Source organism: Scophthalmus maximus, chromosome 17 (assembly GCF_022379125.1).
Source record: "Scophthalmus maximus strain ysfricsl-2021 chromosome 17, ASM2237912v1, whole genome shotgun sequence".
Classification (NCBI taxonomy): Eukaryota; Metazoa; Chordata; class Actinopteri; order Pleuronectiformes; family Scophthalmidae; genus Scophthalmus; species Scophthalmus maximus.
The window spans coordinates 4605001-4745683 of NC_061531.1; the positions used below are offsets into that span (position 1 = coordinate 4605001).

Below are 140683 nucleotides of genomic sequence, written 5' to 3' on the forward strand. Positions count from 1 at the left end.
CCGAGGCGTTCGATCAGACTAGGCCGCGGGGGCAGCATCTCCAAAACCAGAGGAACAAGCACTGACTGGGTTTTATTTGGCCGTTTGCTCGGCGTGACAAATAATCACTTCTTCTTCTTTTTTTTAAGATTGAGCCACATTTCTTGTATCGTGGTCAGTCTCTTCACCTTCACCACCCAGTGCGCACATCTGACCCGCGCGCAGCGCACTTCACCATACACTCGCCCCCAAACAGCAGCTTGCTTGCGCTCTTTTGCAAAAAAAAAAAGTCCTTTTTTTCTATTTGGTCTGTCTGCTCTCCCCTTTCCCCCTATATACCGTCTCTGCCCGGAGGTTTACACAAACCGGGAGACAAAAGTTCCACTAGGCAACGGCCCGTCGAGGAATGCTGACCTTGGCACGGCCAGTGGAACCGGGGCCGATTCTCTCGTTTCTTTTTCTTTTCTTTTCTTTTTTTTTGGGGGGGGGGGGGGGGGGGGGGCGTTTGAATTAAGACGCATTTGACCTGCGCCAACTTCCCGGAGGTGCATGGCTGGCACGGTGGTGAGGGATGCATGCCCGGAGCCATAGGCACCGACCGACTGACCGGAGCGGACAGCCGAATTAAGATTAAGAGACAACGTGCAGCAAAGACCACTGGTAAAAATAAGCCACGCATGTGCGACCAGACTGCAGCTGAACTCAGAGTAAGATTAGCACATTACAGGTCCTGCATTCACAATTGAGTAGCAAATCGAGGTAAAAGAAAACTGTTGGCAGCAACAGACATACAAAGTGTCAAAGGGAAAAGTGGCCCAAAGGCAGAAGAATGGACCCTATAGATTATTGCTAATACAGTGCATAACATGTTTTGTGTTTTTGAGGAGCAGATAAGTTTAATGAACTAATAAGTGAATAAGTTTAATGTTTTTTTTACAAAGTGTCAAAGTGTTTTTGTATTTTGTGTTGCTCCTCAAAGTAACCTAACCGGTCAGATGAATGCAATAGAGGGGAAAAAAGGACAGCATTTTAATCTGACATTCATTAAAACATTAATCTGGGAAAAGTTTCTTGAAATGTTATTACTCAAGTAGAGTACAAGTACGTCAAAATTGTACATTTACTGCAGCAATTTACTTGAGTAAATGCACTTTGTTATATGCAACCACTGAATGTGAACAGAACAGCATTAGAAGCAGCGAGATAAAGTGGAGACAGAGTTCTGCAGGAACACAGAAATACTGTTTTCATCGACTTTAGAGAATGCGCACTGTATTACTGCTGGCACGACCGAATGCTACAGAGAAAAAAAAAGAATAAAAGGGGGGGGGGGGGGGGGGGGTAGTTCTTTGGACTGGACTTTGGTGTTGCTTCACATCACAAATTCAGTGAGTTTGTTCTTTCAAAAAATACAATAGATATATTTCAAACATACATTTACACAGAGTAGAATAGTACAGAATAAATATATTCTCAGCAACTGAGGGCTAAAAACGTATCCGTTAAACTTTGCCTGTAAAATAGGCATATTAACTTTTTAAAAAACAGTTGTTTGTATGATAACTATATATATATATAGTTCATTTGTTACATGATATAGATTGATATCTCACTTCTCTATAATATTCAGAAAGCCCCAGAGACAGGTTTTGGCCTTTGATATTAAAAAGAGGTCATTCCATATTCCTTTACTGACGTTTGATGTTGAAATATAGGCTATACCGATACAGACTGATTCATCTGTAAAAAGTAACTGAATCCCAGAAGGGCCTTAGAAATGCAGGTGGAGGCTTAATTAAAGTTGAAGTTAGAAAGTGTACTTAATTACCAAAAGACCCCAGAGAACACGGGTCGGCCCCTTTGTACATCAAGGTAAGAAAACGGATTAGACTTGAAGTGTTTACTGAGTGAAGAATAAAGCTTTTTTTTGTTTTTGATTGATTAGGGTTTTGATTACAGATTTTAACAGGCAGGAGAATTTCGGAATGTCGTCCCGTTCACTCTGCACTGAAAATGCTCTGAACTACACTCTGATCAAGTCTTTATCAGGGTGCAATTTTCAGACATTACCATAAGGAAGTGTGCAGGAAAACACACACACACACACACACACACACACACACACACACACACACACACACACACACACACACACACACACACACACACACACACACACACACACACACACACACACACACACACACACACACACACACGGCCAATATGTCCACCTGCAGGCTGAGCGGTGAGATTAACAACACCTGATGGAGAAGGCTGATTGGAGGAGCCTCGGGCCCTGCGAACCGCTGATTGGCTCCGCGGAGGATCTGGCTAACTGATGCCGAGCAGTGTGTGTGTGTCTGTGTGTGTGTGTGTATGTGTGTGTTTGTGCCTGCCTGGATCTCTCAGGGTATCCCACACTCCCCTGCCTTATCAGGCAGCTACACGGCACTGCTAGAGGAGTGCTGCTCTCAGGAGGGCAGGGCTAGCAGCGCACTGCTTATCTTCGACCAGCAAGGAGGGTTTATAGGTCTGATTAACTCACCGTTTGTATGTGTGCTGCGTGCATGAGAAAAGAAGAGAGAGCTGGGAGTGTATTGTTGTGTGTCGTAGGCTAATGTGAGTGTGTGTGTGTGTGTGTGTGTGTGTGTGTGTGTGTGTGTGTGTGTGTGTGTGTGTGTGTGTGTGTGTGTGTGTGTGTGGAGTGTAGTCGTATGCAGTGGTGGCTGGGTAAGAGGATATGAGTGTAAGAAAGGTGTTCAGTAAGTGCTTGGTGAACCACAAACTGAAAGATGAAATACACAAACACACACACGTAAACCCCCTTCACGGGAGTCGTATCTCCCCCGAGGCTCAGAGTCACCCAGGTAGCACAAAGGCACAAAACCACACAGCGCCCCTTCAAAGGCACCGTCCTTGTGATGCATTTCAAAGCTCCAAACTTTCCACACAAAAAAAAATATACGATTTTCCTCCTTGAAAAATCAATATCAAATTGCACCACTTGTCATCGTGATGACCGGATTCGCGCACGCTCCCTGACAAGAGCGGTGCCCGGTGATACGATTCTGCCTTGGTTTTGGGTCCAGCCGGTACCACCAGAGAGTGTCATCATCCGAGGGGGGGAGGGGAGGAAGAAGAGTATGGTCGACAACACCCCCCGCCCTCCCCCAAGCCCAACCCACGGGGAAAAAGCAGTGCCGCTATAATCTGTTTTCCTGGCTCTCCATGAAAAGAGAGAGGAAGAGCCACCAGAGCATCGGTCCGCTTAGATCTGCTGCCCCTCACCCCAACTGTCGATCCACGATCTGCTATCTCCTCGCTCCCCATTTTTTTTCTCTCTCTGTCTATCTGTGTCCCTCTCTTGTCCCTGCACCTCATCCTTTGCTCCCCCAGAATCTCCCCGCGGTCGCACATCACCGCACATCCATTTCGTTTTGCCCATCGTGTTTCTTTTCTCACACCTCCATCAATGAGGTCCACCACAGTTTCAGCCATGCTAGCGGCATGATTCAAGGCAGGGTGGAAGAGGGTTGGTTGATCTACCCTCTGCTTTGGGCCAGCCTGACAATATCTCAGCAACGACTGGGCAGATTGCAACGAAAACGTGTGACATTCACGGTCCCCAGAGGATGAATCCTTCAGATTTTTTTTGTGATCCACGGCTTCTTATTTCGCACCACCAGGTCGACATATTTTTGGCCGTTTACTCATTTTTTCATGAAACATCTCTCGGGCATCTACTGGTTAGATTGGCGGAAAATATGTGCAGACATTCTCGGTTCCCAGAGGATCAATATCACTGGCCTGACATTTTCTCGAGCACCAAAATGAGATTGACCTTTAAGCTTTTTGAGTGAAACATCTCAGCAAATGCCGGATGGATTGTGATCACTATGCCGATCCCTTGGCTTCCTCTATAGCACTTGACGACCAAAACCCTTGCAAAAACGAATTACATTCCCATCATCCTCAGAACTCTGCGTTTATTACTGATTAGCAAATGATAATTAACATGGTAAACTAATGCGGTGAACGTGATGAGTACACATTATACCAACAAAACATCAGAATGTTGACAGTGTCATTGGGAGTGTGTTAGCATGCGGATGTGAACGTTTAGCTCAAATCGTCCCTATGCCTTAATAGCTGCTAGCATGGCTGCAGACTCCTGGTAAATTAACTGTATTTATATAGAGCTTTTCTAGTCTTATCGACCACTCAAAGCATTTTACAAGCAAGTCACATTCACACACCGTTCATACACTGCCTGCACAGTCGTCAGGAGCTAATTTTTCAGGTTAAGTTTCTTGCAAAAGGACACATCGGCACACAACCTTGGAGGAACCGGGGATCGCAACATCGGCCTTTCTGGTTTGTGCCTCATTCGAATAAATAATACAATCAAATTGATTTCAGCAATCAGCAGGGGAGACAGGATAAAGGAATCATTATTACTCTGATGGTAAATTAAAAAGATATTCAAACTCAATCTTAACCGTTATTTGTCGTGTCAGCAATTTTGTGCGTGTGCTTCCAAGCAGGCAGCATGTGTGTGGTCATATAGACACACAGAAACAAAGCCTTGGCACTCCACAACATCGGTAAGCACCTACATTATGATGGTAAGCGTCAGAAACAGTAAGGTTTCAAGTCATTTCTTTTCCCACTCTTATCGGTCCATCATGTTTTCTAAAACAGACAAAAGTCAACAACCTTAACTCTTCTCAAAAAATGAGTTCATCCATAAACCGCCATCATTCACCAGCCTCCTTCCATCATCTTCTCCGCTGATATTTTGAGAGCAGCATGAGATTTTAATGAAAGTACAAAATGTTCCTGCCTCGTTTCCTAATTTTTCAATCCCCGCTCCTCTTTCCCTTCGCTCCTTTCCTCCGTCCCATGCCCTCTTCTTACTGTGCTCCCTCTTTCACACCTCTAAGGGGAAGGGGAGGGGGGGTAATCAATTTATGGATCCTTGCCATTCAGTCTGGTCCCCCACCCCTGTCTCCGTCTGCCTCCATTTCCCATACTCTTCCATCAATTTCCCCGTCACTCCCTATCCTTCCTCCCTGTTTCCTCCTTCCTATTCTCCTTCCCTCCTCACCCAAATGACACCCCCACCCCGCTCACCAGCAACCCCGTTTTTAAATGGGTGGAGTCTGTTCTGTGGTGCCATTTTCTGTTTGGTAGTACATCCAAGAGAAACATGAATATTCATGACTAATCCGCTCTGCGCCCTCCACCCCCAAACCGCCACCACCCTCGCTCGCCCTGCAGTTGAAGGCAACACTTGGTAGTGGCACATGGCGAGACAGCTGTTGCGAACCAAGCCAGGCATCTGTGCAGTGGGAGAGCACGAGTATCAGAGAGAGCGAGGCAGAACCCGAGCAAGAGACACTGTTAGAAACAGATTTTTTTAAAAAGACGGAGATGTCGAGACGGAGCGGCGATAGAGTGAGACAGATATACAGTACGAAGAGATAGAGGGGATGGCGAGGAGTGGGCAGGGGTTTTTTCGTCGGGGGCATCTGGGCAAAGGGAAAGCCAGACAGACAGAAGGAACGGGGCGGTGGCAGGGTCATCTGGGTGAAAGGAAGGGGGACGAGCCAGACGGAGGGAAATGGGCACTGATGGGAGGGTCTGTCTGGGGATGGGGAGGGAGACAGATTGAGAGAAGATGGGAGAGGGTGAGGGAGGGAGGCAGGAGCAGACATATGATCATTAGAGGAAACCTGGAAAGAGACAGCAGGGGAGACGAGATAATAGAGGGGTGTCACACACCTGACTTTCATGTTTGGGGAGAATAAAAAAGAAGCACTTTCCTGCACATTCAATGACAAAGAGCGGTATTTCCCAAACGGAGGACTGGGACCTTCCTCGAGGGTCCCGACGTAAATCTCAGGGACGGTCAGGATCAGAGTTGTGGCCAGGATGTCAGAACTCCTGAGGTCATGACCCCCAAAGTCCCACAGGATTCCACTGACCTAAGAAACTTTTAAACCAGGTACCAACTAAACTCAATGAAAAATTCTTTTAACATTCACTAAATTTAACATTACATTTATTTTTTCAACTGGGGGGGTTCTTCATTCTTATTTTTTATAAGTCAAGATCCAATAAGTGTAATAAGTGTCCAATCACAGACAACTAACTTCTTCTTCGTGTCATTTAAAGTTCCCAGATTTCCAGAAATATCACCAGGAACATGACTCCCGTGACCTCAGTGATGCATACACAGCGCAGGTCATATTATGAGCAAAGACATATTTTTAAAAAAAAATCTGTTACGCAAAAGACCTGAAGAGTTTCGTGACTGTGTCTTGCATGACAGACGTCTGCCAAAGTCATCGAGAAGAAGAAGTTCCTGCTACAGTGGGTGTCTCTCCAGGACCACATTCTGCCATGATGACACACACACACACACACACACACACACACACACACACACACACACACACACACACACACACACACACACACACACACACACACACACACACACACACACACACACACACACACACACACACACACACACACACACACACACACACACACACACACACACACACACACGGTGGAAACAATACCTGCCACACTGTTGGGACAATAACCCAGATGATGTCATAGGGATGTCACCTCAGGTTGGTCTTGAAGCCTTCATCAGCAACTGAAGGTGGTCAACAGTCGACAGGTGTTGCATTACGGGAAATGTAGGATCCAAAGTTTATGAGCTTCACCTATACATATAGTATGGAGACTAAACCCCAGGAAACCTCAGCCGTTGCTGCTTCAGCCTACACCATGGTTGATTTAATCTTTCTCTTGCGAGTCCCCCCAACTGTATGAAAATACAAAATGAAAATGCCGGAGTGCCCCTTCAAATCAGTTCATTTTTATGCCCATGGCAACCTCAATATGTGGATAATACGACAGCTCCATAAAGTGTGTTCACCTCACACGGTTTACCTTTTTGACAGAAACAAATTTAAAAATTACATCAGGAGCAAGAACCTAATGTTGATAAAGAAATGAGTGGGGAAAACTCTGTCAGTGATAATCCCAGTGAAACCTGCCCGACACCCGCAGGCTTGAGACACTTGCATGTCCACAGACGGAGAGAATGCTCCTTTGCCAGCCTTGCCCAGCCTGTGCCCCCTCTCTCTGCCCCCCTGTAGCACCCTGTAACCCCTCCGCCCCTCCTCCCTGCTCCATCTCCTGCATCCCTGCATGGGGCCCCAGTGCTGGCTGCCATCTCCCTCCCTCACTCCCCCACCCCATCCCACTGTCCTCCACCATCCCCCTCTCCGTTCCCCACCCAGACAGAGGGTCTAGCTCTGCCCTACATAGCAGTGAGCGCAGCAGGCTGGCGCTCGCGAGGAACCCTCGGGTCTACTAACTGTGTCAGGCCTCGAGACACCTCTGTGATCGACACCGACCGCCACATGAGGGGAAATAATAAAGCAACTGCTACCAAGAGATTTTGCCGTGATTGATGTTGTCAATATGTGGAGTCTGGGATGAATTTCTGCTCTCTGATCCGATCCAAACTGTCGCAGAAAGAGCCGAAGGTCAAAAGCAATAACAGACAGCAGCTGCGGCGACAACGGCGATAACTTTAAACAATCAGAAGCTCGAGTTGAACTCGAAGTGATCGAAGGACATACAGCATTTTAAGTTTAAAAAAGTAATTGTAATGTATTGCTTACAAACATGACTGATGAAGGAAGCCTGCACCTCAGATAGGGCGGTCTTGAGTAAAAAAAAAAGAAAAGAGAAAAAGTACAGTTTCAATTAGTGGTGCCCATGAGGTAAATAGAGCTGGTCTGTGTTGCCTCTAAAGCGTACCATGGCCTTGATAAAATTCTGAATCATTTCCTCCAGTGGCACAAAAAGGTTTTGATTAAAAAACTTGTTTCCTCTGGGATAAGCCCTAGATATCTTTGATGAGTCAATCACTCAAATTATTTGGTGATTAGAATTCAGGAAGAAACACTGAGGGCATTTCTGAGGAAGTGTCACTGATACTATAATTATACTAAAAAAGATATCATGATACACAGATATATATCAGCGTAGACACTTCATTCGGGTTTTTTGTACGCAAAACGGTGCACAATATGGTTTTCAGACTTTGGCCTTTAGGTAGCAAACACATAGCAAGTGACTAAACCACAGTCTTTGCAGATGTACAGTACAGCGTGGAAGGAAACATGCAAGCGTGCACAACATGGAAACATCGTGTCACAGCAGCCCTGCGGCAGAGGCACGTCGCATCCAGAACAAGAGACGATTTCCAACTCGAGAGCAGAAGAAGAATGTAACAAATAAATTTAAAAAAAAACAGAGACAAGAGACAGACGGACTGATCACTACAGAATGAGGGAGAGACGGGGGGAGCAATCTATCCTACCATCCACCATGACCTGGCAGAGAAGTCACAACACAGCTGCCACCTGAGCCCGGGGTCACTCTGCCTCTCCCACGCCATTCCACACACCGCCACGCTGCCACTCCCACGCCAGAATCCTCTTCCTGGGACCGCTGATAGATATATAATTATATTTTTAAAAAAACACGGTCAGTGAGGGATGAAACGCACGGATGCGGTCACCAATCAGGAGCTGTCTGTTACCAGGGTGCTGCTGCTGCACGAGTGATAGAGAGGGGGTGTGTGTATGTGTGGGTATATACTGATTGTATGCCCTGGCGTGCGTGTGTGTGTGTGTGTGTGTTGTGTGTGTGGGGACACAGAGACAGAAATGCCACGGAGCCCTCTCCAAGCAGCTGTGCCTCTCGCGTCGCCAGTCCAACTGCTCCTGTTGCCATGTGCAGACACACCGAGCCACCAGCTCTGCAACCGAACACAGACGCGCGCGCGCTCGTGCGAGCGTCTACATTTTTTTGGGCGAGTGGTGTGTTCATAATTCCACAAAAACAAAAAAAAAATTTCACGAGTCACATTGTGGGTAAAAAAACGATACTTTCTATCTGCCGTGCTTGGTGCTGATACACATGTTCCAGGAGGCCCCGGGCCAAGCTCAGATGTCTGAGCCAGGGCGCTGAAGGGCTTCCACTGGACGCTCCGCATGGCAGGTCAAAACTGTCAACAGCACTTCTTTTTTTAACTTTAAAACAAAAATGATTTTGAATTAACTTTGTTTTTCATCGGCTGTGCTCAGTTACATTCGTGCAGTAACTCGCGTCACCCACCTCGATAAAACACCAAACTGCAAAGTCAAATTCACCTCCAGTGACCCTAAACTAGATACACAGGTGATTGAAATCTGCAGTGCACTCTTCCATTAAGTTTCAGAATAAGAAGTTTTTGTAAATAATAAATGTAGTTATATAAAGTTATTAACTGAAATATATATACACAAATGATTGAAGATGTTTATTTGCCATTATGACTCATTTTTTTCGTCCTTTAAAGGGAAGAGTAAAACCAAATGCATTTCTGACAAAATATGCCAACTGGTATTCAGCATTTTACATACAGTAAATATTTACTTTATGGACAGTCATGACATTCCTTTCACTAAACCCTTTTGACGCCGTGGCTCCACACTATGAACTGTATGAACCTTCATGTCACACTGTGCTCATGCATTGAAACTCTATAGTAATCTATAGTGTAACTAATCCTAATCCTAGACCTAATTAATCAATTTCAGCAGTTTCTCTACATGTCGACGCTACATATTAATGAACACAAAGGATGTTTAAGACAAAATAGGACATGAATATACACACCAAATGCTTGCAACTGATAATGAAGGGAATGGCATCTATTAATTGAGAAATAGGTTACCGCGATTATCATGGACTCAAACGTAAATGTCAAAGTCACAGTAAGACAACTACAAAATCAGCCTTTTTACGATCACCTGAAGAACAAAGACTCCAAAGAATGACACTGGTTTCTGTTTCACCAGGACTCAGAAACAGAAACCTGCATGTGTTTATCTTCAGTTGGCTCGACTGTAACTCCGTATTTAAGACAGCTTAAATACTACTGTTTGTTTGCAGCCTGAAGCACTGCATAGTTCAGATACATCTCTGATCTGCTGCTCCACAATGAACTGCCCAGACCCCTCAGATTATGAGGGACAAGTCTCTGCTAACTGCCCCCCCACCCCATCCTCCCCAGCCCCAGAGCCAGAACTGCACGTGGAGAAACAGATTTTCAGTTCGTCCCACATATGTGGATCAACCTCCAAGAAAAACCTGAGGTCTGCTCCAGCCCTCGCTTCTTTTAAATCAGGGTTTAAGACTGTCAGTTCAATCTTATCTCATTGCACACTGTGATTTTTGAATCACTGTTTTAGCCAATCAAAAATGTTAAAAACATACTACTTCAATGTCTTAATATTTTGTCTTTTACAGCATATTAGTGTTTTTGATGCTTTATGCAAAAACTGCCTCGACGTCAAATTGAAATTACAGCAAATGTTATAGTGAGAAATCAAGAAACATGCTCAGTTACATTAGCACAGTCACAACTAAAGAGAAATGTTAGTTATCAACGAAGTATGTCGCTGTGATATTGGATTCAAAATTAACAAAGTTTTTTTCTGAAAAAAAAAATATAGATAGTGCTTAATGTATCGAATATTACTTTACCCCCTACCCATTTATCATCTACAAGCTGTAATGATATGAGCAGTTTATAACATCTTATAGTGGAGTTATAAGTCAGATTTGAAGTCACCTTCTCATTGATTGTCGTGCTTTTCTGCGACTGAATGTGATGCACCGATTGTGTTTAGTTGCAGAGAGGAAGGTAGGAAAACTCTTCCACCAAATCGTTTTCAGTGCCATTCCACATACATCACTGCCCAAGACGCCCCCCTCCCTCTCCTCATTGTGTGCATGCGAACCTGGGGTAGGGGGTCTGTTGCTGATGAACAGAATAAAAACAAGCAAAAGTCGCTCTCTTCTGCGGCATAAACAGTTTGTCATGTCCACATGAGGACGGCATTATTGTGGATAGGATTTAGTCACGCCTATTATAGAAAATAAAAAGAAACGTCTGAGGGAGAGATCAGGTTTGCCCCTTTGTTTTGACTTCTGTGCTCAATCCAATGGAACGGCGGATTTTATCTGATGCATTGCATCTATTGGATCAATCCGCCTGCGTGTCTCTGCCGGCGCTCTCGCCAGCGTGTCTCTCCGCTTTCCTTTCAGTCTCATGGTGCAGCTCGGCCTCCGTCGGTCCTCACGGCCCCCGTGTACCTGCACAGCCCCCGCGACTCTCCTCATCTCCATCCAGAGCGCAGTCGGACCTGTGCGCGGACCTGTGCGCTCATGTATGGGTGAGTGGGTTCATTAACCAGGCACTGACAGCTTGTGCCATTAACATCGCGCGTATTCCCAAGCGGAGACCCCCGCCCTGAGCGCTCGCGCTCTGTCTCCTCTGTTTTACACATATAGGTTTTACATAGTGGGTGACCGCACAGTGAGTGAGGGAAGGAGGGAGTGAGGGGGTTTGGGGCGGTGTGGGGTGAGTGGCAATTACAGGGCCAGTTCCGGTGTGTGACATAGCCAATGCTCGACAGGCCACGCTTGGCATGCATCCAATGTTTTATGGATTTTTTTTTTTTTTAAATCACTAGACGGGGCTCCATAGTGTGACCCCCCATCTCTCCTCCATCCATCGCTCGTCAGTCATGATTCAGCCCCGGTTTTTAATCCAGCCAGCGGCCTCAGCTGGGCCTGAAGGCTGCGGGGACTGGGCGCACCGCCTTCATGACCCCCGGTAATATTGAAATGGATAAAGCGACCTCTCTCTCTCGCGCTCTCGCTCTCTCTCTCGCTCTCTCTCTCTCTCTCTCTCTCACACGCAAATTTTCCATCAGAGCTGCTTCACCTGAAAACACTTCCGCAGACAGAGCGAGGCTCTGCTCCCTCTCCTCTCTTGTAGCCCTGTTGCCCCCTCCTCCCCTCCCCTCTCTACCCCTGCAGAAAGGCCGCTGTTATGTAACTGCACCAGATTCCCCCTCACAACACAGGTCAAGAGCTCACACACACTGAAAAGCCTCGGATCATTTCCAGTGAGGTGCACCCCCTCGGAAAAGTGTTTGATACAGGCCAGTGTGGTTAAACATGCACCACACTCACCTAAACATATATTTATAATATATGTATATATGTATATTACTTTTGCACTCCAGCTGAACACACTCTTGAGTTCTCCTCTGATGAAGTTCTCCCACACTCGGAGACCACTGCGGATTTCTCATCGCCCGGCATCATTTTTCCACTCAAGGCTAAATTTATGCCCGAGAGACAGGATACGCTAAAAACTCCAAAGTTTACCCTCTCCCCCCGCGCTCAAGTCGTAATTTGTCTGCCCACTGGTTTCACTTATTAAGTTTCAAAAGGTTTCTGGGCAACGCGGTTTGAGAAAGACGGGGGGGGGGGGCCGTGGCATTTTTTTGGCACGCCGCTCTGCCCGTCCTGCCCAGAACGAGGAGGTTACCATGGCATCAGCGGGCACCTCATAAAGCAGACCATTGTTGGTTTGGTGCTTGTGTGTGTGTGTGAGAGAGAGTGTTAGTGGGCCTTGTTTAAATGTAGCCATGGGGTCTGAAAACCAGGTCCCACTACACTTGTGGGGTCCTACAGACACCACGAGTTGAAATGACTATATGAGGGTTGAGACTTGGTTTTAGGGTCAGACACGGATGGTAAAGGTTAAAGGTTAAGGGTTAAGGTGCAAGAAGCTCCCTTCTTGCACGGGGCAGTGCAAGTCTGCGGTGAAAGCTAAACACAAAATTTCCTCTTGTCTTGACAATCGGTTTGATTCTGATTGCTTCTCAACCTGTCTTTATCACTTCCTCGTGAGGAACGCACACGCACAATTTTCCACCTAATCAGTAGGTCTGTCAGCTCGTCGCGCAGAAAACGAAAAATCCCATAACTGTTACTCCCATCATCATTTATTATCCCTAATCACAAAAGCAACGTGTTGCCAAAAGTTAGTGAATCCGGAAGAATCTTCAGTAACTCTCTCTCTCTCTCTCTCTCCCGGAGTGTGTGGTGGTGGCGTGTGCAGATTCTCATTAGAGCTGGAAAATTGCTGAGAAACATGCGCTGCATGCTTAAAGAATGGCCACCATAATTAGAAAATGAGCCCGCAATCTGAAATAACCTGGGGGGCTGGGGGGGGAGGTTTTATTTTCTTGTTGTTTCTCGTCGGATCCATTAGCAGAGAGAGAGAGAGAGGGTCGGGCTATAATACAGGTTTGTTTGTAATTGTTTCGGTTCCAAATTGCCCAAAACACTAAGTTACTATGTGTGAAAATCTGGACACAATTTGCGGTCCCCTTTGTGGGGGGGGGAAAGAAGAAAGACGAAGGGAAAAAGTGAAAGGAGGGAAGGAAAGGGGCTATTTTCAGTTTATAAAAGTGTCGGTGGGAGTTGAAAAGCGTGGGCGACAATGACCTCTGACAGGTGTATGCTCTCTGGCTCACTGCAACCTTTGTGTCGGGGGGCGACGAGCCCGAATGTGTGGAGCGCTGTGAGCTGCAGATCAAGTGTGGAATAACGGACGAGAGGCGGCCAGAGGGGCGAGACGTGGCACACTCTGCTGGCGTGTTTGGAGAACTACAAACTCTACTGCTCTCGCAGCTGGAGGGGGGGTGGGGGGGAAGAAAAAAAGATTGAAGGAATTTGTGATCACACGTCGAATAAACATGTTCGGCTGATGTATAATTCCTGCAGGACTCCGCGAATCATGATTTAATGTCTGGATTAAAGCGGGATGTATCTTCCGTAATCCCGTTGATCAACATTAAGAGATGAGAGATGGAGTCACTACGAATTTGTGTGAGTAGTTAAACTTCACCACTCTACCATATATTAATTTGTACGTCACCACGCGAGCTGGAATTCAACACATTAACAAACAATTAATAACCCTACTTGCTTGTGCCATTTAATATTAGCAATGTTGTTGCAGTTGTGTTACATGCCTCTGTCGACCCCGTCTGTTGTGTCGAGTCATATTTACATCAGACGAAACATAATGGAACTCTCTGAGAGCAGAGCATAGTAGCTGGAAATATGAAGCTGGTTTTCAGATGCAGACACAAAATCAAATCCATGTTGTTGTTTTTTTTTTTCTTTCTCACTCCTTTACACTGTGGCCTGTCAGACACGTGTTACCCTGAACTGTCATCCAGCACCGACTACATGTTTTTGCTTTTAGAGAGTTATTTCCTAGACTTACACGTCTTTCAACAAAGCAAAGCAAAGCAAAATCAAAGCAAAATTAAATATATAAATGAAGTAAAAAGCAGCTTCATATTTCTAGAGAGCTGGTGCTGTTCTGTTCTTCTCTCAGAGAGGCTGATCACTGCTCTGTGTAACCGGATTCCAGAAACATTCACGAATGTACGAAGTAACTGTGAACTGGCATTCATTAGCTGATCATCCATAGGCATTAACCCTAATAATATAAAGTTATGGTGACTTGATCGTGTTTTAATGGTGAGGAATTAAGTATACATCCTGCATGAAGTCGCTCATCAAATCATCATCGCTGCTTTAGTTAAGTCATTAGTTTGGTTCCTTTGCTGTCAGTGGTGACAGATTTTAAAGTAGCAACATTTCCGTGTAGAAATATACGAGTAGAAGTCATACATGAGGTATGGGCAACAAAATAGATTAACAGGAGTAAGAGCACACAGTATTAATTTTTACTATTGGATTATTATTATTATTGATGCAATAATGTGTGAGTGGAGTAAAGTCAAATGGAGTGGAATTGTAAAGTAGATATACTGGAAATACACAAGTACTACACCAGGCTCAGCTAATTAATACTTCTCGTAAACAGTCTTTCCCACAAACAAGAAACACAATTTAAACAGAATAAATGCAAAAATACATGATTATATGAGAAACTGACGCCACACTTTCCACCACTCTTTATATTGAGTGTGAAAGATTTTTCATAAAATGACAAACATTTTTTTTTGATCCTATCGACCACACAGAGTCCTGCTGGAGCAACCTCTCATTACACCGCAGCTGATTGGTAAACTAATAATGATTACACCAACATGATAACTTACAGCATATTCCTCACACACACACACACACACACACACACACACACACACACACACACACACACACACACACACACACACACACACACACACACACACACACACACACACACACACACACACACACACACACAGCTTTTATCTGTTAGAGCCCAAAAACTACAGGCTTCTGTTCTTGTTTGTTTTAGTTTGGTTTTTTTAAATGCTTCTTCATTCATATGGGGTTGAATATCGTCAACCTGCGGGGAACACTACACGAAAAAAATTATGCCCAAAATGATTAAATCGTCACGTGCAGCCATAGTTCACTCTACCTCATGCACGTTTGACATCGGTGCAAGTTGAGTTTCATACATAAAAAAAAGGAATGGTAAACAAATAGAACCAAGAAAAACTCTTCTGCTACGTAAGGTGAATAAGCGGCAACATGTAAAAGTAACAGTGTGAAGAAGGTTCACACAGATTGTAACGTGTGTATATATATATATGCAGCCACCTGGAAGACACTCTTACTTGCCAAATACATGCCATGTCTAGCCTGGGCAAGCCAGGCTGTTCTGAGTGTCTACGTGCATGTGCGTGTGCCTGTGCGTGTGTCTGTGCATGTGTGTGTGTGTGTGTGTGTGTGTGTGTGTGTGTGTGTGTGTGTGTGTGTGTGTGTGTGTTGTCAGGTCTGGGGTGCCTGTTTGATCCTCTGCTGTTGTGCAGCATGTGGCCTACAGATTAATGCTTTAAATGAGACTCTCTCCTGCTCTGAATGCCCCCTCTGTTTGCTTACAAGGCGCGGGTGAGAGAGTGGAAGGATTTGAGAGGGTTTTTTATATCTCCTCCTGTTGGGGGGGGCATCCTATTGTGACTGAGAAGCTAAAGAGGGGAGGCATGGTCACAAAGGGTTAAAACCTAAGAGTGTCTTTTTCTGGCATAATAACCAGAATTGGCTTCTTCTTTTTTCTTTTTTTAAAAGACATGTGGAAAACAGCTCCAAACAGATTTTTAGTTTAAGACAGGTGCCAGCTCTGCCATCTGTTTTCAGTTTTACCTCCCTCTCGGTCTGCTCTCAGCTGATCCCCTCTTCTCCTCTCTCGTCAGTCCTGATGCATCCGTCTCTCTCTCTCTCTCTCTCTCTCTCTCTCTGTCTGTCTTTCCACCAATCAGATCAGTTGGACACCCTCCCCATCACGATGCACACACCGTTTAGGTACCTGGAAGAAATCAAAAGCAGAGGGTAAATCGAATGAAAGGAAAATTTATTAACTTCAGGTATGATATCTTCTAATATTAGGTTCTAAATGTGCTCACAAGTATATACACACAAACACACACACATACACACATGCAGATGTATTAAGGAGTGTGTGAAAAATTGTGGGGGATGAAAGGAGATTTATTTACTTTTTTTATTTTTGTTGAAGGGATATTTATATATGTATGTGAGGGGAGCTTAAGCAGTTTTTTTTCAAAGTCAAGAGAGGGTCCAAATAAACAAGATAAAATATAAAATTATAATTCCAAAAATTATCTGCTGTTTTTTTTAGTGCCCAATACTAAAAGTGCAATTTTCAACCAATGCCGTGAGAGTTAACATGCAAGACTAAAAAAAAAAATGAACACAACTTGACTTGACTGTTAAACCAGTTTTAGTTTGTCTCTTTTTGTATGATTTTAGGTATTAATTTGGCAAAATTTGATAATTATCTTGTTTTAAAAAGTTTTTTACTTGTTTCTATCTTTTCATTCATAGGTATATTCTTGAATTGATCATGAATAATTCTTATTTCAATATTTCTTGTCAAGTAAAATTAAGAAATAAACAGTGAATTTGAGGAGAAAAATTACTTAATACAGGAGAAATGATTTTGCTGCATGGACAGATAATTTCACTGTGTATTAAGTAATTTTCTCCTAAAATTCAGTGTTTATTTTTTCAGACTATTTTAGCTTTTTTGCAGTGTGTGAGCCTGTATCAGCGCATATCAACAAGCATTAATATGGGCATGGTTGAAGCAATAATAAAGGATTTACATTAATTAAATCATACACTCTGAGAGAGAATACATCAGCTACACTCATTTCACTCTGAATCTTCGAAGACAGAATGCTTCGTCCTCCTTTTACAACTCCCTTTTTTATTTAGTCTCTCCATTAATAGTGTACATATTATTAGTCACACAGTTACTCTCTTACGGCTTGATTCGCAAAATGGGGACACTGCAAATAAAATAAAAATAGATGACAGACCGCTTCACCGGGTGAAAATATATAACACAAAAATAAAAGTTTTGACATTTCCTCACAACTTGGACGAAATATCTAACACTGCGAAATTAGTTCCACTGACACGAGCGCAGTTCCGACCTTAGAGAAAAATCTGTGGAGAGGAGAAGAAAAAAAATGTTAAAAAGATGTTGCAGGGAAAATATCCCTGAAGGCGAGAGGGGCAGCTGAACTGTACAGCCCACTGATGCCATGGCAAAGTTCTCCTTCTGGGCCTTTTACATGTCATGCTGCACACAGGCCAGCTGTCCCTGTCCCCCCCCACCCACACCCACACACACACACACACACACACATACACAGATCCTCGTCCCTGCACTGTACTCTGAGCGTGTCTGTCAGGAAACTAAGACCAAGGAGAGAGAGTTGCCAGATGTGGAAACCTCCTGGACTTCAAAAAAGGATGTTCCACGGTGCGAACCTGCTCCTGCATTAAATGTGCTGTAAGCATGTTGGTCGGACCCGTGTGTGCAACAGTCTACTGTGCATTAAGTGGGGAAGGGGAATTTGAATTTTTTAAGCGCACGCGTGTTGCTCCTTTGGAAAAAGATGCCATTTCTTGTGCAAAAATATCGACCGTAGTGGCCAACTGGATGACTTATGAAAATACATAAAAGTGAAAACACATTGTTGGCTACCCTGTCCGCAGCTTCCCCCACGAGAGAGAGGGGGCCAAGCCTCATTTAAAGCGTGGCGCCTGGGCCGCGTCGCTCGGCTCAGAAAATGTGCGGCTTCGACCTGGTGGTTTCTCCCTGGAACGGGGCCGACTGCTAATGAGCCCGTCAGGACAAAGGTGAGTTCTGAATGGGCAGAAAGAAAAGTAAACAAGCCAGGTGACAAATTGCAAATCAAGCGAACATCAAGTAGACCCGAGATGGGGATTCTGGTCCACGACTACAAACTGGCTTCACAAGAAAAACCCTGTGAGCGTGAGCGCTGTGAAGAGTTGCTGAGGCCGGAGTTTTTTTCGGTTTTGTTTTTGACACTCTTATAGCATGCAGGTGTTCTTTTCAAAGGCCGTCCACTCCGCAAGGGGCTTCTTGGCCGCTGTTGAATGTTGGGCTCCCAGGGTGTTTGTTTGGGTTCTCTTTTGTATGCTTGGTGCCTATGCCTGCTTGATACCTATTCCTCTTCTCCTTGGTTTATTCAAGTGCACTTTCTTTTTTTCAAGAACGCTTCTGAGGCTTTATCCAAAACTTATAGCTTGTTTTTCCATTCACAAAAAAGGGAAAGAAGCGAAAGCAAAGGGAGACAGTAAACACAAGTTCACAAGCCGTATATAGTCATGTAGTGGTCCAGGAGAAAAAAATGACTGCCTTATTATGAAATCTATATGTGAGCGTCATCGTAGCTTGACTTATTTCTGCTCTACAACCTTGTGAGTTCAGATCACAATCAAAAAACTGGTTTGTTAGTATCACACTACATTCAAATCGTGTCTGCCGTTTTGGCCCGCCATCTCTCATCGTGTGTGTGTGTGTGTGTGTGTGTGTGTGTGTGTGTAAATTCATCAGTGTGTCACACCGAGCCCTGTTGTGCCAGGCAGCCCGGCAGCGGCGGTGCCACTCTGTGTGGTCAGGGCACAGTGTGTCCTCTCAGCTGCTGTTTCGAATTCACAACTAACTCGACAGCGGCATCCTCGCTCGCTCACTCACTGCAGCAGATGGCGGCGAGCTTGCAGCTCGCGTGTGCGCGCGTTTGCCCATTTCTTTTGGAGAGGCAGCTGTGGGAAGCGAAGCTTCGCCCACTGCTGCGTCCAGCTTCGTGTGCAGGCAACAAAGGAGGAGGACAATTGAAATAAAAACTCTGGAGTTTAACAGATCAAAGAATCCAAAAATTAAAAAACAAAATGGGATGCTCCCAGTCAAGGCTTGCGAGTAATCTCGCATATCGCTCTGTATCAACTAGGGCCAGTTTCATTGGAGAGTAATCCTTGAGATTATATCCCTGCGTGGTGGACAATGAGCATATTGTTGTGATCTTGTTGTCGTAATCCAGCTCAGCACCGTATGCAATAGACAGCAACGCTCCACAGAGAGCTGCAGCGGTGAATAACGCACTGTCCAATCTTAGCACATAAATCCATCTGCCACCAGGCGTCTCTGCAAATATCTCCGCCAGAATCAGTATTCTCTGGAAACAGAAGCAAAAATGATTGCCCCCTTTATATTTTCAATCAGATCATATTTGTTTTCAATCTGTTTCTGTTCATTTTTTAATTCGGGAAGATGCAAAAAATTTCGCAGGCCATGACGTGGTCCAGCCGTTCGAGCCCTCCTGGAGTCTAGTGCAAACATGATTTCAATTTTGGTCATAACCTCCAGTGCGCAGAGCGGAGACAGATTAAAAGAGAGGATGGGGTGAGGGCCATCTGTTTTGCAGTAGAATCAGAGAGACAGAGGAAGAGATCTGGAGGAGCCGAGGCTCATATAGAAAAAATCGGCAGACTCAGGCCAAATTGTCAGTCAGTTAGTAGATGGGATGTCACGCTAGCCAGACATGCTAGACAGGCGGGCGGCGTTGCCCGAGGAGGAATCCTACCATTTAATGTGCCTCTGCGACCCAGCTGATTCACCACTACACCATTCGGTCTAATGGGTTTTGTTCTGATGAATCACTCCAGGTTTCCTTAATGGCAAAGCCAAACGCGCTGCTCTAACATTGGGTGACAAGGGCACCTTGGGTTTGCAGATGTTCGCGCAGATGACAGATGGCGCCGGCGCAGCTAAGGGAGCGACGGGAACGGTGTCTGCGCCAGGCCGGTGCCACATGTACCACCCCTCCCTCTTAAATTCCCCTTCTGTCCCCCATCCCAAACATCTCCAAAATGAGGGGAGTATAACTAAGTCCAAGTGTCTGTACCTATGCGTGTGAACGTCTCTACCTTGTGACTCAGCAGCCTGCAGTTAGTGCTCGGGGGACTGTCCAAGCTGTAACGCAAATGTGAGTCCCATGTATTTGGGAGGTCCAGGTTAATTCAGGTGGCAGCTTGGACTTTGCATCATTCAGCCATTCCACTATCTCATATGGGAGAAAATACCAACTTCATGAGTTGACTGAATACACCGTCTGCGACTAACAAAATAATGTGTCCAGGTAAATGAGAAACCTGTAAAAGGGTGTAGCACCAAATGCTGGGCCTTATACATAAGCAGTCTCTAAAGCTAAGTTATATAACATCTTAGTTCTTTGTACCCCTACAAGAAAATGCTTACCATACTGCATAATAAAAAGACAACGGCCCAAGAAATCACTAGAGTCCCTCAGAGAAACCTATTTTTTTGGAAATACAACGGTCAGTCTCTCAACCATTTTTTAATGAATGTTATGACACTAATTAATTAGAAAACACTAATAATAAACAAAAAAATTTTTTAATTCCAGGCTTTCCAATGGTTCAAAATACAAGGCGCGTCAATTGCGATGTCCCATGGCAGGGATCCTATTTATTAAATGTTATTATAAATCCCATGCATATATTTATACGTATACATATGTTACATATTTTTCCTGTTTTGTGTATTGATGTTCATGAAACATTACAAATAAAAACAATGATGACCCTGTTGTCTTAATGTAAATTATAACGCGTGCATCGAAGACTTAATCACTACTAAACTGTTTGCTGCTCGGAGTCTTACTAGCTCGCACTATCACTTGATTTGCTCGAAAATGGAAAGTGCATGCAAGAGGCCCTGTCCTCAGGTTTGGGGACCCTTCAACCAGTCGGAGAAGGAAACATTACAAATAATAAGTAAATAAGTAAGTAAGTAAGTAAGTAATACTACTATTCTATTGTACGTTCTTTCCTAATCCAATTTATTAATATTTTTCCTAATCTAATATTTAACCTATCACAAATACATTAACCAATATCATATTGTATGTCCAAAATGTCCAATCATTTGCTAAACGCACCTTACTTTGGCATATGAAGCAGTCAACCACTCTCAAGAACACTGTTAAAACTCATTTCCACATTTTCCACAAAGTGAGGGAATACTACAGTGACATTAACAGGGCTGGTTTTCAAATGCAACCTGTAAAGCCACAAACTAACGACGCTCCTTGGCTTGGACGTAACACTTAAAGTTAAAACTGTGGGTGCTCAGATGGTTAGTTTGCGGATAGCAAATATAATAAGAAAAGAAACCACCCTTGAAACTGCTCTTACTACAGCTCAACACACATCACTTCAGCACGTTGAGTCTCGTTACTAAGATATGAGCGAACAGTTGTTATTTAGTTGTTCATTTTATTGTTGCTCCTGCCGGCTTTTGTTGAATCTGGATGAGCGCAGATGTGCCGAAGGCTCCGTTTCCCCCCCCACTGACGTGGAAATCTCTCACAGTGGCTCTGGAAAATAAATGAGACTCCAGCACTGTACATGTTTTTGTCATACTGTACCTAACCGCCCCATTAGTGGTCACTACTCTGGTGATTTGGCAGCAAGGACGCATGCTCAGTGCCTTTGGCGAGAGATCTCATAGAAAACCGGTGACATTTTACAAAAATACCAACTGAAAGTGCAAACAGTAATGGCCCAGTTGACCGAGTGATAGCAGTAACACTGATGGTCCGACTGCGTCCGCGGCGGAGAAAGCCTTCTGATTGGATCATTCGCTGCCAATGAGCAGAATGAGGCATTCAGGGGTGGCAGTGAGAGCAACGATGCTGCTGCATTAGTATAATGTGGAATAATCTTTCAGACTTCAGACTCAATTGAGGTCTATGAATAAAAAGAGGAATTTGATTTGCAGACAGAATTAGGAGGCCTGGAAACCCCAGGAAGCCACAGAGAAGAGGAGGAGGATGGCTGTGAACAGGTAGAGATGATAATTACCTCCATTCATCTTCGCTGGACCCGGCCACTGTTTTATGAAGGTGGATCGGAGTGCTGGCCCACATTTGATGAATCTCCCCTTAAAATTAGCGGCCGCTGGTGGATAGAGAGCCTCCATCACTCCGTATGCCTCCATTCATCATCTCATTAGGACCCCGGGCCAGGCCTGAGGACTCCCGAAGAGAAAGGAGAAAGCATGAGCTCCATCATAACTAAACATTTTGGGAATGTTATCGTGGCTGTTTACAAATCTGTCAAATTGGGCACATTGCGCACAGTTTTCATAAGCCGCAATCTGTTCAATTCCCAGGGCTGTGCGATCATTTGTAGGAGAAAATCTTAATGTATCAGGGGCAGAGAGTGGCACAGTTGTTTACCATCGCGGGAATCCATTGCCATTACATGCCGGGCACAAATGCCAAGTTCTTATGTAAACCCAGTGTGTGTGTGTGTGTGTATGTTTACAGGAGTGCGCTGCTCTTCAGGTGTTTACATGAGCGTGAGATATAAAGATTTGTGATGCAAGATAATTTCGTTGAAATGTTACAGCCACTATGTGCCAGGAAAGGCAGTGGGGGTCCGGGGAGTCCCAGCTTTTTTACTGCACTTTCTGCTGCAAAGTGAGCAGAAATAAAAGCTCTATGGTGGTTACACTCCCCCCCCCCCCCCCAACCCCCACCAATCATCTCTCCATCACCCCTCTGCCCAGGTGGATGAATCTCCTGGAAAAAGCCCACAGCCACCCCTGCATCGAGACACACCGCTGACTGGATCTCCATGTGGTACATCTATCACCGTAAAAATGCTCGGCCGCTCCCCACTGAACGCTCTCTATCCTCCTCTGCCCTCCACTTTCCCTCGCACACACACACACACACACACTGCAGCCCCACCACCACCACCACCACCCAAACTCCAGCACCCCAGCCCCCTTCACAAAACCGCTTACGCTGGCAGTTCTGAATTGGGTTAAGTCCAAGTTTAACATTAGTAAGGGGGGGGGGGGGGCTGGAGTGTTTAAAAAGCAGCCTGCGGAGAGCTGCAAGAGTGATCACAGCCATGACTTAAGCTCCAGTTAAAAAAAAGGAAAAAATCTGCTCACTCCTTATTACTTTGTTGTGAGCATGATAGTCTCTCTTTCTTTTTTTTTTTAAAAAACCCACAAATTGAGAAATCAGTAATGTAATACAGACGTGCAGATTTTATGTTTTACGGGAGGAAGCTTAAGTTGTCTATGGGCAATTTACATTTGCCTTGCCAAGGACAACATTAGTTACTTTGGGATTATTAATTTCTGCGTGATGTTCCTGTGGAAAGCAGTAATTTATCAGCAGCACTGCAGGGACTCGTCTTACCAGGGACCCCTTTTTTCTTTTCACCCCCCCTCCTTTACTTTGTGCAGCATAGCCACAGTGTGCTACGGTGCTGTCATTACCAGGAAATGGAGACATTTTGGGGCTCAGCTCTCTTTTATTTGGATTTCGTCCTCAGCCCTTGTTCTGGGGAAATGCTGACAAATCTCGTTCTCGGGTGCCAGATTCGGAGTAAAAACCCTGTCATTGTTCGGGGGGCCAACAAAAGAGTGGTTAATTTAGACTCAATTTATTATGATTTCGACTCTGTGTCGACAAATAGTAACACTGGCTTGGAAAATTGCTTCACAGTAACACAAAACCGTGTGTGTGTGTGAGGGACAATGAAAGAGAGAGTATTCTATTATTTCAAAGAAAATCCCTCAATAATTATGATCCTTTGATATGTCAACATGACAACTAAGAAAAATGCCCGTGACTGTTTCGTGCAGCTCTGAAAAAGAAAAAGGTTAAAGTAGATTTCCACATGGCAAAATCCTACATAAGTAAACCACAGCTTGTAAAATCATGGCCTGTGATAACAGGATTAAATGGGTGCAGTGAAGCAAAGGTCATCGACATGAGACCAAAGCGTGTGCAATTGAAGCATAAATTTTGCATGTGTTTATAAGATATTAGACTGTCAAAATTGTATTAGCTGGCCCACACGGGCAGCCACCGGTGATGCTTTAATTTAAGTCGTCGTGGATTGTGGCATGGAATGGATTAAAGCATGCACAAAAACAAACATCGATTATTCCAAAAAATAGTGAGGGGAAAAAAGCCCATGTGATTTTAAAGGTCTTTTTCATTACATTAGGTGGAACCCGGATTTTTTTTTTTTTGGGGGGGGGGGGGGTTTCTGCTGGAAAAATAATTTAAACGGTTCATTGATTGTTCAAATGGTCAGATATTCATTCTCTGTCAAACACTGTATCAATGACACACAATAAAATCCTATTTCCTTTGTAAAAATTGATAACACGAAAGCAAAGTGACTAATACTAATCATATTACCAACACACACAATAAATACCTCATATATCCACAAGATCCCTCGCAAGTCAAACATCTACAGATTTGATTCACAAAAGAAATACATGCAAATTGTAACACGGTCAAGAAGCTTAAAGATGCCCTCCAGATGTTTCAAGACTCTTTGAATAATCATCTGTGACTAACGTGATTTTTCCACAAAAAAAGTTCAGTTATGAAATTTTAAAAAATGGTGAAAGCGCACACTCCTCTTCTCCCTCGCTGAACAAAATGTACATTCTGTAAATATTAGTGTGCAGCGGGATTCGAGTTTTCACATAACACTTTCACATTTGACCGTAACTTATGTTGTCTCCGAGAATTAACGTGAGCAGGGAGGAACTTTCCTCCTTCAGCAGAAGAGTGTGAAAACAGCCTGTCGGTGCCAAACTCTGCACTGTACTGTACTGTACTGTACAGTAAATCATTCTCCGAGGTGAAGCACAAACATCCAACAGGAACTAACAGAACCCAGATTTGAGGGGGACATTAAAACTGTAAATGTATTATTTTAATGTTCATAGGCAACTTTTTTTTCCCAGTTCCTGGCACCACAAGGAAAGACGAACCAATGTTGGTGTTAAACCTCAGCAGGAACAGATGTGGCCTCGCACATTTGACCAACACAGGAGGCCAAAGTACCCCCTCACATTCAACACAAATATAATCTGCTATATGAATTGAATGCTGTTGACGGAGACGCAACAGGGCCGTAATTCAGGTGAGCACGTTCCACGCAACTTTTCCTAAACATGTATAAACGTGCCACCCATCCCCTCCTACTAACTCAGAAATAGACCTGTCATCTTGCCACCATCCCCTTATCGTCTAACTGCTAACAAGCCCATTTGCCTGTGACTGACGTTGATGCGATCCCTAAAGCCCCAGGCTTGGCACCACATCGCTCCTAAGCCAAATTAAGCCTCTGTCATGCCCACCCCTCCCTCCTCCTCCTCCTCCTCCTCCAGCCCAGTGCTATACCCCTGCCATGGGAACCCTAAATCTTTAATGACGATGGAGGGGCTCTGCGCGCGCGCGCTCCCACGGCACAGAAAGCGATGACATCTGTCCCTGGAAGTGCAGCACTCCAGAGCGAACCCCGTTTGTTCTATCTCCGCCGCTTGAAAAGAAATTAAGTATAAAGGTTGAGGGAGGGTGGAGGCTGCTAAAAAGAGGGAAGGAGGAGGTGGAGCTCGAAGAGGTTAAAACAAAGATCCTTTCTTTCAAAAGGTTTATTCCCCCCAGCACCAGCGGTCCCTAAATGTTAAAGAAGGTGTTAAAAGAGCCTCAGCTCCCTTCTTTCTCTGGCCCACGACTCACCTGCCCCCCACTACTATACCAAGGCCAGGGGTGTTGGGTGAAAAACAGGCCCCGGGCCATTTGAACTTAAATACCTGAAAGGTCAATGAGAGACCCTATGAAAGTGATTCATTTACTACACTGGAAGTAAAATGAGTCAGAAATTGAAAATGTCAGACACTGGTACAATATAGCAAGTCACAAAGAGTACAAAAGATACAGGTTAAGAGTTGCCCTGCCTCTGGCCTACTTAAAGTCAGACTAATATTTTTTGAACGTTCTTTAAATTTGACCCATGAACTTATTAGACACTTACATAATGTATGTCAATGACAAATATCACAAAATATTGAAAGTTAACGTAAGAATTCCCCCCAGTTACCAGAGCAACCGCTTCAAAATGTTTGCTTCTTAGGACCGACGGTTCAAAAAACGTGACATCTCTCAACGATAACGAACAGGGACTGGCCTTTTTAATAATAAAATGCGCGGCATACATAAAGTGCCTTGCGTTCCCTCGTGAGCAGCGTCGTGATATTGGCGAATAATCATTTTTCAAACAACAGAACGAAACATTGGCAGAACACTCACTCGTCTCAGCCGAGGTGAACTCTGAACAGGCACTGCGCTGGTCACCCATGACGTCACCCATGTCGTCACGCCTGGGTCCTTCTTCAGGGTGAAGGAAGATGGCGGCGCCCGTGCTGTGCGGGAGGACAGCGGTGTTGTGTAGGACTTTACGGGGGATTTCGTCTTCGAACCCGTGCGGGCTGCTGCTGCAGACGGCGTCCTACAACCCCAGGCCCCTGCGGCTGAACCTCAGCGACCCGTACATCCCGGACAAGGAGAGCGACGAGACGCCGGCGTGGCAGAAGACGGCCCGGTACGACGGGAAGCTGTACGGCCGCTACGGCTCGGCGTCGGGCGTCGACCCGGCGTCGCTGTGGCCGAGCCACGAGCAGCTGGACAGGGTCGTCGCGGAGGAGCGCGAGTGGCAGCCGACGCTGGAGGAGATGCTGAGGAACATCGAGCTCAAGGAGAAGGAAGAGGCCGAGAAACGCCAGGCGAAGTAAGTGGTGCTAACGCGGCTAACGTCAGTGAGTCAATCATCGGACGGCCCGGTCAGTGGAAGTGCAACCTGCTCCCTCTAATCTCTGGCGTTCGTTTCTCTTAAATACTTTTTTTTTTTTTCAAATCTGTGCCTCTCTTATGTCATGAAGCTAAGTGTAAGTCTTTCAGAAAAATGAATAAGCCGATGTTTAACAACCATGTGGATGGAGAAATGAGGATCGATTCAAAACAGCTCACATCTCCAACACAATCTAATGACAAGATGATGTTCTATTGTTTATAACATCATCACATTTTGTCAAATGTTGGTGTGTAAAGTGTAGCTCTTTCCAGAGATAATTTAAATAAAAACGTGCATACCAATCCTCGTATCAATTTAAATATCTACAATTTTTAATATGAGAATTCATTTCTCACCTGTTTGTGAAAATGCAGGGAATGTTCTCATGGGCGCAGTGTTTACTTCACCTGTACATGTACAGTCATTGACATATACGGTGAAATGTTTCTATTGAGCGATTACAACTCGTAAACAACAATAAAGTCTTGTCATCCGTTAAATGGTAATGTCCCCTTTTGTGGACCAGTTGTTTAAACTTAAAAGGTTCTGTTCACTGAGGCATTTGTGAATGTTGTCTCATCATATCGACACACTTTGTTTCTCTTGGGTTCTGTCTTATAATGCAATGGACATTTCACTGTACACCTTGTGATGAGCATGTGCCAATTGACATTTGAATGAACCTTTAACAAACAAGCCACCTAACTTCTGATCTGAATTCACGCCATCCCTTTGAACCGGTCTGTACTAGTCTAGGAAATGCTGAGAGTGGTGATTTGCATCAAGTTGTGTCACCGTCTAATAATTAGTATCTAGTATAGATGAGTTCAACAATGACCCATGTCCAAACAGAATATAAAGAAAATTTAAATAAAAAAAAACCCGATGGCCACCACTGTATGACCACACTAGCATTTGAGGCTGTGAAGGTCATTTAAAGAAAATCAAAATGGTCAAAAACATTTTCATTTTCATCAGGAAGACCAGTTTTGAATGCCAATTGGATTATTTTTTTTTTTTTGATGCATTTGGAAAATGAGCGCTGAACACAAAGTTCAGCTGAGGCTCATGGGATCGTCAATAGTCACTAGATGGAAAAAATTACAGGAGCACCAGTTATTACAACATGAATGTCCAAAACAGATTTCACGGCAATCCGTCCAGTAGTTTAAAACATGCCACAGAAAAACCCCAGTGGTGTGCTGCCCATCGCACAACTATGCACCGAGCGCCGCATTAACATCTGCTACAGTAATCGGTTTTTCTATTTCCATTGCAGGGAGAGACTCATCGCGGCAAACATGGCCAAAATGCCCAAGATGGTCGCCGACTGGCGCAGGGAGAAGCGTGAGACCAAACAGAAGCTGAAGGAGGACAAAGCTCGCCGAGAACAGTTGCTGGAAGAGGCCAGAGTGCGGTTTGGCTACGCACTGGACCCGCGCAGCCCCAAGTTCTTGGAAATGGTCGCCGAGGTGGAGAAGGAAGAGAAGAAGAAGAAGAAACTGATGAAACGCAGACTGAAAGACGAGCAGACGGCAGCTCCCGTCACAACGCCTGCCGACGTCTCATAGTCCTGCACGAGTCACGTTTCACATGAATAACTGTTGGGCTTTGGTCCGACTTGTGTTTAATGAGATGGAAAGTGGTGTACTGCAGAACATGGTAGAGTGGGACGGTTGTTAAAGAGAATCCGAAGAACAGTGTGGCGTCGGTACTGACCTGAATCAAAGACCACCTCTTCCATTTTCTTCTGTAAAAAGGTTGATCTGGAGTCGTTTGCCCTTTTTGTTTTGCATATTTGGAGATTTTTATGACAGATGCATTCATGTGTCACTAAAATAAATGAATCTCTGAAGATTGCATTTTGTCTTGAATGTTGGAAAACAAATATCGAAGATGCAAAATAACGCCTCGGTGCACAGACCCAAGAGGGAATTTCTGCTGAGTAGAATTTGGTCAATACACGTTTTTGCCATAACAACAATTGACGTGTTTAATACCTTTTTATTAAATTACTTTGAAGTCTTCTACATACATTTCATAGTCAGACATTGATGTAAACTGCGACTTGACTGGCTTGGCAGAGGCCTAGACCACAGGGCTGTGATTTAAGACACTGTAGGATTTAGGATATACATCTGAAAGTTTTTGGAACGTGCACCAATGGAACAATGGATTTTGATTAATTCAAAGCGCACGAAGATGCCTCAGCCATGGTGCACCTGCATCCATTTCCACTACATGTGTACAGGACTGGCTGTGTCAGGGTGCGCAGACAAAACTAACTACTGACCTTGGGTCACAAAATAACTCGAGCCATATCTAAACTGGTTATCAAATCAAGTATGTATCTAATGTTTGCACCATGGACATCTTAACAACTTGGGACAAATCTTACATGTTACAGTACAGAATGCTGCAGCTGCTCAAGCTGGTAATAATTCTACAGAGCTTTCGCTAAACAGCTTAACGACCCAAATGATTATTACACATTTTATTAAGTCATAATAGTCATACATTTGATATTTATAGTGACTATCAATCAATTGTCGATTAAAATTTTGTGTTCTTTGATTTTCAATGTAAACGATAAAAACATATTCCATAAAATAACTTCTAACTTCTGGGCAACAGGGAAACTTAAGGTCCCTTGACTTCAAATGACTTCAGGACGGCTCCTATAAATGTTCAGGTTGTACCAAATTACAATTAGCAACACACAAATTCATTTATTTTTTTATCAAATGAAATTGAATCGTCTTAACTTGTTCCCTTGAAAAAACTTAATTCATTTGTGTGTTACCAATGAGTATTTCTTTTTTTAAAGTTGTTTTTGTTTTCTTTTTTCACTGTACCTTTGTCCTGTGAGATATTGGACAAAAAAAGTGCCTGAATGTATGTACCGGCACATAGATAAAAAATTCCCAGTATTCACTTTTCAAAGGTTTTTCCTTAAGATCGCATACAAGTAAAAAAAACTGGGTTAAAACTGGCAAAAAAACCAAAAACAGCCACGACTGTGAGGGGGAATGGAGGAGCCCGCTGCGAGAGGAGCCTTGGGCAGCCACGGAGAAAATGTCTTCTCACAGGTGAGTGTCGTCTTCCTCGCCGGTCTCGGCCTTGAGCTTGGCCAGAGCGGCGTGCACCCTGAACTGCGTGCGAGACTCCATCGAGTAATCTTTGTAGCTCTGTCTGCAATGCACAAAAGACATGGTCAAGACATAGGATCGTTCACTCTGCACACGCTCTGCTCTCGTCCTGCCCCCGACACGTGCCCGAATGTTTGCCGTCGACACCGCCGATATAAAGATGATAAAACCCCCAAGAACCCACATGCGAGTTTGGGACAGTCCATGTAGACCCACATTAACAGGCAAACGGCGACCTCTAGTGTCCATTACATTTCTGTAGCCGAGTGCTGTAATTTACTGCTGCAACCTTCTGCTGAACGTTGGTGAGCTGTCAGCTTTGGCAAAAACACAAGTGAATGCAAAAAAAAAAAAAAAGAAAAGTGCACGGTTGTTTGCTGTACGATCTGCGGTCTAGTTGGAAATGAGCTGAGTAAGAGCTTCGCTTCCTGCCATCACCGTCAACATCCTCTGAGCATAAATTGGTCTCCACGGAGACTGGCAGGAGTAAAAAGATTCAATGTTTGAAGATCTCTACACACTCATTACTATTAGCCACTAAATAGAAACGTGTACCCCTCATAATAGTCTATGCAGATGACCCACGCCTCCATACGCAGCATGTGCTGATTTGATACCCTGCTCCTACGATACTACCAAATGCACATATTCCGTAGGCAATGACATTTTCTCCTTCTTCGCGTAACTGGAACAATGTGGCAGGATTTTGCCTTTTCCCTCGCGTTGTACTCGACAATGAAGGAGCGACTTACTTGGCCTTGTGCAGTACTTTGATGGCCTCGGCCCTTCTGCCCTGGTCTATGTAGAGCAGGCCGAGCTCCACCAGCGCGTTGGGCACCAGGTAGTGGTCGAACCGGATCTTCTTTTCGCTGGGCGCACACAGACACAAGGAGGGTTACGTAACCGCCCACAGAACCAGGTGCAGTGCTCGTGCTCAGAACCGTCCGTGTGAGCAGCTCAGCTTCTTCCCACCATGCAGGCCGATGACTTGACTTTTGAAATCAAGGGCGCGGGTTCTCTGTCTTTTCAGAAGGCCTCAATAATTTCTTATTAGAAGGCCAAAATAGTACGTGCAATTGTTCTCTATCACTCCTTTCTCTTTTACATGCACACGTGTGCACACATAAAGAGCATCATATCATGATTTTCCTTTGATTTTTACACAAATATCTCCCTTTTTTTAATTGATAGAAAGATCAGTGTGATAGATGTCGAAGAAAATCAAATCAATAAAACCCAGTGGGTAGTGTGCTGCTCTGTTCGATCCAACGAATCTGCTGTGAGCCACTTTCACGACGCAGCCACACTCAAGCTTATTATTTCAATCATTTTTCATCAGCTCCGGAACTTATGGCACAATCTTTGACTGGGACATCGGAGCTCACCGGAGAGCCTGCAGCTCACACTTCTGTGTGTATGGTGACATCGACCGGTGCGAATATAATATCAGCTGATGTTTATTTTGTCCCTTGAGGACATTTTTAACTCTGAGACATTTAAACTATACACGTGTTTCAGATTCAACACCGCCCATCATCATCTGCCCGCTGCTCCCCGGTATTTCAACCCTTTATAATAATCAACAATTTGCTAAAAACACATGAACCTGGCAACTCATAAGTTGCTGTACCTGTAGCAGGGGCGGCGGGAGATAATAGTGTTTGACGTGGGTAAACATATGGCAACACCACGTCCCTACTGTCCATAACCAAATCAGCTCATGCCTGAAGCGAATGAGGAAACAATTGTTTCCTGTTTGAAAGCCTCATTCACTGTGTGACTAAGAGGGTGATATGAGAGGATTGTATAACTGCTAAGCTTCCAATAAATCCAGGTAAGAGCTGCACTGGACAGACATCAGGAAAAGCCAAGAAAACACTAACTAAAACTAAAAAAACTAAAAACTAAAAGGCCCTTTAGGATAATTTTGGTCCGTGTGAAATTAACAGTCTAGCAGTCGGTCAGATCGGTGTTCCCCTCAAAAAAGCTGCGTCCATCTCTGCTCACAAGAGGCTTCGTGGATCTCTAGAGAACGGTTTTCTCGACTTCCTCATAGCGCGAGCTGGTGGCAGTGACTTCTGAAGTGAATGGACTGGCGCTCACCTGGAACACACTCGGTAAAAGCTCTCCTCGGCATCTTGGAGCAGACCCTGGTTCTTCAAACACAGGCCCTTCAGCAGGTGGATCAGACAGCGGTCATCCACGGCATACTCATTCACTGTTCGAAGAGAGAACACACTCCGTCAGCAGAAGGGGGGGAGAGGGTGAGGGGGCTTCCTGGTCTGTGGTGTGGGATACGCCGCATTACCAGGAGACTCCAGCAGGGTGCGCTCAGCCTCCGTCAGAGTCTGCATCATGCCCTCCGTCAGCTCCGGCCGTTTGCTGATCATACTGAAACCGTTCCACATGTACATCATCTCCTGTAACGCAGCAGTGAAAAGGGTCAGGAGGCAACGTGTGTGTGTGTGTGTTCCACGTACATCATCTCCTGTAACGCAGCAGTGAAAAGTGTCAGGAGGCAACGTGTGTGTGTGTGTGTGTGTGTGTGTGTGTGTGTGTGTGTGTGTGTGTGTGTGTTTGTTCCACATGTACATCATCTCCTGTAACGCAGCAGTGAATAGTGTCAGGAGGCAACGTGTGTGTGTGTGTGTGTGTGTGTGTGTGTGTGTGTGTGTGTGTGTGTGTGCGTGTGTGCACATGCGTGCACGTGCGTGCGTGCGTGTGTCTTTACCAGCACTGGCACCGGTAGCCTGACTGGGCAGGAAGCCTTGTAGCGTCTGGCTTTACGAATAGCAAACTTCTCAGTCGGGGGAGACTTCCCGGCTATCTTCTGCTTGAAGGTGGGCACTTGTCTGAAGACGAAAGGGGGAAATAATAAATCACGGCAATTCTGGAAAGGAAGCACGGAGTGCGAATTAGTGCGGCGGCGCCTTCAAAACGTCAGATGTAGGAAACACCTGCGTTTATTCACCTTGGGAAGTGTAAAAAGGCTTCGAACACCACAGTGACATACTATGTCGCCTCTGAACAAATCCCAACTGTGTTTGACGGTTGCTGTGAGGAATGCTTGTGGCCGGACAAACCGCGACAGACACAAAGAATTATTCAAAGCAGCGCTTTTCTGTGAAAGGTACTAGAACATGCCCGGCGGTGGTCTTTAATGATTTGGTAACCCCCTCGAGTGTTTATGTTCATGTTAAAAACTGTAATCTTTCCCCAGAAGACGTGGCGGCGTTGGCCGGGGGTGACTTCCAGCCCTCATCCAACCCCTTTCGGATGCAACTCAGTAATCCTCCAGGTTCCCACGGAGAACAAAGACGAGCGTGTGAACAGGCGTCACAGCTGCCCGCCGGCGCGTACACATTGGTCCAAATGGAAGTCTACTGTGAGGACAGTACCATGGGGTTTCTAGGACAAAACATTACAAAAATAATTTAAAAAATGGAAGCGTGTGTGTTTACCTAAAGAGGTCTACCTCTTCCTCCCCAAACGGCCGGGCCTCATCCTTCGGCAGCATGCTGAGGTAAGCGGCTTTCATGTACATATACATGGCCTGGAAGAGATCAACGCGGGGACAGAATTCACTCATTTTCAGGGGGGGGGGGGGAAAGGTCAAGAAAGTTCACGTTCACACACGGGTCTGCACCTTGGACCAGCGGCTCTCCTTGCTCAGCAGGTCTGCGTAGAAGTAGGCCATCTTCCATGCCCGCTTATAGGTGAAGCACCACATCAGCTCCCAGTAGCACATGTGGTGGAACTGCTTCCACGTCTGCTGCGCCTTGCAGCCGTCCTCGAAGAGCGCCACCGCCTGGTGGCAGAGGGGAGCGACAAACACGGGGCAGTGACGCTGCGTTTGAGGGGCACCTTGTGTACTAAATATGAACATTGGCGCTCCACATGAGTTGGTATTACTCGCAGTTGTGTAAAGTTGTGACGACATAATGCTGCGTTCATAAAATAATAAATGTATGAAAAGTAATAAAACAACATGTTTTCTGAAACGCACCTCGTCAATGTTCCCTTTAATCTCCTCAGTCCTGCCTGCGAAGAAGAGGAATATTGCTCCCTGGAAAGAAGATGGGTGGGGGGTGGGGCACAATTCATAAAATTACATTTCAGCCTCCAGTGTTTCAGGACTACATGTTAACTCACGGTGCTAAACTCAAATCTATCTAGAAGAAGTCCCGCTGTCCATCAATCGTGCTTGGAAGTGTTTGACCAAGACACTTCCATTGTGCTTTGGTTTGGGCACACACTGTGTCAAGAGCTCTGAGTTTGCTCTCGGGGATGGGCTGGTGTGTGGGCAAAAGGCGGAGTGGAGGCGAGGGATTGGGAATTCACTCAAACAACGCGAGCCGGCTGGAGAGATAGCGGGGAGGGATGGCGCAAGGGTTGAAGGCGCCAGAGGGACTGCGTGAGTGGAAGGTGGGGTGAGTATCACCATGAAAGGTAATCAGGAATGTCCCGTGTAGGGAGGGAGTCGTGTGGATGGGCCGACAAATACAGTCAGAAGGTGTAACAATAGAAAGCCTCGAGAAAAAAGAGACTCACAAAAAAGAACAACATGCAATTCTGGTTTATCGCAACTCGGATCTTGTTTCTGCAGATTTCAATCATCGATATTATTCCATCAAATGCGCTAAACGTGCGTTTAATCGCGACGGGGCAGTTAACCGATCGGCCAAGTCGGAAATCCACCAAGAGTTTACCCAAAGAATCTGAAACCAGAAAATGACGAGTTACAGTAAAAGCCGTTTCCAGATCTCAGCAATTCCTTTGGTGAGTACAAAGTAACCGATGTCTATCATAAACCACAACGAGAGCAAAGAAGAGAAAGACTTGATTACAGTTGTAACAAAACCAGGATGATCTGGTATTTCAGTCTAATGTCCCTGCACTTCCATGGAAATGGGGCACTAATGAGAGACACTAATGAGAGACACAAATAACACACGTTGTTTGTTGGGATTGTACGTCATTTCATTCTATGGAGAATTACTGGAAACTTTTGAATGGTCGCACGGTTTCTTGCTTGACTTGTCTGCGAGTCAATCCTCTTCTCTGAGGAAGTGTGTGCTCGGCCCGAGGAGGTTGAGTGAAACAGGCTGTGCGGAACACAGATAACAATCGACAGGGACTTCCTCCATTTTGTACCCTCCCACTTTCAACACTGTCAAGATGGCTCACTCTAGCGCCCGGGGCGAAACGGACACGCCGTGAGCTAAGGTAAAAAAAAAAAAGTGTATTATTTGAGTCCACATTCGGATTTGAATAGCGCACATAAAGATTAACACTTTCATTACTCCGAGTCCCCAATTTTTCTTAGAAAGAGTTTTATTACCTCCACCGAGGAGGTCATGTTGTCTCCCATGTCTGCATATTGTCGGTTGGTCGGCAGTATGACACAAAAGCTTTGAATCAGATTTCCAAGAAACTTGGTGGAAGGATGGGACATGGGTCAAGAAAGAATTCCTAAACATTTTGGCATGGATCCGGACTATGAAGCAGATCCAGGCTTTTTACTGTAAATCATTTTTTGAATCACTTTCTTTAACATTGTGAGATAAGGCGTTATTTTTTTTTTTGAAACATTTTCACTGATTCCCCAAGTGAATAATTCATTGATCTTGATGGGAAAAAAAACGGGGCACATTGAGGGGACTGCTGGCCCCTTGACGGAGGTGTGCGCTCTCCCGAGTGCCATTCCAGTTTGTCTATCAGTCAGCAGGATTGTCAGCAAAATGTACCAAACCAATTTACACCAAAACCTGGCGCAAGGTGGTTGCATGGGCGAGGGTGTGGCTCCAGGAAAGGGGCAGATAGACTTCTTTTTTTTTTTAAGATTTTCCCTAACATTGCGAGGTTCTGGCTTTTTTCAACATTTTGTAAAAATGTAAATGTAAAAAAAAAAACAACATAAAAACAAATCAGACAATCATAAGTTTAACTTTGAGCTCTATTAGTTTTTGATCCGTAGTAAAATCCTGATCTGACACACGTAGGATTATCAATGTTTGGCCTTGGGGGACGCATGCGCTCTAATGAACGCAATTGGCGCTCCTTAAATAGATTAAGCTTTTGACTACTCACCCGCGGGTAGCGACGCTGGAAAGGTTTCAGCAGCTTTTCAGCCTCGGCAACGTCTCCCTCACCCGTCCCTGAGAGGATGGAAAAGAAGAAAAAGAACAGACGGCACGTGACGAATAACGTAGGGGAGAGGGACAGTTTCCGACGCGAACGTGGTGAGCGGCTGCGGTACAGCCCTACCGAGTATGAAGGTGAGAAAGGTGTAGTAGCAGAGCAGCAGCAGAGCACACAGCATGGAGCGCAGGTTCATCCCAGTGGCACCGTCTTGCAGCAGCGACAGACCATACTCCTATAACGGCATCCACACGCAGAAAAACACACACGCACGAGGGCGTCATGGACGTGACCCCCTGATATGCACGGCAGTGACTATTTTGTGGCCCCCGAGATGAAGGAATGCGCGATGGGGAGAAAGAACAAAAAACACACCTTGTCTCCGGAAAAGCCCGCAAACTCCAAAACTCGGAGTATCCGCGGAGGAAACAGAGAGAGTGTCTGTGAATAAGGGAGACCCGGTGAGCAGTGTGGCACAGGCACGCGATCGCACGGTCAACCCGCAGTGTTCAGAGACATGCGCTTGAGACACGTACCAGATTAAACGCCCCTATTCCAAACGATATTCCTCCCACTAAGTGGACGTGGCTGGGTCCTTTGTGACAGTTGTGAGATTTCACGAAGGAATGTAGTTCTCTGCAGGATAAAAGGCCGCCGTGTTAATTGTCTTGATAAGGCAAGTTCAGCAAAATCACCTAATACAGTGTGTAATACAGCAATTTAGAGACGACTTACTTGTAAATCAAGTAGCTGTTTCGGACTTTGATCCCTCCTTTGATAAAACTCACCATGTTCTCGTCCTGCAAATAAAATAAAATATCCAATGTTACATGCGGTCATATGAACCGTGGTGCTTTTAATCTAAAGCCTCGGTGTGTCATTATCCTGGCGACATCTGGCGGTAAAGGACACTTTACGGTGGCGCACCGCTGTTTCCATTTCCGGTTTCCGGCAGCGTCTGAAAATTCAGCGCGGATGCGACGTATTCTGCAACCGCTTTGTGCAACAACCGTATTCAACAGGACGTAGCAAACATGGAGACTCACACGGAGGTCGGGTCCACCTCATGGAACTATATTTAACTCATTCAGAGTTGACGAAAAAACACATTGGTTCTTTGTCGCAGGTGATTATACGTATATGAACACATAGTTATGGACAATATATTCAATTTCTGTGAATATGTGCTTCTAAATATTACACACTGTAGCTTTAAAGGTTCTATATACACCAGTTTTTAAATATTCATTTTGCAGCAAATTACTACTTTCAATGTAAAGACAGAGTGGAGTTATGGCGTCGTGAGCGGAGAACGAATACACACTCCCGCTGTTTGAGTTTCTGTGTTGCTTTAGTTACAGTCCGAGCCAGTGTTTATGTGAAACTGTTGGCCCGTCCCACATTTATGAAGCGAGAGGGCTTTGCAATCAGCAGTGATGTAAACATGACAAACATTTGTGGACACGCTAACTGGTGCGCCTTTCACGCGCTGTGACGTCTTCGAATATAGGTGCCATATATTCATCAGACATTTTCCAAAACGAACACACAGTCTTGAAAAACTGCACCTGTAGGAAGGTGAGTGCAGATCTCTGGAGTTGGCACTCAGCATAGCACACTTCAGCGTGAAGCTGCACTGCAAAGACACATCCATACAAACACACACACACACACACACACACACATTAATAAATAATAAATGATCACAATCGACAAGCAATTAAACATAAAATGCAGATGTTGCTAGAGGTTTAATCTAATCTACCAGACTCGACCTTCCATTAAATTTTCCTTTTCTAGCACTTCCCCTCCGTGTTCCGTCTGGTTTTTAGCCACCCAGCGGCGCGGCTCTATGGGGTGCTCATATCTGTTGGAACTTTAACTATTGGATGGATAACCATGACATCCTCCTCACATATTGATGGTGTTGATCCCTCGATTCCTTGCAGCGCTGCCATGCAGTTTACTTCGGCACCGTGTTCGCGTGCCGACACTTGGCGCAATGTAGTTTGAAAGCAGCGCTATGACTAAGAACAGCCTCTGAACGGTGATCTCTGTAGATGTTGCATGACGTGCGATTTAGCAGAGAAGTCCATGAGACCAAATGGTTTCCATTGACGTTTTGAGATCATGCAGATTAAGGAGTAAAATTTGTAAAAAAAAAAAATGCTATCAAACTCCAATTTAAAAGTAGTGGGAATAAGCCCTCGGCCATTTGTGCATCTGTTATCTTTTGGTAAAAGGAAATTAAAATGTAAATTACACCCTCCCACCCTCCCCGTTGTGTTTAATGTGTTTGGGTGGAGTAAGACATCTGAGCCTTTTACCTTCGGTGAGCGAATCCCCCTCTGACTTGTTCGCCAAACCCGGGGATTTCCGTCGAAACCTGAAAACGCCAACACTTCAGTATCGACACATCGCCCAACAATTGCATACAGCGCGTCCAATTCCGCTATCTCGACAGCCACCCTGACCACACAGTCAAATGAGTGGTGCGATTAGAGACGGGCCACGTAAATTGGCCTCTCTCTCGGCTGAGGTGCCGGATAAAGGATGGTGTGTTTTGAATTCAGGTCTATGGAACGAGAAAAACAGGATCATCTACTTATGGCTACATCTGGTGAAGGCAATGCACCAGTCGGCGTTCACTTGACCTCCTGACCTCTGACAGACCTCCTGGGCGCTCTTCATGGTATTCCCTGCATTGCTGATGTCATCGTGCTGGAAAGTCATCATGGCCTGCATTTCCAGTATGGTGGCGTAGATGAGAGCGTGGTACATGCTCTCGTTCACCCTGCACGGGACACATTGGGAGTCGCGGGATCAACATCACACAACACATAACACATCACGCTGTGGGCAAACACAGAAGGGGATGTCGACAGGAGGCCGGCTACTGTATTACATCCTCGCATGTTCCTGTAGGGGCAAAAGATAAAGAGGAAATACCTCGCTCCCTTTATTCCTCCTATCTCCTCTACAGTCCCCGGTCTTGTCTCGTGAGCAGTGTTTACTTTGCAGGGCAGTCATTTCCTTGGCTGTTCAACCAGTCAGTCCTTTGGGCGTCAGCCTCAGCAAACACTTAATATCCTGGACTACGGGTCCACCCTCTTGTCTCAGGAAACACACTACTTCACGGCTCACACACACACCACCACCGCCGCCACCACCACCAGCAGCAGCAGTTCCTTAACCGCCAGCAGCCTCGTACCGACCGCACACGGGCCAAAAAACACAGGGAAACCAGTCCACACACAGCGACAGGGGTCTTCTAGAGACGCTCGGTCGCGAGAATCTGTTACCTGGGCCGCAGCATCTGCAGGCTCTCGTCGAAGTGGTTGTTGAGGAAGAGGTCCAGGGCCTCCATGCACTCGTCCAGGCACTCTTTCAGGGTCATCTGTGGGGACCTGCCACACACACACACACACACACACACACACACACACACACACAGTACAAACATGGATTCAAAACAGAAAATACTGAGCAGATAGATGTGCACCACGCCGTGACCGAGCCGTGTGCTCAGCACATGATCAAACGCGCGGTGCAGGATCCATGTTGATGTGCTGCTGTTTTGAGATTATTACGTTTCTGACATGACGCATTTGGAGGCCGATCACACTGTGAGTGTACTCAGTGGAGTGTTTGGTAGGTCGGGGGTCGCCGCTGTGTGGAGCACATCAACTCAAACTCAAACTACGTGAACAGCTACCAAACAGAAGTCCAACAACAGGGCGGATTGGGAAGGTTGCCTGCTGCAGGTGAGGGCGACACTTTGTTATGCTTTTTTTTTATTATTATTTCCCGGGAGCGAAGAAAACCAACCGGTTCCATTGGCGTCAGACTTTACGCGTGTCAGCAGGTTTTTTTTTTCTTTTTCCCCCAGTTGCCTGTACTCACTTCTCTGCAGCATTTTGTGCGCCCTTCCCATTGGACATGTTCGCTCCCGTGCCCCGACACCTGCTCGAAGCTTCAGCGGCACTCCTCTCGGACAACCCGGACGCATTCAGGACCCCCCCCGGCACCGCGACACCGTCCCAGGCTTCCCGACACTAGACCGGCGACACGGGAGCTGACATGGAGCACGGGAACACAGGAGACTTGGTTCAACTCGCGTAAAGTCCTCGGAATGAAGGATCACTTGGTGTTGGTCCAGCAGTGTGCGTGAGTGTGTGTGAGTGAGTGAGTGTGCGCAACAGAGGCGCATCTGACTCCTCCTCTGGCACACCACCAGTGCCACGCACACACTACACTGCGAACTGTGGATGATGATGATGATGATGATGATGAAGATGATGATGATGATGATGATGGAATCAAATACCGGCAGAGCCCCTGCACAATGCAGCCGGTACAATGCAGCCGGTATGGCTGAGTGGGTCACACCGCGGACCTCGGTGCATAGTGTCGGGGTTCGACTTCCAGGTCATCCCAGTGGGGGGCCCCTCAGTGCTGCCTGCCCCTGTGATTGTGAGTCGCTTTGGACAGAAGCATCAGCGACATGATTGTAATGCTGATGACAGAAAAGTCTGAGGAAAGAAGATGAGTGCTTTAACAGCTGTTCTATTATTATTATTACTATTATGCTGATGACAGGAATATCTGATGAAAGAAGAAAGTGCTTTGACAGCTGTTCTATTATTATTTTTATTGTTAATAATAATAATTATTATTATTATGCTGATGACAGAAAAGTATGATGAAAGAAGATAAGTGCTTTAATTTGTATTATTATTATTATTATTTTGCTGATGACAGAAATGTCTGATGAAAGAAGATAGTGCTTTGACAGCTGTTCTATTATTATTATTGTTAATAATAATATATTATTTTTATTGTTAATAATAATAATAATAATGATAATGCTACAGCTACTCAATGACGTCATTTCTCCTTTCTCGTGTTTTTCCTGTAAGACTAAGACAGTAACCTGTACATTTTCTATAATCATAATTAGCATTACGGCTCCGTGATATGAGTGATGATGTTGTGGAGCTACTGTACGTTGCAGCCGGTCAAGATGGCGCGGTTCAACACAGTGGGAGACGAAATATTGTTAGGACATTTTGGATGTACACAACCGTAAGTACACACGCCAAAGTGCTGCCCATACAGGTCACACAACCAATAGACAAAGGCGAGTGTAACTGTACTTATATGGGAATGACATGACGCAATAAAACCGACTGGGACGCATTTATTGTTCATATGTTGTGTGACTTTATAAGAAATTGAAGTTGGAACGAGTACTGTAGAGTGGTGTAGAGGTTAGCGCTCTCGCCTCACAACAGGAAGGTTCAGGGTTCAAATCCCAGTTCAAACCAACCAGGGCCTTTCTGTGTGGAGGTTGCATGTTCTCCCCGAGTCTGCGTGGGTTCACTCTGGGTTCTCCGGCTTCCTCCCACAGTCCAAAGACATGCAGAATGGGGTTAGGGTTAATTAGAGACTTTGAATTATCTTCTAAATGACTGCAGTTGGCAACCTTGTCAGTGGAGATGGAAAATGAGATACAATTAAAGTTGTACAGTGATATCAATGCTGGGTTCATCCGCTCCCCCTTATTTGCCTGTTTTATGTATTTGGTCTTCGTTGTGGAGTATTTGCAGAGGTCGGCAAGCACAAAATATTTGAATAACTTTCGGGAGGTTAAACATATGCATCAACAGTGTAGCTGTTCCCTACAGTCTCCCACTGCCCTCGAGCACACAAATGCTCAAATCTATACTCGAGAGGACACAAGGAAAGTCATTGATGCTCGTTATTGATTAGAAATGTATAGTAGGTAAATAGTTCTGTGTCATTCAGGAACTGACTCGGGACAGTGATGGGATTCTGATGTCTTTGTTGCTGTAGATTATAGTTACTTTTGGCGACTGGAGTATTTTGTATGATTATTGTACAGTAGCCTACAGGAGAGCGTCTATGGCTCCTCTTTGTGGTTTGACAGTGACACTGCACTTAATTAAATTAATTGTACTGGAAATGTCCACCTGAAAACTCTGCCCGGTATTGAATTATGTACAATAATGATAATAATAAAAATATTTTTTTGTCATCACGAAGTTTACTCTCTATCCTCTGTTGGGGAACAGATGATGTGCTCGTCCATCCGGACCAGTGAGATGCAGATTTTTCACCGTGAGTTAATTTCTGTCGTTGATGTGATTGTCAAGTCAAAGTGCCTTCGCAAAAACTGTTACATTTCAGCACCCTAATGTATTATTTGATTTTCTCGCAGATTTTATTTTACTTAAAGGGCCCATATTGTACACCTTTCTGGTGTTTTATTTAAAGTTTTGATATCCTACAAAAACATGTATTTGCGTGTTTTAGTCCAAAAAAACATCTCAATGTGGTTTTATAGCTCTTTTTTCACGAGCTCTGCAGAGAAACAGGTCGATTTCGGCCCGTCTAATTCATATTAATAATGAGCCTCTCTTCTGATTGGCCGGCTGTTTTCTGAGCGACGCACGGCCAGTCCAACCACCTGCTCTGTTCACCGCGTGTCTGCATTTGCATGTTAAGGATAGACTAACTGCAGAGCGACTGGTAACACCATTCAATAATCCCTTATGTCATATTTACCATTTTGTCTGTACTGTCTGCTATTTGACACTAATATGCCTGAGTTGTTATTTCTACGGCTGGAATGAGGTTTACATATCCTGCCTCAGCCAGTAACCAAATAAGCAGAGGTGAAACTAAACACTAAACATCTGCACTTTGCATTATTCCGCACACTGTGCATGAGTCCTTACCTGGTAATATGCGTCAACAGTGTCGTGAACAAGCATATCTTTTGACAGCAAAAAAAGGAGTTTGCATTCATGCCGGGAGGCAATGTAAATGTGTGCTCGTATATTCAGCCTGGCGAGGAGGACGTACTGTGTCCAACGTTTGTATTCAGCAGATAATGGTTCTTCCAAAACAGATGGAAGCAACAAGATTATGAACGATGTGCTATATGTCTATGACACTTTTTAGCTTGTATATCAAATCAACATATGCATTTATTTGTTCACTTTTCCTAATATGCAAAAAATACAACCCAGAAGGCTCTAAACAGGTTTAGTTTGTACAAACATTATTTAACATGAGAATTTTGAAATAAACTGTTGGTTTTTGTACAAGGAGGAAAAATGGCCCCCTCATAGTCATGCTCCTTGATAGAATATATAAAGTAATTTTATCTGATCACTCGATTCCTCAGTTCGGTGTTTTTGACTTATTGACTTTTTTTTTTTTAATGGCCTTTTACATGTTTTTAAATGTTTATGGAGGGGATTGTGAGAGACTTGTAGAGAATATGAGGCTCATTGTTCGGAGGAAACAACACAGAGTGTACGTTATGTATATTAGTTACTTCAGTGTGTGTGTGTGTGTGTGTGTTGTGCCCTTTTTAGAGGTGTTTAGATGATAATAAACAAAATGCAAACATGTTAACCTTTAATTTCCATGTGATGTTGTATACATAAATATTATTTATTTATTTATTATAAATGAATAACTTCAATTTAGACATTTGCATGCCGTGGCCTGTTTCACACTAGCTGTGGTGTTTGCTTCATTGCGTCAGCCCACAACTGCACCAAAGATCGCAGCATCTTTAATCGGCATTGGTTGGTATGATCATAAACGACAGTAAAGACTGATGGGAATCACTTGATTAAAACGATTCACGGCCTGCTAGTTAAATCCCCGAAGAATGACAGCCTGTAGTGTGCATGTTATCTAGTGTACTGTAGTTACCTTAGTGTGCTGTGATAACATACACGCTCCAAAAATCACAAATGTCCCCCGAGCATCAGGGCATTTCTTCACAAGAAGTCATACAGCCAGAAAAACAAAAGTCCACGTATCTATGAGTCATGGTAAATAGAATTATTACCCATAAGTTACCCACTAGCACAAACAATTTTTCTCTTATCAAACTAAATAACATACAGTGCGTTTCCTTATCTACACAAATCCTAACACTCTCGGTGGGAAATCACTTGACCTCCACGTGCTTATTTGCTTGGAAAAGTATGATAAAAACCAATAAAGGAAATGTTTTCTTAAATACTTTTTACCTGCTTGCTCGTTGCTTCCCAGGTAAAATGTCTGTAATGTCACACATCCATGCGTCCGGCACAAAAACTCACCAGCATCTAGAAACGATTTGCACTTTATTCCAAAATTTGATCACCGTACGAGATACATACAAATAATATGTCACTTCCGTTGCTATTGTACAAGCTGCACTGTGGCAACAACACTCAAAAAAGTGGTCCCTGTGTCCAACACAGTAAAATATAGTCATTGTGTAATTCCTCATTAACTGGCCATGTGTTACAAGTGGTGTGTAGCCTGCTTTATAAAGTGTAGTGCTCTTCAGAAATAGATAGTATAGGTCAGTATACAGCATTTGTTAGATTTAAATGTGGTAAAAGAAAAATAGACGTTTCTTGCCGAATGTGAGCTGGGATTGGCTCCAGCCTCCCAAATGGCCATCAGAGGATGAACACAATAGCTAGTGGATGGATGGATTGAAAAATGGACGTTGTTTTATCATTCGGTAATTCTGATTGCATATTTTATCGGACATTAACTTTCTTCAACGGTGAGGCATTTTTTTGCACAATAAAGGCAAAGACCCTCGGCCCTCTAGAGGCGATGTAGGAAGTGAGAAGGCTCCAGTGATTAAAGATGATCCTCCTGAGGATTTTTTTTTTTTTCAAAGTCAGGCTTGCATGGATTTTATTCTGCAGTAAAGGATCATTGATACGGCCATGGCACATAGCTGAGGAGAATACACACACACACACAAACACACACACACACACACACACACACACACACACACACACACACACACACACACACACACACACACACACACACACACACACACACACACACACACACACACACACACACACACACACACACACACACACACACACACACACACACACAAAATGTAAGTACAATTGTAGTAAAAGAAGGAATCAATCAACAGTCATGCAATAATGTCTCTGATGCAATTCAGCCTTTAAATTTAAAATGAGGAGGGTAAGAGGAAAAGGTCATACCTCCAGAACTCCAATCCCCAGCGCCACTGCCACAATAACCACTGTGTTGCTGTCGATCAGATGCAGGATCTTTGGGAAGCAGCCGGTGATTGTCTGGGGGAAAATAAGGAGCAGAGGTAGAAGAGCTGGTTAATCGATTCAAAGAGGTTTTTGGCAGTTGTTCCTACACTACACTTTCACGATCCATACCGTGGCGTTGTCCGCCTCCGACTGATTACACGAGTAGCTCGAGCCTGGACAGCACTGCGGCGGGAATCGCATGTCGTGATTCCTGTAATACGGGGAGCCCACGAAGTCTGAAGAGTTGTAGAATCCACAACATTTTAACTACAGCGGAGACACAGACAGAGAGAGAGACAGGGAGTAAGATATTATACAAAGCACTGGGGAAATTGTGTGTGGAGAAAGATTAAATTTGTTCAGAAGGCACCGTGTCCATTGTAGTATTCCACAGTCCCGTGATGTCCGGATTGGCGCCATAGTCTGCCTTGATGTTCTGAACCGCTGCCGTGCCGAGCTTTTGAAACAACTCGTCCGCCTGCAATACAAGAGCACAGTAGCCTTTGCATCCACGTACCAAAGGTTAACAAGCTGGTATGACAATCCAGCTGATAATATCCTGAAAAGTGTTCTTCAATAACTTACCAGGGGTCGGAATACCAAGATCACCACTGCCCCCGCTACCTCCGCTATGAAGACCAGCAAGACTATGATGAAAAACTAGGGGAAAGATTCAAAATGTTAAAACCAACGTCAGTGCACGCCAACCTTTTAAAGGAGCAGTTTGACATTTGAAGAAGTAAACATGCTCTCTTTCAGACTATCTCATGTGCCCAAATCTTTTCTTGCAACTGTTTCTCAAACCCTGGCTGGAGCGTCGGACAGCACGGCGCCCGGCCGGCTCCAACCTACCAGCATCAGCATGCACTTGCTCTCCCTGACAGCGCCGCAGCAGCCGAGGAAGCCGATGACGACCAGCAGCACGCCCAACGCAATCAGCAGGTAGCCCACGTTGAGCACCTGACGGAGCTCCGGCGGTGCGTTCTCGATTTTCCCGAGGAAGCCGAGGATGGAGCCGCTGTCCACCTTCACCCAGATCCCGACCGCGAGGATGGCGCCGCCGGCCAACTGACGGGGAGGGTGGAGGGTTAAACTGTCAGATTAAAGGGGCAGTCGACTGATTTCACACGTGAAGGTCAGTTTACTTGTCATGGGGACGAGCATGTCAAAACACTAGTAAAAAAGTGAACATCCGGTTTGAATTCATCTCATCGGACATTTTCTGACTTACAAAGATGACGCCATTGAAAATGAACATCATGACTTTGAGGAATCCAAAACATCCCATGTTTGCTTCTGATTGTGGAACCTGGAGCAGGAAACAAACAGAAGAAGAACAGACAAATGACTTGGTCAAACAATACCAACACCTTTTTTTTGTGTGTGTGTTCTATACCTGTTCAACAACACTTTGATCCCATGTCAGAGTCGTCTGTGTGCACAGCGCGAGTCATCCTCTCTGAAAGTCAAGTGTCGATCAGGGGTTGTTTTGCTTCCTGTGTGAGGGAGGTGGAGGTGGAGGTGGAGGTGGGGGCTCAGAGCAGGGCCAGGGGGGAGGGAAAAACACCTGCCACTTTTCCCAGCACTTCACCTTTTACCCTTTGAAAGCTTAATAGCTAATCTCCCTCAAACACTCAGGAGTGCCCGGCACCTTTCTTTACCACTCCGAGGACGTCAGCTGTGCACGTGACCTTACGAGGTGCCGTGGGTGATGGCTTTGCTCAGTGTGGCAGTCATGGGAGATTGAGAGTGGGAGTCACTGACGTTAATGAGGCAACGATTGAGGAAGTAAGCCGCTCGGTATTTTCTAAAAAGTCTTTCAATGCGTAAATGAAAGGATAAAAAGCAGCGAGCGAGTGACGGAACCCAACTAGTAACAGATCAACACTGCTGACGTGGGCGGCATCATGCTTGAAAATCCCAAACTTAGAGATGATACGGTTGAAGCAATATGGATCCAAAATGCAGGATATTAATGAGACGAAGGCTGTGGTCAGCCAGCTGCTCCATCACAACCATTACTCCGCAGGAGTACAGTAAAGACTACAAGGGCCCACGGAGGGACATTACAACAGAACACGAACGGGTTCCCATGAGTTTGATCCAGAAGTGTGTTCACACACTCATGGGTGACATTTATCTCTCTTAATCATGTTGACTCACCCGACACAAATAACTGCGTCCTGCCTCTGAGTCTTCCCCTCCCAACTCCCCCCTTTTTACAGCCTCTGCCGCTCCACAGTCACTTCAAGGTTGTCACTTCCAAATTCGTGTTTTGTGTGTGTGTGTGTGTGTGTGTGTGTGTGTGTGTGTGTGTGTGCCTCCCAGGAGGGGGAACAGTGCTCTTTGTGTGGCGTGACAAAACAGAACAATTGTTGTCCCCTACGACAATGACGGAGCAGAACCCTTTTGTGTAACAGCAACAGGCTTCTCTCGGAGATTTTCATTCACTAACACCTTCTTCAAATGTCCGCGCAGACAAACGTGTCACATTAACCAAAGTCCGGATGTAGCTTGTCAGCTCATTTAGCCCGCCTGCGCTGATACAGTAAAGCTGCTTGTCAGCAAGTTAATCATATAAATGGGAGGCTGGACCCTTCCCCGAGAACAACAGCGAGCGGTTGCCTTGACTCCCCCAAAACTCCCTCTATGATTTCGCTCCTCTGAGCTTTTCACACTTCCTCATGGTCAATGATTGATCTCTGACACTAAGAAGTCGGCCTGGTGATGCATTGACAAAGCCAGAGTCACATGCAAATCTCCAAAATGCACCCTGCAATGACTGAAAAATGGACATGTGTGTGTACTGAGAACACCTCTTTGTCATCATGACCTGCAACACATGGAGGTGTGGCTGGCCGGTGACATCCTTGACACCACACAGTATGTGTGAAATATGTCAGCGGATACGTGATCTGCATTTGTCGGCGCAGGACCAGCAAAACCCCCAAACTCTCTGAAAGCCCAACTTCCATCACAAAACAAGACAAGTCTCAAAGGACGCCATTGAGAGGAATAACTGCGGGCAGGTCTCAGGAGACAAAGGGTCATTGTTGGCTGGATCCCTCCCTACATTGGCACGGCTCTTGAAATAAAGAACCACGAAAGGAACCAAAAACACCCACAAGAAGAAGCCGCCGTGTAGCTCAAAAGCGCCTCGGCTTACCTTTCTCGGGAGAAATCCAAGGGGATGTGCGCCGACGCTGGGGCCACCGCTCAGAGACGTCTGTCCCTTCACCCTGCTGATGGAAGCTGTTGCTGTGGGAGCAGACCGACTGCGAGATAACAGGAGTGCGACGTCCTGCTGTCCTCCGAAAACGGCCGCCAAATACGCCCACCGTCCGCTGCCTCCTGTGGCTCTGTCACTCTGTTAGACATAAAAGAGCTTGTAAGCGATTGCTTTTTTTTTGCAGCTTTCTGATCTTATTTTAAGAGTCCCGGCTTGTTATAAGGGGAAGGGGAGGGGAGGGGAGGGGAGCAGGTGGGCGTTGCCGAAGCAGCCGAGTAATAACACACATCACCATGGAGTGCGGCTGGTCGCTCCTGAGGGAGGGAGGGAGGGAGGGAGCGAGCGAGGGGGCGGGAGCTCACCTGTATGCCTCTGTTTTTCAGGTGGGAGTTGAAGACACTTTGTAAATATAACAACACAACGCATCCACTTTCAATTAATACCAGCAGGCCCATCTCAAACCTACAGGTCACTTCAAAACTAACGCATTCTTCTTCAGCAAAAACACAGAAAGAAGGTTGCGTATAAAAAATTGGATAGTTACCTTTTCCATCCACGGAGTACGCAATACTGATACCTACCCTAGCAAAAAGGAAGGCTCCGGCTCATTTCAAATGTCCTCGTGTGTACATGCAAAGCTGGACATATCACCGAAATATACAAATTCCTAGGCTTCCAGTGTAAGACTGAAAAACAAATTTATATCGCAATTTGTTTTGCATCCTTCTGACCTGTTCACTGACTATTATTCGGTCGGACCTGGCAGTTCATCAGTCGGAGGGTTTCGAAGTTGTGTCTGTATGTGGTTTATGTCAGTGTCTTTTTTTTGGGGGGGGGGGGGGGGGGGGGGGGGCAGATTTTATTGCCACCTCTTTTCTTTTGTTGCTGTACGGCTGCACACGTTTTAACAAGTGGCACAGTGAGGTCACTTGTGATACAAGACAGCACTGGATCTCCTTAGTCTACAATGTGGAGAGGTGTTTCAGTTTGGGTCTCCACCACCGGGTTTCCCTAAAATATATTAAATGGATAATTGGGTTGTCAGAAAGTTGAACACATTTGTCAGACGTCATTTCTAACTTTGTACAGAGTGATGTTTACTGTGAATTTCTCAAGTGGATTGATGATTCACAGTAGAAGAATTCTGATGATCAGTCACTGCATGTTAATAGGGATATGACATTTTCAAGAGGCCGATAAGAACAGGCGTGGAATGGGCAGTATATGAAGAAAATGATTCATAATAATAGATCCGCACGCGTTCGAAAATTGATTATCAATTCAAATTGTTAACCTTTAAAATAGCAAATTCAACTCATGACCTAGCTCCTTTCTCAGATACAACCCAGGTCTCATTCGTATGTTCCCATGAGCTAAACCTTCTATTGACCCAAACATCCAGAAACAAACACTCAGCTGACTGAAAGGGTTAAGTAACTATGAAGTCATTTAATGACGTGTCACAACACTGCTTTTCATGCCTTTCTTACGTTCTATGCACACCCACACTTCATCACAAAGGCATACACACATACGCACACACCACCGAGTGCATTATGCAAGAGGCAAAAACATTTTGCATATTGTTAACCATTTGTGTCACACAAATGTAATTCAGAAAGAGAATGGTAGAACACAAATATGAGTCATATTCACGTATTGGAGTTATTCATCAGTTGAAAAAACTGACAGAAGTGACAACAAGTGCATTTACGTAGGAACACAAAATATAGACATACCACAGACCAAAGGGACACGAGGGGGCTGAGGTGAATTTTCCTGAGAAACTGTCACTGACTCACAGGTTTACTCGTCTGTGCCTGTGAGTCAGGATCACTGGGATGGTGAAAAACAGAAAATGCAATATCAAGAAGACCACTCTCCTGGCCCACACAACAGATGCTCAAATTTGAATGGCTGAAATGAAAGCGCCCACATTTGTGTCACTGCGCCGTGCAGCACACGACAGTCAGTTCCACAGCCATCATCTCGAATGTATCAAACACACGCACCGTAGGCCTGTGTAGCTAAATCTTTACCCCCCACAATCGCTATCATCAATAATCTTACCTTGTGGCATACTAATGGGCCATTCATACTTAAAGCATACTTTGTCTTTACAAAGGACCATACCACCCCCCCCCCCCCCCGAAGAATACAAATGTGTTTCCCTAAATGGAAAATATTCCCTCTTAAATTTTTTAATTGACTGTTCACTAAACCCCCCCCCCTTGCAGCACCAGTTCAGCTGCCGCTCAAGATTCGTTGTAGTTTTTGAAACAATGGATTATTGATTTCAGACAGAGGTAGAAAAAAGAAAAGCAGGTTTACCATCCAAGCTGGTGACCACTAATTTTTGGCGACATGCCAACCGACATGTTGAGATTTCATCAACTCCAACGAGCTAATTAGTTAGGCTAGGTCGACTTTTTAAAGGGTCGAACTGACTTGTTTTAACACGGGAACTCTGTAAATGGGTAAAGCGGCAATTCCCAAACAAAGAGCCAGTATCCTCATCGGTTAATGATCCATGTGTTAGACATGGGAATAAAGGAACATAGTTCTTGTTCTCTATAAATGAAATGTATTATTATTATTACTACTGCAGTTGAGAGCTCCTGGTAGGATAAGGTTCTGTTCAAACCAAACTCAAAATTAGCTGTGTAGCTTACACACTCAGCTAAGCGAGACGGCGGTGACATTATTAATTGTCAAACATTGCTTTTTTTACTTTAATGATGATTTTAATGATGTAGAAAAAATCCAAAGCTCGGCAGTCTAGGTATGGTTGTCTAACTAGGATTGGAAGATCATTGTTCAGTAAAGATGTTTGGTGAATGGTCAGTTAATCAACAGTGGATTAAGAGTTTCTTTCTTGCCGTGTCCTGCACAGCTGTGAGTGTGACGCACTGCCTTTATCCCCGGTTTGGGTGTTGACAGGCGATCCCCGTCACCGTGGGCACGAGAACCAAGACAACCACAGCGGAGGAAAGTCTCTGTGTTCACTGGAAGTCTTCTTTCGGTTTTAGCACCGGAGGGCCAACCTGTACTTGTTTAGCTGCTGTCGGCAGTGCTCGAGTGTCTCAGGTGGCCTGCTTGTCCGGGTGGCTCTTTAGCTTGTGGAATTTGACACTGTCCAGCTTCTCGAACCGCTTGTCACAGAACTCACAGGTGAAGTTGTAGTGGGCCTCGGGGGTGTGCTTCTTCATGTGCCAGTTAAGGGACGCACGCTGGCGACACTGGTAGCCACAGATTTCACATCTGACCGAAGATGGGGGGGGGGGGGGGGGGGGGGGGGGGGGGGGAGCGAGGAGTGACAATTATTATGAGCAATACTGCATTTATAGATATTTAACCTTTGTCAAACAAAATCCTTGTTCATATTCAGCATCAGTAACTTACTGAAGTGGTGTCTCTCCTGTGTGGGTCCGCCGGTGAACCTCCAGGTGATTCTTACGCTTAAAAGATTTTCCACACGTCTCACAGATGAAATCTCTTACCCCTGTACAAAAAGATCCAGTCACAACTATTTTATTTATATGTTTGTGAAGATGAGATTCTGACACGTCCGACTGTTTGAGAAGCCCACCTGAATGGATGATCATGTGGCGATGCAGGTGATTGGACAGGTAGAACTTTTTTCCACAGCCTGGATGGGGGCAAACCTTGGTCCTCCCTTTCCTGTGAACTAGGTTCACGTGATTCTAAAGCAAATAAAAAAGAAAAAGATTATTTTAATCTCCAGCTAAACAAACAGAAGGAATGAGGCGGGAACGAAAGCTGCTGTTGTACCTGAAAGCTGCTAATAGCCACATAGACTTGACTGCAGCCCTCATATGGACAGTGGAACATCTTGAGCATCCCGTCAGCCTCGATGACTGGGCCTCGTCGGTTTCTCTTCGACCTGACGCTGCAAAGAAACAGACACCGTTGAGTTCACCATGGCAAGAGAACAATAACTGGAGGGGAGGGGGATTAATATCTCTACAGGGGGCCTAGCCCTCAGATTTTTGAGTGTGTGTGCCACAAACCTGCTCAGACTCCTCTGCAGTTCTCTGTCAGCACTCAGCTCCAGAGCGTCATCGGAGGACTGCAGCAGCTGTTTGTCACTCAACCCTGCAGAGAAAAATGACATTACATTACAATATGACTCACGCAGACATCAGCTGAATCTAAATGTCTACTGACTTGTGGACGAGGGGGCTTGAGGGCTTTGAATGTGATCGACATCTTTTGCAATAAGTCTAAGAGTGCTGAGAGAACAAGTGGTACCAGATTTCAGGTCAGGATATGATCACAGGGTTCATACACATTTTCCAAGGTCAAATTCCATTTTCAAGCTTTTCCAACACCTTACAGTTGAGTCGAATTACATATTCGTACGAATACATACAAAAATGATTGATTGTATTATCCTATAAACAACCAATTGTGTTTCATAATACTAGAAGGATGAGAAGTCAAAGGAAAATACATAATCAAAAATTCTCTTTTTTAAGCACTTTAGTGGAAATTTAAGCACTTTTCAAACCTTGAAAACCCAACATTAGAAGTCAAGCATGTTTTTTTGTGCGTCACCGCCAAATGTGTCAACATCGTTACTGGGTGTTCTGCTGATGAACTACAAAATGCCTTGTGTTCATATGTGCTCAACTGGGAGCAATCATTTACAGTATACAAGTTATTTCAGTTCACGTCATGACAGGATAAATTGTCATGGAACATAAATCACCACCTGGTTATGAAAGTCTATGCATACATGGGCAAAAACCCTGTGGGTCATCATATATCAGTACTTTTTTGAATGTTTACTTATTAGTCTAGTAGAGATTAAAGCAACTACAATACAACTCCTCTCTCCCCCGATATGTTTACATCACATGTCACTAACTGACTGTTTTCTCTCTCTCCTAGGGTGTATCACTGACTCCAGAGCTGCAGGATCCAAACCCATCATTATGATTGTGATTATACTATTATTATCATTATTATTATTATTGTTATTAATAAAATCTTTGCATTTATAAGTGTCAGTATTATTTCGGTAATAATGGGTATCAGTCTGGTAAAGATTAAAGCGGCAGTTGTACAGCTGTTATGTCTCTCCTCCTGTCTATCCTCTCCGCCTCTTTCTGCCCAGCTCTCCTCTCTCTCCCATCTTTCTCCTCTCCCCAACCGGTCGAGACAGATGTTTCCCCCTCAACTGAGTCCGGTTCTGCCGGTTCTGCATGTTAAAAGAGAGTTCTTTCTCTCCACATTTGCCAAGTGCTGCTCATTGTGGGTTTTGTTGGGTTTTCTCTGTAATTTGGTAATATTGACCCCACTATGCCAAGTGCCTTGAGACAATGTATGTTGTCATTTGGCACTATACAAATAAAAATGAGTTAAATTGAATATATGAGGCAGCCAGTAGTTCCACAGGTAGACATGATGTCAGAGATATATGCCAAAATTCCAGACCCTTTATCCACATTCAGTCGAGCACCCTGCAGCCAGAATCTGTGGAATCCCTCTTGAAGACTTGCATTCGGGTTTCCCTTTGTACAATCAAAGGTACACATACGGCCCACGTGAAGACATTTGGATGAAGCATCCCGTTACACACATGAAGTAATACCCAAATAAACGCAGTGCAAGTCCCGGGTGTAGCGCACCTGTCATGGAGTCTTCATCCTCTCCAATTTTGGAGTCACAGGAGCACACCTGGTTATAGGTGACGCCACCGATGACGGTGCAGGTGACCTCCTCCACGTTTCCACCGCCCATGTTGAGCTGGATGCCCTCCGATGCCAGGGCCTCGTAGCTGGGGCCCGTGATGATGATTAACTGGGGACGGCGAGAAAACGGGAAACACGACTGTAACTTTTGAGTGAGGCACAATCACATTCCTTGTACTCTAGCATGTACTAGAGCTCCACCGTTACATCTGTTGGCCAATAAGGCCTTTCACAGACATATCGGTATCGGTGATTATATTACGCTTTTATTGTACAGAATAAACAATGCAGTTTGTAAATATATATATATATATATATATATATATATATATAATAAAGTTCTATATATTTGGTAATTTTTTGATTTTGTAAAGTTTATGGTTAAACTAAAATTTCAAGCCTCAATTCCATTTCTTTGTCATAAAGGTCTGCTAACGACATCTTAGGAATCATTGGCAGATTTACATATCGGCCAACGTATCAGTATCGGAAATCATGCAGGTACTCCCCAATATCGCTATCGGCATCTGCCCCCAAAAATCCATATCGGTCGCGGGTCTACTGCGTACTTCCACCTCCTTTAAACATCTCTCCACCTACCTGTGAGCCCTCCAATGTCGTCCTCTGGTCAGGAATCTCACAGCTGGTCACTATGGTCTGCAGAGTGTGAGGGTCAAATAGCTCACCCTGCTCTTGGATATGCACGGGTGGTGGGGCCGACAGCTGCGGCGGAGCGCCCAGGTCGACGGAGCCACTCAAGCTCCGTGACAGCGCAGAGTCCTCATCCGTCTTCTCCAGTCTATCAGCCAAGGATGTCGTCATGGCAACACAGGCATAATTATGTGGTATAGTTCTGATTTCCTCTTCTCCGAGTCGCTCTTCTACACATTCCCCTCCGTCGCTGTCGCTGCCTCGCCTCAGATCTTCGGCCTCGTCCTCGTCCTCTGAGGACTCCCAGACAGGCTGCCCTGTCAGTGGAACATCCTTGGAAGGAGCCTCTACACTGGGCAGGTGGTTTAGAATTGCAGACTCTTTGATCGGGCTCCTGGGCACATTTTCTCCCACATCTACAGAAAAGCAGATGAACAAAAATATTGTGTCGATTATTCTACTAATAAACACGGTATCAACAACAAAACAAACAAAAAAACAAATAATAAAGTTACAAAGTTTTCATTCTGCACCTTTGAATGGTTTGAGACTCTCTTTCTTTCTCCTCCTGCCCACTGTGCCTTTAGCCGCGTGCAAATCCGTTTTTGCCGCATCCTCCTCTCCATCCACCCCCTCCTCATGTTCAGAGTCGGTTGCCTCCGTCGCCGGTGAGAAAAGGTATTGCACAAACGAGTGGTTGGAGTCACATTGCCAGATGGCAGCAGTGGAGAAGTTGGGCTGGGGCACCAGAGCCTTGAGCTGGGGCTCGTGAGGGCAGGAGCGGGAGTGCTCCTGGTACCAACACACCAGGCTCTGGAGGCCGGACACGCGGTCCTTCCTGCCTGGGAGAAAGAGAAAAGTTGACAGATGAGTGTACTTCTTTACAAAGATTTGATCAACCCATTCGATTTCAATCCCATGTGGATTTTTTTTTGTGACAGCAACAACTCTTTGTGCAAAGAAAATGTGGTTTAAAATATAACTTCATCATAGGGTGATTGATACAGGATATCTGAAATGGGAGTTCTGATAGATTAGATTAGATTCAACTTTATTGTCATTGTGCAGAGTACAAGTACAGAGACAATGAAATGCAGTTGCCGTCTAACCAGAAGTGCAAAAAGCAGTAAAGTGCAGAGTATGTACAGTATAGACAGATATATACAGTAACTGATTAGGGTAGTAAGTAAGGGTATATACAGTATATGTACAGTAATTATAAGAGCAGTATAAATGCAGTATGTATAGTATAAAAATACTATACATACTACATACTGGGGGGCAGTTTTACTGGGGGAAGGAGGAGTGGGGGATGGCCAGGGGTGGGGGTGGTGGGTATAGTTGGTTGATTGGTTATCACCAAGGAGGTAGTATTTCTTTTTTTAAATATGTACACAACATAAATTAACAATTTATCAGTTAGGCTCTACTTATTATGTCAGAATTAAAACCTTAAAAGACAAAAATTTGGCTTACAGTGTCATCACTCTGACTTGTCATCTGATTTTGAGTCGTCATGACGATGTATATTCAGTGACAAATCTGTCTGACTTACCACATCCAGATGACTTGTCCACTCAAAATCAACTTTAATGGACCCGGCCATGACACACCTCTCAAACCCACGTGGTTGATTTGGAAAATATTCCTATTTCTTAATGAGACCACTCACCTGTTGTCTGCTGTACTGAGACGTCCGGTGCATTCTTCTTCCTGTAATGCAGAAACACATTGTTTGGACAAAAGTAAGTAGAATGAAAATTAATGAAGGCTGATGACATGCTGACAGGATGGAGGGAATGACTAATAATATTGCGGCACTCTTTTCCGGACACAGACAAAGCTGTGTAATGTCAGCACGGAAGAAGAAGGGGGGGGGTCCACAAAAGAAGACATTAGTGTTAATCATGCTAATGTCTTAATCATGCCTATATATATCTGTGTTGATGACTCAGCGGGGATTTTTTTAGATGACACTATACATATTTGAAAGCAAAGCAGAATTTCTGACAGCCTTACTGCATTATTCTTTGAACTGTCACCTGGTACCTGAAGTATGTGTGTGTGTGTGTGTGTTTTCCTACACACAACTAAAGATATTTCCACCATGAATTGATGGAAAAGACACAAACTGGTGCATTTGAATTCCAACCAGAATGCAGGACATTGACTTGTCTGGACCCTCAAATCCTGACCTCGCCGACCCTGACCATCAGTCAGCTGAGTGAATGAAGTGGCCACAGTTCGTGCCTACCCGCAGTACTTCTGCTGGTACTTGTCTCCGTACGTGGAGTTGAGCAGGAGCAGATAATCCGCCAGTCCGGCATCACTCAGGCTGGTCCGTCGGCGGAGCTCGCTCCACAGCTTGTGCGACTCGCCCAGGTACACCCTCCGCACGTCGTACTTCTTCCGGGATTCGAGGCGTCTCTGGGCCCGGTCGTGGTCCGTGAGCCTGGGTCGCCCTCTGCAGCGCCTCGGGCCGCCTTTGCCCTGGTCCCCGGCGAGGTCCTCGTCCAGGGGGACCTCCGACTCCGCCAGGCTATGCGCCATCTTGGCCACAGCAGCTGATGGCTGTGATTAACCTGACGTTCCGGAAGTTGTGCGGGGCCTCAAGCGGAAGTATCAGTAGAGGCGCCTTTTTTTCTATCTTTCGTCCCACACCGGCTGCCTGTGAACGTTGCCAAACGATGCACACAGCCGTGGACCACGTGGCTGCATACGCACATCCTTCAACAGGGCCAAAACACACGGAGAAATGTTTACTGTGTCCACTGAGAACCGTGGCGGAACCAACAATGAAACGTGTTTTCCACACGGACCGCAGACGCACGAACACTGAAGTGCAACATGAAAAACAGACGCGGGGAACTTCAGTGTGGCCACTACAATCAGTGATAAAGAAACTTGAGTGTTCAAAACAATGTCAGACATTTTAACTGTCGTGTTCAGGACTTTCATGTCTCACACTGGTCTAAAGACGGACCTCGCCGCCGATCCTCCTCCTCCCGCAGCCACGACCCGCAGCGCCCTGGTGGTGGGGGACCACAGCGTCAGCCGCTCCGTGCTGCTGCTGGCGGCCGTGACCGCGGCCTCGCACCTGGGACTGAGGGTGATGTTCTTCACCCGAACACAGATCCAAAGCCTCCCAGCGTCTCTGCAGAAGTGTGTCCCGAGCCTGAGCCCGGAGAGTCTGAAGGTACAAGTCACTCCGCTCCCAAACTGTGGGTAAAAAAGTTATCCAAATGTCTCATTAGTTATAACTGATGGATTTATCCATTCTTAATACATCATTTACTAGATCAGCGTTGCTAGGTGACCATGAGATAAGGATGAGAAACATAAAATACAAATCGGACCTGGCAACCCATGTTTTGTCAATTCGTTGTTGAGGAGTTGTAACTACTTTTTACTATTACTGTTTAATATATTGAAGTTTTTTTATTTTTATTAATTGATCTATAAATAAATGTGAAATGGTGAAAAATGCCCTGCATATTATTTGCGTGTCCTAAACACTCCCATTTAAATGTCTTGTTTGTCCAACCAAACAGTAAAAAACCCAAACCTATTAAAATGACAAGCAAACAACCCATTTGACTAGCATGGTTCCTTCACTTTAGTTCAAGCAGTCTGATGATGAGATACCTTGACTCAAATTCTGTCTGTCAATGTAGTTTCTTTTTTCTTTTTCTTTTAAGAAAATCAAGTTTTCCTATCCCAGGACGGTGGAGGAGCTACTCCATCAAATTGCCAGCCTGCACGAGTCCACCAACACATCTCCCACCCCTCCCTCCCTGATAATTGTCGACAGGCTGGAGGGCTTCCTTCGAGGCCACAGCGAACTTCACCCGGGCGAGCAGTCGTGCGCTGCCCACTTGTCTGCACTGCTGTGTGACACTGCTGCCTTTCTCACACAAGTCCTGGAGAAGCGGCCCTCGAGCTCAGGCCCGTGCCGCGTCATCGCCTCTTTCCGGTCACAAGAAGACGCCGGACAAGCCGGCGGGGAGCCCTCCGCCACAGATCCCGTCCTCGATATCCTCGATCGTTATTTTCAGGTACGCTGTACTCTGGACCAAGACAGAGGATATGAAGCTGCAGCAGCTGGACTACAGCAGGTGTGGAACATTTACCTTTCTGGAAGAGGCATCGCAGACGCCTCTGATACCAAAGACTGTGAGGACAGGCCAGCTGAAGCCCAGGAGTGGCAGTTGTTGATTTATCCTGACGGTTTGATGGAGTTTAAGGTGGTTTGAAATGTCTTTATCAAGGACTTGAACAGTGGGGACGTAATGGTTAAAGTTAATTTATTGACCCGGAGTATTTTTGTTCGGCGCGAATCCTAACCTCCAGCACTACTTGGCTTGAAACCTTAGCAACTGGCGGTTTCCAGTGACAGTCACTATTACACTTCATCTTTATGCATTTCCATTCATTTAATAAAGCACTTCTTGCCCTTTGTTCAACAGTTATTGCTCATTTGGTACAATGTAATGTGATGTCATTTATTGCAATTGAATCTGCTGTTTAATCTTTTGGATATTATCTAAACAGGACCACAATGGTTATAGATGCAAAACGAGTTTAATGAGTTTAAAATTACATAAAGGTTTATCAAACATATGAATCAATTCTTACACGGTAGGTCAGAAGGGAAAAGTCAAACAACACACTGTATCTTAAACATATTCTTTGCATGCTATAGTAAAGTTTGTTCTATTTGCTTTTCCACTCACTCAATGCAACCCTACCTGAGGATCCAGTCCAGTCTGGTTTGGAACCACTGATTGACAAAAATAGAGCATTAATGTACTGACCTAAGTAAACTGAACTAAAGTGGGTGATATCACAGTTAAAGTAGTTAACGAATAAGAAGAAAAAAAAGTTTAAAAAAATTAGAATATTATTTTGAATAATAAACAATGTCAAATCTTTTAAATGTTTGAGACTGAAAAATATTGAAGGAAATAGTACTCTTCTTACTTCCTCAAAGTAAAATACTAATTAGGAAATGCAAATTAAAATATTAATCCTAAAAAGGAGAGATTCTCCAAAAGATAGCCCTCCTCTCTTACAATATACTGTCTGCTACATAATACAAAATAACAATGGATATTTAAAAGTTTGCTTAATCATATTTGATAAATAATGAATCGTTGTGGTGAAAAACTATTAACATGCCTTTGTTTCCGTTAGCTGTCACACTAATTAGTTTCAAAAGATAAGTCAGAAATGTAAAGAAATATATATATGTTACAACCTATTTTCCTAAGCCACAAAAGCAAAGAATCATAAAAAATACAAATTATTCTGTTTGATTTGGAAACTGCAATTACATGTTTCGATTAGAAATATCACGAATAATAAGATTTACTCTTTAGATGTCAGTATTGACTTAAATAAGCAACTGTAGTTCCTGAGAGTGAATACTGCTTAATCATGTGCCGCCTACAGTAGTATTTTTATTCTATTTGTTCAGGATAATGTGTTTGGGGAATGGCAACATCGCTCTTCTTTTATAACTCTCTGAAACGACTGTGATAAAATACAAAAACACATCATAATGTTATTAACAAATACAGTTTTTCAGGTTTGGAAATGACACTAGCTTTATGGCTGCCGGGTGAATACAAATTTGAGGGTGTACATATCAGGCAATATTCTTAATTTTTTTGTTACTGTCAACAATCCCCATGAAAAGAGCAAAACAATCTTGTAGTTGGCCTTTCGATATTTTCTAACTTCCCAAACGTACATTTCTGCAAAGACATAAATCCTAAAAATTAAGCACAAATATACACTTTCATTTACAAAAAAAAGGAAGAGTCTAAGTTCCTTAAATAGCTGGGCACTATAGTTTTTAGCATAAGTCAGGCAAACAGGCATAAAGGGTGTTTTTGTTGGGGACGATTTTCCACGGAGGATTAAATCACATTTGGTGCTCTACTTAGTATTGACAGCACGATTCAAATCGATGTTACCGTGTTCATCGTGATGAAGGAATACTGTGTATGTCACACTGCTAGCTATCTTGGAAAGCGCAGGATGAACGGCCATAAATCCATTCAGACATTCATGTTCCCCCCAGGATGAACTGCAACTATTTTGATGATTCCCTGACTTTTTGTGTAGCGTCATCGTCACCATGTCAAGGATTAGTTTGGCCAGGACTTTGATTTGTAACAAAATACCTGCGACGTCATTCAACATCAGCCTCAGCTGTACTTGTGCTTAAGGCAAATAACCAAATGATGGCATGTTTATATGCTAAACTAAGGTGGTGAACATGGTAAATATGACATCATGAACATCCGTATTTTGAGCAAGTTGATTTTTGCATATAGCAGAAAGCACAGCTGAGCTGGACAGCGGTGCTTAGAATGGATGAAATTCTGTCCAGCCTACAAAGACATAACGTGTACCAGGACCAGTTCATTTTTGGTTTAAGTCTTTTACCATGGGATTTGTTGACAACAGGAAAATTAAAGAATATCTCCAGGCTCATTCGAAAAAACATATCAGAAGTGGAAGGAAAATGCACAAGCCCCTTATTGTTCGCAGTCTTCCATTTCTGTATGTACGCTCTGTATTCTAACCTAAAAGCTGTTCATTTACGCTTCAAAATAAGAGTACATTAACTTAAATATGTACAAATCAGTTCTATAAAAGAAATTCTGATCCGTTCAACAGGATAGTAAGAGATCGGAATACAGACCTTTCACATTGAATATCAGCTGCCGTTTCCGTTAAAAATGGTGTTGTACTGTACAGATCGGGGATGACTTTGCTAAAGTACAAAACGCACTGTATGTACATCCGGTGGACTTGGAGTCCTTTAGCTTACACTTGGGTATGAGTCGGCTCTCTTGTTTCAGTCAGAGCCAAAACCCTTGAGACACCTCTCTTTAACAGTTGATGTGAGGCTATGTAGTTTCGGGTGAACTTCCAGATACCCTCCACCTAAGTTGCCTCAGGTCTCTGTCCACGTTCAGCTGAGCTCTTCCTCAGCCGTCATCGTGGACAGAGCGATGCCTCGGCAGGAATGGTCCCCTGGGACCGGGGATCTCGTTCTCGTACTCGTTGGCGTAGATAACCACTCGCCCAATATCGTCTACTCGGCTCATGGGGCTGTAATCCATAGAGACCCCGGAATCTGCCACTGCCATGTAGGTGTACCCCGGGGTTTTGGATGCCCAAGGGTGGTTCGGGTACTCAAAGCTGGACTGGGACGAAAGATGACCCGAACCCGAACTCTGCTGCACAGACCCCAGGTCAGAGTGGGATTCACAGAGGACAGTCTTTCTGGAGGCAAAAAAAACCTCAAGGGGTAAGACCTCTTGGAGGGCATCGTCCAGGTGCTCGCCCTCACTGTGGTTGTGGTTGCTGAGGGTGACATAGGTGTCTTGAGACTCCAGCAGAGACGACTGGGAGCAGGGCATAGGGGGCTGCTGGTGGAGTGCCCGTAAGCGCTCCATCAGCCAGTGGTTGTGTGGCGCGGCTCTCCATCCCTCTGTCGGAGGGGAATTTTCCCTCTCTGCAGACTCTCTCTCACACTGCCCTTTCACATCCCTGCCCTCCTTCCTGTCTGCAGGCAAAGCTCTGGAGACCTTGGGTGGCAGAGGCGGGGAGGGCAGTGAAGGGCAAAGGCTGAGCTCCGAGAGCACTTCCAGGGGGGAATGGTATTCCTCCGAGTAGAACAAATCGGGCGTCAACCATAGGCCCCCATTGGTGTGCCCTAACCACTCCTGTACAAAAACGCAAGAAAAGATAATGAACGTTTTGTAGACATTTCTGCTTTTTGCTCATTTTTTCAGACATGGAAAAAGGCGCCATCGCGACTTTTCCTGCAACACCACAACAACTGTTGGATGGTCTGATGTTATCCTCCGGACAATTTAAACTGAGATGGAGAACAGGATGGTGAACATTGCGCATGCTTAACTGGAACATACTAGCATGTCACTGTGACCTTGCAACATGCTCACATTGTCGCTATCTCAAAAGCACTGCTTTGCCAAAGTACAACCCAACGGAGCCACTATTGTGACTAGAGGCTCTCACTCTTGTTCTCACCTGAAAGTCCCCGCCGTAAACAGAAAAAAGACCTTGGAACTTTCTGTCAGGAGTTGGAATAGTCGGCCAAATCTTCTTTGTCAGAAACCTAAGGAAGAGCACAGATACAAAAAAACAAAACGAAACAGAATTTTCAGTTGAAAGGTTCTTTTGCGGGAGCAACATACATTTGTATGCGGTTAGACACTCAGAAATGTGTTCCTCTTTGACCAACCTGCGAAGGAACAGGAGTGTAGTGAGAGACAGCACAATGAGGATGAAGGAGACGATGAGAGTCAGGGGCATGATGAGCGGGTCGAACTCTGGAGGACAGTCATGAGGAAAAACACCAGTAGAAATGTGTACAGTAGAAATGTGCTACTAAATATTCGCTTTCCAGAGACACCTCTGCTGCTGGGACACTTTTGTTTTGTTCATGTGAATGAATAGAAGACACTCACCTGCAGGCAGTGTTTCGGTGAACACTGGGTCACTCCAGGAACTCCAATAGCCATTGTAGCTTATCCCGTCCAGCTTCACACGGACTCGCACCTTGTACTTCGTACCCGGCTGCAGGCCTCTCAGGATCATCTCTGAACTAGCGCGTGCCACCTCGACCTGCGAAAGAGCCCTCAGCTTAATACGCAAAGCATCTGACCTGAGAGACAAACGTGGCGCTCAAAGGTTGATGGTTCAACCTCTACGTTGTCAGTGAAGCCGTTAACATAAGCAGCCATACCTGCCCGACGTGGCTGTCTGCTGCAGCGTAGCTGACCTCGTACATCATGCTGTCAGCCATGTACTTGAGAGGAGGCGGCAGCCAGCTGACATTCAGCTGGCCCTGTTTACCCGTGCCGCTCACCGTCACGTTGGCGGGAGGGTCGAGAAGAACTGCCACACAGAGAGGACAGGAGGTAGCATGTCAGGGGGGCTTTCGAAGGAATCGGACAATTATTCCTTCACGAAAGACGGCCTCGACCCGAAACACCGCATCCGCACCTTCATGTACCCTGATGTCACAAACTGTACACGTTGGGCACAAGTGTGAATTCACTACAACACCATTTAAATCAACAATGACTGAACTCTTGGCCACTCTGGCACAACGGAAACAAGCTGTAAACACATTATTACATTTTGAAGGGAAGATGGGGGCATGTTAACGTCTACCACTCCCCTTTTGGCTCTGTTTTGTACCTGCCCAACCTCTAAGAAGCTTGGCTGCTGTTTCTTGTTGCGTAAGTAGTGAGTAGCCTCTAGATCTTTGCAGCACACGCTATGTGATTTCTGTGAGAATTAACCAAAACAAAGCTGCGGGCCCGAAGAACCAAAACAGTGAGCTGAAAGATGTTATAAATTGGCTGTTGGAAACTGTAGATTCCAGTTTTAACTATCTGTGAGTATGTCACCACACGCAACTATACCGAACTCTTTTTTGTGGAATCACTTACAGAGGAGCTCGATGAGAAGGCTGCGATTGTGGATCAGTCGTCCCGCCCGGCGAACTTGGATGTCCATTTGGACAAACATCTGGGTTTGATTCAGGTGGCAGATGAACAGCATCTTCCCGTCCGCCGCAGGGAGGGTTCTGAGTGGGCAGCTGCTGCTGCGTTCGTTTCTGTTCAGGACAGAGGGAGAGACAGAAACACTTTTGGGTTCCTAATGGGACACTTGAACGAGAGCCTGACCTAACGGATATTTCCTCCTGTTAAAGGGGAGTTTTTTTTTTCTCCTCTGCAGCTGCCAAGTGCTTGCTCAGTGTGGGATTTGTCGGGTTTTCCCTGTCATATTGTGCCTTGAGACAATGTCTGTTGTAATTTGGCACTATACTGTACAAATAAAATGGAATTGAATTGAACTGAACTATCTATTGGCTTAAAAAAAGGTGCATAATACAATCTGTTAAACAAATTTTATTCTATAAAAATAATTCTATAACCATCCTACTCTTCTAATCCAAAAATAGTTATATTTGTAGCCTAGTGGTTACACTAGAAACTGTCAGTTATGAACTACAGTATATTTGCCACATCGGACACACTGAAAGCGACTTACTGGTAGGTGTATGTGAGGGAGTACTGATCCACGGAGCCAGCCCTTTCCTCGTCCTCCTCCCAGAAGCATGTGAAGTCCTTTTTGCTCTCAGCAAAGCACTTGGGGTTTTCTGGCTCTTCTTTCAGCAGCAAAGCCACTAAGGGGGTACAGCAACCGACATGTGTAAGAAGAGCACCATGTGTGACGATCAACCAAAAGCTTTCCTGATGTCACCTACACCAACACGACTGGAGCAGTTTAAATGTCTAAGTACGCATCATTTAATTTCTGAATCGACCTTTTTCAAATTAGAAAAACATGTTGCCATACCTTTCTTTTGGAAATCTTGCGCGCCGCTGGAAGCCGTTGGCACGGCGCAGAACGCTATGGCAAGCACCAACACTCGGCTCAGGTGATCACATGTCATCCTTTAGTCTTCTCCGAAAGCACAAAACACCGTGTCCCTCCGTTGTCCCAACCTGCATCCCTGGAGAACAACCTGCCACAAACGCGTCTGTCGCAGCTTCAGTTGGGGGGGGCTCGTCTTGTGTTTAGATACCTTGGATAGCGCGGCGCGGTTTACGCGCCTGCTCGGGGGCGATAAGAGGTGCAGAGCCGAGCTGTTTACTTTCTTGAGGTGGAGCAAGAGCAGCCTTGCAGGAGGTTTTTCTATTCTCCTGGAGATGGGCGGGAATCACGTGCTCGTTGATGTTTACTACTTGTCGGTGCTGGCTGTTGTGACGAAGGAGTGTGAAATTGGACTTGTGCCGCGCGTAAAAGCGCACAAAGGTTGATAGATGGATAGAAGTCTTTGCGTGTAGGCGAGGGAGAACGTAGGATTAAAAAGGAGAAGTCAGAATTGTATTTATTTGTTTTAATGGACATCGTATGAGCACCCGCGTGAACAGTGTCTCCCAGCCAGGAGCTGAAAGATGATGTGACGGATGAATGTGAGCGAATTGGACTTGTGCCGCGCGTAAGTGCACAAAGGTTGATAGATGGATAGAGGTCTTTGCATGTAGGCGAGGGAGAAAGTAGAATTTTAAAATAAAGTGAGAATTGTATTTATTTATTTTCATTGGACATCTCATGAGCACCCGCGCGAACAGTGTCTCCCAGCGAGGAGCTGAGAGCTGAACCACTTCCAAGGTGCGATTTGTGGAAGAGGAGCTCAGCTCCCTGCGTGTGAGATGTCGGTGGCCACAGAGTAGTCAAACACCTAAGAAGTAGGACTAAACGGCTTCTTATCTCCTCGCTGCACCCACGTGTTTTCCCTGTTTGAGCTGCATTATCAGAGCAGGAGCAGACTACCCTGTTTCTTCACCCTTGATAAGTGGCCTGGTGGGGGGGGGGGGGCGCCCCAGCCCCGTCGGTTTGAATGCAATTCAGCGCTTCTTTACATCACTTGAATGAGGGTGGGGGGAAGATAGTGTTGAAAAGAACGTGGAGTGAAAATTTGTAAGGTCAAGATGCACCCCATTCACATGTCGTCATCCAGCGGATGAAGCCATCCAAAGGGGGGTTCAGCTCCACACCCATTTGAGCCTGTTTGGTGAAAAATTCTACTCCGGATGAGTTACGTTCGGCTGAGGCCCATGAGGCGCGGGGACGGTAGCTGCATTTCAGGCTGTGGCAACAGGAAGAAGAGGATGAGGAAATCTGCATTGTTGTGGAGGACAATGGCAGAATGTGGTTTCTCTGGTTCTGCAGATAAAACATGAAAAAAAAATGCTATGGGCCTTACGTTTTTGGGTTAGGAGGATGCAAAGGTCGTAAATTACGCCTCAGATGCTGCTGCTACCACCACCACCACAAAGACTAAGCAGCCAAGTAGCACCCCAGCTAACGGATGTGTAAAAGGAGCTGAGAACAATAATTGGGAATAACACTCTCCCTTTATTTTCATGAACATGTTCAGTTTATTCTCGTTGATAAGATGCACTTTTCCCACGATGCTTCCATCCGACACATTCAGAACTTATAATAACAGGTTAAAAAGGATCTAATTTCCGCTTATTTTTTTTAGAAAGCAACCTATCAGGAATGCATCACAGGGAAAACTAAGAGACCATGAACATACGGAAGAAAGAAAGACGACACACCACGACTAACAGATCTGGATGCTGCAAACTAGCAGCATCATGTGGCAGATACAGGGACAGCAGTGCCAGGTACAACTCTAAAAAGCACATTCAATATGCATTCAAACAGCAGCAGCCAGCATTGTGAAACTGTCCCAGAGGTGTAGCGTTATGAGTCGGTGACTGTGTAAAACCCCTGCGTCAGAGCTCACCGTGGTGCGAATGAGATGATGACACCAGGTATCTGTAAAACTATCAAGTCTTCAGCAGCACACACAAGGACAGCAGAGATAAGTGACCATAGGCTTACACAATAGCAGGGGGAGGACCACCAGTTGTGACCCAACCAACACTCCTCTGTGCGGCACAACAGCGGGCTTTGGCATGGCCAACGTGTGGCTGCTATCGCGGTGTAGAGGTTGTGGTCGGTGCTAACGGACAGTCTAGTCTGCAACATGGACAGCGACAGCCAACATGGCACTGAAAAAGACTATTGAGAGTCAAAAAAAACGTTTTTTCCTCCATTCCTGATGGAGGAAAAAGGGCAATCCAAAGACAAATTTGACAGCAATGGGATATAAAGTTCATTCACTACTTTGTAAATACTCAAGTTATAAAGCAAGTTTGTCATGTCAACTGTTTAACCGTACTGCAGTCGCGCAAACAGTGTGTGTTTGTGTGTGTGTGATGGTGAAAGTATGCATGTGTGAGACAAGGCGTTGGGGGGAGCATGGAGCGAGGACATGCACCGCCGCAGGCCGTGTGACAATACCACCACTGTCACCAGTGTTAAACGACTTCCTCACACGGGGAAGAGGACAGGGCGCAACGTTCACCAATAAAACCAACCACCGCCGGTCGCAACGTTCATGCACGAGGAGGAAACGCCAAAAGAAGAAAAGGAGGCTGGTAGTGAGATGCAGTACGAAAAAATACACGATAAGGTTCATGATGACATCCTGCTGGGTTTCTTTATCATCAACAAGGAAATTATAGGGCGAAAAAACGCAACATGAAGGAATATATGTATTCTCACACCTGAATTTCCTTTGGCTAAGCTGCATTTTACAGACAATGGGACAGAGAGTACATCACTTCCAGGGGTGGAAGTAACAAGTCACATTTACTCTTGTTACAGTAACAAAGTTGCTTTTGGTTTTCTTTTTACACTTAGTAATAAGTATTTTACTTTGTTACATTCAACACCAAAATCTTTCAGTCAAAACAACGAGTCACAGGATGAAGTTGCGATTAATCCTGCGATAATGCAACGAATGAAAAGGGCCGAATCAGCGGCTGCAGCAGAGAAGACGCTGCTGATCTGATGCACCACCCGGTGACCACCACGACAAGTGTCCCAAATCAAACGCACTGGTGAACGCTGGGTCTGGCTCAACTCTAAACGCTAAAATACTGACTGTGGATCACAGTCCAGAGACGGAACAGCTGAGTGGACTTTTTACATTGAGAATGAACAAGCAGAGAAGTTGGACCCGGAGCAGCTTGTGGAAAGACTCCGAGTCGTTCACAAGGTGTGTGTCACTGACTGATACAGGATGTGCTGTCCAGCAAACGTGTCAGCTGCACCCCCTGTTGAGTTTATGTGCATACATCTCTGCGGATTTATCCTGTTGTTAATTCTGTAAGAAGTGACTACGGGTTTTTGAATTTATGTAGCCTGATACTGCTACATTCAATCTATGGACACCCACTGTGTATATTCATTGGTGTTTCGATGCATACATTCCTGGCAGCCTTAATCCAGCAGCTTTGTCAAATATCATTATCATCAGCATATTACATTTTTTTACCCATCCCCCTTTTAAAAACTTAACTTCAAATTTGCTAACTTTCTACTTTTATCCGAGTACATTTTTGATTAGGTGATAACTTGTAGATCTACTTGAATAAAATGTCTTTTAAGTAACAGTAATTTTACCTTGAGTACAATTTACCAGTGGTCTCTCCAGCCCTGATTATCTCAATTCGGCTTTACAAAAATGATTCACGCTTCTCTCCTTAAATCAGTCATGAGCATTAATCTCCTTGGATCTGACTGGATTATGCAAAAAAAAAATAAAAAAAATGAAGCCTTGAGTTGCAGAAGCATGATTTATTTCAGTTTAGGAGCGTCTAGTTTAACTTGTGTCTCTGGGCTCACGGGTGTGTATATGCAGTCTGGGCTTTGTGAGGCCACCTGCCATCGAACCCGCTGAAACACATACCGTATGAACTTCAATCTGTATCTGACACGGAGGCGTTCGACGGGACTGACCAAATGGTGTAAATGTCGTAAATCTATATTGTCAACTGGTCAAGGCGGTTGGTGTGGGGAGTGGACAGAGGACGGGGGGCCGGTTTTGTTTGACTATCAGCTCACCACAGACCTGACGGGTTGAGACCACAGAGAGAGAGAGAGAGAGAGAGAGAGAGAGAGAGAGAGAGACAGAGGCGGCCTGGACAATGTGTAGACAACACAGAGGAGGCGTGGCGTGGAGTGAGGCACAGAGAAAGAGTTGATTTTCATGATTCAGTGCATGCGTGTGTGTGTGTGAGTGTATGTTTTTAGCAAGCACAGCCCCCGCTGCTCTCTGAAGGTGAGTCTTTAAGGCCCTGGTTCCTGTGGTTGGATACGAGGTTGCCGTCTCCCTCCATGCTCTCGTTCATCTTCTCGCAGATGACGTCCACCAGACGCTCAAACACCTGCTTCACGTTGATGTTGTCCTTCGCGCTGGCCTCAAAGAACTGGAAGCCTGCGCGCGAGCGGGGGGCACAGAAAGTGTTTTTTAGTGTGATTCCATTACATTTAACTATGAACAAATTTCACGTGTACAACCGACACTTGTTGAAATATTCATAGACACAACATAAACAAAACAACTGTGAGACGCGTTATTACCTAGCTCCTCCGCCAGTCGCTGGCTGTCTTCTGTGGGTACGAGCCTGTCGTCCTCCAGGTCGCACTTGTTACCAACAAGGATCACCTGAGCGTTGTCCCAAGAGTATGTCTTGATCTGCGTCGCCCTACACGTGGGACACACAGTCGTATCGTCCACATTATCAAAAGCAGAAGAAAAAAAATGGATCTGTATACTTTATTGTATAATCGACAATAAAATCTAAACTTATAATTACTTTATAGTTTTTGTAGTTCTAAGATAGATATAGATAGATAGATGGATAGATAGATTACATTTTGCCGGATCTTGCAGGAGTTGCTATGTGAAAAGTTTATCGACTTTTTGTTGCAATTGCACAGCATCAGAAATTAGTGTTGAATATCATAAGGTCAATGCTTTGAGTTCATCAAAGTGTGTCACGTTATACATGTGGTGAACATTGGGTGAAATCTGTAGGAAGTTGGTGGAAAATTATTTAAAAGACATGGACACGTGAAAACCTATATAAGTGCTACATAACGGAGCACGTGGTGAATCGATCTATACAAAAGGGTAATTACTTCTTCCTTGGTCCACGGTCCAACTTTCTTTTTGATAATTAAACTAAACACCAACACAAAAAAAAAAACACCACCTCCTGATGTTGATATGAACAGACCAAACCGTCTGCACGTGACCAACTCACCAGTCCTGCACGGCGCTGAAGGAATCCTGGTTAGTGATGTCATACATGAGCAGGAAGCCCATGGCTCCTCTGTAGTAGGCCGTGGTGATGGTGCGGTAGCGCTCTTGGCCTGCTGTATCCTGCATTCACGCAAATACACAAAAAATATTTCTATACCATGTTTTATACAATTGATATTTATCAAGGTGTATAAAAAACTATAATTCCCATGTGATTATTTAACATACGATTTGAAACCACAAGGTGGCAATATTAGGCCTTTTGCTGCAACACTGTGACACTGAGTTTCCATCCAAACAGCGTATATGTGGAGTAAACCCATCGATTCATTAGAATGACCGGGTCTAATTCAGAGACTTCTGGCAGATATACATTTCAGACTGGACTTGTGTGAGACTGCACAGACTCACAATTTCTGTTTCTCTTTTCCTCAAATTAGTTACTGCTACTAACGATCTTTTTCAAACACTTCCCAGGACTCGAACACAGGCCATTGTGATGTCACAGTCACAGCGGACGCTCGACACGGAGAGATCAAACAGGTAGTCCTTCATTTGCATCCTGGGCGAGTGTGTGTGAGTTTGAAGAGGAGGAGGAGGAGGAGGAGGAGCAAGAGGAGGGGGAGGAGGGGGTTGTCCAGGTAACCGGAGGCCGTTGAAGATTATGAATGTTCCATTACAGCCAGGGCCGCTCTGGGTGATCGGCCTAAATGATCCGTCTCACTTTACAATGGGGACAAGTCAGAGGGGCAGTGTGCTGCAGCGATCCCTTTCGGCAGAGACAGTGGCACAGTTTATCATCTTTATTCCTCCCAGTGCCACAGTAACAATCTGCTCTCTGTCAGGGTTGTTTTTGTTCCGAGTAGAGTGCGAAATATTTCCAGGTCCGTCTTTATCTCGTTCATGCAGAGATGATCAAATATTTGGCAGTGCAAAGGGACGTCTAACCAAATAGACAAAGTATCCGGTGGCTCCTGTAATAAACCCCCGGCCAGTAAACAAAAGCTGCTTCCCCTCATGTGTATATGTATGATGATCGATGGCGAGGGGGGGTTTAAATCAGGCTCCCATGACGTTGCTGGGACAATAATCTTTAAACATGCATCACCTGTGTTTATATCTGCTGCCAACACACACACACACACACACACACACACACACACACACACACACACACACACACACACACACACACACACACACACACACACACACACACACACACACACACACACACACACACACACACACACACACACACACACACTGGGCTACTCATCCCCCTGGGCTACTTATGTGTGAGGATGTGTTTATGCTAAGTGTGCGAAACGGTGTGCGTACGCGTGTGTTTGCGTAAAGATTAAAAAACATATTTCCATGACACAAAAAAAAGGTGGGATGTAAACAATGTGTATGCGGCGTGAACACACTGTACACACGGAGCGTGACGTGCTCAAGGGCCATGTGGTGTCTTATCGTGCGAGCCTGTTTCCATGATTCACAAAGGGAGGCGAGCAGCTGGCACGGGATGATCATCGATTCTCTTTGTGCACAGACCTGGTGAAAGCTCTCACGGACGGTGGTTCGGCGGGGGCTAACGTGGGTTTAAGAGTCGAGTTGATTATTAACGTCGCGCAAGCGAGGACTCGTGGGAGGACATGCCCGCTGCTCCCACACCCTTTAAACACACTGCCGCAGTAGCGCTGCCGTGTATTTTCATCACGTCTGACGTGAGACGGCGATAGGGAACTTCCTCTGCTTCCTGGCCTGAGGAAATGCCAGAGGCCTGTACTGCGAAGCAGGATTTTTTGCGGTCGTCGAGGTAACTCCGGGTTTAACGCTGCGTTTTCCTTTCTACGAAGCTGGTTCTCTTCTTCGCAAATCACCATGGTAACTTATGCTGAACGGCTTAACCTGCTCGAGATAAGAGATCAAAATCAACAGCCTCACTACTGACCAATCAGATCACTGGGAAACCAGAGTCATCTTTCTACAGGACCTGACCGGGACATAAGAGTATAGAGTGACACGAAAAAATTAGAAAGCGCAGCAGATATCTATAGATGAGTGGAATCGTGTTTGCTGTTCCAGACCTTTCACACTCTGGTTTTAAAACAGAACTTCAAGAATAAACAGAGGGATTAATATTAGAGCTTCATTTGAATTCAATAAAGATGATTTGATTCCCGACAGAATCTCTGACAGTGTTTGACTTTCTTATTCCGTCACTGCAGCTTGGAGTGACACGAGACATTATTTAACAAAAACTAAATACTAAATATGTTATATCGGACCAATGATCCACACACTGATCAATATTTCTTATGATCATGAATGACCAGTTCAGTGTGATTGATAACATAACACTATGACTTATTCTGTCCTCTGCTTCAGCAAAAAAGGGCAAAAATATTCAATTAATAGTAAACTTGATAAATTCCTGTGATTATTGACATATATTTTGTAGCCTGACTTTTTAATTTAGAAAAATATTTCAAGTGGTTCTTTTCTGTTGCAGTTGTTTGATCATATTATTTTCATTTCACTTTGTAGAAAGTCACTTTTACATGTCGCTTAGACCTGCATGTATCAGCATTTCTTTTCGTATCATATTTAAATGTTCATTCATGGTTCTGACGATGTCTCTAGCAATTAACGACTCCACCTCTTCCACACGAACGCACTCGTAGCTAATTATGAAAACCCAGGATTAAGTGAGACAATTCATATCCTGCTTTGTAGGACAAGTCATCAGGACGGTCGATGTTAAGTTTGATTAAGCCAGATAACGAAAACATATCCTGGGTTTTTGGACTCTCTTCGTAGTACAGGCCCCCTGGTCTCTTGTCATTCTACAACCCCCATCGGGTTTCAACATGTTGAACTGAATTATATTAGTTCTTTCGTCCTCTTCCTCAGCCGCTGGACGGTCACACACCACTAACACTGCATGTCATCCAACAGATGACATGGTGTGTGTGTGTGTGTTTTGGTGTGGGCTCCTCTGCTGCCGATTCCTCTCGTCCAACGTTTGTGTACCATACAGTCGCTCACACATTGTTGGCTCGAATGAATCATCTGTTTGAACAGCCTTCACAATATAGATATATCAAATATGATTTGCAGTGCACTGTGGGTGATAGAGATACACTTTTTCTTTGTACAAGTCCTGCAATGAATATAGGTACCAATCTTCTCATGGACCTCTCCGCAAGAAAGTGAGTGTTGCTCCCAAAAACTGAGACTACTTCTTTAAAGGGAAACTCAGGCAATTTGAGAACTGCACTTCCGTAAGGCAGTAGTAGTATTAAAAAGAGGATAGATAATATCAAAACAGCAGAGCCTGAGATTTCCTGTCAACAAAAAAAAACTGAATCCCACATTTCACATTATTCATCTTGGTTTTATTTTCCCGTTACACTATCCCTGATATCTTTGTTAGAGGCATCCTTGATTTGAACAGCAATCTTTGTAAAAGCCTGAGCTGAGATAAACCGGTAAGTGATAGGAGTTCCATTGAATTGGTAACCTACTGCAGACAAGCATTTACTGTATTTGTATAGTTGCCTTTTAACTTGTGAGACACAGAAAGTAATACATGGATGTGTTGGTCCAAGGGAAAGCGACCAACAAAAACCTGGTCTGAAGTCAGACTGTTATATATTACACCTATGTAAGAAGGTGCACAACAAGCGTACGCCAAGCACAATTCACAGGCTTAACACCGAGCCCACAGTCCCCCCACCAGTTTTCAACACCGCGCTACAACATCTTCAAATCCACTCACCCAGATCTGCAACTTGATCCTCTTGTCGTTGCGGAAGACGGTCTTGACCTTGAAGTCGATGCCCACGGTGCTGACGAAGGCCGAGGTGAAGGCGTCGTCCGCGTAGCGGAACAGGAAGGAGGTCTTTCCCACACTGCTGTTGCCGATGATCAGCAGTTTGAACATGTAGTCGAAGTTCTGGTCGGCCGCGTCCTTCTGGCCCGGCGGCTGCTGGAGCCGCGAGTCATTTGACGCCATCTGGAGAGGAGAGAAGAAGAAGTCCAGCTTAAAAGTTAAGATAGCGCCAAGTGTTGGGTGGAAATATTTCACCAAAGAATCTTACAGCCCGACCATGACTGCAACCAGACTAATAACTAGTAATAACAAGTGGACGACTCACTCAGGACCGAGTCGTCCACTAACCAGCAGGTCGTGGTTCAATCCCCGGCTCCTCCAGTCTGTATGTCTTTGGGCAAGAAAAGGAACACTTGACCACCGCGCCGGCATATGGAATATGAAAGTGCTGTATGAATGTGTCTTTAAAGCACTCAGTAGGACTAGAAAAGTGCAATATGAATACAGTCCATTAGAGCTGCAACAGTAAATCGATTAATCGCTCGAAAAAAATGTCGATCGTGTTCCCCAAAACCCAAGATGGTGTTTTGTTTTGTCCACACACCAAAGATATTTCAAGAAACCAGAAAATATTCACATTTAAAAAGCTGAAATCAGAGAATTTAGAATCTTTTTTTCATAAAAACTACTCAAACCGATTAATCGATTATCAAAAATAGTTGGCGATTAATTTAGTAGTCGATCACTAATCAATTAATCTTTTGCAGCTCTAAACTGATTTATCGGTTATGGAATCAAAGGTCGGCCAGGTGTGAGAGAAAAAAGGCTTTCAATCAAATTGAAAAAGGTGACGCTGAAGTTGTGATCTATCACACTACTACCACGAGGAGCGGAGAGGACAGTCACTACTGACAACTGAGAGAAGCTTGGCTCAGTCATTTACTCTGTATACAGGTTTACTCCCGCAACAATCAAGGCGGAGGTCCTTGCTGCTCAGTAAGTACAGTAGGGACACGCGAATTACTCATCACTTATCCTACGAGCATCGAAGAGAACTAATGTCCGCTCAACTCTTGAGAAGACTGGAAAAACTGGAAACGGGCCTGCGCGTTTTGTTGTAATGAAGCTGCCTTTTCTTTTCTTTTTTTTTCCGACTTTGCAAAGATGCATCATCCCTTTCACAACTTCTACCCATCGCTGCCTCGTCCGGAGCCTGCCGTACAGTCCCTTTCTCTCACCGGGGGTTGGTCTTTCACAAAGGCCTCTGTTGAGGCCACAGGCCTGCACAGGCTCTCTAATCCCTCAGGACACTGGCGGTCAAATCCAAAAAATCACATGACGCCTGTGCTGTGCAGGGGTCTCCAGGGTACATTACAGGTCGCCCCCATAGCCATGGAGCCAGACAAATTATACTGTTTTCTCACTCCAGCTTTCTTTAATCCCGAGGTGAACCGGGTCACATGCTCTACGCGGTTCCCTGTGCAGCTCGCGGTGCCTGCAGTCGTGCCATACGGTCAGTGGGCGCTTCTTGAAAACAGGCGTCTCGCCCCTTCTCCTCCACACGGTGCCTTTTTTCGGGACTGTGTTGACTGTGTTGCTTGGTTGCGTGGTGCCCCGACTCGAAACCTAAAGCAGAGCATAGAAGTCTTCTTCCTTCAGCGCCATGTGGACAACAGCATCCAGCCCGTGGTCAGATCACATGGGGGGGGGGGGGTCCCAACATCTGCACCTGTCCCGGAGTCAGGAGAGGACACACGAACGCACACAGACGCACACACACACACACACACATAGACGCACACAGACGCACACACACGCACACACACACACATACACAGACACAGACGCACACACACACGCGCACACACGCACATACATACACAGACACAGACGCACACACACACAGACGGACACACACGCGCACACACACAGACACAGACGCGCACACACACACACACACATACACAGACACAGACGCACACACGCGCACACACACACACACGTCCTGGGCGTAGTGGCGGAGGGGCTGGGAGCTCCTTTATGACACACACGGAGCATTATCTCCAGTATCAAACAAACAGAGGCCACTGTGGTGAGCTACAGGGCCCCGGGCAGGTGATGCTGGTGATCCCCAGCTGGCTCTGTTCACTGACCAGATAAGCACCATTGATAACACCTGTTCTCTCTCGTCACTCGGGGGCAGAGAGCTGAGAGAGAACTGTCACGTCCAACGAGAGAACAGACAGAGAGCATTAGATGTTACAAGAGGGCCACACAATGAACGAGGAACGGTAGACGCACACGGTTAACAGGTCACACGCGACATGGTGCCGGTGAAAGCCATGAGCACGTCGTGAAGGAAGTTGCGAGGCAGGAAGAGCCGCCGCCGCCGCCCGGCCGAAACTTGGACCGACTTTTACCTTTCTATCTAGCGGAGGAAGGAAAGCGAACCGCCCCACTCGGCTCCCTTCTCGAGCCTCTGGTACCTTCCCGTCCGTCCGTCCCACCGCGAAGATGCCCCGCGGAGCTGTGCGCCAGAAGAGTGTCCTTCCCCCGCTCCGGCGACAGCAGCACCAGCACCAGAGGCAGCCAAAGTCGTTTCCTTCCTCCGCTGGTCACTTTTCCTCCTCCTCCTCCTCCCGTGTCGGTCAGGAGCAGCTCCCGGATCTCGCGTGTGTGCACTGCGCGCACTCTCTCTCTCTCTCTCTCTCTCTCTCCTGTGGGGCTGCGGAGCGCAAGCACGGTCCACGGGTGCGCGCGTTGGTGAGCGCGCGCGGGCCACCTGTGACGCACACATCCTAAAGAACAACACCATCCATCCATCGTCTACCGCTTTATCCACTTAAGGGTCGCGGGGGGGCTGGAGCCAATCCCAGCTGACATTGGGCGAGAGGCGGGGTTCACCCTGGACAGGTCGCCAGCCTATCACAGGGCCACATACAGAGACAGACAACCATTCACTCTCACATTCACACCTACGGTCAATTTAGAGTCTTCAATGAACCTAACCCCATTCTGCATGTCTTTGGACTGTGGGAGGAAGACGGAGAACCCGGAGAGAACCGTTTCCACACAGAAAGGCCCTGGTTGGTTTGAACTGGGATTCGAACCCAAAACCTTCTTGCTGTGAGGCGAAAGTGCTAACCACTACACTACCACAAATATCTTAATTTCTCAAGAGATTTGTGATGTTTATTTTACCATATTCATATAATATCTCTACAGGGGTTTTGTTCAGAACTAACCCCCCCACCACACACACACACACACACACACACACACACACACACACACACACACACACAAACACACACACACACACACACACACACACTGTGTTCTATAACTTTATGGTAATCCCCGTGATATATGTTTCTCTCCTTCAGTTTGGTATTACTTCCTATAATAATATCCCTGTCAGCAGGGCAGGATTATGAGGGCTTGTGGGGGGAAAAAAGAAAAGAAAAGCTGTGGGCCCTTTCTGAATGCCACTGTCTGCCTCACTGTGGCTATATGTCCACACCAGTTCAAATTCAGTCCTTACTTATTTATCGCAGATGGGAAACTTGTCTTGCATTAAGGAGCACAGAGTAAAAAAACAACAACACCAGTAAAGGGAAACCAGCTTAAAAATGTTTCGAACACCGAACACAACAAAGACTCAAAACAATCTATAAAATACCGAATTACATGTGCAAATTGAGCAGATTTATTACACGGGGAACAAAAGAGATTTTTAGACCTGTTAACCCACAGGATACTCTGAATCTCCAACCCCAAGGAAGAATTGCAAATACAACTAACACGTTTTAGTTTTAAAGTGCATCGCTGTCGCCACATTCACGCCATAGACCCCTGGTCCGGAAAAAAAAGCCAATGCTGAGTTGCGTGAGGCTGTATTCTCTGCACTGACCAGCAGGGGGCGACTCGCTGGTTGCAAAAAGAAGTCAGTTTCCAAAGAAGTCTTTTAGAAAATGACTCTTCTTCTTGCTTGATTTATAAGGTCAGTAACCTTTTTTCCTGAGGAGTTTATGGATCAATCTCTAGTTTCAAGTCTTGTTCAATACAGCATCATGTTCATTTTGTTAATTATGGTCTAATTTAGAGGAAAATAGACGATAAAGCACCATAGCGTGGATACAGCGTGAAAGCTAGTACTGTTCAATGATTGCAGGTGTAAGTGGGCGCACAGTGGACGATCTCTCAGTCAGACCCACCCCCCAATCCTACAGTACCCCTGGTTCCAAAAAACTATGCCGCTGGCCCAAATGCTGAGCTCAAGGCCTCAAAATAGCGGCTTGCAAAAACCGATGGGTGACGTCGCGGTGGGTTGCCACTTGCATGACAAGGAGCACAAGGGCACAGCTGGTGACCAGAGACGGGGCAGCTATAGCTCACAAAGTAAACTTGGAAGGAAATCTCGGAAAATATCACTGTCGACGTCGATCAGAAATTCAGATCAGCTGTCCCCAAATTAAATTTGAGATTAATCGCTTTGTGCAAGAGTCAATCAAAGGCATGCTCTTGCACTGAGAAACAAAATAGCAGCAGCAGCGGACTCCACACAGGAAAGTGCGTTGACAGCTCAGTTTGATGTGCCCACTGATGGGAAATGCCAGCGGTTCCTGGCCTTTTCTGTGTGTTTCTACCCTCTCAGCGGTGACGAGGCTGCAGGAAGTGACTGCACCCAGCAGAGAAATAGGCCGAAAAACCCACACATTGTGTTTGTTACTAGTTATACAGTTTGGTTATTGTACACATTACTCAGAAGAGATATGTTGTGTGACCTGTTATCCCCGATCCCAGGCCATTTATCTATACTCTAGTCTGCAGACATAAGATTGGTATCAATCATCTCATCTAATTCTTTGTAAGATAGTAAGCAAATAAAAGAATATTCTCCCTAAATGTTGGATTATTCCTTTAAGAACATATCTAGTCAGCTGGAACACACGCACACAGACACACAGACACACAAAACCACACTAAGCCAATTTGAACACAGTGAATTTGAGTAACTAAGTAACTAAGGCCTTCCGTATCCTTGAGCCTCATGGGGGTTTCGCTGTTAATTTTATTTAATCAGCCAAATTAGGCCTCTAAGTCTTTTTCTTTTTTTTTTTGTCCCACAAAAAGTCCCTGCATTTCCTCATGTCACGCTATGATCCCATGCAAAGAGACATGCAGGTCTAAAATTGTGCGGAAAAAGAGCTCACTGGTATCAAGAGTGTGGGTGTCAGAATTGGTGTCATGTCCAAATGGTACATCCCTTCTAGATTCTTTCTTTTTACCATTTTCCTCCAAAATCTCTATTTTGGGACTTTAGTGTGATAATAGCAAATCATGGTCTTTAATATCACGTTCAAATGCCCCTACACGTTTTTAACGAACTCTGTGTTTCCATGCCGCCCCGGCGCGTATCCATCACCGAGCTCAGACGGTTGCATTATTAGGTCGACATTTCCACATTAGAGATGATTGAGTAAAGCTGCTCGAGACTCCCAGACTCATAAATAATTTAGCATCGCATATTGCCACTGGGCTGCTCTGCAGTATCGCCACAGTTCCAAAATGATGGGGCCTGAACTTTTGCAGCAGTCGACGATCGGAGAGCGATGGCTGCAGTGACTTTCTTTCTCAGTCACAAACAGTCAGGAATGAGGTAAGACGGAGGACCTTGTGTGATGCAAGTCCCCAACACTTTCTTTTGTTTCTTTCCTACTTCCTTTGTGTTATAGTTTTGTACTTTGGAGGATTTTTTAAAAAACGGTATCGATTTTCTTCATGTCGATACTTGGCTGATCTCCTCACTGCTACACGGCAGAGTTTAGCATTTCATTTGGAATCTGTTCCTCGTGTCCTGAGGATGAGCGGATAAACCCGTTCTCTGGTTAAACAGGGTTTCATTTCCTGACACCACTACCACATGCAACTTAACATATCCTGAAAGTCAAGAATGCGCATCAAGGCGTGTCGACACACTGTGAGCAAGCAACAATGAGGTGTGTTCAGAGGAAATGATGTATGCTCATTCCATGCTGTATTTGATTGCCTAAAAAGCTGGAAGAATAAAAAAAACTGATGATTACAGCTGAGGAGGAGCCGACATCTCAAAAAGGCCCGTCTTGAATTGCATTGAGGAAAACCTCATCCCTCTTTACTTTCAGTCCACGCATTTCATATTGATATGACTCCATTATCATCCATTAGTGCTCAGATGGAAGCTGGAATAAGGACAGAGGCCCTCGCTCCTCCTGCAGCTGGCCTGCAAAGCACTGTTCTCTGCATTCAAGGCCGCTTCCCCTCAAAATCTCATGTGCATCACTGGTGATTCAAATAAAAAAAAACCTACCTATTTTCAAATCCAGGAAACTGTCTGCTGGGTCTGCGTTCATTCATCGGCGGGTTTCTGTCTAGATCCATCCGATAAACACAAGTGTTTTGTAGCTGTAGGACATACAGATCGCGAGACAACTAAAACAGAAAGAGCAGTCGTGCCAGATTTGAAGGACGCAGACTGGTGGACGCACGTGTGAGAATAAAACGACACACTGTTTATTCTCACAATCTCATAATTCAACATTGGCGACACATTTAAAAATACATCTCCATTACACTATCTGGAAACACGACATTCATTAAAGGCAGTACAGAATGAGGGGCTCAGCAGTGGATCAACTTACCTTTTCCTGATTATGTCTAAACATTGCCCCCTGCTGGGGATGCAAGAAAATTGCCCACACAGCAATCGAGGTTTTGCTCATAGTGGTTCACAGGGGGTTAAAAAAAACATGAGCATTTTAGTCAAATAATAAAAGCACATATAACAATGTGAAGATACAACCTATTTTGCGGGAGATCATTAATTAGACACTGACTGGCAGGATGAAGAGTTTCCAACTGACTGAAAGTGAGGCACTCGGGACAGCTGCAGCGGGCCAAATTCTGTACAATTAATTTCACATAATGTCACTTACAAGTTCATTTGTGGGCATGTTCAACTCAAGTCCATACCGTTCTTCCCCACTCATCAATGACTTAGAGGGGCAGTAAGCGATTTTGGAGAAAAAAATTTTCTCAACTTGTTGTTGTCGTGATTTCACTGCTCTGGCTGGGCTGCGAACCCGCGACCTCGGGAGACCGATGCACAGACAACTAGACCAAAACCTCAGCATTGCAGCGGGTGATGTTTACAAACTGCACTTGCAGTGTTGTTAGGTGCGGTTCGCACCATTTTTCTTTTCAATTTACAGAGCCAGGGCTGAGCCGAAAACCCTGTTTTTTTTTTTCCAGCACACACAGAACCAACAGCCAGCAGACCATGAGGAAATATTCACTGTGTTTTGCTTTACAATCGCTTACTGCCCCTTTAACATATAAAATACTGTGATGAAGGCACAAGTTGAATCCTGACACCTACTGATCTCTAAACGGTGGATAGATTCAGAGCTGTGTAGATCAGATTGACTGTGGTGCAGAGGAACCCGATCAGGTTGCAGAGATTGGACAACCCGTGGTAGCGGCCGAACGTGCGCTTGCGCGCTCTGTACTTGGGGTCCTGCTCTTTGAGCTTGGCGTACGCCTCTTTCTGGCCACCCAGGCCGATGTGGTTCCCCAGGCCATGCTCCTGCTCCACCTCCCTCAGCTGGAACATGACATCTGTGGCCGCCGGGCCAAACCACTGGGCGTTCAGACCGGCCGTGATCAACGCCACAACGTACAGAACCATCTGCAAGATGTCAAAAAAAAGAGATAAAAGTACTTTACTGGAAGGCAACATGATGATGATGATTTACTTTTAAGATATTGTTCCCCTAAAATACAAAAAAGGTCTGTGCATCATGGGTGTTTGTGTTTTTTCGACCTGCACACTCTCATGCCAGTCCAGCAGCTCCCTCGGGTGATACACGGCGAACACAGCCAGGCTGACCAGGTTGCTGCCCAGCAGGCAGTAGAAGTACACAGGGAAGAGTTTACTCTGCACCAGGCCAAAGGTGTGCAGAGTCACCTGCTGCACCAACGCAAAACCTGCGGCCGCGGAACATCAAGATTGAGAAAGAAGGATTGGGGGGGGTCAGAAATCAAGCACGTTGTTGGAATGGGAATGTATGTGGTGCGTCAGAGTGCTCGCCGTACCTGCGATGAAGGAGACCCAGACCTGCATGCCCCAGGAGAAGGAGAGCGCAAGGAGGTGCAGCACTTTGATCAGGTCCGTCGGCTCCCCCTCCGTTGCCATGGCTTCCCTCTGTCTGCACACAGTATATACAGATGTTTGCCAACATGAACCCTTTGCCTCGATGATTGTTCGGAATTGCCCCACTGCTGAATAAATACCTGCAAAAATTAACATTTTCTTCTGACCACGTTAAAACCCCAGTACGTACAAGTGATAGTCACGGCTTTTGCAAATGGATTGCGCGTATGCGAGTCCTACACAATTTGATTTGTGTTGCCGCTGAGAGAAATGTTAGCAAAAGTTTTGACTTTGCGTTCAGGGATCAGACACGACAAGCAATCTGAAGACACGGTGCCGTTAGAAAAATACTAAGAATTCATATTTTCTGACATTTTATAGACCAATAAAGTCATTGATTATGACGAGAACAGATGTTATGTCAACAAACACGTATGCAAACACAATGGCTGTTATTCAGGTCAATAAAAATGATAGAGTTCATATTCATGTATCGTACGATAAGTCAATAACGTAATTATGGTGACAGGCCTAACAAACTGTAATAAAACTCCAATAATCCTTTAATTACCACCACGTTCATTGTGTCCTTATGTTTCTGTACATTTTGCATGTGTATTTGTGTTTGGGTGTGTGTCTTTATTTAGATATGGGTCCGTCTATGGAGCTATAGGTGTGTCTATGTGTGTACGCACTTGTACACCTACATGCATGTTTCTACATGTTTTGTTGTTTTTGTTGTTTGTGTTGTTTTTCCTGCTTTTATGTATTACCATATTATTATTATATTTTTCTATATATAATTTTTTTTTAAAAATGTTTTTATTGTTCCATCATTATTCTTTTTTTCTTTTCATTTTACTTTCTCCGTACTTATTTATCATTATTTATACTTTATTTATTTACTTTTTAAAAAAATCTGTAGTGTGGTTGGGGATTAATACAAATATATATATTTTTTTTTAAATTATAACAACTCAAATAACAGAAACACTAATGGACTTACCGTCCACTCCCATCACAGATATAAAGCATAATGAGAATCTATTGTGTGAAACCACCTTTTACATCTGGATTACATCTGGATTCTCCAAACAGGAATAATGACTAAATCCTGTCTGAGAGCGACTATTAATTATTAATTCAGCAGAGTTTCTTTTTGTCTGTTGTTGTTTGAGCGGTTGCAGAGTCCAGACGGGTCTCTAGAAGCCCAAACGTTATATGGGTGTAAAACAAACAAAGTGGGTCGTGTCCTGTGTACAGTATCATCTGAGCCCGGGGCGCCACATGGCGCAGCAGGGCTGATAAAGTCCTGATCAGCAGCAGCAGCAGCAGCAGCAGGAGGAGGAGGAGATAAGGTGACCGACAAGCGGCAGAGCAGAGTCAAAACACGTTACAGTAACTTTTTCTCCTCCATTTTCTGACAGTTCCAACTAAGCTGTTACTGACCAGGCGTCCCCGATTCAAACAGGCGAGAGACAAGCAGCGGCTCCGTGGTTCGTGGCTAACTAGCTTTAGCCTCTGCGCTCAGCCAGAGTTGCACAAGTCTGCTCCCTGCACGGCGTCTCTGTCCTTTGACATTTCAAGATACAGTTTTTATTTCACTCAACACTAAGTAGACTTGCGCTTACCTTGGTTTTCCTTCGACTGTTAAGTTACTAGCAAAGTGTATAACGTTCAGTCACGTCCGAGGTTCAGGCGAGCCACTTCCTCTGTCACGTTATGATGTCCCGAAGCTCCGCCCCCACGTGTCCCGGGCGGACCAATGACATTCCTTGAAAATGAATATCTTATATACACTTAATAATATTTCCATCTTAGCGTCCGGATATCCCTCCTTGGGTTTTTACTTTCCATACACATCTGCCCTAATTGAATGTGTGTTTATTCAAATGAACAGCACCTTTATATTCTAATAACCAGAAGAAGCTGAGTGTGTTTGGCTCTGTTGGACAAGATGCAGTTTTATTTTTTCACACTGTGCCTGAACAATGTGGCATATACATTAAGTTTAATGTATTAAATATCTGTTTGTATTGGCTGAACTAGGAGATTCTATTAAGGAGGATTGATGAACGATTGAGTGTACGGTGAAACACGCTTGAGTCTTGTGACTTAATTTTCAAATTAAAAACTGCTCCTCAGCACCTAGCTCATACTCGGGGACTTCGGTGCAAAAAATTTTGGAGTCATTTTTCCCCCTAACTTTGTGGCTCTTCTCTGCTTATGCTACTCTTACATCATATTTTACCATTCACCATTGTCTCATGATAGCTCCTTGTGGCCATAGAGGTCATTGATTGCATAAAAAGTTACAGAAGTTGTATGTCCTCGTGTACTTCAGAAAGTTGGAATGGTTTCAAAGTTATATTATTAGTATCATGATGAAATATTAATGTTGCGTTCCCAGGTGGCACAGATCTCTCAACAGAGCTGGTTGCTTCAAACTGTATCAATATCTTATGAGTTAGCGTTTTATGTGTTTGTTGCTCACGACCACAGCCAGCAGACAAACGTATTATTAAAATTCCCTTTGTTGAGTCACTGTAAGAACTCTATATTAAAAGAATATATTGGAATGAATATGAATACACTACAAAAGTGGCCTCAAATCTGTATTTACCTCTCAAAACTGCCCACACTGTGTACATTTACCATACAATATGCTAATTATTAAGTTAAAATATTCTAGAGGTCTTAGACATATTATTCAATAATATAATTATTTACAATTTCTAAAGTTTCAGAAGTTTTGTTATATACTGTATTACTAGTATGTATTATTTAATTACTGCTTTCTTGTGTTAATTGATCTATATTCCGCATACTTTTATATTTGATGGACTTAATGTCAATACAGTGTATTCAACCATGAAGATATAACCCAATAGTGCAATGATCATATGAATACTTAAAATCTTAAAATAGGCAAAACAGCTTCAAGTGCTGCATTTTGTTTTTCTGTTTTAATGATTCATGGACTAAGGTGCAGACTGAACAGGTGAGTTTTCAGTCTGCGACTGAAACATTGAAGGGATTCTGATGTCAATGGGGAGCTTGTTTGTTTTCCATTTCAGTCTTTATTCTATGTAAATATATACAAAAATAAAATTAACATAATAGTTATAGATTCCTATTTTGTTACCTATTAATATTGTCTTTATTGGAGAGTAGACTTGTAGTGACAGAGGTCTTTCATTGCACTCAAAATTGGATGTCATCTCTATCACACTGCAGCCTCAGTTTAAATAGTCTTTACCATCAGATCCCACAAAAGGCCTCTGACAGAACCGACCTGTGAAACACTGACACTCCTCTTTGCACCTCATCAGGTCTCAGCTGACTGCCAATGCTAGTCTGTTTCTACTGGAGGCGGTTTCATCTATTTCTGTGGCACAGTGGGACACACACACACACACACACACACACACACACACACACACACGCACACGCTGGTGTTAGTTGGTGTGACTCAGACCTTTCATCATTTTTCAAGAGAAACCTTTTATTACTTGGCCTCTAAGCATGCTGCTGCCTAACCTGTGGTATGTTGCATAACCATGAGAATCTATCAGTTTATCTCAGTTATTTACAGGTGCCAGTTTAGCCAAATAGGATATATGACTTATTATACTTTTCAGAAGCAAAGTATAGCACATTTGCCCCAATGGTTGAAAACGCGTAGCTAATGTGCCCTCTAGAGTAGCAAAAACGAGAGGAAGTTCCATATTGGGTGCCTTTCACACTGCAAAAAAATGATTGAGTGCCTTCTAGGGTGCCCTTTCATGCAATAAATTATGACGATGTGCCCTTAAGAGCAAGAGAATTTGATAACATGTCTTAATTAGTGCCCTACTACTGGAGAAAGCGTGATGCAGTGACCTATAAGGTGCCCTTACAACAGTCTAAACTTGACGTTCCCTATATGGGTGCCCTTCTGATGGAAAAGGGTGCCGTTATGAAGTGCCCTCTGTGCTGCCCCTACATGACAGTGCCACAAAGGGTGCCCTTTCCAGTAGAGAAAATGGGATGCACTGCTGTATACGGTACTCCTAAAGGTGAGTAAACATGATGAATTGCCCAACTCCGGGGTGCTACTCTAATGGAGAAGTGCCCATTCCAGTGGATAAAATGTGATAAAATGTAAAGGGAGTCCCTACATGTGTGGGAATGTGGGGACGTTTCCAAATGGTTGCCCCTCCATCAGAAAATGTGATGTGGTGACATAGGTACAGTGGCCCTGAAGTGCAAACCACAACAGCAACTCACAACACGACAGCAACTCACACAACAGGAGAGCAAATTGCCACAACACAACAGCAACTCACACAACTCACCCTGTAAATGACAGACAGTGCGACCAATCAGGAAGAGGTCAGAGTCCGATACATACCTACCCTTTCAGTTTCAGTCTCACCAATGCTGTTGTGTTGTGGCGATTTGCTGTTGTGTTGTGGCGATTTGCTGTTGTGTTGTGTGAGTTGCGAACGCGCCGTTGTTGTACCGACAACGTTGAAGAGTCTCAACTGGCGCTGCTCCAACGCGCTGATTACACATGGCAAGTGCACTTACAATGGGATAAAATTAAGTGCCCTCTTAGATGCCCTTCCGAGTAAAAAGACAATTTCATCATACAAGGTGCATTATACCTTTTTGCGCGTTGGTGGGGCCCCATGTCGTGCAAGCGGGTGCCCGTTCTTTTTCCGCCCCTGCCCCTCAAACAGCCCGAGTCCGCCACTGCTCTTCAGCATCACTCCTGCTTCGTAGCACAGCCCTCGGCTACTGGTCAAACAGGGCTGTCACTCTCCGCCCCTTGAACCAATCACTGCCCGGGGAATCCTTTAACCAACCAATCGGACGCAGCTCCGCGGGGGGACGCTGCATCCGGATCTCGATGGGACACACAGAGCATCCTCCTCCGCCTCGACACATCGCCTTGGTAAGACAACGGTCACATCCGTCGGACGCGTGTTTACCCGCTGCGACAGGAGGAAGACGAAACGCGCGCTTGGGCGTCACCTTTGAACGTCAGCGTCGTGTCCGAAAGCAGGTTATTCTTTCCTGCCAGGCTGTTCTTACCCCCAAAAGCTAGCCGCTGTTAGCTAGTTAGCTCGCTAGCGTGTAACGGTACCTTTTGTTTCTCATCAGTGCCAGTGTTGTTCTGATCCTGTCCGGCGAGATTCCAGCTGCAGACACGGATGGTAACTGGAAAAACAAAACAAAAAACAAACACAGTTCACATTTCGATCTGTACATGGTGTTAACGTCAGTTAGTGTCTATAGGTGAAAGGAGTAACTGCAGGAGTTTCTGACCTGCATGTGAACCAGGTGAGCGGTGAATTAAAGGCAGCTGACAGCTGACAAGAGACGCGATTTCATTATTGAATATTCGATAGAGGGGTCCTCAAAACCCCTTCTATTGTTTGGTAAAGTGTCTGGGTGCAAAGCCATGAGAGGTGACTGCTGCAGTGACCCAGTGAAATACATGACAATGTAGGCAAATTTGCATTAATTCATCAGTGCACACGCAAACACAGGAAAATAGAACCGTACGGTGGCCCTGAAGAGACAACTGCAAATCAAAACAAACATGACAACAAATCGCCAAATACAACAGAAGATTTAAACAAACAAAACGATAACAAACCAAAAACACGACAACAAATAACAGTTTTTTTTCTGTAAATCTGCCCCTCGTGTTTTCTTATTTGTGGTTGTGTTCTTTGATTTGTCATTGAGTTTTGTGATTTGCCATTGTTTTAAAATATGCTGTTGTTTTCTTATTTATCGTGTTTTATTTGTCTTAAGGTTTTGTAATTTGCTCTTTTCTTATTTGCCGTTGTGTTTTCCCCTTTGTCGCTGTGATTTGCACTTCAGGGCCACCGTAGGGATATACACTTGTGCATCTCTGTAAAAGATTTTAAAGGGCCCTGGGTGGTAAATGTCCGTATCTGATGGAAGAAGAAGTAAAACGTACTTGTTATCATTCTTCTTCTTTATACTGCAGAGATACTAGATTAAAGATGGGGCGCAGGAAGTCCAAGAGGAAGCCTCCTCCCAAGAAGAAAATGACGGGTAACCTGGACACGCAGTTCACTTGCCCGTTCTGCAACCACGAGAAATCCTGTGATGTCAAAATGTAAGTTTGGCTCAGCCGTATTGCTTAATAAAACAAAACAAAACAAAAAACAGAAATGCATCATGAAGAACCAAAATACTAACTCTTTTCCAGGGAACGAACCCGCAACACAGGAATTATATCATGCAGTGTTTGCTTGGAGGAGTTCCAGACTCCAATAACCTGTATCCTTTTCACCAACTGATGATGTGAACAGCATGTTTGGCTGCTTTCAGTTACTTTCACCTGGTCCCTGTTTGCTTGTTTTTTATGAAATTAAATAATGTAGAAAGTCAAAGACAAGAGCCAAGGAACAAGTGATTAGTTTCTTTGGTGTGAATCCAGGAACTTCATTATGCATTTATTCATATTGTTAGAAGGGGCAGTTTTGATTACCTTCTCTATTTTCTTATAAATTACAACAACAACTATCAGCAGATGTCCTGCAGCAAGCACTGCACATGTAGATTAAAAAAATTAACACTTTTGATTATTAAAAATTAGAAATTAGATTGTTTTGACTTGGCGTGGGTCCTTTGTTCATTTGAAATGCCCCTTAACCCGCTCCTCGACAGACCTGTCCGAGCCGGTGGATGTTTACAGTGACTGGATCGATGCCTGTGAGGCAGCCAATCAGTAGTCATGTTTTTCCGTGACTCACCTTCTTCCTCTAACCTCACTCACTCACACATCTGCCCTTCGGTCTGGTGTGTCAGCTCTTTGCACCGTGTAGCAAAACATTATGCTCTTCTTCTATAAGCGTGTGACATGCTTAGTTGTTTTTTTTTTTGCTTTAGAATGACTTGCTGAGCATGACACGTTCCTCTGGCAGGGCCAGAGTGCTGCCACGTTGTCTTGACAGCAACCGGTCCACGTCACGGTTCTCAGCATAAAGGTCATTCATATCTCATTTCATCGTTTCCCTTATGAAGTGTTGTTTTCCTTTTCCATTTGATGGAGAGGATCCGTCTTTTTCCTGGATCCAGCTGTCATATGATTAAGTTTAAAATGTGATCCAGCTGATGTTTTTTACTTCTATAAAACATTCCACGTCCGTTATTAATATAAATATTCTTTTTAGTTTGCTACAGGGTTGTATGCAGAATATGACACGCACAAGTGTTACTTTTTTGGAAGTAGTGTTTTAGTTTTCAACCCTGTCACTAATGCACTGAAACCTTTTGTTGTTGTTTTTTTGAAACTGCCAAATCATTCCTTCCTTCGGAAAATAGTACCTATTTGTACTGTTAGATTTTATTTTCCTTTTTAAAGATCACAATCATGAAGTTTCTTTTTTTTTTTACACTTTTGTGTATGTCACATGTGCTGTGTAATTTGTTGTAATGAGAAAAATAAACCAGAAAAGTATTTTTGAAGTGTTTTTTTTTATTGCACAAATGTCATGTTTTAGTGAAAGGCATATCGTTTGGGGGTGGGGAAAAAAATCAAAGTTAGCAAAGGTGTAGTTTGAACAAATGTTGAAAGAAAGCGACACATCAACGTGAAATGTTACGATACATTTACTCCGTATTGTTGCCATTCTGAATATCACAGGATTGTCATGATGATAAAAGAATGAACTTTAAAAAATCGACACTCCTATATTTGATTGAAGAAATAAGAATGGTCGTTTGATGGATTGACAATACAGTCATTGTACATGTTTTTTCCCACTAGATGGCGCTCTGCTCCATGTCCAAAATCACAGCTGTGGCACTTTCGCTGTGGAAGGACCATGAATGGAGGCTGGAGCACAGATACGTCGGCCCATTTAGCTCGAGCACTAATTCAAAGCCAATAAGAAATGCAGATTAAGGGCAACAGTGTCTGACGCGCGTCTGTTTCGTACTTTGTTATTAAGGTTTGAGAACGAATCGCGTCACAGCTTGTGGCTACTCTCACCTGAAGACATTACATTCAAGACATTCGGTGGGCTGACAGTATGAAGCAGACCCTTCAGAAGAAGAATCTCATCTCTACACGTGGCTAAAACATAAGCAATTATCAGTGGGTCTGCGTGGATATTGCCATTTATTACCAGTGGTGGACAAAGAACTCAAAGACACTTTGCACAAATAAAAAGATGCAATGCCGCAGTGTAAAAGTACTCCCTTTGCATTATCAGTTAAATGAAGCTTAAGTGTGCAGAAAAATGACTGATTGCTATACTATCAAATGTTGTGAAGTATAAAGTGGCACCAAATGGAAAACTCAAAAGTTCAAGTACCTCAAATTTGTACAGCATCCGAGTAACCGTACTCAGTTACATCCCTCCACTGTTTTACGGCGCACAAGGTGAGGCCAGGTAAAGTGCAAAATGGAGCAAAAGCATGAAAGCCAAAGTTCACTGATGCGAGTAGGAGAGGTTTCCACGAGGATGGGTGAGAAAAGACAACAGGTTCACTTGCAGTACAAAAAACTACCGGTGACTATACGTTCACTACCTAACATCAAACTGGATATCGGCACACCTGCGTTCACTCTTTTGCTTTATGAATGCAGTGACAGACCTCGCTACTTCCGCAAAAAAAAAAAAGAAGCAAAGACTCGTCCTGCACACACAAGTCATGTAAATCAGCCCCGTGAATACGCCAAAAGGCTCACTCAGCAGGCTGCGTGAACATGACGGATTTGTCAGCGCAGGTGCTCATGAAGCAAAGCGATGTCCGCACAAAGCTACAAGTCCTCCTGCGTCGTCCGCCCCCCCCCGGGTCAATCTCTGCTGACCCAGAGCATCTTGCGTCGTCCCGAGCAGTGGAATCCCGGAGCCTGTGGAGCTCCGTGGTTTTTTTTTTCTCCAACTGGGTCAAAGTTCTATAGCACCAACACGGTCACTTGTTCCCTTTCAAGGAATTTATTTTTAAATTCTGCTTCGTCAGTGTTCAAACTGGACAGGGGATGGTGGGGGAGGTGAGGTGAGGTGAGGGGTATAAACAGGTAAAAATCAACAATTACAAACGTAGAGTAGAAAAAGCAGTAGAAAAAAAATCGATAAATAGCAAAAGGTCTCAATTTCTAAGTGTTGTGGGTATTTTTTTGATAAAATTGATCAGCACAATGAAATACAAAAGTTGGCCAATGCGTGAAATGTTTTTGACGTGGGGTCAGTGTAAACACTTTATTTTTTTGCTGGAGGAAAGAACAGTAAAAGTCCTAAGAATTAAAAAATATGTTTAGGGGAAAAGATCGGTCAATAAAGACAACAAGGGCATCAATCGCTGTTAAATAAAAAGTCTGGGGGTTTTGCTCATCACAAAGACAGCTGTGGTCGGCCGTCTGAAGTGAAAGCAAAACGGAGGAGGGCGGGAGGAGAGGGGGGGCAGTGTGGCTGTCCGTGGGGTTTTTGTGTGGATGTTTTTTGTTTAATCTGAGTACTGGGCATAGCCGTCGAACTCCGCCTCGCCCCCGTTGTCGAAGCTCTCGGTGGGGTTGGTGCAGTACTTGTTGTCGTAGACCTGGCGCGGCAGGCCGTAGGAGGTCATGCCCTGCTGGGAGGCCACTTTGTTGGTGCCCATCTGCAGGGAGATGGTGGTGGTGTCACAGTTCTCCAGCTCCAGCTTCTTGTCAAAGATGTGCCTCCTGGTCCCCGGAGCTGTCATGCCAGACTGGGGGACAGACAAGCGAGATGACCGTCTCAACCATTTATCATCCATTCATTTTGGCCGACTGCTTTGACTCCTCTGCTCACTTTCTATCTAGTTGGCAAATAATCTCAAGTGCACGTTATCTGTAAGTCAAAGCATTTTCCTGTATACACCCTCCCAACTGCAGAGCTACTTCAAGGAATCCCTGGTTGGGAAGCACAGTGCTACACCATCAAATGTCTGTTAATCTGCACTTTTGTAATGTAATTCCATTTTTGCTAGAATAGTGCTCAGCTGTTTCATGAAATAGAAGGAACAGATGCATGTCTCCAGCAAGCCCCCAAACAGCCTATGGGCACAAATCATACACGGTTGGTTTTGGTCTTTTCATGGGATTTGCTGACAACAAGTTAGTTAGAAGGTATTTGTTTTGTCTTTGTTGTACTTTGAACAATGTTTTTCCAAATGCTGTGCATGCTATTTTTATGTTAAAGGGGCAGTAAGCGATTCTAAAGCAATACACGTTTTGTAAAAATCAGCGAATATAATTTCTCATGGTCCGCTAGCTGTCGGTTCTTTGTGTGCGCCAAAAACAAAATCTTGGTTTTCGGCTCAGCCCAGGCTCTGTAAATCGAAAAAAACAAACAATGGTGCGGACCGCACCAAACAACACCGTGTGTGCAGGTTGTGACATCACTCGTCGACGCCTTAAAGCCCCAGTGTGTAATTTTTCTAATTTTCTGACGGCATCTGGTGGTAAAGTTGCAAACCGCAACCAACTGAGCAACCCACGGGGGACACTTTATGGTGGTGCACCGCTGATTCTATTTCCCTATTCAACGGGATGGCGCCGTATTCTGGACCGTTTTGTGCAACAAACGCATTCAACGCGAGAGGTTGGGTCCACATCATAACTATACTCGCAATTATATTTAACTCATTCAAAGTTAACGAAAAAACATTGGTTCTTTGTTGCAGGTGATTATACATATATGAACACACAATTATGGACAATATTTTCAATTTCTGTGAATAAGGTCTTCTAAATATTACAGACGTGCTAGCGGGTGGCGCTGCAGTGCCGAGTTTTTCGCGGCCCGGGCCAGAGCAGTAAAATCACAACAACAACAACAAAGAGAGACACAAGCTTTCTCCATAATCCCTTACTGCCCCTTTAAGTTTACATGATTTAGATTTTTTTCATGGCGGATTTGGAGAGAACCATCACAATAAACCCGTAGCAAGAAAAGCCCCTTGTGTCTGCCTGCGCTGCGAGGAAAATCATAGAAGCCTTACTGTTTAAACTGTTTTCCCCTCAAGCCGGAGATTCTATCTGGTGGAATGGTTGAATTAAAGCATTGTTTCACAGACTCCCTTGCTCACCTGGCTGGCTCCCTTGTTGGTGCCCATCTGTAGGCTGATAGTCGACTGGTCCAGCGGGTTGTCCATGCCTATCTTGGAATCATACAGATGGCGCCGTGTGCCATAAGAGGTCATGCCCTTTTGGCTGGCGAGCTTGTTGGTGCCCATCTAGACATATTGCAGAGAGAGAGAGAGAGAGAGAGAGAGAGAGAGAGAGAGAGAGTGAGAGTGTGAGCTGAATAACTGAAAACACAGTTGGAGGGCATCTGCACGACCACAAACAAAGTTACTCAATCACTCCAGTGTTAATCCGTTAGTCAACTCTGCAGAATTAATGCAGGGCAGGTGTTTCTATGATGGGTAAAATTAAAGCCCGTCGGGAATCAGGACACCTGCAGACACACGGATCAACAATCCCGCACGGGACCGCAGGTAATAACGTTGTCACTTAGTCCAGTCGTGCTCTGACCTGCAGGCCGATGACGTTGCGTCCCTCCCTCAGCTTCTCCGGGGCGAAGCGCCGCTGCTGCTTCTCGGCGTACTTCACTCCCAAGTCGTACTTGGAGTGGAAACCTTTGGACTTGGCCTGAGAGGGAGAGGTGGCAGAAGACGGAGGGGAAAACGGCGGTAATACGAGTTGCACTTTCCACACCGGTGTTGTTTTCATTATGCAACGGCTGCTGCCGTATTGTTCTAGTCCGTGTCCAACACAAAGCACTCACATAGGCAAATGAGTGGCTGCAACACTCATTTGCCTATGTGAGTGTTGCAGCCACAACATACAGTTACATACTCACTGTATGTAACTGTCACTGTATATTTATGTATTGTGATTGCTTATAGTGTCTGTAGGCTAATAGACATATTCCAATTTTTGGTTGGTTGCACCTGATACTCTCTATCTATGTGTGCGTGTGTGTGTGTGTGTGTGTGTGTGTGCGCGCTGCCCCCTCACCATTCCAGCCAGAGTGATGAGCGTGCACTGGACCTGAGTGTGGTTGACATTCTCAAACAGATCGTTGGCCTCAAAGATGTCATTTGGCCTCAGGCCGTACTCGGTGATCGCACGGACAAAATTCCCGATGTTTTCCAGCTGCGGAGGGAAGAGTGGAAATATTTGAGAGGGGCATCGATTTTTGGCCCCTTTGCATACAGCACAGAGCACTTCTGTTTCCTCCTGAATGCAGCTTTACGCAGTCAAACAATGATATGTGACTATGCTGGTCGCTTTTTGAAAGAACGGCTCTAGATGTGGTTAAATGAGAAGATTGATAACACTCACGTATTTGTACGGTAAGTATGAGACTACAGTGCTGAGACGGGTTCCAGTTGATATGGCAGCAACGTTATGGAATGTAAATAAGCTCCGTGTTGTCCATGCCAAACAACAGACTACCCGAGTTCCACATGCTCTGGAAAGCCTCCCTGACTTTAAGACTAGCAGGATAAATCATGCTTCTTTTTTTTTTTCCCCTCGTGGCGCTGGTGCGTTACCTGGTGCCAGTTTTGACTGGAGTTGCTGATCTTTCTCACAGAACCTGGCTCGAGAACATTAATGAGTCTACAAAAGGAATAGACAGAATTTATTTTCTCAATAAAAAAATATATAAATATAATATATGGGTGTGATTGAAGTTGTGAAGTTTGTGTGCGTCCGCCCAGTGTCCGTGCACTCACTCGCACAACAGGACTCCGTCCTTCAGACTCTCCATGAAGTGGTCTCCTATCTTCTTGCCAGTCACGTCCTGAATCCACAGCCTCAGCTCCTCTTCCTTCTGGGGGTCGTACTTCCCTGCGAGCTAGCCGGAGGGATGGAGCAGAGGTCAGAGGTCAATCAATAGATTTTTTTTTTGTTTTTTTGTTGCTTTGACTGTATATTCAGTTTTGATTTAAAAACAACAGCTCATTTCAGCTCGTCGGACCCTCCAGGACCAAGCCTTCTCCCTAGTGGACGAGACTTTTATTCCCTCCAGTGGATTTCATGAGAAAAAAGGAATCAGGACTTATGCAGCCAAGTGAAAACGGTAAAGTATATAGAGAAAGAAAAATGACCCCATTATGGAAAAAACAATGTCTTTATGAATGCACCAGCCCAGTGGAATATAAATTCAATTCCAGATCATTCAAATTAAGCATTTCACATTTAATTTCACATGTGCGTGTAATTTCCGCATGATTTCCAAAAGGGTTTCCATCTCGTTTTTCCCACATTTCTGCGTGTTCAGCTGACTTAAATGACTCAGAAGCGTACCACTTGAAAATCTGTGTTTCCCCCGTACCTGGTAAAAAATTCAAGAGTTAATCCCAGGAAACTTCCTTAGAAGTTAGTACACACACACACACACACACACAAATAAATCTTTACCAATTTACCAATTATGACTGAAAAGAACAACTGGAAATTCTACGAGGGGTGGGATACCAGCAGTAGCGGATCTATATATGTCCCTTAACATAAATGCAATACTTAAAAAAGTCTCAACTGCAGATTCATCCAATATTTCTTTCATGTTCGAGTGTTTAATTCCTAAAATAGCTGGTTGTACCTTGTCTTTCCTCATAAGGGATGACACATCATAACTGCACTGTCACTGGAAGGGTGTATAGTATAAAGCGCTCGATCAAGGACACTGAGATAAGAAGTATAAAAAGAAGAGGAGAAATAAAAAAAATTTAAAAAATGCCTTTGGACATTCCTACGGGGACAAAACACACTTAGCCTCGCTCTCTTTTCTCCATGTACTTCCTAATTGGCACAAACATGTTGCCCTAATACTTTGGATTCTGGCGTGGGGTTTAAGGCTGCTCCCCCCCTCACACACACACACACACACACACACACACACACACACACACACACACACACACACACACACACACACACACACACACACACACACACACACACACACACACACACACACACACACACACACACACACACACACACACACACTTTTCCTGAACGTTCTGCAGATAAGTCTTCACATTCTGGAATCGGCAGCCAACACAAACAAGCAGTTCAAAGCAGCAGGGAAAGCATTGCTTCCAGTCCCTCACACCAAACTTGGGAGAAACAGCTTTCCCCCCCGAACACTCCCTCTCCGTCCGACCATCTGCGATTGGCCCAGCTCAGATTTCTCTCCCTCTCTCGCCCACTCTCTCTCTCTCTCTCTCTCTCCCCCTGGGTTTTCCAGAATCTGCCCTTTTACAGTGACTTGAGGATTCGGGCGAACCGCGTCCGATGGAGACGGCCAAGGTCGACGGCTCCTGCATCCAGTCGAGGATTTGTCGGGCTCACGGGTTGATTTAGCTGTCGTCGAGTTGTGGGATGTGGTCGGACCCGGTTGATTACTTGACTTTCTTTTAATGTTATATCACAAACAGCACGGAGCGGAGTCATAAGAATGAGACTACAGAGTTATTGGTGATGCGGAGAATCAAAAACTCAATCAAATAATCTGCTGAAACAGAAGAGAAGAGTCATGAAGTGGGTAAACTGGGTCAGTGATTCAGCAGCTATTCAGCATAAAGCTATAAAGATAGCTGGCATAAGCCTTCATAAGAGACGGGTCATACCAGACCAAGTAAGGCTGCAGTGACAAAATGTCCCTGCTGTTTAAGGACGATTGTGTTATTTCCTTCACGGTAGTCGAAGCTTATGCTTACGTGCCACGACAAAAATCATGATAGTTTTATTTATTTTATTTTATTTTATTATCATAAAACTTCATTATAAGCAGAAGTCCTCCATAAATATAAGTAAATCAATTTATTTAGCAAATTGTACATACAGTATCAAATGTAAAACTAATTTGAGTGATGTACTATCATACAGTATATTAAGCTGCTGTAACTAGTTACAGTTCAATATATTAGTCCAGGGGTGCAGAGAGGATTAAGAAGATGAAAATAAAGTCATTATAATTTTTCTTTGCATCTCGTACCTTGTTGGACTGCTAAGGATGACTTAAATGAAACTATTTGAGAAGTTTAGAGGGGAAATGTCTCTTTGGCGCAACCGCGAACAATTTTTCTGAACTGTGACAAGGGGGCCCCGACTTGACACAGCTTTTTCTTTGTGAAGGATCACAAGCCAAAGAGATATATTAAATATATAAATATATTGAAGTTTAAAGTTTTATTTTAAAGTAAAGTACAATATGTCCCCCGGAAATGTATGTGTGAAAGAATAAAGTAACATCATGTGGAATTAAATGTAAAGTACAGGTACCTCGACGTTGTACTAAAGCGCTGCGTTAAAGTAATGATGCCGTTAGCCTATAGAAGGCTGGCACCGAATGTCTGTTGCAGTTGCTTGTTCTTAGACAGTTCATGACATGAGAAATGTTTGGCTTCCTTTGTTAAATGAAAAAATGCTATATATATATATATATATATATATATATATATATATATATATATATATATATATAATATCTCATTCCTTGCTAACATTGTTTCTATTCTTCAGCAAATAGAGTGTAAGTCTCCACCCGCCCCTCATGCACATAATCGACTTGGATATACATATAAATATATATATATAAACACAAACATACACGCAGAATCTAACAATTTTAAATGACGCCCTGCCTGGGAACCGGACTACGTAACTTTTGTGGGAATGTGTGAGTAGCAGTTGCAGGATGAATGCTAAAAACATAGTGAAACAGTAATAAAGTCGGTACTGACGTAATGTCAGTTACAGTGAGCCACTCTCATCTCACCAGACTGTAGCCGCAAAACAGCCCAGTGTACTGAACTTGGCAACATTGCCGTTTGTGTAACATGGGAAAAAACCTGAAAACAGTACGTCAGATGTCATTCAAAGTCTCACTTTAGGAAATGCTCAACAACCCGCCTCATATTTGCAGTATTACATAAAACCACGTGGGGTCCCCACAGCGGGGAGCAGATCGTCAGGCGTGTACGCGTCTACCTGTCGAACTGTTTGTTCCCGATAAGTGGAAATCTCCATGTACACATACAAGAGAAGTTGTTTCATTGACATCATCTCTTTGGCTCCGTCCGCCGCCTCCAGCTCCACGTGTCCATCTGTGCAGTGTCAGGCCTCGGGACAGTGTTTTGTCACGCTCGCCGTCAGTGTAAACTGTTTAGACTGAGGACACTTTCTCAAGTTCCAAGTCGGAGCCCGGTCACTCCTTAAAAGGCCAGCGGATTAGGCCGACCGACGTACCTGTCGGTCTTCCTGCTTCATCTCCGCCCCCCCCCCCCTCTGATGTCATTCCGCTGGAACTTTCGCATCCCCGCATGAGCCGGCGAAGCACATAAAAAGTTATTCCCCCCCTGGCTAACATTGTTTTCTATTCTCCAGCAAATGAGAGTGCAAAGTCCCCCCCGTGCACATAATCGACTTGGAGACGGTACAGAGGTGGCAGCGAAATAACAACCAGGCTATAGCGCCAAAATCTGAAAACCCTCATTCCTGACTAAGAGCCTGCTGGCTGCGGAGTAGCAGTAACGAAAAGGAATGCGGGCCTTTCACAGAGTGCACCGCACCTCGGTGTGAGATTAAAGTGCTGATGAGAGACGGCGCCACTCAGGGAAGAGGCCGCATCCCTCCAGGAGAACGAGCACGAGGACGATGGTGGTGATGATGATGATGATGATGATGATGATGATGATGATGATCTGACCTCTCTCATGCTGAACACAAACTGTCGGCAGCTCTGACTCATCCCATGGCGCGGAGTCACTGCTGTCATGACGCCGCCGGTAAAAGAGGCCGCAGCAAACACTATTCCGCCGGCTGTCGCTTTATCAAGGCCTCGCGGCTTTTGTCGGGACGCCGACAGCTTCGACCGAGGGAAAAGCGACCGTGCATGTTAATACTGAATATGACCCAGTACAGTTACTCCAGTACGCTGTACTTTGAAGCTCCGGTACTTCACTTGTCTGTTTGCGTCTACTTCACAACACATCTGTGGGGAGATGTTGTACAGTACAAGTCTACTTTTGCTCCACTGCATAGTTTACAGACCCCTTTACGTCCAAATGTATCATGAGCTTATGAAATCAGATGAATGGAATGTGTAAAAGGCTTATAACAACAGACACACGGCATATAAAGTAGTTAGAGTTAGCTCCAAGTCAACTCCTCAAAGAAATCTGAAATCCTGATCGATCCTGGAAAAAATGATGATATAAACAATATAAATACTGCTCTGGTATAACAATAGTTTTTTTATTTGTGATACTTGTTACCTTGAGTATATTTAGCAAATTATTCTTATTCACTTTTACGTTTAGGTAAGACTTACTGTCTTTTACACTTCCACCACCGACCCGCTGTCACTCTCTTCACACGGTAACTCATCCATTCAGAATCATTTTACAGTATCCGCCCTTTATTTTTGCAACTAACGCTTTCATCGTCGATTCAAATCAGAAACATAACTTCATCTGCATCTTCTATTACCTGCAAAGTGCATTCTCCCCGCCTTCACAGATGTTTATTTATTTTAAAAAATTTCTTTTTTTCATGTTTCAGTCAGTCGGATTTCTACAATGAACCGATTACAATAACAACAAAGCAGCACTACGCCCTGACCTTTTAACAACAGCACAAATAACTCGGGCCATTTCCAGCTCTGGCACAATCACTTCCCTCACTGCGTGATCTGCCATCAGAGGCAGGGGGAGGCTCACCAGAGCCGTTTCCATGCACACAACGGAGATCACACCATAAGGCCTCTTCTTTTCGTAATCATTTAAACTGACACTAACATCGGAATTATGAAACATGTCCGCTTTAAGATAAGAGTTACAAGTAACTCCTTTGCATTTAAGTCCTTCTTTTGGGGTTCTTTCCTTTCTGTTTGAGGATGACACACATGATGATGAGAGGTTGTCCAGGGAGACGGGGATGACTACAAGCTGCAAGATTTTCCTCCAGCAATATCCAGTTTTTTGTCCATATGACGCCTCCGTATTTCATATGAACAACCATTTGACCCCCACACGGTTGCAGGACCCTGACTGAAGGAGTCAGTAATAAGTGAGGTCATGTGTTCAACTAGGGGCCACAGAGGGGAGCGTTGGCAGTATTCATCTTCTCCATTGACCCCCGGATGACCCCTGACCCCACTCGAGGAGCTTAACGCTCCAGCTCCACCGCGTTTGATTCCACTCAATAAAATAAAAAAGAATTTTAAATAAATTAAAAAATATGAAAACCTTACCTTACTCTTGACCTCGGCAGACAGCCCGAAGGCAGGTCCGCTCCTGAAATGTGTTGACATCCTGCTGTTTCAGTCAGTTCACAGCGGAGCTGCGGTGGGTCGGTGGGGGGGGGGCGGGGGGTTTAAAAAACAATGGAGCCGCACAGTCACAGCTCTCTGTCCCACACACAGAAAAACAGTCCCGGACAAAATCCGTGGGTGCCTTTCGTCCTCTCTTCTCCTTCTTCTCGTGCAAGTGTAGGGGGGGGGACAACTTCTCCGGACACCCGGGCCGAATCTTTTTAAAACGCTTCCCATGTGTGCGCGCTCTGATTGGCCGCGGCCGCCGTCCAATCCGCACGCGGCCTCCGCGTCCGGGGGGCGGGAGTGATGTCACCGCTCGGGTATTGGATTCGGTCGGTGTCACTTTTTCCGCCCTCGGGCCAGTCAGGGGTCCCGGGACACTTCGCCTCACGTCACCGTCATGTTCTGATGAATCTCTGCGATCAGACGAGATTTTAATCGACCTAAAAATACTCAACATGTCCCCTGTTTGACTGAACCACACTATCAGTCAAATACATCTGTAAACCTCATCCACCTTTCATAGAATATTACATATATATATTCACAATAGACAGATAGACAGATAGATAGTTACTTTATTTATCCCAAGCTGGGAAATCCCGGTGCAACAGCAGCACGTTTCAGTCAGCACACTTTGGAAATAAATACACAAACAAATGTAAGAAATATTTTCTGTCTGTGTAATGTCAACATCTGCTTGTGAAATGTTCTATATATATATTATTTCTGTAATTCCTGCTTACGAATCTATTCAGTTTACATTGGATTGTTGTTTTTTTTCAATTGTTGACTTATTTTTCTACTTTATAAGTATATTTTTCACTGTAGTTTGTATTTTGTACTGTATTTTGTCTAATCTTACTTAAATCTTACTTACTGCAACTATACCGTACGAAAGCCAATAATAAACAGATCTGAAAAATAAAATCTGAGGTTATATTGTAATATGATTCAATATTGCTTTGCCTGGTTTAACGTTTCACTTTAATATTTGGCATTCATAAAATTTACTTCTTAATTGAAAAGTAAAGCCGAGGCTGATTAGAGTTGGACAAGTTTAAACTTTGACCTGAAGATGGCACGATGAGAAGTCCTTGGAATCTAGGAACCTTGAATTATGTGTCGCTCGTTCAGCAGTTAACCAGAGGTTGTTTTTTTTGTTCAAAACAACAAATGTCAACTTCATGGTGTCGGAATTAAATATCTGTACGAATTTGATGCCAATCTCAGGTCATATATATATGCTGCACACATTGAATAGCCTGTATATGCAAGTTTGTCTTGAAATGACCTTTTTCTTCATAGAAACGCTTTTACTGCCATAATCATTTCTCATGAATTTCTCCTGTTCATAATGGCCATACAAATATTCTGTCCAATGTCCTTCTGCTATCTGGGGTTTAAATTAAGTCAATATGAAGCGTCAGCGGTCTGAGTTGGACACATTCACTGGGTGTCTTTCAAAGTTAGAATCTTTTTTGTACCCAATTCTCATTTGTCCTATTTGGTATTTACTTGCTTGTGCTGTGGTGCAGTAAATGTGTGTAAACTGCTTCAAATCTGTTTGGCTCTTGTCTAACTCATCTCAAATGAGCTCCAGATGAACTCTAAAATGTATTTTTCCACATGATGAGGACTTTGTCCCGCATCACTGAACTGACGGAGAACAAAAATCATTGAATGACAGAACATTGAGACGTCATCTTTTGATGGCCAGATTGAACAGGGCAGTGATAACATGAGGTGAATTTCTTTTTTAATATCGGACATCCAACTTGTGAATATTGCGAAAGTATTTTATAATACAGAGTCTGAAAAGTAAAGTATTCTCCGGAGCTTGGAAACAGCACAAGGTTCAGAGAGTGATGAGCTTCTGCGTAGTATCAAAATTATTCTTTCAGTTTTGTTTTTTCAAGCCAACATGGAAAAGTCCTTATCGTAGCCCAAAAATGTACAGTGTACGCAAAGCCACACACGGCAGCATATTTGACATGCGTGGGACTGGGCGTGGAAGCTACTGTAGAGCCCCTGACGTCACTCTGGTAACAATGATGTGGTTCTCCCGTTTTACTCCAGTGTGTTACTCCTCTTTCCCCCAATAGCCCGGCGGATGACAAGGAAAGGAATGCAGCGGATTCAGGGGGTCTGTGGAGCGCCAAGTCAGAGGAGGACGCAGGAGGAGGCGGCTCCTTGGACGCCATGATTCACCCTCTGCTCTCTCTTTTGTGTGTCTGTGTGTGTGTGTGTGTGTCACTATACTGGACACATGGAACATTCTGGAAAGGCCAGGGATGGATGGATGAAAGAAAGAGAGAGAGAGAGAGAGAGAGAGAGGGACAGAGACAGCTGTGTTACGGTACGTGCCATGTGGTGATAAACAATGAAAGGGTGCAAACGCAAGATTACTGGACATACATGGTTACACACACACACACACGCGCGCGCGCATCACATGAACTGTTCAGCAGGAAACAGGGAAAAAAGTTCAGCCTCAGTTTTAATCGGGCCTCCGGCATCTGATTGATATTGATCCCACCGCATCAGATACACTTCAGCACATGTAGCGTGATGGTGAAATCTAATGAAGGGAGAGGAGAGGGTCTAATTGCAGGATTTTCCAGGGTACTATCCACCAATAGGGTCGGAGATTTGATACAGAAGGGGCCTGCAGGGAATAGCAGAGAGACGGGAAACTGCAAACAGCCTAGTGAACTTTGGAGAGGCGAGTTACACAAAAACCAACAACACAGATATGAAAAATAAGTATTAGGTGACATGAAACCAACACACATCCAAAACCAACCTAAGAGCCATTTTTTTTGCATTTCTGTCAATCTGGGCGTCTGTGCACCGGGTCCCATTGTCTCATCATCTGTCCAGATGAAAATCTCATACACGATCAACGTCAACTGAATTAAAAAAATAAAACCTTTGAGAGCCGCACGCAGTTAAATGATCAGCTGATGAGAAAGAGCTATGTTCCAAACAAGAAACACATTGGAATGGTCAGCTGGCGGTTGACGTCTCAGCCGCTGTGTATAAGCAGCGAAGAAGAGTTCAGTTGAATTCAACTGTGTTCAATACACTCGAGAGGTGAGTTTAAACGCCCAGCGCAATTGAAACGCCCGCGGAAATCGACGCGCGTGCGCCGTTGACGGTCGGAGCGTCAGTTAGTTGCACTCTGGGCGGTGGCAGCGTCTTGAATGTCAGTTGACGGCACTCGAACTGTGGGGCTGACGTTGACGTGTTGGGGCTAAAAGCAGCCGGAACGCCAGGTTCAAGTGTGAGAGATAAAAGCACTTGAACTGTCAAGATGGAAGCGGTCGAAATGCCCATCGGACCGGTTGATGCGTGTGCACTGTCACCACGGCGACTGACAGCAGGGTTTGGTAATGACGCATCGTGGTGGGTTTGAAGGTTAAGATATTTTAGTGCTAAATGACTTCGACACCAGAAAAATACTACATCATGAAATACGATACAAAAAAAGCAATAGCAAACATTAAAACCAAACCGGACCAAATTGAATTCAATAAGGAGATGTCGAATTTCACTTTTAGAGTTCATTGCCAATAGAAGGCTTTGTAAAGACAGTGTAATTGAACAGATGAATTGAGAAAAATAAGAACAATAAAACAATCTGCAGGTGGAATTTGGACTGACCTTTGTGACCTCAGTATTGTATTCTTTGAAATCCTGACTGTGTGACCCTGAGTGCCCCAATAACAGGCTACTAATCAATTATTTGAAAAAATCATAATAAACTTCATTAACTGGTTATCTTTTTATCTCATACTTCATGTACAGACACATTCCCTCTACACCTCTCTCTTTCTCTCTCTCTCACACACACACACACACACACACACACACACACACACACACACACACACAGGTAACGTGGTGGAACATGATATAGATTTGCATTAGTTACAATTAACTGGTCCTTAGTTTTAAATTTGTCCCCGTGGGTAGCCCATGACACACACACACACACACACACACACACACACACACATACACACTAAGCGAGGGTCTTATAAACATTTCACAGGCAGAAGAAGAAGAAGCACAGGCATGGAATGCGGACACTTTATTTGGGCATGATGGGAGGAGGGCGGGGCCTGAGCTGACTGCGAGAGAGAGAGAGAGAGAGAGAGAGAGAGAGAGAGAGGGCTGTAGAGATGTAATGTCCCCACAAAGAGGGATCCCTCACACACTCAGATATTCATCACGGCACGGTGCGACTCACTGTTTACTCGGACTGTACGTTGACTCAATTAATGGGCTACTTCTGGGCACATTTACAGCACGGCAGAATGTCAACGCAGATGGTAGCTGATAAGCAAAGAGCACTCGTTCAAAGCAAAGGCAAATAAAGACGCCTCGGTTTTTATCGACTGGGGGACGAAATTCTGTGATAATGCATTATTGTCAGTAGAGATGATGGTGTGCGTTTTTTTTCGGGGGTTTTTTGAAAGAGCTTCTCGAGCAGCCCAGCAGTCCACATACGGGGTAATTTTGCAATTTCTACGTAAATGTACAAGGCCTATGTCAGAGCACAAAGAAACACTGACACCAGATCCAGCGGAGAGCTCCAGGTTACAGGTTATTAAGTCCGAGTTATTATGGAGGTGCAGGGTTTGAAGCCGGAATGCAGACTTGAGCATTCCAGGGACAAAACAAAGTGGAGGGAAAGATGTAGGAACGCTGACCGGGAGGGAAAGGGAAGGGACAGACAGGGAGATTAGTGCAGAAACTCAGAAGGGCATTTCTACACTCAGCCGCTTCTCCCACCACCCGCCCATCGGCCCCTCTCCTCACTCCACTCCGTCTGGCTATTTATGGTAGAAGGCCTCCGGGTCCAACTCCGAGGAGTTCTGAAGGCTGAGTTCATGGCGGCTTGATTCCGATCTGTCGCCGCGGTGGGACAGGAAGCCTCAAACAAATCTGGATTTGGGCAGTGAGACCACCAAGCGACACCCCCGACCTCTCGCCTTCGGCGACGCATGCTCTATCTGTTCTCTGGTTCAATGTTCATTATATTTTTTTTTATCTTTGAATTATTTCCTCTGGATACTTCGTATCCTTCAGCTCGTTCAATGCGCTTCAGTGTTGAAACCTCACAATGTTCCAAGTGTAGTGAAACCGCTCTCTCCTCCAACAGACACTTCAACTCCTTTGTCGACGCTCACTCTTTGGGTGGCACTTCAAACGCTGTCAGGTCTTCACCTCTCGATAAAAAGGTTGAACGTTCCCAACACTTCCACTGTGCATACAAATTGACTTTAAGTGTTCACAACTTCCGTACCTCTGGTGGTTCCAGGTGGTATTGTTGTTCGATAAAGGAGCAAGACGCCGGTAAAGGAGCAGGTACGTTTCCGAAGAGGAAGCAGGAAACGCCACTGTGGAGATAACGGAGGAGAAGGAAGAAGTTTGTACACTGGAGCTCCCACACTCCCAATTTAGCTGTTCCACCGTCTGCTAATTACTGGGAGAACGCTATTCTCTTCCTCGTTTTGGTCACGCGATGAGTTCCTCTGCGCCGAAATTCGAAATCGCCATTTTTTTCCGAGAAAGTTTGTCCCGGGGGCCACGAGATCGACACGTTGAGAGCAAAGCTCAGCGTCGATTCAAGCGAAGACGGCGTGTCGCCAACGCTGTACAATCACTTTTAACATCACAATGACAAGTTCAGGCCAAAAAGTTGTCTAGTGATTTTGAAGAGGGGTTGTATGAGTTACTTATGCAATAGTTAATATGTTACCTTTTGGAGATGGTGATCAGTGTTGTCATCGTCACGGAGTCTGGAGGAGAAGTGGATGTAGCGTAAGTCAGAGTCCCACTGTTGCAGAGGGGACCGACGAGAAACGTCTTGTTCGCCACATTTTCAAATGCTTACCTAAAAAAGATTGCACGCTAAATAATGTATTTTTTCACTGACTCCGACTTTGGTTGCATCCACTTCTCCTCCAAACTACGTAAAATGACACGGCTGATCACCATCTCCATCAGGTTACATATTAACTGTATAAGTGCCTCATACAAACCCCCCTTCAAAATCACTTAACTGTCCCGTTAACTGCTAATTCGACGCCTTTCGGCACTTCAACCATTGAACATTGTTTTAATCTGTGGATTTCTTTGGGTCCCAAGCATCTGAAGACCCGGTCCCTCGTCCCTTCGCCGAGTTCAGCCCGAGCAGTGGCGATGCAGCGGCCTGCCCGCGCCTCCAGTTGTTTCTCACACTTTCTGATCTCGGCCCTCTGCTCACAGGCAGGGGTGCAGTAGGCAGGTACACTCGGGGGTTGCTTGTGAACAAGCCGGTTAAAAAGTCATTCCGATCACCTCCGCGCTAAGGAGTTTAAGCACCTTGGAAAAATCTGCTCTGTTTATAGCGTCTGCAAAGTCTGGAATGCTGATTTGTTTTTGTTTCCCCAAGTCTGGGAGAGGTCTCCGCCAAGAATTCCTCCTTAAAATAGGCATATCCCTATAATCTTACGTATTTTTTTCATTTTTTTTTTTACATAATTATAATTTGTGCTCAGTATCGTTGGCTGGCTTGTGATGCTCATGTGGAACGAACCTCAAAACACAGATATTGGACCTTGTGAAAAAGAAAAAAAGTGTGTGTGTGTGGGTAACATTTATAGACCTGAATCTGTTATTTCAGAATTTTCTAACAGAAACAGCTGGCAGCAGGTAAACACCCATGAGAGTCGGAGGTCCTCTGGGAAGCAGCACACGAACACGATTCTTTGTGTGGGTTAAAGGATGTAGAAGTTGTGTGGGACCATAGTGATGACAGGCTGTTTTCGAAAACACGCAGGTGTGTTTCTCCGTCTGTGTACACACGACGGGCAGGTGATGATATTCGCCACCCGTGCGTGAGCGAGTGGAGCCCACACTGTGAATGTGCAAGGCGCCGTAGTAGCGAGAGGAAATTTTCATTGAGTCTCTGTTATGTGACCATGTTTGGTAAAGTTCCTCGAGCACAGTCTCTGACCAAGCCCATTTGACCGACCGGTGCACACACTCACACACTCACACACAGAGGAGATGGTTTCAATCACAGACCTACTCGCCTTTCCAAATCTTTCACTTTCCACACGGCTTCCTATCTTTCCTTTCATCCCCATTTCAGTCAAACTCCTCGTTTTAGTTTTTCATCTCATGTTGAATGTCTCATTGTGCTTCACCTTCTCTCTCTCTCTCTAACACATACACAATATAAAAGAAAAGAGAAACACAGAGCGAAAGGCCGCCAACTACCAGTAGCTGGCCTTGGCGTGCCGCGGCAGAGCTGTCATGCTACCAGCCCGCAGCTGACGGACGACTGGAACAGTCGGGCACGCTGCCGTCTGGACGCACTGTACAGCAGGTCATTCCCAATGCTGACATCACTGTTCAAAAACCAATGAATCAGTGCTGTAGTTCAAAGGAAACGTGGGCTTGTGTATTAATAAGAAAAACAAAAAGCAGTCAGCAAAATGTTATGTTTTTTCCCCCCACTTCGTCTTCAACTTTATTGAAGCGCGACACTTTCAAGTAAGTCTCAGCTTTCAGCACTACAATTACATGATCATTAGTAGTGGTGATTGTAGACAACAACAATCTGAGTCACAAGGTAACGCTCAGACAAGGACCCTAAGGCCAGTGTGTAGGTGTAGTAGGCTGTTTCACATTAAAATCTCCAGGAAAAAACAAAAACAGAACAACAAAACAGATCATAACAAGAAATTGCATTGCATTAAGAGACAAAAAAATTAAAAAAGAGACACAAAAGGGCAAGGAACATAAGCCACACAGTCCAAAAAAATAAAAAAAATAAACCAAAAAACCTGGCAAGTCAATTGATTTTGAAAGTTTTCCAGTCATTCTGAGCCACAACTCAACAGTTGTCACCGTTGTCGCTCTGAGATGCGATCCATCTCATTTCATAGTACAAACCTGCAGGATCCAATTTGAAATCAAGGATTTTGAGAAGAACAAAAGATGAATTTGTGTTAGGTACCGCGTGAGATGACCAGCTCAATACACGGTTAAAGTACCACTACTACTGCAGCTTGGTTATACTGTACCTAACAGACTCGTGATGTAAGAGCAGGATGTCGAGCTGATCCATCTATACCTTTTTGATATATATTTTTAAATATATTCATTATATAATATAATGAATGTTGGCCTCCCAAAAGAAACAAAAAAGGCATTTGGGTTGTTCTAACCTGATAAAATACTTAGTAAAGAATACAGACCGTGGCCTTGACAATAGCAGCCTCGTCAAATTCATTAACCATTAATTCATTCCGTCGATTTCGCAAAAAAAAGAAAGGAAAAAAACGGCCCCAGGGTGCGAGACGCGGCACAAATGCCAGGTTCTTGAGATATATTCTGTAGAAAATCCAGAGTACAAAAACTCCGTTCGACAGTTTTGTCTGAAGTAGAAGACATTCCAAAAAAAGAGAGCGCACGATTGCCTCAACAGGACGTGTGTCGGCGTTGCCGCTCAGCCGGTCTCAGTGAAATCACCCCCCCCCCCCGGCCCCCTACTGAAACAATATTACAGCTTTTACTCTACATCTATTCACAGTTTTGAGTTTCGAAGGCTGAACAAATTAGACGTGGCGCCTTCCCATGATCTACTTTGTACGTCTTACAAGAGCTCATGTCAAAAAAAAAAATTAAATATATATAGTTTGATTTTCCATTTTTCATCACACTGGACACCGCAAGCTCATCTTAATGCCACTGAATGACCCTTCACAACATTCACAGACTCGGATCCCTGTATTCGGGAAGAAAAAAAAATTAAAAATCAACACAAAACACAAAACACGCTCCCAAAATTTGGGATCAGTTTTGGATTATAATACTTGGCCGGATTAATCATTGTGCAGGCATATTATAAAAAAAAATACACACGCCGAGTATACATGTGGAATACGGCAGAAATGATCATTGGATATTACATTAAAGAGAGATCATGCTAATCCCGAAATCGGACTGAATCACATCCACCGTTTGTGTAAAAGGCACAAGTCACTGCGGCCCCACCCCTGCGGCGACAGACAGAAATACAGGAGATCACTGAGTGTTATTGCTCCACGGGGAGTGTGCTTGGTGGCTCCACGGTGGAAAAACACCGGCGGATGGCCTCACGCGAACCATCTACACAACTACAGATAAACAAGGACTCAAATGGGCAACTCCACCGATTTTACGCATTCAAAAGGTTGTTTGCTGGTGTCGGGGGTTGAATTCTATTTTGGGGGGGGGGGGCTCCAAGTGGAGCTGTGCAAAGTTTTGATAAGTTGCCTCAGGTGATGTCACTTGTGTCGGCTGAAAACTAGGTTTGAAAATGAAGAAAAAAAGAAAAAAAACATCTGGGGGAGTTAGAAACTTAAAAAACTCTCTGCTTGAGGCCAATTGCGTGAAGCTACATTAGCCCCTGCTAGGATAACACACACACCTGAATCTCCCTGAACTATCCCTGGATGTTGTTGGCAGCAAGGTTTCGACAAGGAAGAGTAACGGCCAGCGTTTTTTTTTGTTGTAATAGGCGTTTTTGAAATACCACAATATGGTTTTTCCGTGCTTGGCTCAGACAGTGTAATGATGATCTAAGCAAAACGCGACAAGTGGAAGAGAGTCAGATTTGCTCTACCTGCACCTCACTGAAGACACTAAGTTTAGCCCCAGATGAAAACATCACATCTGCACGGAGACTGTATCCCAAAATTAATATGTGAATAAAAAAACAAAAACAAACAACGGACACGTCGTTTCTTGTTCCGTCGTCTTCCGTCTAATTGCACCTGACTGTAGAATCAGCACCACCAGTTGTTGTTGTATTACTACGGTGGATGGAGATGCATGTTCCATTTTCTTGCAGATTTTTTGGGGAATATTGTTCAAATTTGTGCTAGAACTGGATAGAAACCTGAACTATAATCTCTGGATCTACTGCATCAATGTTAATCTCCTTTAAAAAAAAAAACTAAAACAAAAAAAAGGGAAATGGATATGAGGAGTCTTACAAAGTGCTATGCTAAATCAGTGGCGCAACTAAAAATGTTGAGCAGAGATCAATTTTTTTATCTTTGAGTGGAAAAAGCCAAATGTGAAACCTCCTCTTGTGTTTCTGTCTGTCGCGATGTCACAAAAACGCGAGTGTCTGCAAACTGCGGGGACGAGAAGAATGAATGAATTTGTCCAACAATTAATACCAACTGTTGTACAGAGAAGTATTTAGAGATTGAGCCAAACAGTGTGCAAACGGGTACCTGCAGAGTTACTGTATATACTGTACAGACATGCAGGGAGAGGAGAAAGGAGAATACATGCATTCGGTTTGCTCCGAGCGGCGGGAAACATCGCCCGTTTTTTGGAAGACAATCCCCTTTGTCAGCATCGGATCAATGCAGTTAATATGTAGATGTCACTCATCTATCGTAACCGTTCACTAAGCCATCACAGAAATATGTCAATCTTACCATGCTTTATAGTGATGATTTAAAGTTTATACAGAAAAAAAACCAAACATGCAGATTGCCACATTGCTATCAACAGCATATTGTTGTCAGAGATCGGTACAACCAAATGATTTTGGGCGGTACTAGAAAGAATTTGTTTGATGGGGTGGGGGGGATGTCATATTGCTAACATTCAGCAAAAAAGGAAGAGCACCACGCGGGTGTTTAAAGAAGGGCACAGAATACAGTGTGTGGTTTGCATGCTATGTTGTGTGTGTGTGTGTGTGTGTGTGTGTGTGTGTGTGTGTGAGACCTCCCCCCTTTCCTCTGTCAGGTTCTCAGAGTCACTGAGAACAGAGGAGATAAACGCAGGAACAAAAGCCTCTTGGGGGTGTTTCTCTGCAGAGACGACACCGACCGGACGCTTCGTTGAGACGAGCGACGTCACGGCCGTTGTCCCCTGATCCGGCCTGGGATGAGCTTTGAGGACACAGTCGGGGGAGAAGCCCCCTCTGCGCCAGTGATATCACAAACGATAACATTTTGAAAGACTACGCACAGTAGAGTACAAAGAAAAGAAAAAAAAATCATGAGGAAGGGGGGGTTGACATAGTCTCTGTAAGGCGGGGGGCGGGGGGGGGGAGGTAGAACAAAATCAAATGTTCGAGCGAGCTGGATAGAGGAGCTCTATCCAGTGAGGCAGAGGGTTGCGATGGATGGTGATCGTGGAAGCTGCTGAAGAGACAGAGGAGAGCGAAGTACAGCGATGTGATGCCGACATGATGAATACTGAAAAGGCATAATTCGTCCTGTGAGAAGCGAGGGATGTTGAGAGTGCGGTGGGGGGGGGGGGGGGGGGGGGGGGGGGGGGGCATGGCAGGTGATACAGACAGGCGCCACTTTGTACGGGGAGGCCACAGCAGGTGATACTGTAGTAGAGGCATTATGGTGTTTTTTTCCATCTCTCTTTTTTTGTGAGGTCTGATGAGTTCAAGACGAGAGCCCTATACTGTAGATTCACAAACACTGTATGGGTCTGATGGGAGGGATCTCTGCTCTGACGGACACGTCTGCTCGAGTGTTGGATGCAATGCGAAAGACGGCAGAGGCCCTCTGGTTGTTCGGGAGCGGCGGCGGGCGAGTGAGAGGTGGTCGTCGTCTTAAAAGGGGCTAACTGTGGTCGAGATTTGCCGGCTCATTCCTACGACGTTATTGCTTTCCTGTCGTTCACAGGCACTTCAGAGGTTTGGGCTTTGGCTGAAGTCGAGTGTGACAGGAGACCGAGTGGGGAGATGAGAGGGGGTCGGTGGGGATGGGTGGTGTGTCTAAACAGGCGAGTGATGAACAAGTTAAAAATGTGCTTGTGAGCTCTACGTTGTTGTCTGCGACCAAAAAAATCACCCAGCAGGATACTAATCTGTCAGCGAGAAAACACTGAGGCTACCAAGGCTGGTGCTTGAGTGAGTCGAAGAGCAGGTCTCCTCGTCCTGTGACGGGGTCAGAACCTGAGGAGTCTTAGCCCGGTCCAGTATCCGACTTCAAAGAGATCAGGGGGCTAACATTGGATATTTGAGTGGGGGGTGGGAAGGACGTCGAGGCAATAGCAAAACAGAGAGGCTGCAAGGTTCCTGGGTGTCCAGCCTCCCTGCGTGCTCATGTCCGTGTCTACACATCCTTCGCTCTGCAGGTCTTTAGTCTGTGTGGTTGTTGACATGCTTCTTGTCAGGGGAAGACGGCGCCTGTTCCCCTTCCTTAGCCTTCCGTCCTCCAGTTCCCTTCAGCACTTTGTAGCAGCCACGGGCAATCTTGTACATCCAGATAGTGTTCAAGATGTCCAGGGCGATGCAGGAGGAGATCCAGGCCACCTGGGCGCCCAGACCCAGGCGCTCGAACTCCGGGGTACCGAAGGTGATGAACACGCTGAACCAGTAGGACGGCATTACGGCGATGCGCACCAGGAAGAACACCACGGCCATGGCAACGCCGTTTAACACCACCATCCGATGTGAGCGGGGGAACTTCAGCGCCTCAAAGAACCACCTGGAGAAGAAGAGGTGATGATGAGATGCCCGGGTTGGAACACGAGTCAGTCCAAACAAAAAAAATTGGTAAAGAAGCTGAATCCTGGGATATCTCCCAGCAGGGCCGACTCACCTTTGGTTCACGAACGGTGTGGACAACTCTGAGATGAGACGAAAGTTGGCAAAGTATGGCAGCACGCCACGAGTCTGCGACAAGCAAAAAAAAAACACGCGCACACACACACACACACGCCCACACACACGCCCACGCCCACACACACACACACACACACACACACACACACACAATATTGTAAATACACACACAACCAGAAAGACACAAGTGCAAGAGCTGATTTAACCCACTTTGTTCAATTACTATTTTAGTTCCAATACTCCACTGGGTGTAGAAGAGGGACTCACCAGCACATATCCGTATGCGTAGAGCGCCGCCAAGTGGTGGCAGACAAAAAAGCCGTCCCCCATAGTGCTCCAGTTACAGGCTAGGAGCACAAGGTCTGGGGAGCAGAGGAGAGGTTAATCAGGCAGCTGACATGTCTGTTTGTGTAGGAGGGTTATGCAAAAAATAAAAAAAGATACAGATTTAAGATATTCAAGGCAGAACATGTCAAATCAAATCTAAATTGTTATCGTCAGTTTCTGTTTCTAAATCCAGTCTAGAGAGGTAGACAAAATAAAAAAGAACTTCCTAGCTCTTCCCTAACTTTTCAAAAAAATCAATAGATCTGTTTGTTCACATCTCAAAGCGAAGATTGACAGACAACTTTTTATAGCCGGCAACTGATATTTAGCACCGTTGCCTTTATATTTCTAACTGTGATCATTTTAATTAAGCAATAAGCTAATTTTCCTTTGTGTGTTTTCCCCATATAAAGTACAGGACACTGACTCATTGACCGTGTACTAGGAGAAGCGATCGATAGATTCAAAAACAAACAACTCACCATAAAGGAGGTAACCACAGGTTATGGCCACATTTAGTTTGACCAGACTGGGGTCACCCCTGTGGAACAGCAAAGAGCAGAGAGTAAAGGTACATTCCACCAAAAAGGTAAACAAGGAGGAGGAAATGATATAAAATTCTGGGAAACTCTGATGCACTTAATATTAAACATGTTCCTCTGATCAATGATCTGCTTCTGGAAAGAGAGAACATGATGCAATTTTTAGCAAACTATTTTATAAAACCACGCTAACGCGCTCATCGTGAATCACTGAGTGAGGTCACTCGAGGTTGATTGTCTAATGATTGTCTAATGCAGATGAGCTCGCTGTGATAACGTTGTACACAGCCAGGTCGTGATAAAAAAATAAATAAAAAAAGAACAGCACGATGACAAGACTGGAAACGAAGTTGGACTCGTTTGTGGTGAATGTACAATATCAATCACGTTGTTGACTCTTTGTTGCTGTCCTTTGACAAAGCCTCGGAATAAACAGTAGTTGGTTCAGTCCAGAGACTCTTGGCACCGTGCAGGGGGCTGTACTACGAAACAAGTTCAAAATACCCAGGACATCTTTTCGTTATCTGGTTTGACTTTACCTAACATTGATCATCCTGAATAACCTGTGCTACGAAGCAGGATATCAAGATAAGTTGTTGTCCGGTTTACGAGGGCATTCCGGTGGAAGAGGCCGAGTCGTTAATTACAAGCAACATCGTCAGAACCAAAGAAACGCTGATTTGAAGCAACATTTAAATTTTTATGATCAAACCGTTAAAACAGAAAAGAACCACGCAGCCTAAAAATATAATGTACATAATGACAGGAATTTATCAAAGTTTACCATTGAGGGAATATTTTTAATAACAAAAATTCACAATATCATAGAGAAGTACTACACTACCCACAATCCTAAAGTGTAACTTTGGCATCTCCAATTGGCTGGAAGTCATAATGATTCACCTGGTAGTATATTGGCTTGGTTTCAGGCTTAAAACCCTTCTTAGAAGGGTTTCATGAACATCAAATGGAACCCGGAACCAGAGCCCTTCTGAAAGTGGTCGGTTCACTGTGCTGCGCTTTATTATTCGTCACGTTAATCTAAACTTCCCATTAAGGACCCTGTAGAATGATGACTGTGGTTTTCCTGTGATCTGATTGGTCAGTAGTTGGACTGGTGACTGGCTTTGATCTCTTGAACTTCACGTTAGACGTTCAGCACAAGTTACCATGGTGATTTAGCCCGGTAAGAAGAGAACCAGCTTCGTAGGACGGAAAATCTCAGAGTTAAATCTGAAGTTGCCTCGATAACCGCAAATCCTGCTTCGGGCCTCAGGTGTCCTTGCAAATAACATCTGTTCAAAATAACAATGAAGGTGTCTGCTTCACTAGCGATGTGATCCTGGTATCAGTCACAAGTGTCGTATTGCAAATGACTGGCTGACCGCTTGTGTAACAGAATCCCACACACACAGCGATGGCTCACCTTATGCACTACATGACCCTGGGCTCACCCGGTCAAATTCTATCCTCCAAATTTCACATTGGAGCGTTCAGCATACTCATCTGCATTTGTAATGAGCACATACATTCAAGGTCGCATTAGCGAATTTAAATCTTCTCTGATGGGCCAGAGTTATGCTGATGTCTGTGGGTCACAGACTTTAGCACAGACAAAATCAAATTTGACGAGTTCGTTTGACTTCGTGTGCATCTGTCCAATGACCCATGAACCACAAGGTCACTGTGCGTTCAACGGGATATATCTAACACACAGTTCTTTCTATTTTTTATGTACATGTCTATGGCTGCAACTATCGATTATTTCCTCGATTAATCGATTCGTTTGGTTCCTAAAATGTCATAAATTGTTGAAAAAAGTCAATCGTTATTCCCAAAACCCCAAGATGATGTTTTGTTTTGTCTAAACACCAAAGCTATTTAGTTTAGTGTCATAGAGCTCATATTCACATTGAAGAAGCAGAAATCATGGAATTTTTATTTCTTTTGCCATAAAAACTACTTAAACCGATTAATCGATTATCAAAATAGTTGGCGATTAATTTAGTAATCGATTACTAATCGAGTAACTGTTGCAGCTCTAAAAAATGGCTCTTATTTGTATGAACCCAAGGCACACTTTTTCCGTCTCGAACAAGCAACATCTCATCAGCCTGGTCACGGTGTTTAATTGTCTCTCTTCCTCTCTGATCGTGTATCTAATCTAACGTCTGATTCACTGCAGAGTGAGCGCTCCCCCCTGTAAAATCATGAGCTGTATCACTTTAGCAATGCACTTACAAAAAGAAATGCAGCAAACAATACATACGGTGAGATAAGAACCAGGCTGAGTGATGCTGTCAGACAGAGGCTTCCTGATAATCCCATCAGTCGCCCCGTTCAGACATGGAGTCGACATCCATCCCAGGTGATCTGATCATGAGTGGCCAGGTCTAAGTTCAGGTGTGAACTCAACCAAGACACGCCGAGGACGCCGACATCACTCGGACCACATGCAGCCACATTCTTTCAGCAGTGTGAACACAGCTGACGTCCTCTCACTCACTACAGTTTCATAATGATCGCTTCTCAGCTTTTCCAGATACGTTGATTTATTTGCGGCTGGCGCCATTGACCTCATCCTATTGATTTTCTTAACCATTCAACAATTATTCCACTGCAGAGCTGTGCTGTGATTCACTCTTCCCCTCCTGCCTTTACATTGTTTGAAACAAAAGTTAACAATCACAAGAGAAACTTGGTTAAATCTTTGTCCCGTGAGAGATGTCTGCCGACAGACGATTGCAAAGACAGTGTCAGAAAACCCACAAACCCTAAACCCAACTAAATGACCAAGGTCTACAACCCAATCAGAACACAACATGAATGGAAAGCAGAACAAACTGGCCAGTGCAACATTTCGTATGCACTGACAGACAACGCAAGCTCATGATGTGCTTTTTCGTTTAAATTGTAGCGCTACAATTCGCCACACATTCATTCTCCTGAGAGTTTGCCACTCTGACCTCGATGAAATATGACTTATGAAAGAGCCTACTGGAAAAGTTCAAGAGCGGTTTAGAATAACCAGGGCTCCAGAGCGCGAACCAAAAAAATCTGTGCAGTGCGACTAAAAATGTTCCTTGGTCACATCGGTGCGCCTGACATTCAGCTGGTCTGTCTGTGTGTGGAGCATTACGTTTTTAGTACATAGCGAAGAAGAATAACACGGTCTGAGCCAATCATAGGCCTTCGTCTCTAATTGGCTCAGACCCTGGTGTTCTCGCTGAATGTAGGTGGTACCAAACGGGCCCGGGGATAAATTACGAAAGACCGTAGTATTGATAAGTTCGGAGCGTTAGCAACTCCCACTGCCTGTCACATACGCAGAGCTACCATTTACAAAATGTAAGTCCCGAATCATCTTCATTAAAAAGCAATTGCCGTTTACAGTCATTTACATCATGTGTTAAAAAAATTACCAATGTATATGGGAACTGTCAAGAAAAGGTGTATTAGGTGTATTGTTGCGGTGCCAAAAGGCACAGTCACATTTTATTTGGGGTGTGCACCAATGTCAAAAGTTAGCCTGGAGCCCTGGTAAGAATATGAATATGATCTTTCATGATGCATCACAAGTCACCTTGGAATGTGATATAATTAACATACACACAACCCTGAAATTTGGTCCGACATTCCCCCCTCATGGCCCGGCACATTAAGTTCAGGTCCAGACAAGCCACTCGTCAAACGCATCCATCAAGGCTGTCGGACACGCTGCTCGTGAACCGAGTGGATTATGATAACAGCGAGTGCTGTGCTGCCAGCCGCGGTGACACGCTGAAAGAGCCCGGGCAGTGGCGGGTGAAACGATGCAGGTTTTCCCAGCACGTCTGGCTCAGACCACTCCGGCTATATTGAGAGCGACAGGGGGAACAATGCTGCTGTGTGACAGGTCTTAGTGATGCTGTAATGCAATCAGATTGACCGGAGAATTAACGACTGCGCCAATCGGCTGGTGCAACGGGATGAGATATAAACGCTCTCCACCAAGCACCTGACCTCTCAGCGGATGATGATCGGTAGCAGGAGGGAGGGGAGTCCCTCTTGACCCCCTCCCCACACCCCCACTTTCTCTCTCCACGTTTTTGCTCCATCAGCGATGCAGGCCAGGACTGACACAGGCACAATAAGAGCGAGGGAGGTGTGCTGCATTGATTCGACAGCCCAAGATGTGGGGTGCTGCTACAATAGACAGCTAGAGATGCTGGTGCTGGTGAGGAGGGTGTGTGTGTGTGTGTGTGTGTGTGTGTGTGTGTGTGTGTGTGTGTGTGAGGGGGGTCCACATGGAGAGAGAAAGAGAGGGAGGGGGGGGGGGGGGGGGGGGGGGGGGGGGGGCAGAAGACTGGGCTGCTGTTGTCTGCTATGAAAAGGGGCCTTGTGTGTGGGACTCGGTCTGCCAGAGAGACGGAGAGGAAGCAAAAGAAAGGGGAGAGGAAAGGGGAGAGAGAAGGAAGGGAGCGTTGAGAGAATATAAGTGAGAAGGTGGGAGACATAAAGAGGGAGAGCTGAAGATTTACGCATTTAAAAAAAGGACTGATTAAAATACTGGGAAGGAGAAAGTAGAAAAATATAGAGGAAAAATCCTTTTGGGGATTCATTGATTAAAATAACAGCAGTGGCAGACGGAGACAGAGCGAGTACAGAGGAGGCAATGGTCGAAGGCTAAATCCACTGAATCTACAACTCTCCGGAGACCCCGCCCGACCACTCGGATCCATTCTCTCCCCCCTTACCACTTTCATTCCAATGAGAGGAACGCCACCGTCATCTCTCCAAAGGTATTAAACTTCCATCCCAGACGATCCTACTCTACTCCCCACCTCCCGTCTGCATCGCTTCATCAGTTACCTCCCCCTCCCTCGTGAGCTAGTCGCGGGCTGCTGCTCTGAAAAGGCAGCAGTGAGGAGACGGGCTTCTCCTAAAGCCTCCTAAAACATGTCTGTTACAGTGACGAGACTAAATGTGTCAGTGCTTTTGCCTTTTCAATTGGGTGTCACTTCTTTTTTGTTTACGAGGGGTTTCTAGGATGGTATTTATTTTAATTTGCAGGTCACAGTCTTTTTTTCATTACACCGCAATTTGTTGCTTTCGTCTCTGTTCCTCTTACCAGACGGGGTTGGCGTTGACCACATCGTCGAACCACAGGATGTACAGACAGAACAGGCCCACAATCAGAGCGTGCACGGTGGACACCAACCTGAGGACGGACACACAAGAGCGAATCAATTTAACGCGGCGGCAGACCAATGCAAGTTTTCAAGTCAAGAATTGTAATCAATATGTAATCATCGTCTCCGCCGTCTTTCTCTACGTCTGGTCATGTTTGCACAGTCACTGTGGAGACACATCTGTGGAACTTCTATGTCCATCAGGCCTGATACAGCATCACCCCCTGAACTTTGGATGAGTTATCTGGGCCACTGAAGAGATACTCCAGAGGTCCAGTGGCTCTTATCTCTCCCCCACCAGGAACACAGCTCCTCCTCTGTCACACTGAGGCCTCTGGAGCAGTGACCTCCTGAGCGCTGGCCAAGACCAGCTCTACAGACGGGCCACTGTGTAGTGAGTGGTTAGTCCTCACTGCCATCTGTGTCGCTGCTGTGGCATGTTGTGAATCTTACATGCCACTCGCTGTTTCTTATATATAGAAGTTGAATGAAAGGAATCACAATTTATTAAAGCGGAGGGGAGAACAATAAAGACGGAAAAACTATTAGCAAGCGTCTTCCTGTCAATTAGGATGTGTCTTTGGAAATGCTTTCTGCCTCTTCCTACTTGCACTTAAGTTGTAGTTACGTAAACAACACACTGACACACTAAGAGCGGGCGGTTATGCAACCGTCGGCCACTCTCCAGGCCTGGCTTGTTTTGAATTCCTTGGTCAATACTCCCTGTACTCTCAATTATGGACTGATAGGCTAATATAAACCATAGTAGTATGAATCAGGGATTATCTGAAGACGGCAAAAGAGGGAAAGTAAGACAACAAAAAAAACTGCCAATAACAGGCAGTGAGAGATGTTAACGATTGCACTCTGAACTTCACCCCCGGAGGTTTCTGCATTAAACTCGAACCCCTGCATCAAAACTGGAGCCGTGTGGTATGGTGACTAGTCGGCTTGAGGCGCATCCGAGGATGCCGCATCACTGAACACTTGTGGGGTCGGTTCTGTCGGGCCGTCACCGCTGTGCAACATTACACAGCAATAGGATTTTAGGTCACGGTCAAGTCATTTCAATTCAGATTCAAATTTCAGATCAAAATTTGGCATTAGGTATAAGAGATGGGTGGCAGCTGCGCACGTGGTGATATTCAAAACCTTCATCTCAGACTTTAGTCTGCTGTTTGCTGAATTTCTGTACAGTGTCACAACAAAACTTTGATGAGAAGAGCTAAAGCTGTAAAGAAGTTTTATATTTTGCAAAATATGCTTACTCACTTTCTTGTCCAGAATTACATGACAAGATCAATTCTGTGTCTGTACAGGAAATATGAAAATAATAAGATCTTATCTTCAGACAGAGCCAGGCTGTGGCTGTTACCCGCTGTTTCCTGGCTTCTCATCTGACTTGATTTGATAAAGAGGGACCGTATCTCAAGTGTGATGCACCCAGTCACACGTGATAACCTTTTGCATAGACCTGTGGTGGAACTCTTATTAGGTGCTGAGCTGGCAAACAAGTGGCTTCCCGTGACGTACCTGGAGTTCCACTCTGTCAGTTTGGTGGGAGGCAGCCGTCCGTAACCCGGGGTGAAGACGGATGAGAGCCGCGGGCTGGCCACGGAGAAGAGTAGCTGAAAACCCACGAAGCTGCCAGCTACCACGGTCAACTCTCTCGTCTCCATCACTCACCTAGACACGACAGAGAAGGAGAGGGGAGGGGTGGGAGAGGGGGTGGCAGGGCACAGAGAGGGTGAGGTGATACACATGGACAGTTTCAGTCGACGGCTGTCAGTCATCCTGGATGGTGACAGAAGAGAAACTGAGGTGGCAGTAGAGGTGTGGGGGTGAGGTGGCACCCTGTGTGGTTCAGCCAGTCCAAGAGAAAGGGAAGGGGACAGAAGGAAAAAAGAATAATAAGCCCAAGACACGGGCTGTCTAATGTATGTAACATGAGAGCTTGAGACAAGCAGGGAAGTCCACAGAGGGGGGGCACAGGTTAGGCACTAGAGTTAGGGGAAACAGAGGGGGCACAACAACAACAAAAAAAGTACAGTGGCAGAAACAGAAAAAAAGTTAGTGGGTGCTGTGAATACAGCAGAAAACTCAGCTTTAACATCAGGAAGAAAAGGTTCGCCATTATTATGTATATTTCGCAAGGGGATTATGGTGAGTTAGTTTGGACAAACCGACAATCCCCGAGTGGAAAACAAAAGGCCAAGCGAGGTAAGGAAAGAAAAGAGGATTGTCAAGATGGATCAACTGCCGCAGCTCGGGAGACATGGAGGCTGTGGAAGACTGCAACGACGAGCTTTCAGTCTGAATTTTTTTATTTGTGTTGAAATCGTCTGTGTATTAGAGCTTTATATCGTTTCCTTATTGCTAACACACTTAGATTTTGCTTACAGAGTTAAAGAGGCAGTAAGCGATTTTAATCCAACACACTTTTTTGGGGGGTAAAAATCAGCGAATATTTCCTCACGGTCCGCAAGCTGTCGGTTCTGTGTGCATCAGCCCTGGCTCTGTAAATTGAAAACAACAACAACAAAAAAGGGCACGGACTGCATAACACAACACTGTGTGTGCAGTTTGTAAACACCACTCCCTGACACCTTAAGAGACGCGCTAGCGAATGATGCTGTGATTCAGTGGTTTTTTGCCTCGTGGTTAGCGCTGCGGGTCAGAGGCCTCACTGCCCGTTTAAGTTTCATAAGTATAAAGCTGTTTTCAGACATGAACTCCTGAAAATGCTCTATACACATAAGAAGAACCCTGACATTGAAGCCTGCCTTTTCAAATCACAGACAACGAGAGGAAATGATGGACATGGAGTCCACAAAGTCATTTTTCTATTTACTCTAGATGGATGTTACCATTCGGAGTGTAATCTTATCCGTTTTCCAGAGTTGCTTACATTCAAGAACAAAAATCCACCCTCTGCCCTGAGTCACCGGACGTCTCAGGGTTGTCTCAACAACTCACTGACACTTTTGCCTGACCTCCGTCTCATGATAGACAAAATATAAAGGCAAGTACAGTACTCCCAAAGAATTTGTTTTGGTCCTAAACGTGAACTGGGGACAAGAATTCCTGACGTCATCAACTTATTCACATTCCACAAAGATGCGCGCCCAGCTTCGTTTCTCAGCCTGCACCTTCTCACGTCCCGAAGGCTTTTCTGGCTTGACTGTCCAAATAGCAATATACAAGTAACGGCCTTTATCAATCTGTAAGAATCTGACACCAAAATAAAAGTTCGTTCGAGGACGTTTGTTCTTGATTAACATCGGCTATTGCGACACACACTGAACTGTATCTGCACTGGTCTGGACTCTGGCCAGTCAGATACACAGGAATTCTGATCAAGCCATGTTAGGTTATGCAAGCTCTGTAAAACCACTTATTGCGACGATTAGGATTGTGTAAAGGTGAAGATTACCGACAAACTACTGTAATGTGGCAATATGCTTGTGAAGGTGTTGGGTTTGCAAAGCAGCCGTGGGGAAGTTGCCCTCTGGCCGACTTATGACACTGAAGGCACGCAGCCTACATTAAGTTCTATTTTTAATCTAAACTGTGTAGTGTCATGCATGACCGTTGCGCAAAATACAAAGAATCCAAGTACGAGAACAGGCTGTTGAAGAAAAACGGAGGCCCCCTCCAGACAAAGTGACACAAAGTGTCAACTTTTTTTGAGAATAGCGCTGTGCTCAGAGCCACCGGAGGCAATCTGCAGAATCCTCTTCAACGCGGGCCTCGAGGAAACATTCGAGAGATCTGCAGAATAAACAGAGTTCAAAACTCCACACACGCACACACACACACACACACACTTCCAATGCCCCATTCTGGCCCTTTGTTCATTGAGGAGCCAAACCACCCTGAGAGCCTCTTATTGTCGTCGTCCCCCCCCCACCCCCCCACCCCAAGCAGCAGCAGCAGCCATGCACATTCCCAAGCCACGTTGATCATATATGCAGCATGACGCCTGCATAATTCATTGGCAGATTCTACACCTGACAGTGGTGGTACACACCACACACCGCCCGGGGGGGGGGGGGGGGGCGGGGCTGACAGACCGGACAGGAGAGAGAGAGAGAGAGAGAGAGAGAGAGAGAGAGAGAGAGAGAGAGAGAGAGAGAGCTCGTGTGACCTTGTTCCGCTGCACTGTCCTGCCGCTGTCAGCAAACCGTGACCCCTGTGACATATCGACCAAGACATAAATAATAGCCGTTCAACACCCCCCCCCCCCCCCCCCCCCCGTTCCTCTGGAAATCCAATCCGGCCCCCCTTGGTCTACCGCACTGCTACACCAACACCGACGAGCTGGGGGAGTCGCCGCCGCGGCCCCCGGCTCCGACGGAGGGCCCCGGTTCCCACACACCGCCGCAGGCTGCAGTCGTGACGCGACATAACCGATCCATGACTGGAGACCGTTGCCAAGCTGCCTCCTTTTCACAAGGGGGAGGACGCACCCACACCCCCGGGATGTGGAGCACCGTGCAACGCCGCACAACGTTAGCAGCCGTCTTGTGTTTTTAATCCAGGGCGCAGGGGTGGAACTTCACGAACGGTAACCGACCACCCTTTCCCTCGGCCAACACACACACACACACACACACACACACACACAGGGTTCACAGCTACCAGGGCCGAGGATGATGAGGATGATGAGGATGATGATGAGAGCCGTGTCGGATTGTTTTCAACACATCGGCCACCATTATCTCAAGGCGACAGCGGGGTCGTGGCAGGTGTCGAACGGCGCCGCCACAAGCCCCCCACCCCCCGACCCCCCGGCCCCCGGCCCCCGGCCCGAGTCTCGACCGTGCGAATCCGCGGAGCGAAGTCGCTTCTGGCTAACACCGTGCGGAACTGCCGCCGCCGCTGCTACGTCTCCTGTTAGCGCCTCTGCCGCCGAGCCGAGCCGAGCCGAGCCGAGTCGAGCCGAGCCGGACCCGACATTTCTCCCGTCGACCGTCTGTACATGCAGAGGAAACCGCAGCGCTTGGATGTGGCGGGAGCTCGGTTTACCTGCTATCCGTCGCATAGGTCTGTGTAGGCGGACGAGCCCCCCCCCCCGTTTCGTCGTCTTCGCCGCCGCCGTCTTCTTCTTCTTCTTCTTCTTCTTCGTCGTCGTTGTCGTCTTCTTCTTCTCCACTTTCTTCCAAGTTGACGTTAGCTAGCCAAGTCGGCTACAACTGGCTCAGCCCCGCTGGCTCGTCCCTCCGACGGCGACCCCGGGAAGGAGAGAGAGAGGGAGGGAGAGAGAGAGAGAGTGAGGGAGAGAGAGAGAGAGAGAGAGAGGGAGAGAAACGGCTCCTCTGCTGCGCGGGCGACGCCGAGTGCGAACGACCATTCCAGCCCGGGACGGAGAGGCCTTCTGCTCGCTGCCTCGCCTCCTCACCACCATGTGTCCTTCTCTTGTTTCACCCAGGAGCCCGGCAGGAAAGTTGCTTTTTCTTCCTTTTTTTCTTCTTTTGGTTTTCTTTTGGCGTTGACAGCAAGGACGGAGCGGTGGCGGTGGCGGTGACGTCGACACGCACCCTCCCCTCCCCTCCCCTTCCGCACAGGCCACGCCCACCAGGAACAAAGGCCACGGTGCTTTTATTATTTATGATAGCTGGTGGTGGACTGATCTCCACACATATCAACGTTAACGTCTTTGCATTTTAAGCACACCAACAACTAAAGGCAGTCTTCTTGTTACACGTTCCCTAATGTCGGCTTTGCTGCTGCTCCAGCTTCCCTGCTTTCCCATTCATTTCCATACAATATGAAAATCTCTTCCCAGGCTCACATCTAATTCTTTTTCTCTCTTTTCCCCCAAACAATGATAACACGATCACTGTGAGGCAGTCCAGTCTCAACTTTTAAACTCAATCTGCACCGTAACTGCATCATACCACAATCATGTCATGTCATTGCAAACACACAAAAACACAATTTGTGACCCGCGCAGCTCAAGCAAGTTCATAATGCACTGACTAGTAAGCAATAGCTGCCTGGCAAAGGCACACTGAATACAACATACTGAAACTGTACAAAATCCTAAAAGATAATAAAAATCATACACTGACACGCACTCCTCCTGCAGATCAGCAGTCAGGAATGAATTACAGCATCACAAGGATTGCATTATTTTTTTCTTGCCTTTAAGGGCAGATAGATAAGATATAGGTTGGAATCTATCTTATCCCGGCCTTCTACACAGGTCACAAGGCGACACATTCTGCCACCAACACACTGCACTTTGGAATGTGGGGACAAAAAACAAGTAAATCCACGTGGAAAATGTAACCTTCACGTGAGTAAGGACAAATATGATCAAACGTAGATCCTCACACGCCACGTCGTGTTTATCAGAATGCCGATTCGGCTGGTGTGGGCCCATTTGGGGCCTGCTAATGAGTTGTTATTTTTTTTTTTGAGTGTGTGTTTTGTCCTTTGTCAAACTTTCCGACCGCCTTGTTCCCTCAGATCCTGAGTCATTTCGCAGAGTGACACATTGAGTTGAGGTTGTCTATCTGCTTCCACCGCACTCACGTTTTGGTCCAGTAGCCTTGGGCTTAGAATGTGTGACACTAAAAACCAATGCAATAGTCAAAATAGATACAGTAACATGCATTTGATAGATAGATAGATAGATAGATAGGTTGATAGATAGATACACAGACAGACAGACAGAGAGACAGAGAGAGATAGATAGATAGATAGACAGACAGACAGACAGACAGACAGACAGACAGACAGATAGATAGATGTAAAGATAGATAGATAGATGATAGAAAGATTGATTGATTGACAGATAGACAGATAGATAGATAGATAGATAGATAGATGTACTTTCCCAAAATGGGAAATTCTGGTGATACAGCAGCAAGGTATCAGGCACAGAACCCACCATACAAATATAAAAGATATAAGAAATACAAATGTCAAAAATATGACAACTGCAAAACTATACAGGTATGAGAAATATGAATATAAAGCATGTGCATAATATTAGAGCATGTATGTGCAATGAGTTACCAGTAATGTGCATGAGAACATGTCACATGATATTTTTGAAAAAATATATATGTGTTTCAGTGACTGATTTGAAAATGAATCCTTCTGTTTGGGGTTCACTCTCACAGAAAGTGAGATTGAATGAAGCGTAGCCTCTATTAAAGTAGAAACCAGCATGGAGTCAGAGGCATTTTGAAAAATGGATGGCACGTTGCCTGGCAGAGTATCAAAGTAAGAAACAGAATAGTATAGGTACTAGTAATACTCACTCCCACACAATATACAGTCTCGTGGAACCTCCACGTAATTCACATGAAGTAGGACTTGTTATTATTGTTCAATTACAAGCAGAAAACACAATGCAAATTAGACTGTGACACAATCCAATACATATTTAAATAAGAACAAGATTTTACTTCGAAAATTTTAATTTGTTCAGGACTTCCTCTCCAGTTTGGCAGGGAGGAAACGAAGTGCAGAGGGCGAGTCAAAGCCCATCGAGATGGAACATGATATTTGAGACGACCGAAAGATTCCGTTGAGACAGGATGAATCAAATCCCTTGTCTAACAAGGAGGAGCCTCGCAGCTTTACTAAACATCAGCCGCTAATCAGAGTGGATCCGATGCCAATGAAAGCAGCGGCTCAGATAAATAACAAGGTGTGCAGGAAATTATGCATTCGAATGATATCAGATTTAACTGGAGCTTGTCTCTAAACAAAACTCACTGATGAGCATCTGGAAAGCTCAAGCTATCACTAATATTTCACTTGTTTGATTTGTAGGCAATAAATGTTAAAAAAAAAAAGCCCACCGTGACGTCACCCATTGGTTTGTGAAATGCTGTTTTGAGGCCTTTAGTTTGGAATTTTGACCAGCGCCATCTTGTTTTTACGTTTGAAACCAGAAGTAACCATATGTGCAGGCGTGGGGGGTGGGGCCTGACTGAGAGCTGGTCCGCTGCGCATCCACTTACACCTGAGATTTGCTCCTATTGGACAGTACCAGCTCTCTATCATGCTGTATCCACGCCCAAATGCATATGGTTGTTTATCTTCTTATAATTTCATAATCATAATTTACTAAATGAACATCATACTGTATTGAAGAAGACTTGAAACTAGAGTTCGAGGCCATAAACTTCTCTGGATAATATTTTCTGACATTAAAATCAAGTGAGAAGTAGAGTCATTTGCACTTCTATAGAAACTGACTTCTTTCTGCAACCAGCTAGTCGCCCTCTACTGGTCATTTCAGAGAATACAGGTTTTAGACACTTCCGCTTTGGCTTCACTTTCTGGATCCGGTGGCAACGTCCATTTTTATATACAGTCTAAAACCTAGTTTTGGGTATTATGCTAAGTGCTGGACTATTTCCAGACTGGGTGCATTAACTTCCTCTTGTCCTGTCATCACCTTGAAGTTGCCAGGCAACTAGCGAGAGATTTTTTCCCTGTGCAGTTTAATTAAATCAGATATAATGTGTTAATTTTTCATCTTCATAGGCGATGGGGGTGATTTTCTTACCCTTTTTTTTTCTCCAAGCCTTTGTGCTAAGCTGAGCAAACTACTGTAGCTGCTGGCCGTTGCCTCATTCAGACAAATCTTCTCATCTATAGCTCGCAGCAAGGAAGTGAATAAGCTTATGTTCCAGTTTATCAGATGACATGAATGTTACGTAATTCGCTACATTTATTTCACGAGTGTCCTCTACCCTCCAGTCGGGTTGCTGTGTGCGATGTATTCACAGTTTTGGTATGAAATGGGCGAACGTGACTCTCGTGTGGTGAATGGAACTGTACTCAATTTCGGTGTCAAACTGACAGTTACAACATGACTGGTAATAATCTGCAGACTGAAAGCAAAAGAGCCTCTCTCTCGATTTTATAAAACAAATTTCCACAGACTTTGGCAAAAGTGTCTGTTATCCCATCGGTTTAAATAAGTTTGTCAGCCTGGCTAAACAAATCCTTCATTTACATTTTCAAGCGTGGAGGAAAATCCCACGTCCCTGACGACGCACCGTAATTAACCTGTAATGACGATGATGATGAGAACAGCCACGGTTTATTATATTAGGGGAGCAATTGAATACGGCGGGCGACTTCGCCACACCGCAGGCCACTGGGCCGTGCTTGTCAAGGTCTGAGGCAGGATGAAGGGCGGGCCGCAGCGGGGCGGTGTGCAAATCAGCCGGCCGGCTGGGTCTTTGGGTCAGTGCCATACACGTTGTTTCTGTTTAGATGAAGCATAAAGTCTGTGTGAAGTGGATTAGATTTTTTTTATTTTTTTTTTTAAACCTTGAGGGGATTTGCTGGAAGGAGAGAGGTGGCTGGCATTTAGCCCAGAACAAAATTTTAATTGGTTTTACAGTGGCCCTGCAGTGGATGGCCATATGCTGGGCAGAGAAGTATATATATATATATAAAGAGTCAAAAGTGTGGAGCAGATCAGTTATGGTTTACACCTTTGCTCAAGAGGTTGGGCTGGTTCCACACTTGCTTGAACAAAGAGGAGAAGATGCAGCGCAGTGAAGTGAACAAACAGCCCGCTGAGTCTCCATCGGCAGAAAGAAAGAAAAAAAAGGACGACTGTTAAAGGGTCCGTCCACAAACTGTTGCTTTTGAGAGCTGAAGTCAAATGGTTCAGTAGCTCAGGTAAAATGTCAAGTTCACCGGGGCCAGAGCCCCGACTGAGGATACCTTTTACTCGTCTCTCCAACAGCCAATTGTCGAATCATAGTGTAGCGACAATAACATGGACACAGGAGGTTGTGTCTCAGATTCCCCCATGTGTTTGGAGCACATGTTGGGCGATAGACTTTAGAGGGTTAGATACTAACGCAAGTGCAAAGTATTGTTAAGAATGTGTTTGTCAGTTCCTATGTAAGCTGCAAACATTAACGTGCCTGCTTAACAGATGGCTACCAACACAACAATCCAACATTAGGACAATATTAATGCATGTTGTCCACCTATAGTGGTTACAAATCTTCTTATATACAAGATTGGTATATTCAAATTTGACCGTTTTGGACCGCTTAATAATTCAGTATCGAAATAGTTCAGTATTTGTTCATTCATATACAGAAAACCCATACCTATCTACATAATGTCAATATGAAAAAAACAAACATCTAAAATAGGCCTTTTTTAATATTTCGTCAAACTTTCTAAAGCGGTGGGAGTTGGAGGACTGAACTCATGGCCTCAGAATTCACAGAATATTTGCTATGGTTATTAAAAAAAGTATTCTGTGTTCGACCTTCTACTCTGCACTGAGAGTTTGGAAACTAAAACTCCAACTTGGTATTCATGTGATTTTTCTTCGAAAAAAATCAGTGTTTGCCTCTTTTGGTTCAGTAGAAATTGACACATGGCCAAGAGCAGAGCATCAGTCGCTGTTTCTGTTGTTATTTCTTTCCCCACAGCAATAGACCGAGTCACGAGACAGAGCTCCAGACGCACAGGAAATGTCAGCGGCTCTGCCCCGGGGTCAGGGGCATTTGGAGCCTTGATTGGATCTTTTCCCCGATAACCTATAGAACACAATCAGACACGGCAGAAAAGGCCACGGGGGATAATGAAATTACCCAGATAGCACACATAAAACACCACTGGTAAAAAAAAAAAAAAAGAGAGAAAAAAAAAAGAGAAATGATGATGGTTTTCTGAAAACTACAACTGAAATGGCTGAAGATACTGAATAATGAGGAAATACTGAACCGGTATCAGAATGTTCAAGACAAGGAAATACTTAAAATACACTGTAAAGTGTTCACAGAGGAAGTTTAAAATATTTCAATGTGGACTTAGCTCTGTGCAGCATTACCATGCAAATAACACTTATTGCACATTAATAAATTTATTGTTTTGAAATACCATTAACGTGTTTTTTTCTTCTGCTTCTGCACGTTTTAACACAATAACACGTACTGTACACCAAGCCGTAATCCCAAGATAACACTTGGCAGGATGAATCATTACTCTGCCGTCTTAAGTCAATTACAATAATTATTAACCTCCCTTGGGCCCTCGGAGCAATGTTTGAACTTACCAAGGCTTCAAATATTTCATTATCTCAGGAGGAGACCAATTAGCGCCGTATTGCAGGTAGTGGGATGAAAAAACAGCCATTGTTCAAACAAACAAGTAAACATGCAATTTAAGCGTGTCTTGAGTTCAATCGTTGTGGGAAGGTTGAGACGAAGTGACGGTGCAACAGGCACTCGGGGCGATGGGAAAGCCCCCCCCGTGTGTGTGTGTGCTTCCAAACACCACGTATGGATATATAAACATAGGTTTATATGATGAGAAATTGAACATGGTGTTTTATGAATAAATGGTCTACTGTAATACATTAACTGGCAGTTTATAATCCACAGGATGGGGACGGTGTGTGTAATTGCTGGCGGCTACTGCTGTTTGGAGCACAGGCGCTGACGGGAGTCACAGGTGAGACGACACGTGAGTTAAACTTTGGAGGTTTTAAGTGTGTGGGTGTTTGTGTGCGTGTGTGTGGATGTGGATGTGGGTGTGTGCGTGTGTCTCAAGACAACAGACATCATGGCACATATGAAGGCCATTATATCCCGACACTTTAAACCATAAATTTCAGGTTACGTTTGGATAAAAATATAAATATGGAAAATCATTCTTTCATCATCATTTCTGACCACTTCTCCCCCCCTAATATATTTTGTACAGTCCCAGGGAACAACAGTCTGTCTGTCAGCAATCACATTTGAAAAATGTATTTAAAAGAAGTGAAGAGAAGACAGTGTGTGTTTACAGGAATCAAATGTAATTTGCCAACCATCTATGGGTTAGAAGTCTCTGCTATTCTGAAAGTGCACACAAGATGGCAGACTTGATGCCGTCCTCCAGTGCTGACACTGGATCGGGGCCCAGACCACGGTTTCATTCAGTGGCTGTTACATCAGCAAGGTTTCTCTCAACAAAGGACTGCATTCATTAAGAAAGTGCAGAGAGGGGAAGAGAGAGAGAGAGCGAGCAAGCGAAACGTCGTAAAAACTTCCAGATCCCACCGGACAGAGCCCCCCCCCCCCCGCCTGCCAGGCTGAAGTTTAACATTCAGCTTCATGCCACGTTACGTAATATTGCCGGTAGTAATGTAAAGCAATTGGACTGGATGGGCAGAAGAGCAGGTCCCAGTTTGTGTGTGGGGGTGTGTGAGAGGAGGCGTCAAAAAAGTAGAGAAAAGGGGGGGGGGGGGGGGGGGGTATCCATAAGTTTGTGTGGTGCCATGCACAATCTATTCCATTCTACGCCCACACGACTAAAACTAACTACTGTAACAACTGACAAAATGCTGAAGAAAAGCTTTTCATGAGGGGGGAAATATAACACACACACACTGACACACACACACACGCACACACACACGTTCACATGCACCTGTCATCCTTCACGCCGACTGGCAACCATTGTCAGTATGATTTAACCCCAGTTGTCCTCCGTCCCGGGAAGTTTGACGTGCACCATCACACAGGAGGAGCTGGTCCACCTTCTTTTTCTTGACATGTGAACAGCTGGGGCCTTCTGTGTTATGACTCCCGCTGCCACATCTGTTGTGTGGGTGTGGGTGTGTGTGTGTGTGTGTGTGTGTGTGTGTGTGTGTGTGTCTGTGTTTGCGGGTGTGTGTTTGATGAATGCTGCCACATCTGGGAGGCAGTCCAGCTGTGCCGCTCCTCACACGTCTGGACAGCGTCCTGCGGACACCTCGCTGTCACTCCGGGTTACCTGGAGCCCACCTCACTGTCGGAGGCGAGACCCAGCGCTACATGTGCATTCCACACTGCCACGTCTGCTCTGTGCGTGCGTGCGTCTATGTGTGAGACTGGGTGTGCTTATCAGAGCGTGCATGCATGCGTGTCTGTGTGTAAGTGAGAATCAGCGCGTCTGTGTGTGTGTGTGTGTGTGTGTGTGTGTGTGTGTGTGTGTGTGTGTGTGTGTGTGTGTGTGTGTGTGTGTGTGTGTGTGTGTGTGTGTGTGTGTGTGTGTGAGAAAGGGTACATGCATGTCCTCGGGGCAGAGGCCCCAGTCTTCACACCTCTCGGATAAAGACACACCAGGCGCTGCAGCCAGACCTTGTATGTGGGTCAAAGACTGAGACAGAAGAGACATTTTGACGATTGCCTTTCCAAAATGCAGCAAATACATGCAAAGAAATATATATTTCACATCAGCCAATTAAAAAAAACACCAATTAAAGTCTTGTAGATACGTTAGAGCACAGAGCCTGAGGTATATTTGTTCCCATTTTCCCGTTGTTTCCCCCCGAAAAAATGAATTTAAAGTCAAGATTCCTCCCCGTCAAAAAAACGCAGACGCTGTATGTTCTGGATCTCCTCGTTCCCGCGCACCACTGGATGTATTTCACATTTAGTAAAATATTCAAAGTTTCAAACCCACGGCATCACTGTTTCATGGCTGCGCCACGACTTCAAACAGAAAATTGTAGATGTCTTGTGCATCATTTTAAACACATTTCTTTGCTTTATGGCATCTATATTTAACTTCTGGAGTCTCAACCAGAATTCAAAATACCTCCACCAAAGTTTTGGGTTGGTTGGAGCAAGGTCATTCGTCTGAGTGTATGAGTGTTACCATTTGCTGAAGGAGGAAAGGGATTTATTTCTTTTTTAGAGGTCAGGAAAAGGCTTTACAAACTTTTTTTTCTTCTCACGTCACATTTATATCTATGATGTATTTTATATTTCTAATTATCCAAATTGTGATAATTAGATTGTGTTCCTTTCGTTTCAGTGTTTTTTTCCCCCTAAACTAGGAGCCGTGATAACACTGTATCACCACCAGTAGTGGTTGAATTTAAAAAGATCAGATTTTTTGGCAGAAAACTAATTCAATTTGTTGCTAAATTACATTTTACTAATACGCTCAGTATCGACATTTTAGCGACTTGCCAGACATGTTAATTAACAGCATTTCTATTGTATTAATAGATGATCTAATCTGGACGGAGATATATTTCCCTGCAAATATATTTGATGTTGCAAATAAGTGGATTCATGTGATTTCTAGAAGTTTTTAAGTGCAGCCAAGACAAACAACACAAGACAAAAAGCACAAAGTTACATACCAAAAAATCTGATCTATGACACTATGAATCTCTATGAAGTTGCCATTGAGGATTACATAAAAGATCACTCCTGAAATTTGCTTGTATAAATGATACAATTTGTCCATAATGATAAACTAAAGCCTTGAAAATCCAAAGGCCAGAGACTAGATTTAAATTGATTATTTAATTTTTTCTTTGATATTTTTCATGTTGACTAATCGGTGAAGTGAGTTGCTAAACTCAAGGTTGGAGGCTGAGTAGAAGGGATTCCCGCAACAAAGAAAATTACCAAAGGAATTTGTCAAAATTTGAACCAAAAATTGTATGGAACTGTGCCCCGAGGCAGCGATCTCCCTTTGCACTGCGGCAGAAGTCGTCATGATCCGTGTGAATGGGTGTGAAAGAGGAGCCTCAGCAGCGAGACGGCTCCACACCGTGCCCTGCGAGCACATCCCGCTCCTCTGCCCACGTGAAGTGTAGCCGGGTTTACTGCACCTTCCAGATCAGTGCAACGTGCATCTTTACCCCCCCCCCAGCACTGCACCACTGAAGAATCTCCACTCCAATTAGCTGAGATTACAGCAATTAGCAGACCATTAATCACACCCTTATTAGTTTAGCCAGGCAGAGAGAGGGGAAGAGCGCAGAGAGGGATGGAGAGACGGAAAGTGCAATCGGATGGGAAATGGAGGAGGAGGAGGAGGGGGGGGGAAACACAGAGAGAGAGAGGTTCTCCTCCTGTGATTTCACACTGCCTCCTGCTTCACATAGTATATAGCTTCAGGAGCTAACAATGCCTTTCCTGATTACAGGGGGGTGGGGGTCCCGATTGCCAACATGCAATCGGTCCAAATGTCAGAACTCCTCACACAGTCGGTGGAACAGAGCTCTCCCCCGGACCGGGCTGTGCATCGTTTTTCATTGTTTGCACACAAAGCGCATTCAACGACCACGTTGTTCCAGAATCCGCGAACCCTTCATTTCTCATTCATGCTCCACCGACTGCAGAACGCCACACATTAGCGTCACATTTTTCAAATGCTTGACACGCACTGGAAACTGAGTGGTGGGAAATGTCGTGCGCTTCTGCAGAAAACATATTAGATTACATAGAAAATATTAGCAGAATACACACAGTAAAACGGAATACTAATCATTCCAAATGATAAAGCTGATTCAAGCAAATTCAGTCGGAAGCCTACGAATGTGTTCTTAGACCCGTTCCCAATCAGAGGGATTTTGTTTGGAATCATGGATCTCGGAAGAAAGGTTGGAAAGGTATTAGCAGTTGTTGTTTTTTCTGTAGTTTTATTTTGCACAAATAAATGACTGTATGCAAGGATATAGAAAGAATAAAGGAAGCTGAAGCCATTTCTGATTCATTCTTCTCACATATACTTTAGTGAAGTCAATAACGTAAAATGTGTTTTTCTTATTCTATGATAAAATACTGATTCATGGTCAAAGATAAAAATCATTCAAACTCCAAAGATAAAAGTTCATCATGGATGTGTTGCTCCCCGTCGACAGTGTTTTTTTAAAGTCAGTGTGTTGTGACCGACAGCGTTTGCTTTCTGAGTGAGAATCGTTGTCAGTGTACATGTACAAAGTGTTGTGATGATCAGAGTGAGTTTTGGAGGCTATAGATAAATTGTTTGGTCCAGATGCCTGTCGGTGATGCAGACTGTATGAGGATTTCTTTTTTTTAAACAGACTCGAGTATTTAACAATGCTTGTTTGCAATCGAAAAAAAAACCCCTGTAATGTGTGTTTTCTACTGTGTAACGCACTGGAGCATGCTTTCTGCCTTGACGTTTGGTTTTGAATAACTCCCAACACACACACACACACACACACACACACACACGGTCGCATGCCGACAAACCTTTGTGCAATTGCAAACACACCCTGCAGATATTACATGTAATAGGAAATGTGCTGGTGTGTGTGTGTGTGTGTGTGAGTGTATGTGTGTGTGCGCTATGGTGGTGGGTGGCAGAGTGTGAGTTTGAGCTGGCATGAGTGCTGGTATGTTAAAGCATCGAGTGTGTGTGTATGTGTGTGTGTGTGTGTGTGTGTGTGTGTGTGTGTGTGTGTGTGTGTGTGTGTGAATGCATGGTGTTACAGCATCAGTGAGAATAAGAGTGTGTGCGTGTGTGTGCATATGTGTGTGTGTGTGTGTGTGTGTGTGTGTGTGAGCAAGGGGGAAGATGGGTTGTGTGTGTTAAGGAAGGAGTGAGAGCGAAGCGGCTACAGAGGATGAATTTCTAAATACGTTCATATCTGGTTCCATCTTCTATCTACTACTCTCTCTATCTCTCTTTTTTTCTCCCCTCTGTCCCCCTCCCAAACCAACTCACCTCCCCTCGTCAGCAAGCGGGGTCAAATGTTATTCCCTCCTCGTTGTCACGGTTGCCAATCACCTCACATTCAGTAGCAACTGTTTCCAAGGCAACGGAGAGATCCGGTTGCCAGGCACCGAGAGCAATGCATGTGATTGTTACTTATTTATTTAATTCTATCTTTATCTAGTTGTTCATTCTAACAGTGTCCACCGTTGGATTCACGTGCGCCCCCTCCTTGCACCAGAAATACACACATATGCAGGCGCACACAAACACACACACACACACACACACAAACACACACACTCACACACACACATTGTAATCACTCTTTCCTTTGCTCTCACATACACAAATACATGTACCGTTATCTTTTTTTGGAAACACACAAATGCACAGACACATTATTTTCATACAGAAACGCCACACACGCACGCACGCACGCACAGAATGATGTGACCCTGGCGCGAAAACTCACTAACCCGCCCATCTGCATTTACCACAGGTGTGAAATGTGCACAGTGGATGACAAACAGTGATTATCATAGCAATAAGTATCCTAATCTGAGCCCTGCTCTCCTCCTGGCCTTCTGTTCCCTGCTCTCGTCTGCCACGTCTCACAGGAGCCGCACAGTGATAAAGACAGGCCCTAATGAGAGGGCTCTTATTGCACTGTGATGTCCTCCCTCCACCCCCCTCTCCACAGCCATCCTTCCATACCTGCTACTCCCCTTTCTCCCTCCATCCATCCATCCATCCATCCATCCATCCATCTATACATCCATCCATCAGACCCCTGCGGCCACTCCTGCATGCAACAGGCCTTTTGTTTTTCTGGACAAATATTACGGGGTAATTGTACTGGAGTGACTCATTGAGGGGGGAATTACCGCTATCACCGCGTGGCCACAACCAAGACGTACTTATTCATTCAGTGTCTACTGTGTGTGTGTGTGTGTGTGTGTGTTTGCTTTAGGGCTGTGGTTATTACAGATATAAGATATGGGGGGGGGGCAGCTTGGATGGAGGGGGGGAGGGGGGCTCATGGAGAGGATGGTGGGGAGGAGAGGCTTCAGCTGACCAGGTTGCCTCTGACAGGGGAGGGAGGGGTGTGCTTCGATGTCCGCTCACTCACAATGTGTAACATGCCTGCCCGTTTGGCAGCGTCGTGTTGTGCATATACCGTATTGTCACGCAAATACGATAGATCAATCACATTCACCATCATCATCAGTCCTGTGGCATGTGAGAGTGAGGAAACATGATCGTGAGTGTTGGATGTGTGGGCAGCGTTACTGTACATGTAGGCAGCTCAGTCGTGCATTTCTTAGCAGCATTTTGTGTAAAAAACGACCCGCCACAGACGATTACTCACGGCATATTGTTTTTTTGGCCACGCTTGCACAATGGCTTCAGTAAATGGAATTATTGATTTGTTGGGTCGGTCCACGCGGAAATATCTCAACCACCGCGGAACAGATTAAGATGAAATGTATTCATGGTCACCAGAGAATGAATCTTACGGTGACTACAGTGGGCTTCTCCTGACTTTTCCACGCACCACCAGCAGGTTGACACTCCTGACACTCACAACAAATATCTCCACATATCTCCACAACTATTGTATGGATTTGTATGAAATTTGAGGGTTCCCAGAGGATGCACCCTAGAGACTTTGGTTATTCCCTAAACTAACGTCGCCCATTTGTGCCACCAGCAAGTTGAAGTTTTCACTTCTGAAATATCTTAACATCCACTTCATGGGTTTTGGCACAAACTTTTGTACAGACATGCAGGGTTCCAGGAGGATGAATCCTATTGACTTTGGTGATCTAGCACCACCATCAGGTCAAAGGTTTAATGTGTCCAATGGGTTTGTAATGTAATGCTCCCAAAACTACAATGTAATCCAATACAACAGATAGGAAAAAATACATATATATATTTGTTAAATACATGACTGGAGTAGCAAAATAATGATTATTCGTATTATTGTTTTTTCTACTTTGCAGATTAGGTGTTTTCTAGTAAAACACTTTTTTTTAAACAGCACATTTTCCCAGAGCCGCGGGCGACATCTGGTTTGCTGTCACATAAGAAAACAGATAATCATCACATTTGAAAAAACAATTAGTTTTTAAGCATTTTACATGAAAACCGTTTATCTTTTGTAATAAAGATAAATAACTATAATTATAATAATAATCAAATGATTTTCCGCCAATTCATTTATCAGTTTTTAAAAAAAAGTCACTTTAGCTATATAGCAGGTCAATTTTGAGGCCATTGTTGTATCATAATACGATATGATAAACTTTATTGTCCCCGGAGGGAAACTTGTCATGGACTCAGTAATATTAATAGTGATATAATATTACTGTAAGCTTTCATATTAGTGTGTTGCTGTTCTGTATATAGTTCCGGGATTAATCCGATATCATAGAAAAAACAAACTAGTGAAGCAGATAATCAGTGTAGGCAGGGAAATCAATTGGATCTTTAATTGCTGTGTGGAAGAAGAGACAGAAAAATTGCAACCCCCCCCCCCCCCACCACCACCATCCTCACACACACACACACACACACACACACACACGCAGGATAGAGAGACAGTGGCGCTGATGTGAGTGGAGTCTCGAGAGGGATGGCGTGGAGAATCCTCTTGGCTGGGAATTTCCAGGGTTTAGCACAGAGACACAGTTTCTGTCAAAAGGCCCTTTTACATGGACGAGCCTCGGCATCGCATTTGCCCACTGTGAAATAGAGGGATTTGAATAATCTCATTACACCCCATTACAATAACACTAATATGATCCTGTTCCCCCCCGAAAAAAGACAGAATAGCAGAGTGGGGGAATTGACCACCCCAAGGGGCACCGTGCTGTAGATTAGGCAAGTCAATCACAGAAATGAGAAACAATATGGACAGTAGAGAGTTTTTATGCGTCTAATATTACAGTTCTACAACATGCCTTGACTAGTGATTTGATCCAGACAGCGGTGGAACAAGTTGACACATTTTTTTTTACAGTATCTGTAAATTAGGCAAACAAAGTATCAAATGTAAATGTGCTAGTTATGCAGCACATTTCTCCCTTTGTTGTAAATTATATCATCACATATTCTAGGGGTTCATTTTTAACTTAACTTCATGAACGTGTTGGTAGCATTTAAACTTGAAATCAGCTGCAACAGACTTCTGAAATGATTGAATCAAGGTGATTTTCTCTGTAAACAACCTATTGTTACTGTAGCGTGTGATAAGCTAGATGGGAACATAAACAGATTCATCCGGCTTGTCTCACAATATGCCGTAACGTTTGCTTTTGAGTTTTAAACATTCAAATAGGCTGTTTATCCCTTTAAAAAAACAACATTTGACGTCTCCTGCTCGATGCCATCTGTGCAACCTGTGCTTGTTTCATTTGTGACGTTGTTCTCCTGCATTGTGAAGTTGTATTAATTTATTGTTTTACATATTCATATATAAATAGTCATTTAACTAATTCAATGCATTTTTTATAACTGAATCAAATTTTTTTGTCTATATAGTCTACATAGTCTATATTTTGTTCTATTGTGTGTTTGTGCTTTTATGATTAAAGTTTTCCTGAACACAAAAAAATCCTCAAATGTGCTTATGAAATAAAAGCATCCGAATGAAACAAAGACTAAAAGTTTGGATTACCGTCGCTGTCCTGGGGATTTTTTTCCAAGGACTCACAATCACAGATTGCAATGACCTGATATGATGAGATTTATATTTTAGAATTGAATGTATGATATCTGCAAAGAAACTTGATTTTTAAGTGACTCAAGTGCGGTGCCTCAGACACCATGCGTGGTACTGAGGGTAAACGCACCTAGTTACTGTCCGCCCCTGGATGCAGACGGAGCTGGTCCTCGTGCATTCTGTATCCGGCTGCTGCCGCTCCGTTTGTCTCTTTTATTGTCCCCGTCTCCGCTCCCCCCCAACCCCCTCCGGCCCCTCCTCCAGGCAGCCTGGAGAACAGCGGAGAGGAGACGTAGATTTATCTCTTACTTTCTAAATGTGTTCCCGCCCGCGCCCCTACCTGCCCGCCAGCCTGTTTGCCCGCCAGCCTGTCTGGATATTGGATTTGCTCTTTGACTGTGACCTTATACACAGCGAGCCACGGGAGCCAGTGACTGCTGGACCCTCTGTCCTGTCGTGCGGACTCGTGTCTCCCTGCCATCGGGGGCCCGGCCTCCCCCCTTCCCCCTCACAACCACCACCCCCCCCCCCCCACCCCATCCACCATGTGCACTTATTGGATTCCCCCCTTCACCGTGCACTCTGATAAGGGCATCTGTCAAGCGGATGAACAATCAGAGTTAAAAAGGTGTGTGATGCACGCTTGGAAGGATCTTACTTCCTG

The 140683-nt window shown here is 44.8% G+C and overlaps 12 protein-coding genes across 23 annotated transcripts in view; 3 read left to right on the plus strand and 9 right to left on the minus strand.

Annotated features, from left to right (window-relative positions):
• Positions 1–22348, minus strand: part of nfixb (nuclear factor I/Xb) — a 155372-nt gene extending 133024 nt beyond the window's left edge. The window contains exons 1-2 of the mRNA XM_035615086.2: positions 22183–22348; positions 16105–16267 (exon numbers count right to left, since the gene is read on the minus strand). The gene's annotated coding sequence lies outside the window, so the exon portion shown is untranslated. The remainder of the gene's footprint in view (positions 1–16104; positions 16268–22182) is intronic.
• Positions 22349–26528: 4180 nt separating this feature from the next.
• gadd45gip1 (growth arrest and DNA-damage-inducible, gamma interacting protein 1) lies at positions 26529–28855 on the plus strand. Its single transcript, XM_035615093.2, has 2 exons — positions 26529–26937; positions 28280–28855. Exons 1-2 carry the CDS (start codon positions 26558–26560, stop codon positions 28569–28571), a joined length of 672 nt encoding a protein of 223 aa, XP_035470986.2. The 5' UTR covers positions 26529–26557; the 3' UTR covers positions 28572–28855.
• A 129-nt stretch (positions 28856–28984) lies between these two features.
• zgc:158403 (tetratricopeptide repeat protein 39A) lies at positions 28985–40666 on the minus strand. 2 transcript variants are annotated; one of them, XM_035615089.2, is made up of 18 exons: positions 40194–40666; positions 39593–39697; positions 38953–39084; positions 38618–38676; positions 37859–37926; positions 37026–37090; positions 36827–36926; positions 36666–36731; positions 36417–36525; positions 36240–36307; positions 34156–34215; positions 33796–33957; positions 33611–33702; positions 32881–33001; positions 32458–32569; positions 32253–32367; positions 30902–31018; positions 28985–30192 (listed from the first exon to the last, which is right to left on the minus strand). In XM_035615089.2, exons 1-18 carry the CDS (start codon positions 40229–40231, stop codon positions 30084–30086), a joined length of 1698 nt encoding a protein of 565 aa, XP_035470982.1. In that variant the 5' UTR covers positions 40232–40666; the 3' UTR covers positions 28985–30083. The 2 variants fall into 2 exon arrangements, with proteins under 2 accessions (XP_035470982.1, XP_035470983.1); XM_035615090.2 differs by lacking the exon at positions 36666–36731.
• Positions 40667–44444: 3778 nt separating this feature from the next.
• tspan35 (tetraspanin 35) lies at positions 44445–48889 on the minus strand. Of its 2 annotated transcripts, XM_035614382.2 has the most exons (9): positions 48594–48889; positions 46824–46886; positions 46659–46736; positions 46280–46495; positions 46013–46087; positions 45798–45905; positions 45557–45694; positions 45368–45460; positions 44445–45075 (listed from the first exon to the last, which is right to left on the minus strand). In XM_035614382.2, the coding sequence occupies exons 3-9, from the start codon at positions 46713–46715 to the stop codon at positions 45016–45018; spliced, it is 747 nt and encodes a 248-aa protein (XP_035470275.1). In that variant the 5' UTR covers positions 46716–46736; positions 46824–46886; positions 48594–48889; the 3' UTR covers positions 44445–45015. The 2 variants fall into 2 exon arrangements, with proteins under 2 accessions (XP_035470275.1, XP_035470274.1); XM_035614381.2 differs by lacking the exon at positions 46824–46886 and having other exon boundaries at positions 48594–48888.
• A 1196-nt stretch (positions 48890–50085) lies between these two features.
• znf653 (zinc finger protein 653) lies at positions 50086–57706 on the minus strand. Its single transcript, XM_035614377.2, has 10 exons — positions 57279–57706; positions 56697–56737; positions 55558–55866; positions 54974–55440; positions 54311–54482; positions 52688–52772; positions 52449–52566; positions 52246–52360; positions 52059–52158; positions 50086–51917 (listed from the first exon to the last, which is right to left on the minus strand). The coding sequence occupies exons 1-10, from the start codon at positions 57572–57574 to the stop codon at positions 51740–51742; spliced, it is 1881 nt and encodes a 626-aa protein (XP_035470270.2). The 5' UTR covers positions 57575–57706; the 3' UTR covers positions 50086–51739.
• Positions 57707–57750: 44 nt separating this feature from the next.
• On the plus strand, positions 57751–59487 carry swsap1 (SWIM-type zinc finger 7 associated protein 1). 2 transcript variants are annotated; one of them, XM_035614379.2, is made up of 2 exons: positions 57751–58220; positions 58699–59487. In XM_035614379.2, exons 1-2 carry the CDS (start codon positions 57945–57947, stop codon positions 59275–59277), a joined length of 855 nt encoding a protein of 284 aa, XP_035470272.1. In that variant the 5' UTR covers positions 57751–57944; the 3' UTR covers positions 59278–59487. The 2 variants fall into 2 exon arrangements, with proteins under 2 accessions (XP_035470272.1, XP_035470273.1); XM_035614380.2 differs by having other exon boundaries at positions 58723–59487.
• A 99-nt stretch (positions 59488–59586) lies between these two features.
• epor (erythropoietin receptor) lies at positions 59587–65757 on the minus strand. The gene is made up of 8 exons (XM_035614378.2): positions 65438–65757; positions 65129–65264; positions 64525–64691; positions 63813–63964; positions 63535–63691; positions 63309–63396; positions 63095–63182; positions 59587–62766 (listed from the first exon to the last, which is right to left on the minus strand). Exons 1-8 carry the CDS (start codon positions 65532–65534, stop codon positions 62026–62028), a joined length of 1626 nt encoding a protein of 541 aa, XP_035470271.2. The 5' UTR covers positions 65535–65757; the 3' UTR covers positions 59587–62025.
• Positions 65758–68133: 2376 nt separating this feature from the next.
• On the minus strand, positions 68134–77355 carry rab3db (RAB3D, member RAS oncogene family, b). Of its 3 annotated transcripts, XM_047327950.1 has the most exons (6): positions 77034–77355; positions 74939–75004; positions 74560–74796; positions 70774–70892; positions 70088–70212; positions 68134–69941 (listed from the first exon to the last, which is right to left on the minus strand). In XM_047327950.1, the coding sequence occupies exons 3-6, from the start codon at positions 74794–74796 to the stop codon at positions 69754–69756; spliced, it is 669 nt and encodes a 222-aa protein (XP_047183906.1). In that variant the 5' UTR covers positions 74939–75004; positions 77034–77355; the 3' UTR covers positions 68134–69753. The 3 variants fall into 3 exon arrangements, with proteins under 3 accessions (XP_047183906.1, XP_047183907.1, XP_035470276.2); XM_047327951.1 differs by lacking the exon at positions 74939–75004 and having other exon boundaries at positions 77100–77355; XM_035614383.2 differs by lacking the exon at positions 74939–75004 and having other exon boundaries at positions 77034–77350.
• A 3791-nt stretch (positions 77356–81146) lies between these two features.
• On the minus strand, positions 81147–84592 carry tmem205 (transmembrane protein 205). 2 transcript variants are annotated; one of them, XM_035616100.2, is made up of 4 exons: positions 84439–84592; positions 82750–82862; positions 82478–82641; positions 81147–82342 (listed from the first exon to the last, which is right to left on the minus strand). In XM_035616100.2, the coding sequence occupies exons 2-4, from the start codon at positions 82847–82849 to the stop codon at positions 82040–82042; spliced, it is 567 nt and encodes a 188-aa protein (XP_035471993.1). In that variant the 5' UTR covers positions 82850–82862; positions 84439–84592; the 3' UTR covers positions 81147–82039. The 2 variants fall into 2 exon arrangements, with proteins under 2 accessions (XP_035471993.1, XP_035471994.1); XM_035616101.2 differs by having other exon boundaries at positions 82750–82947; positions 84439–84539.
• Positions 84593–87610: 3018 nt separating this feature from the next.
• On the plus strand, positions 87611–90301 carry elof1 (elongation factor 1). Of its 5 annotated transcripts, XM_035615631.2 has the most exons (6): positions 87702–87857; positions 87956–88008; positions 88091–88135; positions 88815–88946; positions 89040–89110; positions 89501–90301. In XM_035615631.2, exons 4-6 carry the CDS (start codon positions 88831–88833, stop codon positions 89563–89565), a joined length of 252 nt encoding a protein of 83 aa, XP_035471524.1. In that variant the 5' UTR covers positions 87702–87857; positions 87956–88008; positions 88091–88135; positions 88815–88830; the 3' UTR covers positions 89566–90301. The 5 variants fall into 5 exon arrangements, with proteins under 5 accessions (XP_035471523.1, XP_035471526.1, XP_035471524.1 ...); XM_035615633.2 differs by lacking the exon at positions 88091–88135 and having other exon boundaries at positions 87695–87746; XM_035615629.2 differs by lacking the exon at positions 88091–88135.
• cnn1b (calponin 1, basic, smooth muscle, b) lies at positions 90292–101321 on the minus strand. The gene is made up of 7 exons (XM_035615628.2): positions 101077–101321; positions 95549–95670; positions 95366–95432; positions 94827–94964; positions 94341–94457; positions 93893–94039; positions 90292–92530 (listed from the first exon to the last, which is right to left on the minus strand). The coding sequence occupies exons 1-7, from the start codon at positions 101134–101136 to the stop codon at positions 92288–92290; spliced, it is 894 nt and encodes a 297-aa protein (XP_035471521.1). The 5' UTR covers positions 101137–101321; the 3' UTR covers positions 90292–92287.
• Positions 101322–108635: 7314 nt separating this feature from the next.
• On the minus strand, positions 108636–125371 carry tlcd4b (TLC domain containing 4b). Of its 2 annotated transcripts, XM_035615252.2 has the most exons (7): positions 124860–125371; positions 121365–121517; positions 119771–119860; positions 114601–114659; positions 114059–114153; positions 113769–113842; positions 108636–113654 (listed from the first exon to the last, which is right to left on the minus strand). In XM_035615252.2, the coding sequence occupies exons 2-7, from the start codon at positions 121508–121510 to the stop codon at positions 113306–113308; spliced, it is 813 nt and encodes a 270-aa protein (XP_035471145.1). In that variant the 5' UTR covers positions 121511–121517; positions 124860–125371; the 3' UTR covers positions 108636–113305. The 2 variants fall into 2 exon arrangements, with proteins under 2 accessions (XP_035471145.1, XP_035471148.1); XM_035615255.2 differs by lacking the exons at positions 119771–119860; positions 121365–121517; positions 124860–125371 and adding an exon at positions 115564–116590.
• Between the last annotated feature and the right edge of the window lie 15312 nt (positions 125372–140683).

Excerpts from the sequence above, each read along its gene's own strand:
- gadd45gip1 (XM_035615093.2), top strand. The coding sequence starts at position 26,558 with ATGGCGGCGCCCGTGCTGTGCGGGAGGACAGCGGTGTTGTGTAGGACT. Across the intron at positions 26,938-28,279 it reads GCCGAGAAACGCCAGGCGAA|GGAGAGACTCATCGCGGCAA; the intron begins GTAAGTGGTGCT and ends TTTCCATTGCAG.
- zgc:158403 (XM_035615089.2), bottom strand. The coding sequence starts at position 40,231 with ATGTCCAATGGGAAGGGCGCACAAAATGCTGCAGAGAA. Across the intron at positions 36,732-36,826 it reads GAATAGGGGCGTTTAATCTG|ACACTCTCTCTGTTTCCTCC; the intron begins GTACGTGTCTCA and ends CCTTATTCACAG. Across the intron at positions 36,526-36,665 it reads CGGGCTTTTCCGGAGACAAG|GAGTATGGTCTGTCGCTGCT; the intron begins GTGTGTTTTTTG and ends ATGCCGTTATAG.
- tspan35 (XM_035614382.2), bottom strand. The coding sequence starts at position 46,715 with ATGGGATGTTTTGGATTCCTCAAAGTCATGATGTTCATTTTCAATGGC. Across the intron at positions 45,906-46,012 it reads TCTTGGTATTCCGACCCCTG|GCGGACGAGTTGTTTCAAAA; the intron begins GTAAGTTATTGA and ends CTTGTATTGCAG. Across the intron at positions 45,461-45,556 it reads CGGAGGCGGACAACGCCACG|ACAATCACCGGCTGCTTCCC; the intron begins GTATGGATCGTG and ends ATTTTCCCCCAG.
- znf653 (XM_035614377.2), bottom strand. The coding sequence starts at position 57,574 with ATGGCGCATAGCCTGGCGGAGTCGGAGGTCCCCCTGGACGAGGACCTC. Across the intron at positions 55,441-55,557 it reads GAGTCTCAAACCATTCAAAG|ATGTGGGAGAAAATGTGCCC; the intron begins GTGCAGAATGAA and ends GCTTTTCTGTAG. Across the intron at positions 51,918-52,058 it reads ACAGGAGAGACACCACTTCA|ATGTGAAATCTGTGGCTACC; the intron begins GTAAGTTACTGA and ends ATCTTCGGTCAG.
- swsap1 (XM_035614379.2), top strand. The coding sequence starts at position 57,945 with ATGTCAGACATTTTAACTGTCGTGTTCAGGACTTTCATGTCTCACACT. Across the intron at positions 58,221-58,698 it reads TGAGCCCGGAGAGTCTGAAG|TTTCTTTTTTCTTTTTCTTT; the intron begins GTACAAGTCACT and ends CTGTCAATGTAG.
- epor (XM_035614378.2), bottom strand. The coding sequence starts at position 65,534 with ATGACATGTGATCACCTGAGCCGAGTGTTGGTGCTTGCCATAGCGTTC. Across the intron at positions 63,965-64,524 it reads CCTTCTCATCGAGCTCCTCT|TTCTTCTCGACCCTCCCGCC; the intron begins GTAAGTGATTCC and ends TCTGTGTGGCAG. Across the intron at positions 63,692-63,812 it reads CAGACAGCCACGTCGGGCAG|GTCGAGGTGGCACGCGCTAG; the intron begins GTATGGCTGCTT and ends GCTCTTTCGCAG.
- rab3db (XM_047327951.1), bottom strand. The coding sequence starts at position 74,796 with ATGGCGTCAAATGACTCGCGGCTCCAGCAGCCGCCGGGCCAGAAGGAC. Across the intron at positions 70,893-74,559 it reads GGATCAAGTTGCAGATCTGG|GATACAGCAGGCCAAGAGCG; the intron begins GTGAGTGGATTT and ends GCGTGAATGCAG. Across the intron at positions 70,213-70,773 it reads TTCAGCGCCGTGCAGGACTG|GGCGACGCAGATCAAGACAT; the intron begins GTGAGTTGGTCA and ends TCCCACGTGTAG.
- tmem205 (XM_035616100.2), bottom strand. The coding sequence starts at position 82,849 with ATGGCAACGGAGGGGGAGCCGACGGACCTGATCAAAGTGCTGCACCTC. Across the intron at positions 82,642-82,749 it reads CTGGGTCTCCTTCATCGCAG|GTTTTGCGTTGGTGCAGCAG; the intron begins GTACGGCGAGCA and ends CCGCGGCCGCAG. Across the intron at positions 82,343-82,477 it reads ACTGGCATGAGAGTGTGCAG|ATGGTTCTGTACGTTGTGGC; the intron begins GTCGAAAAAACA and ends GACATCTTGCAG.
- elof1 (XM_035615630.2), top strand. The coding sequence starts at position 88,831 with ATGGGGCGCAGGAAGTCCAAGAGGAAGCCTCCTCCCAAGAAGAAAATG. Across the intron at positions 88,947-89,039 it reads AAATCCTGTGATGTCAAAAT|GGAACGAACCCGCAACACAG; the intron begins GTAAGTTTGGCT and ends ACTCTTTTCCAG. Across the intron at positions 89,111-89,500 it reads GTTCCAGACTCCAATAACCT|ACCTGTCCGAGCCGGTGGAT; the intron begins GTATCCTTTTCA and ends GCTCCTCGACAG.
- cnn1b (XM_035615628.2), bottom strand. The coding sequence starts at position 101,136 with ATGTCAACACATTTCAGGAGCGGACCTGCCTTCGGGCTGTCTGCCGAG. Across the intron at positions 94,965-95,365 it reads CCAGTCAAAACTGGCACCAG|CTGGAAAACATCGGGAATTT; the intron begins GTAACGCACCAG and ends TTCCCTCCGCAG. Across the intron at positions 94,040-94,340 it reads GCAACGTCATCGGCCTGCAG|ATGGGCACCAACAAGCTCGC; the intron begins GTCAGAGCACGA and ends CAATATGTCTAG.
- tlcd4b (XM_035615252.2), bottom strand. The coding sequence starts at position 121,510 with ATGGAGACGAGAGAGTTGACCGTGGTAGCTGGCAGCTTCGTGGGTTTT. Across the intron at positions 119,861-121,364 it reads CTGACAGAGTGGAACTCCAG|GTTGGTGTCCACCGTGCACG; the intron begins GTACGTCACGGG and ends GTCCGTCCTCAG. Across the intron at positions 113,655-113,768 it reads ACACCGTTCGTGAACCAAAG|GTGGTTCTTTGAGGCGCTGA; the intron begins GTGAGTCGGCCC and ends CTTCTTCTCCAG.